At 39.0% G+C, this 121896-nt stretch overlaps 1 protein-coding gene across 2 annotated transcripts; it reads left to right on the plus strand.

The window, feature by feature from the left end:
* The first annotated feature begins 29840 nt into the window (after positions 1-29840).
* Pcmtd1 (protein-L-isoaspartate (D-aspartate) O-methyltransferase domain containing 1) lies at positions 29841-121654 on the plus strand. Of its 2 annotated transcripts, none has more exons than XM_028855155.2 (6): positions 29841-30121; positions 62711-63131; positions 95386-95488; positions 109340-109511; positions 111867-111990; positions 118528-121654. In XM_028855155.2, the coding sequence occupies exons 2-6, from the start codon at positions 62825-62827 to the stop codon at positions 118896-118898; spliced, it is 1077 nt and encodes a 358-aa protein (XP_028710988.1). In that variant the 5' UTR covers positions 29841-30121; positions 62711-62824; the 3' UTR covers positions 118899-121654. The 2 variants fall into 2 exon arrangements, with proteins under 2 accessions (XP_028710988.1, XP_028710989.1); XM_028855156.2 differs by lacking the exon at positions 62711-63131 and adding an exon at positions 103287-103477 and having other exon boundaries at positions 30065-30121.
* Positions 121655-121896: the final 242 nt, after the last annotated feature.

Here is a 121896-nt window from a genome sequence, read left to right on the forward strand (position 1 = left end):
GAACATCACAGCCACTGAAGCACTTTCCTTGGAAATGTCTTCTTTCTTATTCTCTGCTTGCCACTATCCACTGTCCATTCCTCATTTTGGACCACACTAACCTAGAAATAACCACAGAAGCCAGGTATTAGCTAATATCAGTAGTCATACGATGTTAGATCAGACTTAGAGATAAGAAGCAATTGGTCATCAAGGGACAAAGAAAGCCTAGAATAACCTGCAACTTTCCTACTCTCCCAAAACAGAAGGTTGTAACCCTTCAGCTCCGTAGATTCTTTAACACAGGTGTGGCTGCCCCCTCACCCACAACTTTAGTTCACACTCATGAGCCACTTAGAAAAACAAGACTAGTAAATAAATCTTTATGACATGGAACTCAGACTACCCCTGAAAAATGGATAAATATGCAGAGCAGACTACACCCAAGTGAAGACAATTACCCATAATTGGGAAGCCACATCCTATAGCAGAAACAACCATTTCAGAATCAGCTTGCATCTCAACTGTGAGATAACAGCAAACCTTTGTAGCATGACCTTGCAGGACCAGAATGAAGGCAAATGATCAAGCACACTACAATCTTTCCAGGTACTCTTTAATTACAAGTAACTTTCGATTTCCTGATTGTAACTCCTATTTAGGCCAACTTGTCTGGACCCTCCTGCCTCTGCCTCTTGAGTACTCGGGTTACAGGCTTGCACCATCATGGCCAGCTCCTCCTACCCAGTTCGTACTCTGTATAAACCTAAAGCTCATATCAGTATCCCAAAGATGAACTCAGAGTCACAGAATCCCTTTATTGCTTCCTCTTATCAAATGTGATAACACACTGATTAAACCTCTGTTTTTTTAATCAGGCCTAACCTCCTTACTGGGGATATTAGTGACAGGAATTTGAGCTTAGAGGCTGCTGAAGCCCAGACTCTGCCTTAAAAACTGCAATTACATGAGTGTATCCCTAAACAGTAAAATGGGAGTAAATGTGGTAATAATCCACCAACAGCAACCAGACTGTTCTCAAAGTACACTGATTCTACAAATGAATCCAAACAAGACTTTTCCTAAATCTTTCATCACTTTTGTATTATTAATACGAACATTCTTGTAGTTTAAGATAGGTATTGGGAGAACCTCATGGCCAGAGAGAGAAGAGGAAGACAGAGGTTCTGTAGAGGGTAAAGCAGATCTCGAGGAGAGTTTTCTGAGAGCCAGGAGTAAGGAGCCAGGAAGGCAAGATGGAGGACCAAGGGACAAAGGATGAAGATGAGGTCAAAAGCATAGGCGCTTACTAAAACTATGAGGACAAGAAAAGTGGGCACAGAGAGGAGCTGAGTGTGAGGATGGAGTTGAAACTGTATAGACACAGTTTTGTCATAAAGGAATAAAATAAACGGGCAAAAGAAAAAAAAGATAGGTATTGGTAAGCACTGAAAAGTATTTTAAGTAAGGAGAAATTAAATGGGCATCATGATGTTCAGTAATAAATGCTTATTAATTAAAACTGTTCTTAAAAATTACTAGTAATGAAATTTTAATAACTTGTACAATATTAACATTGAATACAATTAATTTGCTAATAAATTTAGTATAGTAAATGACCTTACATCAAGTAATTTAGTTATTCCTATGTATGGCATGAGATTTTTTGTTTGTTTGTTTGTTTGTTTGTTTTTGTTTTTGGAGACAGGGTTTCTCTGTGCAGTTTTGGTGCCTATCCTGGATCTTATTCTGTAGACCAGGCTGGCCTTGAACTCACAGAGATCTGCCTGACTCTGCCTCCCGAGTGCTGGGATTAAAGACGTGCACTACCACCGCATGGCTGAGATAATATTTTAAGACTAAGAATTAGAGTAGGGTTGGAGAGAGGAGAGAAAGTGTCTAATTAATTTCTGGGAATTAAACTCAGTCTGAAAGTAACATGTGAGCTCTGGAAATCATGGTAGTGTCCAGGGCATTGATACTGGATTCTGGAATCAAGAGTCTTCATTCTACAATCTATTATAAAAGAAAGTCAGAATTAAATGAAACTTCATTTACAGGAGGGAAAAAAGAGTCCCAGAGAATATAAATGACTTTTGTAAGGCCATAAAGGGAACCAGAGAAGCTGGGACTGGGAAAAAAAAATCTTCACACAGGTGTCCATTAACCTTCAGTGGTGCCGGGCTGCCTGCAATGAATCAGTCCACTTTTCTCCCATTTGGAGGAGGTCTGCTTTACAGACATCAGGAACTTGTTAAGACAAGTTCCTATGGTTTTAATAACCCTCTCTGCCCCCATTTGCTTATCTATTGTAGGGCCTTTGCCAATTAACAGTTATTTGAATGGCAACTTCAATGATTCATACAATACAGGACCATGATTCTGCCTTGACTCAGGAAAGTTTTTGCTTTGTTTTTATTTCACATTGGAGATGGAGCTCTGTGCATATTTGTCTTCTAAATTATACTCCCAGGCTATTTTTTTAAAAAAATTGTTATTCAACAGAGCATGGTGGCTCACAACTGCAATTCCAATGCTGGGAGGCTGTTGCAAAATAAAATCAAGAGTTCAAAGCCCACCTGGCTACACAGTGATATCAAGACATAAAACATCCAGGCTCGGTGATACATACCTATACTCCAGCACTCAAGAGGCTGAGGTAAGACTGCTATAAGTTCAAGCCTAGCCTGGGCTACATATTGAATACCAAGCCAGGTATGACAATAGGCCAGCTATGAATATATCATGGGATCCTATATCAAAAAACTATAACTAAATAAATAAAAGTAATATTTTTTAAAAGACTAGTGGTATAATTCAGTTGTTAGAATGATTGCCAAGTAAGCACAAACCTTAGGTTTGATGTCCAGTATCACATAAACCTAGCCTGATGCTGCACCCAGAAGTTCAAGGTCATCCTTAGCTACATACCACATTTGAGCCCAGCCTGGGCAACATGAGATTTTGTCTCAAAATAAATAAAAGACTGGGGATTTAGCTTAGTAGATAAACCAATGTCCTGTACAAGTGTGAGGACCAGACTTCAGATCCTCAGTACCCACATCAAAGGAGAGTGACCTGTAATCTTCCTGCTCAGGAGGTATAGACAGGAAATTCTCAGGCAAGACTGGTTATCTTAGTGTTTCTATTGCTATAAAGAGACACTATGACCATAGCAACTCTTTTTAAGGAAAATATTTAGTTGGGGGTTGGCTTACAGTTCATTTTCATGAACTTTAGTTTAGTCCATTTTCATGGCAGGAAACATGGCAGCATGCAGGCAGACGTGGTGCTGGGAAAGTAACTGAGAGTTCTACATCCAGATCTGAAGGCAGCAGAAAGAGAGTGATACTGGCCTGGCTTGAGCATCTGAAACCTCAAAGCAAGTTGCTAGTGACACACTTCCTCCGATAAGGCCACACTTACTCCGACAAGGCCACACCTCCTAATAGTATCCCTCCCTAAGTGTCTATGGGGGCCATTTTTATTCAAACCGCCAACTGGCCTACTTGGTAAGCTCCTGGTTCAACAAGAGATTCTGCCACACTAAATAAAGTGGCTCTTCTGCCTCAGACTCCAGGAGTGCTGGGATTACAGGAGAGCACACCATGCTCAACTTTGATGTTCTGAGTCTAGATCCTATCTTAACGATCTGGGTTTGGATTTTTTCAGGGTTTGGCATTATGTTAAGATGTTTCTTTTCCTATGGCAGGTATCAACTGGCAAACGACAACAATAGCATTCATTTTACTTCAAACTATGTGGATCACCATGAGTATATGAAAGGAAAGACTCCTTAAATTCATACATTGGCACACTTTAAAAGAATGAAAATAGAGCTGTCAAGAAGATTCAGCCAGTAGAAGCACTTACCACAAAGCCTGATGACCAGAGCTCAATCCCTGGGACCCACAGAGTAGAATGAAAGAAATAACACCCACTAGTTAACCTCTGACCTCCATTCACTGTGGCAAGGGTGCAACACCACCTACATACACAATAAATGGATATAATTAAAAAATGTAAAAGAATGAAAGTAGTTTTCCAGCAAACTTCTAGTCTGTTGTCATTGTAAACTGTCTGAGAGGAATGCATGCCTGTAATCCCAGTATTCAGAATGTGGAAGCAGGAGGACCAGGTATTCAAGGTCATCCATGGCTATAGAGTTCAAAACCAGCCTTATATACATGAGGTTCTGACTCAAAAAAAAAGTAAAAAAGTAGATAGGTAGGTAGGTAGGTAGATAGATAGATAGATAGATAGATAGATAGATAGATAGACAGACAGATAGATAGTTTGGATTGAAGGTGTAGCTTAGTTTCAGACACTGGAATCTAACCTCATGATGTGAGATTTTACTGCCCACATGCCTGGCTTTCATTATAGAAAATAACTGTCTTTCTCTTGGGCATCTTACCTTGTGATAATTCTGACAATATTTTGATACTTTTTTAAATTTGGTTTTGCTCTGTGCTATCTCAGTGGGTATAACTTACTAACAATCACACAGACTGCAGCTTACACACAAATACTCTTTAGAGGATCTGGAACCTTTAAAATGGAGGTGAATAACGTAATTGAAGTAATAAGTGAAATGAAGCACATCACACAGAGATCACAGATGTCAATATCAATTAATCATATCTATGTTAGTCATCACACCTACTCTGTAAATGTTAAAGGACTAAACAATTCAACTACAGACTGCTTTGTTGTTGTTGTTGACAGGTACTTGCTTGATATTCCGGGCCAGTCGTGAACTCATGTGTATTCTAGGCTGGCCTCCAATTTGCAGTAGTTCTTCCTGTTTCTTGAGTGCTTGCTGGGACTACAGGTAACACCATTAGACTGGAAGCTAAAGATTATACTAAGTTTTATATTTGGTCTAGAGTCACTCAATACTACATTCTATAAAAGATAATAGTCTTTCTGTTGGATTGAACAAAAGAACTGAAGAAATAGATAGAAGAAGGTTGAGGGTACAGAATCAAACAACGAAGGAGAGCTGGTTTCAAAGTTACTTCCATACCTGGTGAGGGCAGTGAGAGGAACAGTGGGAGATACCTGAGTAAGAGCAGGCCACTTCAGGTCACTGTTCTCATAAGCAGGCCTAGTCATTCAACTGACAATTGAAATTGGCCTGTTTGGGAATTTTGGCTTTCTCCTTCTCTCCTGATTTCTTGGAATGTTAGGTAACATCTTAATTTTAATTTTATTTTTAGTAGAAGTAACATCATTTTGATTTTCAGTTGAGTCTAATGGAGCCTGCATCATAGTGCAGTGGTTTAGTTCTTTAAAAATTGCCTCACCAAGCGTGGTAGCTCACACCTATAGTCCTACTCCTTGGGAACTGAGGCAGGAAGACTGCCACATGTTCAAGGCCAGCCTTGGCTACAGAGTAAGAGCCTGCTTCAAAAATAAATAAATAAATAAATAAATAAATAAATAAATATTAAATTATAAATTATTTATTCAGGGCTCAGAAACCACTACTCTTAGTTAAGAGCTACTGACAGGTTGTGACTTGCGGGGGGCAGGAGCAGTTTTTCTTAGCAGCATGACCTGTGTTAGGTTGTTCATGCTGCAATAGATGGCTACAACCATGCACACAGCAAAGCACTAATTAGATTTAGTGTGTTATAGAAAACAAAAAGAGAGGGCAGGAATTGGGGAAAGAACTCGAGGGAGTGGAGGTAGATACAAGAAGCTTGGGAGGAGGAAGAGGAGGAAAGGACGTGAACAAAATATATGAATATATGAAATTCTCATAGAATTAATAAAATATATAAAATAATTAATAAAACAATGGCTTAATAATTTTAAATTAATAATAAATAAAAGGCTTTGGGGATATAGTTCAGAGATAAAACATTTGTCAAATATGTCCTGGGTCAATTCCCAGTATCCTTTCCCTTTGGTAGTTAATCTTGATTATATTAGTTACTTTTTTTTGTTGTTATGACAAAATACCTGACAAAAACAGCTTACAAAAAAATAGGTAATTCATTCCCACCCCCCAAAATAATGTTAATGAAGATCCAGTGCATTTATATATGCTTGTAATTCTAGCACTTGGGAGGTCTGAGCAAGAGGATTAGAAATTGAATTCCAGCCTAGGTCACAAAACAAAACAAAAGTCAGTAAAGTACATATTGATAGGAATTCCAACCACTCTCCCATGGTCGCGCATGCCCCGGCAGGACACATAGTCATTTCTGCCTAGTCATTTTCCGGTTCTGAGTAACCCATGCCCTATGTGCTGTGTGGTCACGTAATCACAAGGCATGATCACGTGATCCATGTGCATGCGTGGAGTAGCCACATGGGCCCATGTGTGCAGGTGCAAACTGGCCCTTAAAAAGGCAGGCCTCATGTACTCCCACCCCCTTCTCCCACATATGTCCTTCAGCAGGCCTGATCATATCTATCCCTTTCTCCTTGTCTTAATAAAACTCTTGTTAGTGGATTCTGTTGTATTTCATGACTTTTCCTCACAGGGTAAGAATGCCGCTGAAAACCATCATATCTTACTATTTATAAATACATATGATTCTGTGTACGTATATAGGGTGTATATATTGATATATAGTATATACTAGGTAAATTATCTATGTTTTGTTACATGTAGCTCTGAGTCACTTATCAAGGGGGATACATTCTGAGGAATGAATTGCTGATAATAAGATCATTGTGTAGTACACTTACCTGGACCTCATACCATAGTTGCTCATTCAATGTGGTTTTGGGTATTTCTGACTGTGTTACTGGAGACTAAACCCAGGGTCTTGAACTCACTAGACAAGTTCTCTATCACGGAACTTTTTATTTGGAGAAAAGTTTTCAATAAGTTGCCTGGGATAGCATAGAAAATACAATTCCTCTGCTTCCACCTCCCAGTAAGTGAGAATGCAGGCATGAAACATCAAGGTTTCCTGTGGTCTCTTAAAACAATCTGTACTCAATCTTAACCAAAAAGTAATCCACACAGTAAGCATGTTGCTCTGCAGTAAGTTTTTCTATAAGTATATTCTAAATTGATAATAAACTAGGACTAATGGCTTATATTTATAATCCCATGACTGGTGAGGCTGAAGCAGGAGAATAGCTGCAAGTTCCAGGCCAGCCTTTGCAGCAGAGAAAACCCTGCTAAAAAAATTAATGATAAGCAGCATAATATAATGAAAGAGGAATAAACCTATCCCAGACTGAAAATGAAGAAATGGGACTGTATGGTACTTAGTCTAAGCAGAAGAAAGACCTTTGTGAGAGAAAGTGGTCAGATGTAGCAAACTAGTCACCGAATGATTCTAAGAAGTATTTCCTGGGCTTGGGCATGTGCTTGCTTAGCATATAGGAGGCCCTAGGATTTCTGCCCATTTACACATGTGTACATACACTCATACTCACACCTCACTTCACATCTGTGATAATACAGCACACAACTTTGCTTTGAAATGGCTCAGGTGTCTGGGGGTTGTTTTGCTTCTGCAGAGGGGTTATGAGGCCCAGATCCAGTGTATGCCAGGCAAGCACTCTGCCACTTAACTATAACTCCACTCCACTGCTGCCATAGTATAGAGGGTGGAGAATAACTGTTCTTTGAGAAATAAGCAGTCTTCTATTTGCTGCAGAATATTCCTTCATATTGTGTGAAGATGTGTCACTATGATTGGTTCAATAAAAAGCTGAATGGCCAGTACATAGACAGCATAAGGTTAGACAGGACTTCTGAGGACAGAGAGGTCTCAGGGAAAAAAAAAGGCAGAGTCCCCAGCCAGATGCAAAGGGAGCAAGATTACAGGAGGAGAGGTAAAAGCCACGAACCACATGGCTGCACATAGATGAATAGAAATGGGTTAATTTAAATTATAAGAGCTAGTTAAAAACAAGCCTATGTGGGACCAAGTCCTGTGCTCATTGCATGAGTTGGCTGTTTGAAACCTGGAGCTTATGCAGGGACGCTTGGCTCAGTCTGGGAGGAAGGGACTGGACCTGCCTGGACTGAGTCTACCAAGTTGATAGCAGTCCTCAGGGGGGGCTTTGCCCTGGAGGAGGTGGGAATGGGGGGTGGTCTGGGGGGAAGGGGAGGGTTTGGGAGGGGGGAGAACAGGGGAACCTGTGGCTGATATGTAAAACTGAATGGTATTGTAAAATAAAATAAAAGGAAATAAATAAATAAATAAATAAGCCTATGCTATAGGCAGAGCTTTCATAACTAGTAAGTCTCTGTGTCATTTTTGTGAGCTGGTGGCCCAAAGTAAAATCTGGCTACAAATGGCTCTGAGGTCCAGCCACATATATCCACATAAGGCCTGAGAAAGCTTTAGAAAAAAAGTTCAGAACATGGAGTCAAATGTGGCTTTCTGGTGACTGTGGTCTCATGTAGGCTTGGTGGCACACAGAGACACAGATAATGGCCACTGCTGTGGGCAGAGCCAGCCAGCAGTGCTGTGTGCTAAGCTGAGCTCCTTCGCCGCTGACATGGCAGGTTAAGATTTGTCTCGTGACCAGAGAACGCTGCAGATGCTCAATAGAGACAGCTCTAGATTAGAAAAAACAAACAAACAACACCTCTAACAGGTTACAATGTGTAGGCTAAAAAAGAAAAAAAAATGAGTATAGACAGTCATAGAAAAAATAAGTACTTTGTAAATAATAAGATAAAACGTTTAAGTAGAGAATAAAATAATATAAAAAGGATAAGCCATGTACAAATGCAAAATACATAGAGTCTGGATCCTAGATGGTGTCTTGTTAACTTTTTTAATTGCTAGTGAGTGAACAATAACTGCTGAGAGATACTGGATGTGGAAACTGCTAAATTAAACCAATATATTGTATATTTTTAAAATGTTTTAACTTCAAAATGAAAATTAAAAAAAATGTTTCCTTGGAGGAAGAGGTCATGCTTTTGGTTCCACAGAAAACAAACAGCTGTGGATTCATTCCAGGTTGATACAGATCAGATTTGATCAGGGGGAAACCCCTGGAAGTCCTAGCTATAGATATAAAGAAATAAACCTAAAAATAACTACAAGACAGGGGATGTATATTTTACCTGTTCAAACATAAAATAAAAAAATCATCTTTGGCTGGTTTGTGTATAAAGCACAGTTTATACTTGTGTTAATACATACGTTACCTTTGAAAGTTTGTGTGTTTTTAGAGCAAGGGGACCAGATACCAATGAAAACATGTGACCCAGATGATCCAGCCTCTCAAAGAGCCTCTGTTGCTGTTTCCTCAGAGTTCTGCATCCAGAACAGCTTCAAGGCTGTTGGCTGAGATGGTTCAACCTCACAGACTGTTCTAGTCAGGACTGCAGATAAGCTTTGCATTTTCCCATGGCACAAAGACTGTTTAACAAATATTAGAACTAACTTACCCAGGACTTGACTATCATCCTAATTTTCTCAGGGACCCCAAAGATGCCATTGCCCCCAGACAGCAGGAAGCAGTCTAGAGAACATGATGCCCATTCATAAAAGGTCACTCAGTGGATTATGGATATTTGTCATCATTTAGAGGGTTGGTTACAAACTGTTATTGGTCATGGTCAAGGAGAAAGCTAAACAAATGAGATTAGATTCAGCAATCTCTTTCTGAAGGGAAAAGGGGGGTTATACTATAGAAATAATGGGATGAAAAGGTGGATTTGAGTCTACTTTTGAACAACCACTGGTCTCAAATATTTTACATTGGTATGGAGTTTTGTATTTTGATACATATTATTTAAGTTACTTTTGTTTTATTGTATACATGTTTCTACTCTTATTTAAGGTATTGTACCTATGCAGCCCAATTAAAAATGTAATGTAAAGTTTTAGTCCTCAAAAACTCTTTAGGATAATAAAGAAATACAGGTTAATAGTTAGTCATCTATAACAATCAAACTTATAGTCAGGTATATTTTCAAGGTATACAAAGATATATTTTAAATAGATTTGTGATCTTCAAATACTTCAAAGACCTACAGAATATAACATTTAAAATATTATAATAACATAAGGCTTTTCATAACATTGAGACATATCTGCTTCTGACAGCACCAATTTACTTCAAAAAAGGATGATAGTCATCAAAGAACCTCCATATGGAGTTTGCTTTCTTTGTGGCAAAAGCTAACCTTTCAGTCAAGAAAGTGTACTTGCCTTGACTGCTGACAGTATGCTGTCCAAACTGGACAAACAGGACAAAAAGAGACTGCTGAATATGCCAAGACAGGGTAGGACAGTCCTTCAAAAATTCTTGCTTCACAGAAAGGTCTCTCAGATATTGTAGACCTATAGACCAAAGATAGATGCCCCAATGTTACAGAGGGACTTTATGTGATTGTCCGGGCAGCCAGATGTCTTTGTCATTTCTTAGTTTTGGAAGATGTTTGTTCTGGACCTCCTCTTTACTCAGGTAATACTATATCCTTCTCAGGTCTCTGATGGGGTTGAATATTAGATAGTTATAGTTACAGCTTCTCTTAGTCATGATAAAAGGTAAGGTACAAAATTTTGGACTCATCAAGAGAGGATAGATAATGGAGTATTTTCTCTAAATTTGCCAAATACAAATGAACTGGACATTGTGAATGTACTTCTTACCTGATAATTGTTCTTATTGTTTAGAGTTTTATTATGTTAGAGTTAAAACCTTTCCTTTTTATTTAGATAAAAAGGAGGAAATGTTGTGGAATATTCCTTTACACTCTGTGAAGATGTATCATTTTGATGGATTTAATAAAGAGCAGAATGGTCAATAGCTAGGCAGGAAGAGGTTAGGCAGGACTTATGAGGACAGACAGGTCTCAGGGAAGAGAAAAGCACAGGGATCAAGACTTGCAGGAGGAGAGATAAAAGCATGAGCCACATAGCAGCACATAGATGAATAGAAATGGGTTAATTTAAATTATAAGAGCTTTTTACAAACAAACCTAAGATAGAGCCAGAGTTTCATAATTAATAATAAGTCTCTGTGTCATTTTTGTGAGCTGGCAGCCTAAAGGAAAATCCAGCTACATCTATTCAAGTAACTATAGCTGTCAATGATATTCCTTCTTCATCGTTAGAAAACTGATATTATATAAGAGCCCATTTTCATTCTTTACAAGTCTCTGTCTCTGTGTAATTGTAGCACTCAAAGAAAATTTTACTAGGTATTTGAACATATGTATACTTATATTTCTTATTTCAAAATATACTTACCAAATGTACCATCTCAACCACTTATAAATTTCATATTATATGTATATTAAACACAGCCACATTGCTATGCAAGCCACTCTACTATCCATTTCCAGAATAGTTTTGTCACAAATTAAAATTCTGCACCCAGCTAGTCATGGTGCTCTTGCTTTTAATCTCAGGACTCAGGAGGGAAGGGCAGGAGGATTCCTGTGAGTTCAAGGCCAGCCTTGTATACATAGTAAATTTCAGGACAGCCATAACTATATAGTGAGACTTTGTCTCAAAAAAAAAAAAAAAAAAAACAGGGCTGGAGAGATGGCTCAGCGGTTAATAGCACTGGCTGTTCTTCCAGAGCTCCTGAGTTCAGTTCCCAGGAACCATATGGTGCCTCACAACCATCTGTAATGGCCTACAAGCATGCAAGTAGGCAGAACACTGTATACATAATAAATAAATAAATCTTTAAAAAACAAAACCCCAAAATCTGTACCCATTACATAATAAACCCTCAATTCTTTGTTTCCCAGCTCCTGAAAATAGTCACTTTGACATGGGGATGGTCCTAATGGCCAACTGTGAGCCATGGCTGTCTCTTTTGTTATAAGAGTTGTGCCCAGTTAGAAAAAATCCTAGTGAATAATTGTAACAAAAACGTATTTTCAGCAGACCTAACCTCTAATTATGATAGAGGTGCAGATTTTTCCTTCCTAAAGCTTCTACCAAATCTGGTTAGTATACATTACACATCCTTGAGATCTTTTAGCTAAATTCTGCTTTGTGTAGCTTAATATTTCCTAAGCAAGCATATTGATCCATTATAATATCAATTCCGTACTACCAGCTTCACTGTATCAACAATTCCTCAACAATATCGCTGCTTACGTGACACCCTGAACAATGATATCAATCAATAAGCCAACATGGAAGAAGGTGCAGTGGCGGGCATGAAGGTAGAGGGAAGCGTTAAAGGTCAATCTTGGCTTTTCCAAGCTTGTCCCTTGGCAGGTATCCAAATGTCAAGGCTCTCTTTCTTGTTTGAAGAAGTGTCTTCTCTACACTGGAATTTGTTACCTACAATAGGAATTGTTGGAGTGCTAAGACCAAAGATCTGTGCTACCATGTCTGGTTTCACACGGGCTCTGGAGATTCTAACTCAGATACTTGAGAAGCATACATGTCACCCACTGAGCCATGGGTGGTTAAGGCTAGTATGGCTAAGTTAGTTGAAGAAAAACTTTATTAGTTTTAAATGCAATTAATATAAATGATTTAACAACTGTTACATTGGATTCTTGTCTACAAATATATGTATTTTAAATGGAAACAGGTTCCTTTATTCAATATTTCTGACCTAATCTTTAGTATCATATTGGAGTAATTCTTTATTTCACTCTTGAACATAAATTTTTACAACTCAAACTTTATTTTAAAGGTAGCTTATAATTACATAAAAGGGTCAGAATATCTACCAAAAGTATAAATTAATTCTCTTAATCTTTCAAATGATTCTTTTGTTTGTTCCTTTTCATGTAATATTTTATTAATTCTTTGAGAGTTTCATACAATTTATTTTCATCATATTCACCCCCAACTTCTCTCTCAACTCCTCCAACATCTACCCTACTTATCCTTTAAAAAAAAAATCCCATGAACTCCAATTTGTTTGAGACACAGTACCACTGTGAAGCCTGGACTGTCCTGATTAACTTTAACCTTAAGACATCTACCTGCTTCTGCCTCATGAGTGTTGGGATTAAAGATCAGAGCTTCTATTAACAGATGGCATCTGATACATGAAGCAAGAAGCAAGATGGATAATAGAGTGAAGTGTGACTGGTCATAGTGTTAAGTTCCTTTAATCCCAGAGCTCACAAGGCAGAGGCAGGTAAATCTCTATAGATTTCAGGTTAGCCTGGTCTGTAGTAGAAATTATCAAAAGTTGACAGAACTGTCACAGAAGGAAAGCGTACAAGGGATAAACCCAGCTGCATAAGTTTTCACCAGCTCTAAATGAAGGAGTAATAGCTAATTTTAAAAGATCATTTAAATACACTAATATATGTTATGCATAATTTGCTGCAAAATTTATGCATGCTTGTATTTCAAACTACAGGATTCACATTCTACAATAAGACTTCTCATTAAATCTTTATTGTCAATATAAAGTCTCAGATTGAAGAACAATCTAATTTAATTATAATCTTATCATAAATAATAAAGTAACATTGACATTGAGAACTGCAGAGACTGGAAGGTGGGAAGAAAGACCAAGAGGAGGTGGGAAAATGAATTCTGTCAACTTACAGAGTGGGAGGCAAGAGAGGTGATGCTCCATAGAGCAGGAAAGTTTGCGTGTGTAGATAATTATAAAGATAATACTGGTAGGTCAGGCATCATGCTCAAGCCTGTAATCCCAGCACCTGGGAGGTTAAGGCAGGGTTGCCATGAGCTCAAGGTCAGTCTGAGATACTTAGTGAGTCCTAGGCCAGCCATAGCTGCAGAATGAGAACAACTGAATAAATAAAGAAGGATATGAAAGAAGCAGGAAATACAAAAGAATAAAAATTAGAGAGCAGCAATATGAACTAAATGAACAGTCTCTACATCAATTGTGGATAAAAATGCTAAATTTTGAAGATGATAACCAATACATGGCCTTTGTTCATTTTCTGTTGCTATATCAGAACACTTGGGTAACTTATATATGAAAGAGGATTATTTAGCATTGAGAGTAAGCTATGTCAGGAAACAGACACATTTGTGACTTTCTATAATGCCAGAATTTATTCAGTAACAACAAATTCCAAAACTATTTCTATTTTGATTTTGATTTTGATTTTATTTTATTCGAAACAGTGTCTCACTGTGTAGTTTCATCTAGCCCAGAAGTCAGACATCTGCCTGCTTCTGCATCTCAAGTGCTAGGATTAAAGTATGTGCCATCATACCTGGATATTTTGTTTTCTTTTAATTCACCACATGTTCCCAATTTCACTTTACGGCCATAGCTAAAGGCAAGCACAAATGTTTTTATTCCAATTTTAAATACAAATATTAACTCTCCAACATGCTATAATTTCAACACTCAATGATAACTATGTTACAATATGGGTAAGAAAGGATTAAAGAAACTTTGGGATTCAAAGGGGTCTTACCGGAATTAGGAGGCAAGTACATGTTGTGGGATATTTGTGCACTGTGTGAAAAAGTATTCCTGTGATTGGTGTAATAAAAAGCTGAACAGCCAATAGCTAGGCAGGAAGTATAGGTGGGACTTCCAGGTAGAGAGAGGAAATAGCAGGAGATAATATAGATGTAGAGAGACACCAATGAGACCTGGAGGGAGTTGGACATACAAAAGGAAAGAAAGGTAAAAAGCCACAAGGCAAAATGTGGATTAAAATAAATGGGTTAATTTAATTTGTAAGAGCTAGTGGAACAAGCCTAAGTTAAGGACAAGCTTTCATAATAAGAAGTCACTATGTCATTATTTGGGAGCTGGCAGCCCAAAGAAAAATCAGACTACAAGGACTGGTATAAATGTGAAGATATTCTGCTCTATATATTTATTTTTGAGCTAGGGGTTTATGATATAACTCTGGCTGACCTGAAACTCACTATGTAGACCAGCCTGACCTTAAACACATAAAGGCCTGCCTCTGCCTCTGCCTCCTGAGTGTTTGAACACATGTACCACCACAACTGGCCTGTTTTTAAGTCTTGCACCATATATTTGTTAGTATGATTATAAAAGATGGGTACTCACAATTGCTTTGTACAGTCCTGTATCTATTTGTAATTGCTGCAAACAAAATGTGTCCATGTTTGATGGCCATTAAAGGGAGGAGCATTGTAACACACTGTTCAGAGATGGATGTACAGGCAGCTCAATGCAGGTTGGGATTCTAGGTTGCTAACATGTTGCTAGATGCATTATTTAGAGGGGTATATGTGTGCATACGACATGTAGGTAAGGCTCTCAAGATAGTAAGTGCAATGTTAGAAAGGAATATGCGTAGCTGGAGCTATCTCCAGTCCCACCTGGGCCGGCAGCCAGTCAGACTCAAACACACAGATGTTTATATTATTTAAACTGTTTGGCCTATTGGTTCAGGCTTCTTGCTATCTAGTTCTTATATCTTTTTTTTTTTTTTTTTTTTTTTTTTTTTTTGGTTTTCCGAGACAGGGTTTCTCTGTGTAGCTTTGCGCCTTTCCTGGCGCTCACTTGGTAGCCCAGGCTGGCCTCGAACTCACAGAGATCCGCCTGGCTCTACCTCCTGAGTGCTGGGATTAAAGGCGTGCGCCACCACCGCCCGGCTAGTTCTTATATCTTAAATTAACCCATTTCTATTAATCTATACATTGTCACATGGCTCGTGGCTTACCGGCACTTTACATCTCACTTCTCATGGCGGCAGCTAGCAGTGTCTCCTCACTTAGCCTTCTACTTCCCACATTCTCCTCTCTCCTTATCCTGCCTACACTATACTAAGCTGGCTTTGGAGATGGAATTGGCTCACTCTTTCTCTAAACACAAGCATATTGCTTAAAAAAAAAATGTTAAGAGATTTTTCTGTCCCATATCAGAAGAGCCCTCTGGTGTGGGACAGAGCAAAACCAATATTTTTATTTAAAACAAGTTGATTATAAAAGTGATTTCTTTCTAAAGAAGAAAAGGGGATAGTATAGATATAGACAGGATGAAAGGGTAGATTATTGAACCTACTTTTAAAGAGTAACAACTTGTTTGAAAATGTTTTCCATTGCTATGGATACAAGTTTATTGATACAAGTTTAAACTTAATTTTGTTATACTGTATATATATATATATATATATATATATATATATATATACTCTTGTTTGAGGTATTATGTTTATGTAACTCATTTAAAATTGTAATGAAAGCCGGGTGGTGGTGGTGCACGCCTTTAATCCCAGCACTCGGGAGGCAGAGCCAGGCGGATCTCTGTGAGTTCGAGGCCAGCCTGGGCTACCAAGTGAGTTCCAGGAAAAGGCACAAAGCTACACAGAGAAACCCTGTCTCAAAAAAACAAACAAAAAAATTGTAATGAATAATTAAGAAATACAGATTAATAATTAGTCTTCTGTGATAGTCAAACTTGTAGCCATGTTAGTTAAGTTTCCTAGGTATACATAGATATATTTCAGATCAATAGATAATCTTCAAACACTTCAAAGACCTACAGAATATGGCATTTAAAGTATTTTAAAAACTTAGACGTTGTGGACAGGGAGACACATCTGGTCCTGGCAGCACTGATTTACTTCAGAGAGGAGGATGGGCATTGAAAATACTCTATATGGAGTTTATCTTCTTGGCAAAAATAGCCATTTGGGCAAGAAACTGTTCTTGCCTGGACTGCTTGATTGACTGGGCATGCAGGACCCATGGAAAGGTGACCACTGAACTTTTCTTGGCAAAATGGTCCTTCGGGTTCCTACTTTGTAAAAGAAACTGCCAGACATTCTATAGGACATAGAGAAAAGTGACTGAGAGACTCTAGGGCTGTGGACTGAAGACAGATGCCCTAACTTTACAGAGGAATTTGGATGACTGTCCAGGCTACCAGCTGTCTCTGTCTACTCTCTTAAGACTTCCAAAAGTTGCTTGTGTCCTTCTCCCATTTCTCAGGTAATATTACATCCTTGTGAGGTCTTTGATGTAGTTGAAGACTAGATAGGTACAATTTCCTTAGTCATAATAAAAGATAAGTTAAATATGAAACCTTAGACTCACAAATATGGGATAGATAGAATATCCTCTTTAATTTTGCCAAATACAAATAGACTAGATATTATAAATAGACTAGATATTATAACTGTAATTCTTGCCTGATAACTGTTTTGTTATATGTAATTTACTTTGTGAAAGTTAAAACCTTCCCTTTTGAAAAACAAAAGGGAAGGGAAAGTGCTGTGGGATGTTCTCTATGTTATGAATGTGTTGCTCTGATTGGTTAATAAATAAAGTGCTGATTGGCCAGTAGCCAGGCAGGAAGTATAGGCAGGACAAAGAGAGAGGAGAATGTGGGAAGTGGAAGGCTGAGTGAGGAGACACTGCCAGCCACCGCCATGAGAAGCAACATGTAAGATACCGGTAAGCCACAAGCCATGTGGCAAGGTATAGATTTATAGAAATGGGTTAATTTAAAATGTAGGATCTAGCTAGCAAGAAGCCTGAGCCATTAGGCCAAACAGTTTAAGTAATATAAGTCTCTGTGTGTTTACTTGGCTGTGGGACTGGCAGGTCAGAGAGATTTGTCCTGACCATGGGCCAAGCAGGACCAAGAAAACTTCAGCTACAAGTATGTGCATAAGTCCAAACCAAGTGAAGTCCCAGGTTGTAAACTACTCTCCATGCTTCCCTGCCTCAAGTATGCAAGCAAATCTGATGAGGTTTTTAGTCATTCCAAAGGGACTTAATGGCACATGCTGTAATCTCATCCATCAGCAAGTAGAGGTAAGAGGATCAAACAACCAAATGAAAGTATAGAATTTTATAGCTGGGCATGTAGAATATGCCTGTAATCTCAGAATGTGGGGAAATGGAGGCAAGATGATTAGGAGCTCAAGGAAATCTTCAGCTACATAGCAAATTCAAAGTCAGTTTGAGCCATGAGTTCACGTCTCAAAAAACAAACAACAACAAAAAAGAAAAGTAAAATAATTAGAATAGTGGTTGTTAATGGGTTTCTGAGAATTAGGGGATAAGGGTCAGTGATTTTATTCAGGTTTTATTTTTATTAAGTGGCATGTTCATTAAAAATGCAGATCAATGGCCCTATACTTAACATCACTGAACTTGTGTGCTTACTTCCACAGAACATGACTAATTATAAGAGATTCTTTAAAAATACTCTCTAGATAGATGTAAAAATAGAAACTGAAATGACTGATAAGACAGTATCATTTCCCACCTAATCCCTTCGTAATTAACACTAAAAAGTAGAGTTCAGAATTATTTTACAATTGTACAGCACTTATACAGACAGAAGTGCTCTCAATGACTCCACGATACCTTCTTTTATTCTCCTAGATACATTTATATTTTGAATGCCCATAATCACAACCCAACTTGTTAACAAGTCAATTGTTTAGTTTTTATATTTTTGGCTTTATTGAGACAGGATCTCATTATATAGCCATGACTGGCCTGGAACTTGATCTGTAGACTAGAGTAGCCTCAAAGTCACAGAGATACACCTGCCTCTGCCTCTGCCTCCCACTTGCTAGAATAAAAGGAGTGGGCCACCAAGTCTTGTCTTATTTTTTAAACCATCATTCAGTTAGCAAAATTTAGACTTTAAACCTGACACTCATGAGGCACAGGCAATCCACAACCATAGCATGTATACTAATAGACTGTTAATACATGTACATAGTATATTTTTGTGGTGATTAGTTTTGAACCAAATAAATCATGAATACTGCAAGTGCTCTGTCCTTAAGCTGCAAATTTGGTTCTTGGTTTATTTTTTTATTTTTTATTTTTTTTTTTTGAGATAATCTTGACGTATAGTTTAGTCTAGTCTCAGATTCTTGAGTGCTGAGATAATGTACCACTAAACTGAGATTTCATTTTATTATTATTGTGTGTGGCATGCATTCAATAGTATATATGTGTGGAAATCAGAGGAAATCTCCATAGAGTTCTCCCCTTCTATTTTTACTTGGCTCCAGAGAGTGAACTCAGGTGGCTAACCTGTACAGCAAGACCCTTTACCAGCTGAGTCATCTTGCCAGCCCAACCTGTACTTAACAGCCCAAGTAGTACTTAAGTTACTAGTCACATAGCAACATACACAGAGATTTATGATATATGCAGTTGTTTTATCTTTTTTCTTTTTCATTTAGTTATTTATTTAGACAGTTCTGGGAACCAGAACAAAGACCTTGCAATACTAGGCAGGTGCATTTATTATTGAATTACACTTGCAACCTATAACTTCTTTTTATTTACTTGTCAAGTTTTTAGATAGTCTTGAGGTATAGCCCTAGCTGGCCTTTGACAAATAATTCTCCTTCCTCATCCTACATCTATTTTGATCATAAAGGTGTGCCGCCACATCTGGCATGACTTTTATTTTTATTGTTAATGTTTCTAGACTCAAAAAATTTTCAGTCATGTTGTAGGTTTTGTTTCCTGTTTACTATTGATTCTCTTACTGGTTAGGAAAGAATTCTTTAAAGACTGTTGGGTATGGTGCACACACCAATGATCAAGCTGAGACAGGAGGATTGTGAATATACAGTCAAACTGGCTTGGTTGTTTATTTTGAGGCAGGTTCACACTATATACACCTGGCTGGTCTTGAACTAACAGAGATCCTCCTGCCTCTGCCTCCTGAGTGCTGGGATTAAAGGCATGTGCCTCCAAGCCAGGCCCAGTGTGGGTTACATTGTAGATTCTGAATCGAGAGAGAAAGAGAGAGAGAGAGAGAGAGAGAGAGAGAGAGAGAGAGAGACAGAGAGAGAGACAGAGAGACAGAGAGAGAGACAGAGAATCCCAAAACAGCAAACCAACAAACAGACAAACTTAAAACTCTCGACTCTAGTAATAGTTTTAAATTGTGGAACTAAGAGATTTATATTGTGGTAGCGCCCGCCTTACCACCACCCATTTACCATGTCCGAGCAAGGGGCTGTGATTTAAAAAATAGAGACAAGAAACAGCAAGTCATTCGCCACAGCAGAATGCTGAATGCCATTTATTGAAGGAGGGAGGAAACCTTAAATACAGGCTTACAGCACAATGGAGGAACCCCGGAGGGCAGAAGTTCGCTACTCAATGTTCTACATTCTTGTGTCTAAGCTGTTTACACCAAATGCAGGATACACAAACAAAGAACTTCCCTGAGCGTTTAGGAAGAAGGAGACCAGCAGGGAATCAGTATAGGGAGGACATCTGGTCAAGGTCGGCAAGCAGGCAACACTTTACTCAATATGGGGAACCAGGGCCCTACAGATTTATACCCAGATTATAACTTGTGAGACCAAAATGAGCCATCTCAGAAATAAGACCAAAATGCTTTCACCCTAAAATTAAGGCCTAAGATTTCTCCTTTTGGGAATAGGCCATTAGTTACTGAAACCAGTCAGTTCAGATTCCAGAAACCAGGACGTATAAAAGTACAGAGTCACAAGATAGTCAGGAGGTAATGCCTACCGGACTATGGAATGTCCTCTCCCTGGTTTCCAGGGTAACTGACCACAGAAATGCCCCTACCTGAGGGCAGCCAATGAGAAATGGTGGCGGGCAACCACTCCCTTAGAATTTCTAGAAGTCCCTAGAAGCGAGCCAATCAGAATTGTACCCATACTAGCACCCCTAAATGATGCAATCTTGTGATTTTTTTTTCCCTTTAAAAACTGAGCTTGCAGATAGATGGGCACTTCCTCCAGCCTCCACTGCGTTGGATGTATTGGACGAAGTCCCTGCCTAGGCTTGTATTGCTTTTGGATATCCAGAATTAAACCTTGCTTTTGCATTCCGGCATGCTCATCTTTGGTGGTCTCTCTGGGGGTCATGATCTGGGCACAACAAACTAAATATGAAAGTAATGACAAAAAAATGAAAATGTCTGTCCACTGGAAAGTTTGTTCTTTAGCAGAGGGATTATAATTTTAAGGATGAAGTAAGGAAGATTCCTGAGAATGAGAGGAATCCTGAATACTCAAATACTCAAGAGCACTTAAAAATTCTTTTGGTGTATTTGTATGTGTGTGACTGTAGGTGCATGCATGCTATGTACAGTGATCTTGTGGAGGTCAGAGGGCAGCCTCGGGTATCTATCCTTATACCTTGTTTAAAAAATGAGATGGTTCAGGCTGTGGGTGTAGCACAGCTGAGCTTCTTTGCCTACTCTGAAAGAGGCCCTGGGTTCCATCCTTAACAAGAATAATCTGGGTGTAGCAGTGCATGTTTGTAATTCCAGCATTTAAATGGCAGCGGCAGGAGGATCAGAAGTTCAAGGTCATCTTTGGCTTCACAGGTAGCTAGCAGCCAGCCTGGGATACAGAGGCACTGAGTCGAAATCAAACAAACAAACAAATACCAACAACAACAAAAAAGAAAACGTGATCACCCCAGTAATAGATATTCTGTAGCCCAATAATAGTACAGTAAGTAATGTACTAATGGTGCAGTAAGCCAGATCAAGACAAATTGAAAAAGTAGAACAGGTTTATTTGAGGAAAACAGCTCCCAGGTTGGTTCTGCAGGACTAGATAGACATCAAGACTGGAGAAGCCACAAGCTGGAACTAAAGCAGGGGAGATTATATAGCTTGTAGGAGAGGAGTGATGTGTGACACAAGCTGGAGTTGTGCCCAAGTATGGTCAAAAGCTGAATGTTTTAGGCGGGGACTTGGGCTGCTGGCAACTTCAGGGGACATTCAGACTTCAACTTCAGACAGCCAAGAATGTGGAACTGGCTTCCTTGGTATCTTCCCTTTGTTAGGAGATTCTCTCAGTGGGTGGGGTTTGGAGAGAGAGGACTGGGGCTTCTCAGGCCATGCAGGAGCTGCAGGTCCCAACCAAACACCTAGAATGTCTTATTTATTTCTAGTGAATCATGACTCAAGTCTTAACATTCTATGGAGAATTTGTTTTATAGTGTCAGATGACATCTTATCAATGTTCTATTACTGTGAACAGACACCATGACCATGGTAACTCTATAAAGGAAAGCATTTAATTGGGGCTTGTTTACAATTCAGAGGTTGAGTTCATTGTCAGAATGACTACAAGCATGGTGGCATTCAGGCAGACATGGTGCTGGAGGGGCTGAGAGTTCTGCTTCTGGATCTTGCAGGCAGCAGATAAAGAGAGACACTGGGCCTGGCTTGAACATTTGAAACCCCAAAGCCCACTGCCAGTGACTCACTTCCTAACAGTGCCACGCCCTAATGCCAAGCCGCACTCTAATGCCAAGCATTCAAATATATGAGCCTATGGGGGCCATTCTTATTCAAACCACCACAGATGACCCATCTCCAGTATGATTAAAATATTCTGAGCCGGGTGGTGGTGGCACACGCCTGTAATCCCAGCACTAGGGAGGCAGAGGCAGGCGGATCTCTGTGAGTTCGAGGCCAGCCTGGGCTACAGAGTGAGTTCCAGGAAAGGCACAAAGCTACACAGAGAAACCCTGTCTTGAAAAACCAAAAAAAAACCAAAACCAAAAAAAAAAAAAAAACCTAAAATATTCTGGACTTTTATATATGGCCAATATACTAAAGGCTGTGAGATGCCCAGTGTCCTGGGTGAATGGGCCTTCACTTCTAAACCTTCTGTGATTCACTCTAAACTTGGGGCATGAACAAATGTGGTAAGCTGGAAACCCAAATCTAAAACTCCTGTCTCACTGCACTCACCATGCATTCAAACTACCACCTTCCTAGACCAGTCATGCCCTCAAACTCCTGCCTATCCACGCCACCATTTCCCAGAGGCCGTACTGCCTGCTCCGGAGCAGTGCTTAGAGACAGACAGGGTTGGCTGCTTGTGTTGGGATTCTTCCTTATATTCTTGGAATGTGTTAGGGTGGAAGGGTTACTATACAAAGTTTCCTTTCTTCCTTGATGAAAGTTTCATCACTTCACTAAGGCAAGAAAACAGACACCTAAAATACAGCTAAAATAGATTAAGGAAATAGTATGGAATGAAAATATAGGCTAACGTTTCAGAGATATACCTTGTTATTCAGCCTTTAACTAGATATCAAAAGGCAGCCAAGAAAAAACTCCTGCCTAGGTGTCTTAGTTGGGGTTTCTATTGCTGTGACAAAACACCATGACAAAAAGCCAGTTAGAGAGGAAAGGGTTTATTCAGCTTATACTTCCACATCACTGTTCATCACTGAAGGAAGTCAGGACAGGAATTCAAACAGGGCAGGATCCTGGAGGCAGGAGCTGATGCGGACCATGGAGGGGTGCTGCTTACTGGCTTGCTTCCCCTGCCTTGCTTATAGAACCAGGGACCACTAGCCCAGGGATGGCATCACTCACAATGGCCTGGGCCCTCCTCCATCAATCACTAATTAAGAAAAGAGTCTACAGGTTGGCCCACAGCACGATTTTATGGAGGCAATTTCTTATTTGAGGTTCTCTACTCTCAGATAACTCTAGTTTGTATGTCAAGCTGAAAAAGCAGTCTTAACTAGACAGCCCACAAGGACAATCATGATACTTTAAAGCCCAGTCAGTCATATTGCCTCTCAACATCATTATTGAAGAATTTTAGATTTGTAGTTTAGAAGAATTATAGATTGTAAAAAAAAAAAAAATCCAAGTATATGTATGTTTGTGTGTGTGTGTGTGTGTGTGTGTGTGTGTGTGTGTATTCATACTCACATGTGTGTGGGTACATGTATATGAGGGTTATTGTCATTTGTTAAACAGTGTGGTGATACATTTTTTTGAAAATATCTCTTGACTCCAAAGAGTCAAGACTGTTACTAGACCTTGTAGCCAAGTTGATAATAAGCCTTGCGATCATTTCAGGCCATGTGTTAATCCCAACGTCGAGAATAAGACTGAGAGAGCAAGACAGACTCCATTTTAAGAAAGAATTCCATTTTAAACTGGACTTGACCAGGGGCTGAACCTGGTTCCAGTAAAAACCACAAATAGTTCCAAGAAAAAAATCACAAACTGCCAGGGCCCCGTCAAGGTGACCCTACCAGGGTGGGCTGTCAATGAGGAACTTTGGTAAACAACATCTGCGGATTCCAAATGTCCTTGTGGCTTTCTGATAACCATTGTTGAAAATTCCTCCAGACCCTAACCAGTGAATTCAAAGATTACATACCCTCACCCAATCCTGAGATGCCAAGGCTTGTACTTCCCTGCTTGCCATTTTTCCCTTTAAAAACTCCTTACCCTGAGGGCTGGGGGCTGTTCTCCTCCACCCGATGCGTTGGGTGCTGGATTACGGACCCAAGTTTGAGCCTGTAATCAATAAACCCCTGCGTGTTTGCATCAACTATTGACTCTGTGGTGGTCTTGATTGGGAGTCTCAGGACCTGGGCACAACAAGACCACTACCACAGTTTGAGCCAAATTTGAAGCAAGCTTGATTTTTTTTATTGGAATATACTTTGGATTTCCCATGTAATCAACTTGTAAAAACAAAACTAAATTCATAGCTTTAATCTTAAATTATGTACTCTTCTATCCCCTCAACCCAGAATAATATATGTGTGTATGCATGTGTTGTGATAATCATCTGGTGAAAATCATTCAGCCAATGGGTTGAAGAAATCTTAGTAACAAATATCCCATAAGTGGTGCAAACAACATGCAGATGTAGGAAGATAGCATGTTTTCAGTTTTGAATTGTTCTGGGACAGTGAAATAACTTCTTCCCTTATAAAGCTCTGTTGGAGATTTCTGCAAAAAATCCCTTATTTCTTTCTCATATCAGGTTTTCTATGCTTCTCAGTAAATACAGAGCAAAACCCTTGTTAGGGACAGGCACAGATTCAGACATAAATAGTACAATAGTCAGGCAAAAGGAACAGATAAATCAGACACACACACACAACAGATAAATACAGACAGACCAATAACTACAGACTACAGACATTCAGAAGACATGGGGAAAGAAGTGGAGAATTCAAATTTAGGCTTGTTCTTGGTCAAATTAATACAAAAGAAAGTCAGTGTTTTCATTTGTGTGACATCTATTAATGTTGGTGCCTTCTCTAAGGTTTCTTTAATATGTTAAAGAATACATTAAACAGGGCAGGGATTTCTGAATTAGTCATAGAATAGGATCAATTGTATTTTTAAATTTACATGCAAGTCACTTAGATTTCACTCCATATAAAAAGTTAAAATTAAAAAACAACAACAACAACAAAAAAAAAAAAAACAAAAAAAAACAAGGGTATGGTGGTGAATGCCTTTAATCCCAGCCCCTAGGAGGGACAGGCAGACAGATCTCTATAAATGTGAAGCCAGCCTGGTCTGGTCTACACAAGCAAGTTCCAGGGCACAAATACCCGGTCACACACCAAACCAAACTAAACCAAACCAAACCAAAAAAAAAAAAATAAATAAAACCAAACCAAACCATTACAAGTTAAATTTGTTGTGAGTACTTTTGGTAACAGAAAGTAGTAAGTCCCGAAAGACCCTAGCCCTTCAGGCTTACACCCCCAAGCCTCAGGAAAAGAGAAACTTCAAACACCAGGAAATGAGAAACTAAAAATCTAGTTCCAAGGGCAACCTGACATAGCCATTGTTTAATCTCCCCTGCAACCATATAACAATGTAAAGAGATTTCTGTTAAGAGATGTGCTCAACTGTGACTGGGATGGTTGCAGGTGTTCCAGGAAGGACCACTGTGACCTTTGTGTAAACTCCACTCCTGCCCTGATACCCGCCTTGAGGTTTCAGGAAGAATGTACCTGTTGACTGTACCCCCTCTGTGATCACTCTGTACCCAGACCATAATCTTGTGAAACGAAACTGTGTGGGAATTGTAATCTTGTGGGTTTTTCCTTTATAAGCCCTTATGGGGCTGCAGTAAGATGTGACTCTTGCTCTTAGGAGCAGAGGAGCCCTTCTGTACAGAAGCTTAATAAATGCTCCTGCTATTGCATCAACTGGACTGGAGTCTGGGTTCTTGGGTCGCCCACTTGAGACCCCAAATTTTGGGGTCCAACAGTCCCATATATATATATGTGTGTGTGTGTTTATATTATTTATATTTAATTATATTATTTAAATTTATATTGTTAGGTGGTGCCTTTCTTTATGTATCCCTGGAAGACTGGTCTGGAACTCAGAGATCTGCCTGCCTCTGTCTTCTCAGTGCTAGGATTAAAGGCGTCGGCCGCCGCCGCCGCCGCCGCCGCCGCCGCCGCCGCCGCCGCCGCCACCACCACCACCACCACCACCCACCACCACCACCACCTGGCTCCCAGGTCTACTTCTACTGTAGAAAATATTAGTGTTCTGGGTTGAAAGTTGAGCTCCTCAGAACTCACATAAACCTTAATTACCAGTGTTAGGGTATACAAGGTGGATCCATAAGGAGCTCCATCAAGAAAATAAAACAGAGCAAAGGTAGTTTTTCAGAGGGGAAGTGTCTGTTTCTCGTTGGTTTGGAGTCAGGGTTAGGAGGGAAGGACTAAAATATTGCAAGGAAATAAAATTACAAAACAAGCCATTCCATATTTAGTAGGATTCTAGTTTGGGGCTTTCCCCAGACATCAACTGTGAAATGATGTATATGAGAAAACTCTTCATGCCTCAGACTAGATTTGGCTCCATAGACCATTACTTAGGGCTATTGTGTGATAATGGGCAGCACAAGGAAATCTCCAATTCTGAGGCTGAAGAAAATACATGACAATGTCAAAGTCATACCTGTGTCAAATATGAGCCACCAGGAAGGTGAGAATAGTTTCTACTTTAATATAAATTTTGTTGATTGCCTTATCAATTAAATGACAGAGCATTTCCTCTTTTTCTTTTTTTTTGGGAGGGGGAATGGATGGGGTGCTTTAGGCTTGAGTCTCAAGCTCAGGCTGGCTTTGAATTCACTATGTAGCTGGGGACAGCCTTACATTCTTTCTAGAGATACTTTTTGAGATTTTATTGTAATGTGTTTTTGAATGTTTGCCTGAATGTATGTCTACATACCACATACCTTGTATGCCTGTGGAAGTCAGAAGAGGGTGTCAGATCCCCTAGGACTGGAGTTATAGATGGTTGTGATAAGCCATGTGGGAATTGAACCCAGGTCATGTCGAAGAGCAGCCAGTACTCTAAATCACTAAATTAAGTCATCTATCTCTTGGCCTTGCACTATTTTTCTTTTCTTTTTTTTTTTTTTTTTTTTTTTTTTTTTTTTTTTGGTTTTTCAAGACAGGGTTTCTCTGTGTAGCTTTGCGCCTTTCCTGGAACTCACTTGGTAGCCCAGGCTGGCCTCGAACTCACAGGGATCCGCCTGCCTCTGCCTCCCAAGTGCTGGGATTAAAGGCGTGCGCCACCACCGCCCGGCTTTTTCTTTTCTTCTTTTATCTTTTGAGACAGGATTTCTCTCTGTAGCTCCAGCTGTCCTGGAACTCTGTATAGACCAGGCTGTTCTTGAACTCCCAGAGATCCATCTGCCACCGCCTCCACACTGATCCTTTTGCTTTCCCCTCTTTAGTGCTGGAATTAGAGGCCTTCAGTACCACACCAGGCTGGACATTTGTGATAGAACACAGCTTCTACCTACATGGTTTTGTGAACAGAGTGCCAAAAAAACACTGTGGTATTTTTTTTTTACTTAGTAATAAAGTTGAAGCTACCTGGAATGAAAAATGAAGTGTAGATGTAATTCTGAACAGTCTTATTAAATAAGAAATACAGAGCCAAATGCAGAGTTAAAAGCCCAGAGATGGAGCAGTAGCCAAGAGCTAAGACTGCCTTCTTACCCCTCGATGTCCCTGTCGTCCTTCCCCTGAGAAAAGACCTACTTCCTGTGTGTGTATTTTTGACTTTGTTCTGCCTTCTCATTGGTTGTAAACCCAACCACATGACCTCCTCGTCACTGCCTGTCTATACAGACTCCCAGGTCTCTATGTTTGGTATTGAGATTAAAGGCGTGTGTCTCCATGCTGGCTGTGTCTTTGAACACATAGAAATTCTGCCTGTCATGTGATCGGGGATTAAGGGTGTGTGCTACCACTGCCAGACTTCTGCTAAATGGCTTGCTGTTAGCTCTGACCCCCAGGCAACTTTATTTATCAACATACAAATAAAATCACATTTCAGCACAAATAAAATATCATCATAATAAAGTTATTACAGTCAGTGTTACTACTATTCTCAGGACTTACTCCAAAAATAGATCAAGTATGCCCAGGACAAATTGTTTGTAGGCTATGTAAAGTCTAAAATCTTCAAATAAATCTAGATGATGAAATAATTTAAAATTTGAGCAATATAAAAGATACAAAGTATCACTAGTGTAGCACTTTATCAAGATTTGGAGCAGCTTGGGACCCACAGCACCCAGCCTTCCTGGATTACAATTTAGTGGGAAGATACATACAACCATAAGAAGTAAGGAAAAGAGCAAGACATGGGACATGGGACATGGGCAGGTGGTAAGTATCATGAGGTGTAGACACAAAAAGTTATTGCATGATTACTTGCAGTTCAACACAAAAGAGCAGTCCCTGGTCCTGTTTATAAACAAAGTACTTATTATTCCTCTTACTAAACATGACCACTGGTACACACACACCTGTAATCTCAGCACTTGTAAGGCAGTGAGAAAAATGATAGAGCTGTGTACAACTCTAATTCAATAGAAAAAAGACCTACTTAAAAAAAAATCCCACAAGGACAGAGATGAAAGTTAGAAAAATAAGAAAGCCAGAATGTTTTCTAGCTTCATCGCTATTTTAAAAGAGGTAGAAGGGAACACATCTGTAATTTCTCCCAAGGCTGAGGTTTGACAAAGTGGATTTCAAATTTGAGGCCAGCCTGGACTCTGTTAAAAGAACCCCTTCCTAATTTATATTATCATATGAATTTGTTTATGGTAAGATTCTTCTGTTTTTTTCTTTTTCTTCTCTTTTTTTTTTTTGAGACAGTCTCATATTACCTACCCAGGCTGGCCTGAAATGAACTATATATTTGAGGATGACTTTGGACTCCCAACCTGCGGAGCTGCAGGCAATACAGGCATGAGCGATCACACCCACTTGGTAAGGTATTTTTATATGCTAAAATTTCAGTCTGGAGTATTGGAAAGCTAATCCTGAAAGACTATGATCCCAACACGATGAGTGCTTTTATTCCAGGCAAGAGATCCAAAGATGGGACTAAGGAACAGAGGAATACGTTCCATAGTTCGGAGCTAAAAGCCCACTGAACATACCGTAATACTTTAAACCCAAATAAAGAGAAGTTGTGCTGAAAATCAGGCCACTGCAGCTGCAACTTCACTTGTTTTCAAGTGATCATTTCGTCATTGGATGCTGACTTCACTAGCCTGTTCTTTCTAAACACTTTGCACACGATTGTTAGGCGGCAGTAACCGAGGCGTCAGGACTTTAGCTTTTTTGATAGGGATTTGATGTATGTATGCAGTCCAGACAGGCCTTGACCATTCCAAGTGCTGAGATTACAAGCAGGTGCCACGACACCCGGTTCCTTAAGAAATCTGTAAAGGTTTTGATCACCGCAATGGTTTGAAGGGAAATACATTATGGAACAAAATTACAGCATTTGGGAGACAATGTCTTTTATGTGCTGGAAACGAGAAAAACAAAAAAAACCCCACGAAGTCTCAAAGTACGAAGAAACGTGTTTACTGCGGAGGGCTCCCCTGCTTGTTTCTGGCCGTCTCTCAACAATCGCTCCTTCCCGCAGCACCCCGCGCCTGCCGAGGCACTTCCAGACTGTAGGCACCCGACGCGGGCAGAAGGGGAAGCAGACACCCGGGCGCCAGAATCACGGGTCCGGATATACCAAGCAAGCCGACAGCACGCAAAGCCGACCCAGCCGGAGCTCTCGCGGGATTTGCGGGAGCGGGCGGCCGGCTCGGCAAGTCTCGCGTGGTTTGGTCAAGGGGCGGGGCGATCAGCGAGGGGGCGGAGTCCAGACGAGCTGAGGATGGGAGTCGTTCCCGGGTCGTGTTGACTCCTGCGTGCTTCTTCCGGGGGCGCCCCGCGCATGCGTACCTCTCCGGCGGTGGTGGAGGCCGGGACAATCCTGCTGCCCGGGTCTGCGGGTCGCGGGGTCGGGCCCCGCCCTTCCGCGCGGGCGCTGGCGGACGCTGTGCCTGGCCTACCGGCTCCTTCTGCTGCGCTCCGCCCGCCGCCGGCCTGCCGCTGCTTTGGCCTGGAGGGCTCCCGCCTACGCAGGTCGTGACGCTGGGACCGAGCTCCGCAGACGGAGCGGGCGCCGCTGCTGAGCGTCTTCTGCGTGTTCGGTAAGTGCCGTGAGCGTCTGCTGCTTTGGCATTTTAGACACCTGCAAGGAGAATCCATGAGAAGCAGAGCGAGCTGTTTTGCACAGCCGAGGTGTTTTTCAGCTTATGTCGTTTATGCGTGTCTATTTTCTTTTTAAAATCGTGAAACCACAGCTATACTTTTACAATTCTGAAGAATTTGGGCATGGAGGAGGAATACTCTTAGCAATGGAGTTTTTTTCATTACTAAAAGTACTGTGTGCTTTGTAAAAAAAAAAAAAAAAAAGAGTTGCCAAACAATGAAAACCCAAGACTCCTGCCCTCTCTTTGGCTCCTGGTCCCCAAACCCCGTATTTACTCTCCTCCTACTCGGGTTAACCCAATTCCAAGTGTATGCAGTCAGCCAGTCAGGATTTTGTTGGTGTATGAAAGGAGTGTGTTTATTGACAAGAACTATAATCGTATATAGCATATCAATTTCTGGGCCAATAGTACGGATCCCTCCACTTTTTGTCATACCTTATTTTTAAATGTCGCTTTCAATAGCAAGTCACTTAAAAACTGAAGTTGTATTTTGTGACTTGAGACATTGTCCTGTAGCCCAGGCTGACCTAGAACTTCCTGTGTAGGGGAAGCTGACCTTGAACTCCTGGCTTCTCCTGCCTCCACCTAGGTGCTGGGATCAAACATGAACTTGCAGTTCCTGGCCTACAAGTTTACAAGCCAGTATTTCGCAACTTAATATGTTGAGACTTTCACAGTATCTAAGGCCACATGTGATACTTTCATATGACGCAGGACCGAATAGTATTTACATAGAGCTCAGTTAGAGTTTACATGAGAGGGAATGACTGCCTAAAGAAGATTATGCAAAGTTTACCTTTATTGCATGTTTTAAAGTTTTAATACCATATGGTAGCATTTAATTCTTTAAAATTGAGGTTAATTTTGATGAAGAAGTATGGTAGAAAAGCAGTGCCTAGAAGTTTGTACTCGAATAAGAAAAAAACACCACAGATTAAAAAATACTTTGCTAGGTGAACCCTAGGGAGAAGTCTGAAAGAGGAAGGATATTGGTACTGCAGGACTTGCTAGTAAATAGAACTGAGAGGTAGCAGGTTCATATTGCAACTAACTTTATTCATTAAAAATGAATTACTGTGCTAATCTTGATAGCTTCGAAGGAAAACACTACTAATGTAATCACAGGCAACCATCTTGTTCTAAACAGACCTCTCCTTAAATCATAGACTTAATTATGAGCCTTTTTTTTCTTTTTTTAAGGAATTGGTCTTAAAAGACATGAAGAGATCTATGGTGTGTCTTAGTTGTTTCTGGCAACAGTATGCTGGTACTGTTTTCTCATAAAGTCCTGATTCTGTGGTTGGTCAGTGGATGTCCCAGTGCCTGCCTGTGGCTTCTCTGGAACTGCTCTGCTTTTGCGGTGTGCTGAGTACTAGAACTGCATTTTTGGCTCTACCTTATCCTGCTGAAAGGAAACCGCCTTATCAAAACTGTCTAAAGAAATAAGTGTAGGAAACTATCACGGTGTTGTTTTAGATGAGGTTTCTGGTGGTTTCATATTAAAATAGCTGAACTTCTGTTAAGTTCAAAAGAATACAAAGAAATAAAATTTGCTTCTTTCTTGGTTAAAAATCTGTAACGGGTTGTGTCTTATGGTATATTAATCATTTCATTTACGGCAGGTGTGACTACTGTAGTTTAAGGAAATATGACCAATAGTAAGATATAAATAAAGGATGATAGTTAAGTATTTGAGGAAAAACCCATGAATGCTAAAAGATTTGAGCTGTTCTTGCCTGTTAAGGATGACAAGTTTGGAGTGAAGTATTTGCCATCTATCATCTCTTAGATAGTCTGTATTGGGTATGTCTCATATTTGTGGGACACAAAACTATTTCAGCCTAGGAAAATATTTTTAATAGAATATAAGAAGATCCATTCACTTTTAGTTATTGAAGCAGGGAGGGTCAGGGAATGTGCTTAGTGTATTCAGAAATTAAGAGGAATGGCTGGAGTTGGAGCTCAGTTGCCTGTCACACCTGAGGGCTTCCACGTTTCCTAGTATCAAAACACAGCAATCCTGTGGCTGATGGGAAAGCTTGCTTTTTAGTTTAGCATAAAAATTCTTTTGGGGATATATTCCTATAAGTAGTCAGAAATAAATCAACTCTGTTTTGGATCCTGTGTGTGTGTGTGTGTGTGTGTGTGTGTGTGTGTGTGTGTGTGTTAAACAAAAAGCACAAGGGATTATATCCAATTTAGATTATTATTAATCTTTTTTCTTTTTCATTTGGTGTGTGTGTGTGTGTGTGTGTGTGTGTGTGTGTGTGTGTTTAATTTTGTTTTGTTTTGATCAGGGTACAGAATACAAAATTTATTACATACCAAAAAATGTGAGAGTACTAAAATCCTACTTGGGGATTTAAGAACAGCCATTTCAGATTTCATCAGGAGTTGTTCTTCCAGAGTTGGGATTTGAGGAAGAATCCAAACTGCTGGCAGGGGTAATGAGATTGAGAACTGAATGTCAATAACAATAAAAGTGTTTTAAAAAGATTTCTTAAGAATCATATGTGTGGATGCAGATGGAGATGAAGTTACAGTTCTCTTAGTTTTGAGATGCTGGAATAATAATATCTAATTGTAAGTATTCTTTATTAGTTGTGTCTTGCTGGAAATTGAATTAGAATAATTAGTAACTTTCAGCACCTTAAAAGTTTTTTTTAGAATGTACAGCAATCCCAAGTGTGTTCAGTTCATAGCTGAGTTCATAATTGGAAGTTACACTGCATTTGAAGAGCTGTCCCATATGAAGTGCTGTGAAGGACTGCACGCTCTCCCTGCTCTGCGCCAGCACCTGCAAATGCTCCCGCCTGTCTTGGGTGTCCTTGGCTTTGATTCTCACTTTACTAGCTGTGCCTACTGTCACCATGCTTTTTTTTTTTTTTTGAGAGAGGGTTTCTCCATGTAGTTTTGGAGCCTGTCCTGGATCTCGCTCTGTAGACAAGGCTGGCCTCGAACTCACAGAGATCTGCCTGGCTCTGCCTCCCGAGTGCTGGGATTAAAGGAGCGTGCCACCGCCACCTGGCTTGCAGGCATCATTCCTCTGTGTTGTCTCTATTAAATGGCCCCAGTACTTTTTAGAAACTGAATTTGCACAGTAGCAGACTTTAGTATTGGGCCACAAAAGAATGTCAACTTAAGTTTTACCATGCTTTTTTTTTTCTCATGCATTGTTCATTTTTTGATCTTTCTTTTTTTTTATTTTTATATCTAAAAGTAAGTTCTATATAAAGACAAGGTCTGACCATCTTCTTGGTGGGTATGGTGGTGGATTTTTCCTGTTCACACTTTAGGGTAATGTGATGTTTCCTCCCCACCGTCTGGCCACTGTAATTGGATTATGAAGTTCTTGGAGGGAGCAGCTGTGTCCTATGTTATGTCAGAGTGAGTTCAGAATTGACCCAGTGGTTGGAAAACTCTGCTTCGACATGTAAGAAGTAGTTCATTTCAGCTGCCACATCTTTGTTTCTGTCTGTTCTGTTTCTCTTTCTTTCCCTGACATGTACATTACAACATTAGTGGAGTTTTATGTGTCTAACAACTTGGTTTTCTTGTTCTAGGTGCATAGATCATGTGAATTCTTATTCAAATTATTAGGAAATGGTAAATTGCTTATAAAAAATCAGTTTATTTACATATTTGGCTTCTTGGTATTATATATAAGTTTGCAAGACATCAATGTTTTGGTATTTGAATTATGCCCACTTCATAGTTTCTTCTTTGTGTATATAGATAAAGAAGATGGAGCAAAATCACGTGGGTCCTATTTTCATTTTGGTATATCTGGAAGCAGATGTATTCAATCATCTGAATACCACCACAGATTGGATGCTGCATCAGGCTCTGGATTCAATCCCTAGGACCACCCTCCCCACCAAAACAGCAAACAAACAAACCCAGTAGATGAACTTACATAGGAAAAAAACAAGTTTAAAAGCTGAAATAGAGCCGGGCGGTGGTGGCGCACGCCTTTAATCCCAGCACTCGGGAGGCAGAGCCAGGCGGATCTCTGTGAGTTCGAGGCCAGCCTGGGCTACCAAGTGAGTTCCAGGAAAAAGGCGCACAAAGCTACACAGAGAAACCCTGTCTCGAAAAACCAAAAAAAAAAAAAAAAAAAAGCTGAAATAGAGCAGGGCGGTGATGGCACACAACTTTAATCCCAGCACTTGGGAGGCAGAGGCAGGTGATCTCTTGAGTTCAAGGCCAATTTGGTCTACAAATCAAGTTCCAGGAAACAGCCAGCAATAAATATATAAGTGAGACCTTATCTTAACCCCACACCCTCAAAAAAAAAAAATAAAAAGCTGAATTAGACATGTAGGAATGAAACACCTTTGTTTAAATGTAAGGAGACAAGGCCATCAGGAGAAAAGCATGGTGCATGTATGTATTTACTTAGTAGATATGTAACACAGGAGGTGGTGCAGATTCAGAGGCCAAGAAAACTAGTTTAATATTTGGGTTTGAAGAATGGATATCCCTGTAGAAGTGTAATTAGACAAGAGGTGTGATTAGGTGCAGTGATGGAGAAAAAGCCAAGCAAACTTGTCTACAAAGATTCTTCTTGGTGTCTTCGTGCCTTCTGCTTGGTACAGATGTGTATGCTTGAATGAGGGCGATTGGATCTTTCAGAAAAGATTGGTCAGAATTTCTTTATTACCAGCTCTGAATACAAGAGGGTAGGAGAGGGTTATGATAAAATGTCCCAATTTTATGACTCACTTTTGGGGGTAGGAACTAAATTTCTGTAACCTGCTTTAGGGAAGAGGGATACTTAATTTCTTTGACCTGCTTTGGAAGGAAATAGAGCAGGAGAAATAAGGGTAGGCACTCAGAGGGCCTGCTCCTGAGGCCTTTCCAGTATGTTTTCTGCATTCAAAGTAGTCAGCATACTGAAGCCCCATGCTTTGGGGTATTGTGTTTTTTTAACTAGAGTAGATGTTTCTTGTTTCTTTTTCTGACCTGATGGCTCGTGGCTGGTGAGTGAAGAGTATGGGATCATGTGTCTGTACTTGCTAGAATTTGTGAGAATTGGGGAGAATGAGCTGTTAAGAGCTTTCCATGCCAGTTTTTCATTCTGAATGTATTTAGTAGCTCAGTGTTTAGACATACTTAACACCTAGAAGCTAGTCACAACCATGTGTTGTAAGCTTGGTCCCCAGTGTGGCAGTGTGAGAGGTGATAGGAACTGTAAGAAGTGCCTCGTAGTAGGAAAGTAAGGGAAGTTAAAGATATTTCTGTTTCAGTAGTCCTTTCTCTGCTCATGGGTTGCTAGCGTCATTGCTCAGGCTTTGATATATAAACAAGAAAGATGTTTGTGCACCTTAAGGGTATGAGAGGGGCTGCAGAGACAACTCAGTTGGCAAAGTACTTGTTGCACAAGCATGAGGTGCATTTAGATCCTTAGGATCTGTGTGAAAACCTGGGGCAGTAGTAGCATGCCTGTAACTCAGCCCTGGGGAGGAGATGGGAGGATCCCAGGGGCTTGTTGGCCAGCCAGTTTAGACTAATTGGTGAGTACCAGGTTTCAGTGAGACACCCTGCCTCAATAGGGTGGATTGATGAAGACACTCTAAATTTACCTCTGGCCATCTTATACATACATGTGCATGCACACCTCCACATACTTGTTCATACATACATGCATCATGCACACCACATACTCTGAAACACACGTAATGCCAGGATCCTCTTGTATGTCAAGGAAGTGAAGAACAATGAATATCAGTATTTTACAAGCAAATGATAAAAGTGGAGTCTGTAATTCTAGTACTTTGGAGGTAGAGGTAGGAAGATACAGAGTTTGAGTTTGAGACCAGCCTAGGCTCCATAATAATCCTCTTTCAATGGAGTAAACTCCCAGACAAGTGGCTGCAGTGATGCTGTGGCAGAAGGTGAATAGTTTTTGATTCCTTCAGACTTGGGGTGCTGTGAATGTAGAATATAATTAATGTAAATCACAGAGCTTCTTAGATTCTGTGTCTGGCAGGAAATACCAAGAATTTTAAGGTTTCCCAGGCTATATATTTGTACATATTTATCCATACATATTTTTTATACATAATAGTTTGATTTCTTCAATAAAGATTATGGGATGTGGATGGAAGTTTTATTGTGTCTCAGCTGGCAGGCGGTCGGGACAAATCTCTCCTACTCGTGTCCTCCAAGTAAGCACACAGAGGCTTATATTAATTGTAACTGCTTGGCCATTAGCTCAGGCTTATTACTGACTAGCTCTTACACTTAAATTAACTCATAATTTCTATCTATGTTTAGCCACATGGCTTGGTACCTTTTCTCAGTTATGCCTTGACATCTTGCTTCCTCTGTGTCTGGCTGGTGACTCCTGGCTCTGCCCATCCTCTTCCCAGAATCCTCCTTGCCTGCTTGCACTGCCTATACTTCCTGCCTGGTTACTGGCCAGTCAGTGTTTTATTTACCAACCAATCAGAGCTACACATACTCATAGCATACAGAACGGCATTCCACAGCAATGGGATATTTCTCTTTCTTTCTTCCTTTCTTTCCTTCTTTCTTTCTTTCTTTCTTTCTTTCTTTCTTTCTTTCTTTCTTTCTTTCTTTCTTTCTTTCTTTTTTTAATAAATAGGGATTTGAAGGTTTTTCTGGTAGATATAAAAAATTAGCTTTTTTACTTTTTTTCTGAGACAAGGTATCAGGTATCTCAGGCTGGCTTCAAACTCCCCATGTAGTAGCGAATGACCTTGAACTTGTGATTGTCCCCCTCACCTGCTTCCTGATGTGTTGGGTACAGGTGTACCCTTCCACCACTTAGACAGTGTTTGGGATTGAGCTCAGGGCATCATCCGTGCTGCTTGAGTACTTTACCAGCTGAGCTGTCTCCCAGGCCATAAAAATCAGTTTGTAAAAGTTTTTTAATTAGAGTGCTATGTATATGTGTCTTGATTTAGTCCATATGGTTTAGTTTGTTTAAGATATGGGTCATTTGTTCTTATATACTTTGAACCTCTATTCTTCCATTTCTCCTTTTGATATAGGGTCCCACTGAAGTTCTTGCAAGCCTGGAACTCCCTGTGTAGAGCAGGCTGGCTTCAACCTCACAGATCACCTGCCTCGGTCTCTCCTGCTAGGATCAAAGGCAGACGCCACCATGCCTGACTTCTTTGCTTTTCTTATAATCACCTAGTAGACATTGTAAATAACATAGTAAATCAAAGGGCATTTGTTCGGTTTTGCTTCCACATCATATGCTGGTTGGGAGTCTTAGAAGAAATATTGGAAAGTATAAAGAAGTCACAGATGATTGGAACAGTGTTACAGTCCAGGGGTAGCATGCCAGGTAATTGTGAGGAACCTCTACTAACGAAAAGCTCAGCTTGACATTTAGCTCCCATATAAGACAAATGATGATAGAACTATGGAAAGTGAGCATTCAAATTTTCCTTGATGTGGAACTTGGTGCATGAGGAAATGGTGCTTCCAGAGTCCAGGCTGTGCTGAGGCCTTCAGCTGACATTAGGAAAATTTCTGCACATGCATGGTCAGCCACTTGGTGGCTTATTGTCAGGTAGATGGATCACTCAGTGTTCTGTCGTTGTACTCGGTTACCTGTATCTTGCCATAAGTTTAGTAGGAGGAAATATTTAGAAATTCTTTAGCTCCAAAAACTGGTTTATGATATTTGGGAGGACAGTTTATTTCATCCCCATAACTCTTGGTTCTTTTCAGTCTTCATTAGTGTATTTTGTGTGTGTCTGTGAGTGTGTGTGTGTGTGTGTGTGTGTGTATGTATGTGTATGTGTATGTGTGTATATATACAGAGTCTTACTCTATAATCTAGGTTTGTAGTCCTAATACTCAAATTCACTGTTTACCTGCCTTATGGTCTAAATGCTGAGATTACAGGTGTGTCCCACCATACCCAGCTCATCGTTTCTAGATTGTATGTATGGATGTATGTATGCATGTATGCATGCATACATACATGCTTTGGGTATTTGAGATGGTCTCATGAAGCCCAGGCTGGCATTGACAGACTATGAAGCTGAGCATGATTTTCACTTTCCAGTCTTGTTGATTCTATCTCTTGAGTGCTGGGTATAGGCATGGTTTATATGACAATAGAGATTTCCCCCAGGCCTTCAGGCTAGATAAGTGAGTACTCCACCAGCTGACTACATCTGCAACCGCTAGAGTCAGTTTTCATATTCACACATAAGAGCAAATTTTGGAAAACTAAAGTAATCAGTAGGACTTTAGTGTCAAGAAAAGCATGCAGTAGTTTCTGATGGTTTGACATGCATGGTAAATCCTGTCATAAAAGAGTTACTTCTAAGTACTTCTAAGCCATTTTAATGGGATTGATTTTCTTTCCTGAAAATAGAGTTCTTTGAACTCATTCTTTTGTGAACCAGAGAAATTAGAAATGTAAAGACATTTCCACAGCGGTTGGTATAGATATCTGTGTATCATAACTGGTTATGAAATTGTCTTGGCTCTTAAAAAGGACCAGTGAAATCACTGCTTTAGTAGCTGAAATGCCTCATTACTTAAAACGAGGAAGAAGTGTGCTTTTTTTTCTATTAGGAACTTGTGTTACAAGCATTTAGTAATCACTGGTTTTATTATATCGCAAAATCACTTAAAGTATATGTAGTTGGCACTAATTAAATGTGTGTACACATATGCATGCAGACACAGACACACACACTGCACAGAGTGCAGTGGAAATAGCCTTCCCCATTGTGCTTCAGAAAAAAAATGACAGTTTCTATGTGAGTGGCAGTTCCTGGAATTGAGGCCCTGATTCTTTTGGTATTGTTTCCCTGGTGACACTTTGATCTTACTGTAGGGAGACCATTCAGACTTGTGACTTCCACAATTACAAAATAACAGACTTGGGATTTAATCCATTAAGTTCTTTGTAGTTCATTAAGGCAGTGATAGAAAACTATTGTTACTAAGTATGTTGTAAACATTTTATTCCTTAGGGAAGTGAATGGTCCAGGATGCTTTAAATTGGGAGAACTATAAGATTATCTTCAAGATTATCTTTGTTATAACCTAGCAAAAATTGTTATGGGTAGTGATGGAGACTTTTGTCAAAGCCAGTGGGAATAATTATAGAGAATAGATGATGTGAAAGGTGGGGAGCTAGGTAGGACAGTTTGGTTTTCGATACACTAAATATGAAGCACATAGTGGGGATCCACCTTCCCAATGAATTATTCGAGAAATTTACTAATTACATTGGAATATTTGTCCAGTCAGTAAACCAGAAGAAGTAGTTGTTCTGCCCTAAAATCTTCCAGACCAGTGGTTCTCAACCTCCCTAATGCTGTAACCCTTCAATACAGTGGTCCCCAGCTCCCTAATGTTGAGACCCTTTAACAACAGTGGTCCTCAGGCTCCCTAAGGCTGTGGCCCTTTAGCACAGAGGTTCTTGGCCTCCCTAATGCTTCGATCCTTCAATACAGTCAGTGGTTCTCAGCCTCTCTAATGCTGAGACTCTTTAATACAGTTCCTTGTGTTATGGTGAGCCCCAACCATAAAATCATTTGGTTGCTACTTCAAATTGTTATGAATCATAATGTAAATATTCTCGGAGATAGAAGTTTATCCATGGTATCTGGACCCAAGGTTGAAAATGAAAACCATCTCTGTTGGAGACTCTGTTGGAGGTTAAAAAACAACAAAGAAACAACCAACTAACTATCCAAACCAACCAACCAACAAAAAACCCACAGCTGCTTAAATTGCCTTTCTGGCCAGATGGAAGCTATAGTTCTTGTGAATTTCCTATGAGGAGTCATCCCAGTTTGGAGGAAAAAGTTTGTTCTGGAGGAAATTGTGCATATTCACTCTTCTTAGAAAAAACCTATCTCGTGAGCTGTAGGTATGTAACAATACATTTCTACCCTGGACAGCCAGCTTTTAAAAATAGGTAACTAATATGCAGCAATGTTACTACAAGGTATGTTTCTTTTTAAGTTGCTGTCTTTAAGCATGTTTTTTTAATCAGGGATGGTGGTTTCTGCCTGTAACCTCAGCACTGGGGGAGCAAAGAGGAAGATAGTCACAAGTTTGAAAGTTTGAGACCAGCCTGGTTTACGTAATTGCTTTTAGGGAGCTAGGGCTCTAAATCAAGACCCTGTTTGAGAAACAAAAGCAAAAAGAATACCCCAAACTCCTTATTATTTTGGGTCCAGGTACCATGGGCAAACTTCTATCTGAAACACAATGCTTTCTCACCAAGAACAAACAAATAGAACACATCCCAATGTGTGATAATAGACTTTCTGGCACTTAGCACACCTCCATGGAGTTTGTTTTTTGTCTGTTCTTTCTGTCTGTCAACTTAGCATGTCACAAGAAACTTGTCACAGTAGATGTTACTGTTGTTTATGATTGGCATTTGTGTCAAGAATTTAGCATTGCCAAATTCCCTGTTCCTTTACTCCTTTGAGATTTCTATTTTTGGTCTGTCCGTTTCATTGTTTTATTTGTCCTTATGCAGTTGTGTTAATGATTAGGGAGGTCTGTAGAGGAGACATAGGCAGCAGAAAAATCATGTACTTTAGCTAATACTGTTGAAGCTGACTGTCACTTGATGAAAGCCCTAAGCTATCTTTCTGAAATCTGACAGAACGTGCTTTCTAAATTAGAGCTTCGTGATTCAGTGGGTGGTTGCTGCTCTCTTACCCTTAGTAACTCTGGGCACCTCCCTTTCCGAGATCAGAATAGATAGACAGCTTTTTTAAAGATGGAAGCTGGTAACAGGTGTTTAGAACTCTGCCAGGATCTGAGGCAAACCCTTAGTGTTAAGTTTTAGCAAGACAAAGGGAGTGCTTGTTTGTAGTAATTAAATCAAACTGGGGGTTGTGGATGCTTTGTCTGGCCAGGTGTTAAGCCAGGTGTTAGTTGCATCTTCCTTTCTTGAAAAGCCTGATCACTGCCCCCATAGTTATCATTCTGGTTTTAGGATTCTGTTTCTCTGGTCCCAGATGAGGATGAGAAATAGTAATTTGAACAAAGATTATTTGGAGAATTTCTTATTTTAAGGAATTGGCTAATATGAGAGTGCTGAAGGGTTAGGGGCATAGACTTGAGATGGAGACGGGGATCAGGAGCATAAGACAACCCTTGTCGGTGTAGAGTTGGAACTATTTTGGATTACACGGAACTCAGCCAAGGTGGGTGGAGCAGAAAGGAGCAAGAGAGATGTTGGGACAGCCAAAAGTACTTATTTGTTTTTTGAGACATAGTGCTTTGTAGCCCAGGCTGGCCTCGTACTCCTGGCTATCCTCTGGCTGACAAGCAGGTGGAGGCATATGTGGCTCAAATCTGCCACAAGTTGGGGGTTGTGGTTGAGCACCCAAGCAAGAAGCTAACCCAGGGGTTGAGCTCTAGGCCTTGCAGACGTTGTGTCTTGGCTGATTGGATGAGTTCTGAGTAGAATTTGCCAGGAATTTACCTATGGTAGTAGCAGAAACAGTTGTTCATAGAGATAATTTGCTGAAGATTTCCTTCTGCATACTTCACAGGGAAGGGTGTAGGGGAACCTTGTGGGCTTTGGTGTGTTGTGGGAGGCTGGTGTTTGAAAAGCCTGCCAAGTCTGCTTCCCTAACCAGGAAGCAAAGCCCTTTGCCTCCTGCAGTATCTTCAGTGCTACCCGCTAAACATTAACTACTAGTTAACATTAATGTTGGAAATAGTGTATTTTTCCTTTTGTCTAATGCACTGGTTCTCAACCTTCCTAATGCTGTGACCCTTTAATATAGTTCCTCATATTGTGGTGACCCTGAACCATAAAATTATTTTCGTTGCTGCTTTGTAACTGTAATTTTGGTACTGTTACGAATCATAATGTGACTTTTGGAGATAGAGGTTTGCCACAGGGGTTGCGACCCACAAGTTGAGAACCACTTATTGAATTCCCAGTTATTTAGAATGAGGTAATATGTTCCTGCTCTAGGCTCTCCTTGGAAGATAGCTTTTGTACCTTTTGCTTCTGGGTAGAGTTATGTTGGACTCCATTTGATTTAGAGGACAGTTTCTCCTTTGCATTAGGCTGTTCCCATTCACCTTATCTACAGCTTATTTCTTGTTTGCCTCCTGTATACCCACACATAAAAATGTGAAAATAGTCATAGTATTTATTATGTATACATACAATGTTCTGTCTGTCTGTATGCCTGCAGGCCAGAAGAGGGCACCAGATCTCAGATCTCAGATGGTTGTGAGCCACCATACGGTGGCTAGGAATTGAACTCAGGACCTCTGGAAGAGCAACCAGTGCTCTTAACCTCTGAGCCATCTCTCCAGTCAGGGCATTAGTTTTATCTTTTTCCCTTTATTTAATCAATAAGATTAAAGGCTCTCCTTGTATCACTGGAAGGTACTACACCTATCCTTGAGTTATTTTTAACGAAAAGTGTTTTGTTGTTTTATAAACAACACACAAAAAGCATTTCATCTCTCAATACCACTTTTTGTGGCTTTTATTTTACAGTGAATTGAAAAGATACTGTATCCAGTTGGTTCTGTCAGTATGACCCTGAATGAGTAGTTTTACCCAAAGAGAGGGCAAACTATCACAGTTAAAACATTTATTTTATTTTATTTTATGTGTGCATGGATGTTTGCCTGTCTGTGCATGATGTGTGCCTGGTGCCTGCAGAGGTCAGAATAGGGTGTCAAATACCCTAGAACTGGAGTTACAGATGGTTGTGAGCCATCATGTGGGTGCTGGGAATCTAACCTGTGTTCTCTGGAAGAGCAGCGAGTGCTTGTACCTCTGAGCCCTCCCTTCAGTCAATTATATTTTCTCCCTTTGTTATTTTTCTTGATCTGCTTTTCAGAAATGTTAAAGTACTTTCTTTTGGTTTATACACACAGAAAAGTAACTGGGTCATAGCTTTTCCTTTGTGGTGCAGTTGATTTCAAAGTTCAAGAGAGCAGTTTCAAATGTTAATAATGACTATTATTGACATAGTTGTAGATGTAACCAATCGTCTTATTAAAATAAGAAACACAGAGCCAATGTAAAAGAGAAAGCCGAGAGGTCAGAGCTCAGAGATAAAATCTTACCTCCTGCAGTGCTCCTAACTTCCCCGAGAGAGAGCTACTTCCTGTTTGTCTGTGTTTAAATAGTCTTTCTGTTCTGCCTTCTCATTGGTTGTAAACCCAACCACATGACTGCCTCATCACTGCCTGTAAGTACCGCCCTCCAGGTCTTAAAGGCGTATGTCTCCAATACTGGCTGTATCCCTGAACACACAGAAATCTACCTAGCTCTTCTAACCATCACGCTCTTGCTATGGCTCTAATAGCTCTGACCCCATGGCAACTTTATTTATTAACATAAAATTAAAATCACATTTCAGTACAAATAAAATATCACCATACATAGTCTCATGTTATTGCTATTGTCACCATAATTCAACAACAAAGAATCCATGTGCCATAAGAAGCTCTTGTGACCTAAAGAGGTAGGTGAAAGGAAAGACTCAGTAGAAACTGTACTTGTCTTTGTTGTTTTCTGAACACATTTTAAATCTGCACTTTCCTGTAAGTTTTGTATATTCTTTATGCTTAATTTATAGAACTCCAATATTGTTCTTTTGTGAAATCTTTTGAATTTCTTTTCTCTTTGTATTTAAGGGTATGTCTATGTGTACCTTTTGCTGATGATAATGATCAACTTGTGAGCTGGAGGACACAGAACTGCTAATTCTTCTACTTGTTTTGGGAGCCCTTACATCTCCACAGCAGTCTTTCATTGCTCACATATAAACCCTGAAAACTACTTACAACTTTAACTGTGTTAACATAAACATTGCTCTTGCTTCCAAGGAACAGTAGGGAGTTTATTCTGAGCCAAATGTGAGTGACATTGCCCCATAAATGTGAATTTGAACAATGTACTCCATTGTAAAATAGCTGTACAATTTTGTACTAAATTCATTGGTGAGGGGCATTGAACTCTAATAGATTAGGAGAATCTTACAACATTGTTAGTTTTTTGGTGGAAGCTAGTAGGCTGCTAAGTTTAATGGTTTGTTTAATCTTTTACATAGTGTCAGAAGAATGTTAAGTCAGATATAGAGCTTGATAACTGCCTTAGAGTTTCCATGGCTGTGATGAAACACTATGACCAAAAGCAACTTTGAGGGGAAAGGGCTTATTTTACTTTATCTTTCATATAGTAGTTCATCAAAAGCAGGAACTAAAGGTCAGGTACTCAAGTAGAGTAGGAACTGAGAGGCTGAAGCTGAGGGGTTCTGCTTACTGGCTTGTTCTTGAGGCTTGCTCAATCTGCTTTCTAAATGCAGAACTACCAACTCAGGGATGGCACCACCCACAATGGCCTGGGCCCTCCCTGGTCAATCAATCACCAATTAAGAAAATGCCCCATGGCTTTGTTGCAGACAGTCTGAGAGTGGCATTTTCTCAGTTAAGATTTCGTCTTTCCAGGTGACTCCAGTTTGTATCATCTTGACAAAAAAATAGCCAGCATATGCTTGTAGATGAATTTAAACAATCTTATTAAATAAGAAGCACAGAGCCAAATACAGGGGTAATAGCCGAAGAGATCAGAGAAATAGCAAATAGCCATGACTAGCCTTAGCTTACCACCATGCAGTAGCTTCCCCAGAGAGACCTTCTTCCTGTCTAACCTGTGCTTTTATTGCCTTCCTGTTCTGCCTTCTCATTGGCTCTAAGCCCAGCCACATGACTTTCTCATCACTGCGTGTCTATACAGACCTACGAGTCTCTATGGTTGTTACTGGATTTAAGGCATGTATCACCACATTGGCTGTGTCCTTGAACACACAGAGACTCTGCCTGCCATGTCATCGGATTAAGGGCGTGTGCTACCATGGCCTGATTTCTGTTTTGGCTTGTTATAGCCTTTCATCTCCAGGCAAACTTCATTTATTAACATACAAATAAAATGTCACATTTCCCCTTTTTATTCTAATAAAAAGAAAAAAGAAAAGTTATAACTAATATAAGAAAAACTATGTACAATAAGTACAATAACTATATACAATATAAACAAGCAATAAATACCTCAACAATGTCTAGTCCATTTGCATTTGACAAGCTCAGAGAAAATATTCCATTATTTATCCTATTTTATTATAACTATAATCCTTGCTTGATAATTGTTTTGTTATATGTAATTTTACTAGGTTAAAGTTAAAACCTTCCTTTTTGAAAGAAAAAAAAGGATCCCAGCACTCGGGAGGCAGAGGCAGGTGGATCTCTGTGAGTTCGAGGCCAGCCTGGGCTACCAAGTGAGTTCCAGGAAAGGCGTAAACCTACACAGAGAAACCCTGTCTTGAAAAACAAAAACAAAAACAAAAAAAAAAAAAAAAAAAAAAGGAGAAGTGCTGTAGATATCACTCTGTATGCTGTGAATGTTTTGCTCGGACTGATTAATAAATAAAATGCTGATTGGCCAGTAGCCAAGCAGGAAGTAAAGTATAGGTGGGACAAGTTGAGAAGAGAATTTTAGGAACAGGAAGGCTGAGTCAGGAGTTGCCAGCCAGCCACAGAGAAAGCAAGATGTAAAGGCAAAACTGAGAAAAGGTACCAAGCCACGTGGCTAAACATAAATAAGAATTATGGGTTAGTTTAAATGTCAGATGTAGAGCTAGTCAGTGGTAGGCCTGAGCTAATAGCTGAGCAGTTTTAATTAATATAAGCCTCTTGTGTGTTTACTTGGGTCCAAGTGGCTGCAGGACTGGCAGGTGAGAGAGATTTGTCCTGACCATGGACCAGATAGGACACAGGAAAACTTCAGCTACATATGCTAATGTGTGTACACTGCTACAGTTTGCTCAATTGGAGTAACTTGTTATTTATTATTATTGTATTATTAATACAATACTTTTTCTCTGTTTTCACATACCAGCTGAGACCTATGAGATATAAATTTTGTTTCCTAAATTTGGGCATCTAGCAAGTTGCAGAATAAGGGCTCTAAGCTAGATACACATTGCATAATAATTGTTACTTTAAATGTGTTTGTTTTTTATTTATGTAGAAATGAGTGCTTTCTGTTAGAACATAATTAACAGAAAACTTGATAGGAAGTTATAACCTGATACACTTACATTTATTTAATATAGCATTTCTCAACAGGTTGAGAACCCTTTGGGGGTCGAATGACCCTTTCACAGAGGTTGTCTAAAATCATCAGTAAACAGATATGTACATTGTAATTCATAACAGTAGCAAAATTACAGTTATGAAGTAGCAACAAAAATAACTTTATGGCTAAGGGTCACCACAGCGTGAGGAACTGTTATTAAAGGGTGGCAGCTTTAGGATGGTTGAGAACCACTGGTCTAATAGGTCTAGCAAATTAGTAAAGATATATTCCTATTAACATAAATCTTGCCAAATTTTTGCCAACTTTTACATTTGCTGAGTGTTGTGACTCTACTGTAACCTGTATGGATATAGTTGAAGTAGATCTTTTTTTTTGAGCTTGATAATCCAGAAATTTTCTATAAAATTTTAACAGAATTAAACAAAACAAAAAAGGCAGTAAAAGAGTGGCTTCCTGTTACAGCTTCTGTGATCTCACACACACACACACACACACACACACACACACACACACACACACAGTTTTAAGAAATTAAAAGAGTAATTGGGACTTGTCACCTTATATTCCTATGTTCTACTGTTTGACTATGCCTTCTCTTATATTAGGATACCTTCCAATGACGTGCAAAGATTGGATTTTCTATTTTATACCTAATAAACTTCCTAATTATGATCTTGGACAAAGCAACTGCTAGTTAGCTCAATTTGGTTTGAGGACTCTTGGAATTGAGCTTAGCTCTGGGTGTGTGCTCTCTGAATCTTTACCGGGCATTGTTCCTGAAGCATAAATAGGAAGTCAGTTTTGTTTGTTGGATAAGAAAACTGGCAAAATATTTCTATGCAAAACACTTCAAATATCCACATAAAAAGCAAAATCTAATATCTTTACTATTTTTTTATTTAAAAATTTTGCTTTCCTTTTTTCATTTTAAAAATTATATCCTTTCGGAAACTGTTTTAAATAACTTTCATTGAAAACACACTCAGAATTTTAAAGTGCACCATTAAGAGTAGTTTTTGTCAAACAGTTTACTGTTGGTTTGAAGACCAGTCAAATTAATACAAAATAATTCTTTTTACAGGGACAATAATTTTCTAGAACAAAGACAAAATCATCTGAAATTCTTTCCTTAGTGAGCCCGTGTTCTCAAATTACTGGACCAGTCTTGTAGAAGATACTAAAAACACAGTAGACAGCTGCTGAGGTAGAAAGCTCATGTGGTGTCACATGCCCTTAATGATCCCAGCATTTTGGAGGCAGAGGCAGAGAGACAAAGGCATTTCTGTGAATCTTGAGGTCCACCTGATCTATATATTGAGTTCTAGGACAGCTAGGGCTACATAGTGAGACTCTACTTAAAAAAAAAAAAAAAATGAATAAATAAATAGCTTTGACAAATGTTTTGATTGTTAAGTGAGAGTTTTATAAATGAATATCAATTGAGCAGAGTCATTAAACTACTGATGATAAATTCATCTTTTAAGATGACTTTCTTATCAGTTAGCTTTAAAGCCTGAAGCATTATTACAGTCTCATACCACGTTGAGCCCATAACTGTCTGTAATTCCAGCTCCACGAAATTTAGTGTCCTCTTCTGGCCTCTAGGTACCTGTACTCATATGGCAGAACACAGATATATACATATGTACATAAATAAAGATACATCTTTAAAAAACATAGTTTGTGTTTATCATTGAGTATCAAGTTAATTTGATGTTTTTTGTAAGCCAATAGTGAACAGCCTAGTCTTTGATTTCCTTCGTAATTCTTTATAATTTGCCTATCTCAGTAAGGAAAAAAATCTTCTCTGGTGCAGTTGCCGCCAAACTCAAAGCTGCCTTGGTCCATAATGCCAGGGACAGTAGCTCTCTGGGTTTTAGAGTTCTTTGTTTATCTCTGCAGACAGTGTGTTCTCTTGGGTTACATTGTCATTTGCCCTAGAGCCTGCTGAGCTTTGTCTCCTTTTTTGCAGAAAAGTTGCAGCTAGGAGCAGTAATTGGCTCCTCCTTTCAGGGAGTTCAGGGAGAAGGAAAGTGAGTCAGCATCCATTCTGTTCTCCTCCCACCCTGCTACATCTGTCTGCATCTGTCTACTTCCACCTACTTTGACTTTTCAGCACTTAACCCTCCACAAGATATCCCTAAGCAGCCCCAGAGATACCCTAATGATGTATGGATCCTCAGCAGTTCTTCTGTACACCAAATGGATTTAATCCACAGCTCTAAATTTGGGAAGAATAGCAAGATTTCCCGAATCCTTTTAGATGAAAATTTGTGAACAGGAGCTTTGTTTCCCTTCCTCCCAACACTAGAGAGAACATGCTGAAGAGAAAAATCAGCATTTAGTGACTTGTAAATGATGACTTTCTTATCAGACATAACTGCTAACTGCTTGAAATATTGAGTCCTTTGTTCTGTCACTTCTTTCTCTTTGCATTTTCTTTGCTTTTATTGCTTAACAGGATTTAAGCACTTCTTCGTGGAAGAGAAAAATGACAAGAGGGGACAGTGCAAGTTGTGACCAAAGTAATAGAAATACCAAGGTGTGGGCACCTGTGCAGAGGAGACTCAATTGTGTTAGCTGGCAAGACAGTAGGGAAATTAGAGCCAGAAGGGTCCTGGGAAACAGTGCCCCACTCACAGGTGTGAAAATGACACCCCAGAGACTTGCGGAGTTGACACGGCCCACAGACAGGTGTTGTTTTTGAGATGTATTTGACATGTTTTCCTTTGAGATGGTTAGTATAGAATTAACAAATGACACTTATATAGTACTGACTTTTTTTTAATACTGTGCAAGTTAGAGGATTATTATTGAAACATCAAAATAGCCCTTTTAATACAGGCGAAACAAGCTTTGGTGTAATCAGTTCATGATCCCGTTATGTAGCAGTTGTGGTAGAGCATGGTGCCTTTGGATTTTGGAAGACTATTTGATGATATGAAAATATATGTTTTATTAAGTGAAAATCCTAAATGATATTGTTAGTGGGGTGATCTGTGTTCCCTTTTGTTAATAAGATAACTTAAAAATAGACTTGGAAGCTTGAGGACCATCTTATTAGTATTTGAGGAAAAACAGCAGTACAGATGAGCTGTAAATTTTACAGCTGTGGAGAGGAGGGAGGTGGAGAAAAGGAGGAGAGAAAATCATGGCTTTTGAGTCCAAGAAAGCAGGCATGGCATGTTCTGTAAGTACATAGCAAGAGGTGGGGAGAATGAGTAAGGAAGTCCAGAGTGTCAGAAAAAGCATGCTTTGGCTTTTAGAAAAAGGCATAGGAATAAAGAGAAGGGGAAATTATGCTTTCTGGATTTAGAACTCAGAATGTGGGCAAACTTCCCAGCGAAGATGGCATTGAGGAGCCAGAAGGGGAAGCTCAGGTTCATTTTATTGTGAGGGTGGTCACCTCCCATTCCATCTCCTTAGCATGTCTCCAGTTAAATCATCTTTCCTCTTGGGGTGGATGGGGGATTAACTCCTGGCTAGGTGATTGATAGGCTCAGTCAAGATTAAAAAAGTTTTTTTTCAAGACAGCGTTTTCTCTCTTGTAGTCCTGGCTGTCCTGGAACTCGATCTATAGACTGGATTGGCCTGCCTGCCTCTGCCTCCAAGTACTGGGATTAAAGGAATACACCACCACCGCCAGTTCAAGATTAATTCTTTTTCTTGACTTTTTTTGCTTTGTTTTTTGTTTTGTTTTGTGTCCCGCCCCCCACTCTGACAGGGTTTCTCTTTATCCCTTGCTGTCTTGGAACTCACTTTGTAGACCAGGCTGTCCTCATTCTTGCCTCTGCCTCTGGAGTGCTGGGGTTAAAGGCCTTCATCACAATGCCTGGTTTACTGCATTCTTTTGTTTTTTTTGAGACTGGGTTTCTCTGTGTAGTTTTGGTGCCTGTCCTGGATCTCGCTCTGTAGACCAGGCCTGGCCTGGAACTCTCAGGGATCTGCCTGGCTCTACCTCCCAAGTTCTGGCATTAAAGGCTGTACACCAGGTGTTCAGCCCCTGAATTAATTCTTTTTTTTTTTTTAATTTATTTATTCATTATGTATACAGTGGTCTGCCTGCATATATGTCTGCAGGCCAGAAGAAGGCATTAGATCTCATTATAGATGGTTGTGAGCCACCATGTAGGTCCTCTGAAAGAACAACCAGTGCTCTTAACCTCTGAGCCATCTCTCCAGCCCCCCCCCATTAATTCTTAAGGAAGGACACAATACTATATAGGCTCAAAGCCTACCATGTGGGGAGCGTCATCAATGACCTCCAAGACTACTAATCCCTGTCCAATTACCTGGCAGTATAAGCAGTATGCTATTAATGCTGTGTTTAAAAGGTTTATAGAACCAGCAGGATTGTGCAACAGAGAAAGTGTCTTGCCTTGAACACCTCACAGACTGAGTTTGATCCCTGGATTCCATAGGTTGATGGAGAGAACCAACTCCCAAAAGTTGTCCTCTGATCTACCAAGCATATACTGTGGTACCCCCATACCCTCCTACAATAATAACAAGTAATTTTTTAAAGCATGTAGGTGCTTAGAAATGCTTCTAGAACACTGGTGTTCACTTTTCTGCAGAAGTGCTGTTAGAATCAGTCAATATTATGAAGATGTTTACAGTAACTGTTTAAGGGAATGTATGATAATACACATTAATATAACAGTGTAAAAAGAACATTTTTGAAGTCCTAGTAATATTTTCATGTGATCACTTTTTTTCTGCACTAGACTCTTACTAAATATGCATTTATTCCTTAAGAAGTTATTCTCCGCCGGGCGGTGGTGGCGCACGCCTTTAATCCCAGCACTTGGGAGGCAGAGCCAGGCGGATCTCTGTGAGTTCGAGGCCAGCCTGGGCTACCAAGTGAGTTCCAGGAAAGGCGCAAAGCTATACAGAGAAACCCTGTCTCGAAAAACAAAACAAAACAAAAAAAAAAAAAAAAAAAAAAAAACCAAACAAACAAAAAAAAAAGAAGTTATTCTCCACCTGACTTTATTACGTCCCTTGTAGTTTCTCCATGTGACCTCTTCGACTTGCCAGTTTTGTTTCAACACTTCATGTAAACCCTTCAGGAGCTAAAGACAGAAGCCTGGAGCTCTGGCTTCTTCCTGTTTGTACCCTTTGACTCACATACTAGAGGGAGCCCGGATTTATCTATTTTATAGGTATTGAACATCGATAATGAGCATGCTTCTGGTTTTCTTCTAGTTGTTATTTTTGGATAGCATTTTCCATCTGTGGTCACTGACGAGGTTTCAGTTTCCAGTGGCCTTCCTTGCCTCTGCTCTCTCCACCTGCCACTGCTGTGCAGAGGAGACTGTCCACATGAAATCAGCTGCCAAGTTTCCACTGTTTATACTGCATAAGCAGTGCGACTACTGTCCCCCTCCTACAAGGGACACATTGAAATTATTTTCCTTGTCTTTGGTTCTGTTTTTTCTTAACATTTTTTAAATTAAATATTTTTATTTTTAATGGGCAAGTATTAGTTATGCATTCACATGCTTAGACATTTGGTCTACAGCTGGTAATGCTGTTTTGAGGCTTTGGAACCTTTAGGAGGTGGGGCCTACATGAAGGAAGTGGGTTGTTGGGAATGGGGTAAATTTTAGAGATAATATCTTGACCTGTTTGTCTTCCTCTAGCTCCCATTTCCTGTTAGCCCTTGCAGTAGCCTCCTCATGCCCCTGCAACCATGAACTCCAGTTGCTCAGGTGCCATGACTCCCTGGCCAGGGTGGACTACTTTCCTCACACCATGTAGTTATTTGGTCACAGCACTAAGAAAAGAAATTAATATCAGAGTTATAATATATCATTTTGGTATTTGTAATAAGGGATGATAAAACCAGGCTACTTAATAAATCTGTTACTTCATATACTTAATATAGAGTGCATGTTCATTATATTATGACCCCCCCAGCGTGTGTGTGGGTGTGTGTGTGTGGGTGAGGGTGGGTATAGTCAGAGGATAATTTCTAGGAGTCAGTTCTTTTCCTTCCATCCTGTCTTGGGACAGAGTCTTGCTGTTTTTACGTGCTGTGTACTGTGGGCTGGCTGATCAGTGAGTTTCCCGGCAGTTCTTCAGTCTCTGTGTCCTGTCATGTCATAGGAGTGCTGGAGTACAGATATGCGACACCGCATGTGACTTCTTTCCCGTGGGTTCTGGAGATCGAACTCAAGTTGTTAGGCTTGCATAGTAAGTTCTTTTACCTGCTGAGCCATCTTACTGGCCCACATGCCATTTTATGCAAATGGGCATTTTCATTCTTTCTATCAAATCCTTTGGTCAACATTTTCCCTTTTCTCATGGACTTCCTCCTTACCTTCTAGTAATAATCATTTAGCTGATTTCTAGAATTCTACATTTGTAGATTCACTATAATGTAAGACCTTGCAGTATTTCTTTTCCCGTGTCTGGCTATTAATTGCATTGTATAATACTCTCCAGGTAATATGTAATGACATGTTGCTGAACAGTATTTCATTATGTATTTACATGACCTTTTTAATTTAATTTTATTTTTTAGACAAGGTCTCATGTAGCCTAGCCTGCCCTCAGAGGCTAGCTGTGAACTTCTGGCTATCCTGCCTCTATATCCCAAATGGTGACATTACAGGTACATACATCACACTCAGTTACCTGATGACACATACCATGTTGACCCATTTGATTGTGCAGTAAAGATTGTGAGGGTGCAGATACCTATTCAGTGCATTGGTTACAGTTCTTTTGAATCTATATCTGTAAGTGGGATTACAGGATCATTTGATAATTCTATTTTCCATTTTCTAAGGAACCACTACACATTTTCTGTAATGGCTAATTACCATTCCTACCAGCAGTGCTAGGGCTCCTGTTTCTCCATCAGCACTTTTTATCTTTTTGAAAAAATAGTCATTCTAACAGAGGTGAGGTGATATCTTCCTGAATGTGTTTGTATAGGTTTCTATGCAAACACACACACACAGTCACATGCACATGCGCGTGTGCCTGTGTGTGTGCGTGTGTGTGTGTGTGTGTGTGTGTGTGTGTGTGTGTGTGTGTGTGTGTGTGTTTGTGTGTATTTTGAATAGGAACTGGCCATGTAGCCCAGGTCGATCTTGAACTTGTGACTTTTCCACATCAGCCTCCCTAGTGTTGAGTACAGGTGGTTTTGATTTGATTTGAGAGTGCAGTGGTTTTTGATTTGAGTTTTTCTGAGAATAGTCATGGTGAACATTTTTCATATATCTGGTGGACATATTTGGGTGTTCTTCCAAGAAAGCTCAGTTCAGCTCCTGTTTCGTGGCTGGGTTTTTTCTTGCCCCTGAGTTACATACCTGGCCATTAGCCTCATATCAGATGGATGCTTTGAAATGTTCTCTCTTAGTGTGTCAGTTGTCTTTTCATTATCATTCCTTTGCGCTGTAAAACTCTTTAGTCTGACATACTCGCAGTCATTTTTTATGTGTGTTGTCTATGCTTTTGGAGTCACATCCAGTAGATATGTTCCCAGATGAATGTTGAGGTGTTAGACATTTCTCCTGTTGCCTGCCTGTTCCTGCACTTAGCTCCTATCCTTTCTCCCTTCCTTCCATTAACTCTTACTGTGTAGCTCTTGGTGGCTGGGAACATTAGCTATGTAGACCAGGCTGGATCCAACTTGCAGTAATCCTCCTGCCTCTGCCCCCTGAATGCTGGGATTGTGGGTAGGATCTACTATGTTCTGTTCCTCCATTTTCTTCTAGTAGTTTTATAGTTTGTCAGTCTCATGTTTAAATCTTTTATTTTAATTTTTATTTACTTGCATTTCCCTGTGTGAGTGTATGCCATGTGTAAGCTGTGCCTCTTCAGAAGCCACACGAGGGTGTTAGATCCCCTGGAGCTAGAGTAACATGCAGTTGAGAGTCACATGGGTTCCTGAACAGAACTTAGCCCCTCTGTGGGAGCAGCAAGCACTCTTAGTCCTTTCTAGTTAAATTTTAATCAATTTTAAAGTGACCTTTGAAGGTAGTGTGAAATAAGGAACTAGTTTCAGTTTTTGTGTGGATACTCACTTTCCCCGCAGTTTCCTGAAGAAATTGTGCTTTCTTAAGTGTGGTGGTATTGACACATTCATTGTGTTCCTCTGCTTCTTCTATGTCAGTGCCATCCTGTTTTGCTTACTGAAGCTACTGGAGTACATTTTGAAATCAGGTCATGTGGTACCTTCTGGATTGCTCTTTTTGCTTATCATTGCTTTGGCTGTTTGCAGTCTTGTGGTTCCATATGTATTTTAGGATTGCTTTTCTTTTGTGTGTGAAAATGACATTGGAATTTGTACTGAGGTTGGATATTTTACCCATCCTCATCCAGGATCAGGATTCCATTCCCTTTATTTGTATGGTACAGTTTTTTTGGGTTTGTAGACTTCTTGCTACTGGACATCTGGCTGAGGCCCTTTTCCCTACCTGGATAGAAATTGTGTAGGCAGGGAGAAGCTCTTCAAGTGCTAGTTATGCCACCTCTTATAGTCCTTGGCATTTGACAATAATGAGCAGTGGTGGTGGCAGGTGGGTGCTCTCTTGTGCAGTGCTTGAGTTCTAGGACTTTCACATCTACACATGACAGCTCTGGCACCAGGCCTAGGATGTTGGCATTCCTTGGATCCTAACAGCTCCAGCAGTCAAGGCCTCTTCTCTTTAAGGCCTTCTGTCTTTCAACCTCAGCTTTGCATGTTGTTCCTTTTGTTCCTCTTATAGCCGCTTCTGAACTCTTCAGCTACCTCTTTTAGGCTGTCAGATCGCCTGCTGTTTGCTCCACTGCTGCTGCTCTGCTGTCTGAGATGGCACTTTCTTTATACCAGCCCACACTGCTAAGAAAGTAGTAAGAGGCGGCCTCAAAAGAGAAATCTATTATAGAGCCTAATGTTTCAGCAGGAGGAAAGGCAGCACAGGAGGGTGGTTCCTAGCCAACTCCCTTTGATCAGCCTGAGTGGCTTGCTTCTGCAGCCAGAGGAAGGGTGTTGGCACTAATTACAGCAGACCTCACATGCAAATGAGGCTTTGTGTTCTTTTTGATAAGTCATCAGGGAAGTGCTTTCTACCCAGGATAGGAGTGGTTGTAAGATCATTTAGACCTCACCAAGGGCTTGTGTTAGTGGAAAGTCTGGTGTAAACTGTTTGAAACAGTGCTGGCTGAGGCTGTATATTCAAGAACTATAGCACTATGTTGTATGATGTGGTGGTTTGAATGAGAATGGTTCATATGTTAGAATGCTTGGTCCTCAGTGAATGGAATCCTTTGGGAAGGGTTAGGAGGTGTGGCCTTGTTAGAGGAGGTATGTCACTGGGGGTGGGCTTTAAATTTTCAAAAGCCTATGCCAGGCTCAGTCTGTCTTTGTCTATGTCTCTCTCTCAGATGTGCTCTCAGTTAGTGCTTCAGTGCTTTGCCTGTCTGCTCCTCTGCTCTACACCATGCATGATGTTTATGGACTAACTTTCTGAAACTAAGCAAGCCCCCTATTAAATGCTTTATTTTATAAATGGCCTTGGTCATGGCATCTCCTCACAACAATTGAACAGTAACTAAGACACACACAATGTGTTCAGAACATCTGGTGTTGGCATACAGGTAGTAGTCTGGTAGACTGATTAATAGTCCTTTTGCTCATGCATCCAGGATGATTCTAATAGCTACTAATTAAGGAATCAAATTGTCCTATGTCCCAGGGTCTCTAGTCTCTGCTTATTTACAGAAAAGGTGAGTACCAGAAGGAGTACTTTTAGTAAGAATTTAGGGAACTTAATATTGACATGAATAGTGTTTTTACAGTGTTTACCACTTTGTCCAGTATCCTAGGGAGAGGTGGTTGCCCCTCACCTATCATCCTCTTCAGTGGTAAATTTACTCCTATGTGTTATTAGAGTTAAGTTTAGTGCATGTGTCCTCAAAGCCCTAAGAGGCCAGGGTTGGCACCCATCTATAATAAACCAATTAAAAATCAAGTTAATAGTGAAAAGTAGGATAAGAGGATTTGTTTGATATGGCCACATTGGGGAGAGGGACATTGAGATCCAGTGACTTCCCCTAGTCCATCTTCATGTCCTTACATGACGGTTAGGTTTAAATATCATAATTAAGCAGTGCGGTCTATTTGAGATCACCCCACCACCCTGCTCCAGTGCTGGGATCATAGACTTGGACCACGAGGTATTTCTTCCCTTATGGTGATCCACTGAAAACCAAAGGGATTCAAAGCCACTGGGGATTGAACCAAGGGACTTGGGCTTTATCTCAGTCTTTTCCCCTCCTCTGCTTCCAGTTTCAGTTTTGAAGGAAGATGTCACATATCCCTGGCTGGCCTCAAGCTTACTATGTAACCAAGGATGGCTGTAGCCTTTGATCCACTTCTACTTTCCATATGTTGGGATTACAGGCATTTACCACCATTCCTGGCTCCTTTTTGTGACAAGATCTCTCTATTTCCTAGGCTGGCCTTGAATTTTATCAATAGTTCTGGCTAGCACAAGCTAATCCAAATTGTGACCCTTGTGCTTCAGCCTCTTGAGTAACTTGACTCTTGTCCTAACTTGGTGCATCTCATAATCTTTGGGATGTTGATTTTTCAGTTTCAATTTTTTGAAGTTATTAAAATTTTTTTCCTTGAGTTCTTTGACTGTAGGTTGTTAGGGAACATTTAATGTTTCATTTTCAAGTACTTGTGAATTTTCCAGAGTTTTTCCTGCCAACTGAGTTTGCTTTTACTCCATTATGCTCAAAAACATACTTGATATGACTCCTGATCCTCCTGAGTGCTGGCATTACAGGCATGAACCAACAATCCTGGCTCTTTGCTCTCTTTTGGTTACCATCTGCTTGGAGTATTTTTCCAGCCTTTCATTCCTAGTTATGTGTGTCCTTAAGGCTAAAATGAGTGATGGGTTTACATAATGAGATGAAGGAAAATGAATGTTGGCATTAGTATGTAATCATCTACTAATACATTAGGGTTACTCTAATACAGGTGATTTTGGGGCCACAAGAGGGATGCCAGATGCAGGTATAGTATCAGTAGCTGGGTAGAGGCACGGCTTATATCCTGACTGGGATGGACCACAGCAGTGTTGGATTTCATCAGACTGTTTGGGAATTGCTTATATCTGGAGTTTTCCACTTAATATTTCAGACCATGGGAGATGATGAGTTAACACCTCATTATAGGTAAAGAAAATACAATAGATAAAGGAAGAACACTGTATGGTCATTTCCTGGGTTTCCTTGTCACCTTTTGTTCACATCTGATCTCCTACTAGAACATGAAGACTGGATCCTGGCATGGATTCATGCACCATCTTTTGTTTCTGTGTTAATTTTTTCATCCCCTGAAGTGCTTGGGGTCAGACCTATTACCATAGATCTGTAGGCAGGTTGACCCATTGTAGTTGTGTTGTGTTGTTTTGTTTTGTACTCTTTGGAGGACCACAACCCAGCTCCAAAATAAATACATGGAGACTAATTCTTACTTATGAATGCCCTCCATTAGCTTGGCTTATTTCTAGCCAGCTTCTCTTAACTTAAATTATCTCATCTACCTTTTGCCTCTGTGCTTTTACCTTTCTCTATTCTATATACTTCTTTTTACTTCTTACTTCATGGCTGGCTGTGTGGCTGGGTAGCTAGCCCCTAGAATCATCCTTCCCTTCTCCTTTCCTCACTCCTCCCTCCCTCTTCTCATATTTCTTTTCGTATTTATTCTTTCTGCCTGGCAGCCCTGCCTATCCTCTCTCTCCTGCCTAGCTATTGAGCATTTGGCTCTTTACTAGACCAATCAGATGTTTTAGGCAGGCAAAGTAACACAGCTTCACAGAGTTAAACAAATGCAACATAAAAGAATACAATACATCTTTGCATCACTAAACAAATATTCCACAGCATAAATGAATGTAAAACATCTTAAGTTAATATTCCACAACAGCCCACCCAAAAAGCATTTGCTAAATGGAGATAAAATTGTCCACTTCTTGTTAAAAATCTCTTGATTTGCTCAATGTTGCCTATAATAGATTTTTAAAATTAGAAGTAGGTCTCCTGGGTTTTGATTGTTTAAGAGTCTTCTTAAGTTATGTAAAAATTCTAATTTGTTTGGTTTTTCAGTAGGAGAAGGTCCATAAATTTGGTGAGACCATGGAAAAGGGTCCATGCCAAAAAAAGGAAGAGGAATCACTGGTCTACAGGGAAAAATTGTTAAGACTCTAGAAAGTGCCAGCTGTAGGTAATTTCTCAAAAGTCTAATTCTTGTGATTAAGTTCCTCAACCCACAATCTCTTTCACCAAGTGTGCCTTTAAGGAAGCTGTCTTCAGTTCCACTTTGGGTCCAGGTCTCATTTTGTGTTCTTCCAGACTCTTTTGAAGTACAGCACTCCATCTTTTTTTAATGTATACTTTCTCTCTTCAAGGTGAATGTGGTGATAGTCCTCCCTTCATTCTTTTTGGCTTATTGTGATGTTTAGTAATAAAACATTGTGAAAGGTTTCTGCCAGCGAGTAGTGGTAGTTGTTTATTTATTAATATTTGCCTCTGTCTCACCAAGAGATGGGCTGGAGTTGGCTCAGCAGACCCACTGGCTGATCTAGCTGAGGATCCTAGGGATTTGGATTCCATGGAGGCTCACAGCCATCTGTAACTCCAGGTCAGACCCCTGGGTGTACACACACACACTCTGTTGTGGAATATTAGCTTAAGATATGTTACATTCATTTATGCTGTGGAATATTTGTTTAGTGATGCAAAGAAATGTTGCATTCTTTTATGTTGGATTTGTTTAACTCTGTGAAGCTGTTACTTTGCCTGTCTAGTCTGATTAGTCTAATAAAGAGCCGAACAGTCAATAGCCCGGCAGGAGAGAGAGGATAGGCAGGGCTGCCAGGCTGAGAGGATAAATAGGAGAAGAAATAGGAGAAGAAATATGAGAAGAGTGAGGAAAGGAAAAAGAGGATTTAAATTAAGAGAAGCTGGCTAGAAATAAGCCAAGCTAATGGAGGGCATTTATATGTAAGAATACATCTCCATGTATTTATTTGGGAGCTGGGTGGCAAGCCCCCCAAGCAATACACTTCTGTATGCTTAAAGCTTTCTTGATTTCCTCAGTCACTTGTAACACTTTATCATCAAACCATGGATCACTCATATATACTGGCAATATTACAAAAGAAGGTTGTTTTAACACTATTACATGAGTATTATTGGAGAAATTATTTTGGCCACTCCACGTAGTTAAAAGGATATTTATTTAATGGCGTAACTCACAAATTAAGTAATGGGTAGGTCGCAGGGTCTAGGGAAGGTGTAATGCAGTCCAGCGGTGTTCTCCGGAGCTCTACACAGTCAATCTGCACTGGTCAGCGTCCCGGCACCGAGCGCCCAGAGCGAGCGCTGGCCCATCCAGCTCTCGGGTCCCCAGGCGCCTCCCCTCGCCCCGCCTCGTAGGTGTGACAGTTGCCAGAGTCTCAATGGGGGTTGGGACTTCCAGAACCAAGCTGGAATGGCTACCCACTACAGAGTATGATTATCCATTTGGGAAATATAATTGGTTAAAATGCAATTAAGCCATGATACATTAAACACAGAACCATTCATAGGAATATTTTCTCCACCAATTAAAAAAACATAGGGCATTTTGACACAAGCTAAAACAGTTCCTTTCAGAGGACAAACAGGTTTCAAGTGACTGGAATGTCCTGCCACTGTTCCCATGGCAGCAGCAAGTTAACAAACATAAGTTTGTGGATATCCAGTACTGGAATACCAAATTCCAACTGATAGTCCTTGGTCCTAAGATTGTGCTGTAGACACAAGATAATCGTCCTGATTTCTGGACCAATCAAGAATATACTGCTGTGTCCCTGTGATGTTATACTTTAAAGGAACAATGCCAGTACATCATCTCCATAGCAAAGTTTTGTTAGACTCTCACAGTTCTTTTGTGTGTGGAGGAAATTGTTCAGAGGGTGAAATATTACTTATCCAATCACCTTGAGGAAGCAATAACTGTATACAAAGTGTACATTGTTTATCATATGCCTTCTATGTAGTTTTGAACAGGATGGATTTCATGATAAACTAAGAAGGGTCAGTTTCTTCTTAAGCCTTGGAACTAATACTAAGGAAATCATTTTTCTATCTTTCATAGTCAAGCCATTTGTTAAATGTCTATTTGTAATCCAAACTACTCTTGTAAAATTGTTTGGTAAGTGCCATATTAGATACCAACAGAGACTACTTCTCTGCCTAATGTCATTTAAATTCCTGTTTTGAGAACTGATTCATTGAGTACAAGATGAAAAAGTTGACAGATGTACTTAGAGGTTACGTCACGTAAAAAGTAAAATAAGCCTGGCTCAGTGGTTAAGAGCACTTTCTACTCTTCCAGAGGACCCAAGTTTTGTTCCTAGGACCCATGTCATGTGGCTCACAGCTGCGCATTTTTAGCTTCGGGGGAATCTGATGCCTTCTTCTGGCCTCCCCAGACAGTTAGGTATCTTTAGGGTTTCTATTGCCACAAAGAGATACCACGATCACGACAATTTTTATAAAAGAAAACACTTAATTGGGGCTGGCTTATATTTCAGAAGTTTACTTCATTATCAGCATGGTGAGATGCAGGCAGACATGGTGTTGGACAGGTAGCTGAGAGTTTCACACCTGGATTGGCAGGGAGTAGGAAGAGAGAGACCCTGGGCCTGGCTTGAGCTTCTGAAACCACAAAGCACACTCGCAGAGACACACTTTCTCCAACTAGGTCACACCTACTAGAACAAGGCCACACTTCCCAATAGTTCCAGTCCTTATGAGCCTATGGGGGCTCATTTTCATTCAAACTACCACAGCATCTTTGAGCAGAAATTTGAGTGGATCTTGATAGAGTTTTTTTTTTTTTTTTGGTTTTTCGAGACAGGGTTTCTCTGTGTAGCTTTGCACCTTTCCTGAATCTCGCTCTGTAGACCAGGCTGGCCTCGAACTCACAGAGATCCGCCTGCCTCTGTCTCCCTGAGTGCTGGGATTAAAGGCATGTGTCACCACCGCCCAGAGATAGAGAATTTTTAATACGCCATAGTGGATATACTATATAAGTTGCATACAGTCATGAGTATATTGAATTCAGAGAAACTCATGGGTCACTTTCTTAATTGTGTATGCAGGAAAGGAAGAAAATGAAAAATAAAAAACTTGTGTCCCCAAAGAAGTGATGCTAGCCAACAATGTACTGTTAACCCCTGTTCTTGTAAATGTAGATAAGCAGTCTGGGGCCTCTGTTGTCTTCAGAGTCACTAAGGAACTCTCTTACAGAGAGCAGGGTCACCTTACATGGTGACTCCATTGTTCTCTCATGTGATGTTGAAGTATTTCATTCAGCTGTCGTTTATTCAAATTCATTTATGGTCCATGCCCCACCTCCATCTGCCTAGTGAAAAAAGTATTGTGAAGTGATAGCATCGTTTCCCACCGAGATCATGCTTCGTAGTGTTACTGCCACAAAGAGATATCAGTCTGCTGTTAACTTCCAGAAGTCTCATTCTGGAAACCTTTTATTTGAAGTATCTAGACATGCCAGATGTAAATGAGCATTCAAAGAGTTTTTTAAATATTTATATTTAGTTTTAAGTGTATCTGTGCATAATGTTCCAATGCTAAACGATTAGGCTTGTTAATAAAAGCTTGTATAGTCTCATTTATTGTAACAAAAATTTTCAAACAAAGCAGTTATTGTGTTTGTACATGTGCATGAATTAAAACAGTGAATCTGGCTTTTTTTAAATTTGAAAGTTCAGGCTGACCTTGAGCTCATGAACCTCCAGCCTTTGCTTTCTTAGTGCTGGAATTGCAGAAATGCTTTCTCACCCACCATGCCTGGCTCCTTTTTGTTTTTGTATTTTTTATCTAGTTTTTCAGTAATAAATATTATATGAAATATATTTAAAATGTATACCATGTAGCATTATTAGCTTCTAAGGTCAGGAATTTTAAGTCATTAAACCAGGATTACTCTTACTATAAATGTGGCTAAGTGATTTAGAGCCATGCTTTGAATCGGAAAGGTCTGGTACTAATATGCAGTGGTCTCATTTTCTAGACCAGCACTGTCCAGTGTGGCAGCCACCTGGTAGCTGCCTGTAAGCACTTGAAATCTGACTAAGTCAACTAATTGAATTTTAAACTGCATGCAGTTATGATCAGTTCATCTGTGGATATGTGATCATGATCACCATATAGGACCAGTACTAGTTAATTTAAATTCTGAGCCCTGGTTTTCTAACTTCCATGGTTGTTAAAGGAATTAAGTAAAATAGTATATTTAAGTCGTTTAGCACTGTGGCTAGAACAGAATGTATTCATGGAAAATGGTAGTTAAATATTAATGACACATTAATTTAAACTTGTTTGTTTTTACTCTTTTCCAGGTTTAATTTTTTTTGGAAATCAAGTTCAATATTAAAAAGAAAAAGCACACATTATTGGAAGCCATTTCTACTAATTCCGATATATTTAACTTATGATTTGATTTGAATACTGTCATGGGAGGAGCTGTGAGTGCTGGGGAAGATAATGATGACTTAATTGATAACCTTAAAGAAGCTCAGTACATCCGCACTGAAAGAGTAGAGCAAGCCTTCAGAGCCATTGACCGTGGAGATTACTATCTGGAAGGCTACAGAGACAATGCTTACAAAGACTTAGCCTGGAAGCACGGGAACATACACTTGTCAGCACCTTGCATTTATTCTGAAGTTATGGAAGCTTTGAAACTTCAACCAGGATTATCTTTTCTTAACCTGGGAAGTGGAACCGGATATTTAAGTACAATGGTGGGCTTAATTTTAGGTAATTTTATTTTTGTAAATTTCTATTTATAAAATGAGCTCAGTTTGCGTGGCTCTTCATGACCTACAGTGTTTGTAACCGAATCTAGTATGTCTGAATGTGTGTGTTTAAAGCGGTATAGTTTTTACTTAGGTGTGGAAACACATAGTTGAAATCTCCTCTTTCCCAGCCCTGAACCTAATAGTTGGTCAGCTCTTGCACTGTTATGTCTAGTTATGGTAGATACAGATATAGTATGTCAATGCTTGAAATCAGCTAGGGCTGGATACTTAACTAGCATGCACAAAGTCCTGGTTTTGACTCAATATTTCACATACCAACACGGTGGTAGGAGAATCATAAATCAGTTGTCCTTAGTAACATACTACATAGTGAGTTTGAGGCCAGCCTGGGAAACATGAGACTTTCCCACTCCAGCCCCCACTCCAAGAAAGTAACTGGTAGGCAAGAAGCTCAGGAGTATTAGGAATATGTAAAGTGTTCTGTCTGCTGATAAACAATTTTTGACTGTCTTATCAGTATCCCATTTTAAGTGAAAAGATAGTTGTGTCAGTTTGGGAGACAGGCTTGTGGGACTTAGACCATGTGACCTTGTGGATCAAAGCAAGAGACTGCGGAAAAATAACAGAAGGCATATTGCAGCATATTTTGTATCTGTTGTAGCATGCTTTGTTTCTGGTGTAGGCATAGAGTAGGGATCAAAAGGGACCAAGATTTTTTGCCTTTGAAGAGCTTAGTAAACACTCAAAATGAGTGCTAGCATTGTACAAGGCTCTGCAACTCAGTGTTCGCAAGAGTCCTTTGAAGAATATGTTATTATAAATCTTGCTATATAGGTGAATGAGCTGAAGTACAGAGAGGTTAAATCTGAAATCACTAGCTAGGAAACTGGGAATTCGGATTACTGGTGGGAAATTTGTGGATAGAGGAACATTGGCTATATAAGACATGTTGAATAGAAAATGAGCATCCATGAAGTCACTAACCTATTCATTTCACTCCATCACACAGACTGGGCTGTGTGGGAACAGTTAAGGTACAGCATTAAGATGTATGGCATAAGCCTTTCATCCATGGCTGGGGACTGGTTTACAAGAAAGAAAATTAACAGTTCTCGTCTAGGTGACGGGTGCAGTAGTTGACATATATGCCAAAGTTAGAGGCCTAAGAGTCATGTTCCAGTCATCCTACAGTAGTGGGGAGTAGTGAAGGCTGTAGAGAATGACACACATTGTCATAGGGTGGCTCTGTCCACTGTGGCCAGGTAAATACAGTCGCAGTTTGTCACTGTCAGGTATTTTCAGGGCTGAAATCTCTTTTCCTAAGCAGTGGCTTGTACCATGCTTTCCTAGTCATGTGATTTAGTCATGGAGCCTGAATTGTTTCATTAAAACACATGTGGTCTTTTCTGCAATTGAATTAGTCTTTGATTTTTAGCTGGTCAAAAAATGGCATTAAATCACTAAATTTTTCTTTTACCACAAAAGAGAAACTTAGAACCTTACATTGGTTTTATGTTCTTTTCTGTCCTCTTGATAAGAACAGCTTGTGTCTATTACTTCTGTTTAGTAGAGGCTCATTGAGAAGAGGATCTCTAGGTTTTGAGACATTTAATCTGTTTTCCCCCATGGTCTACCTTTCTGACACCTGCTAGGGAATCAGTCCAACCAAAGGCAGTATGAGGTGTGTTTCATAATTAGCAGGCTTATTAGCCCCAGGCACCTGTAATAATTACATTCTATGACCAATTTTACTTTTAAACAGACCTCGAGCTATGTTATCTTGTTTTTTAGTTCATGGCCAGGGGCCAGCGTGGAGGAAACAGACCTTTGTTAGGTATTTCCTCTTGGTGTCCAGCAAGCCATGGATCTGTAGCTTAGTATATGACCACAGCTACTGGATACCGTCTCAAGATGTATTTGCCATCCTGCATAATTAAAACCAAAGTATAGTTATTTTTCTTTTTATTAGGACTGTACAGTTGGTGAAAAAGGTAGTACTTAAAAAGGAAGACATAAAGAGCATGTGTGAAGCAATGGTTATAGCTGAGTGTTAATCCATTAAGCTGCTCTGGAAGCCGAATCCCTATGCTATGCCCCCATACTTTGATTTGTGTTCTATGTATTAAGTCAGAGGGTTGAACCTGGAGCAGTGCTTACACATAGCCTGTAATTCTGAGGCTGTGAATTGTGTTTGGTCCTGCCCTGCACAGCAGCTACATTTACAGAATCTCTTTCCTCAGCTTGTGCTTGCCATAGTTTTGTTACAGGGATCCAGGCAGAAGCTGGAAGAGCAGGGCATCTTTGATTTGGTAATATGCAGTCAAGGGAAATGATGCCCCTAAAGGAATTCTGTTTGTTTGTTTTTTTGTTTTTCGAGACAGGGTTTCTCTGTGTAGTTTTGGTGCCTGTCGTGGATCTCACTCTGTAGCTCAGGCTGGCCTCGAACTCACATAGATCAACCTGCTCTGCCTCCTGAGTGCTGGGATTAAAGGCATGCACTGCCGCCACTGCCACCACCACCTGGCTGGGAATTCTTGTCTCACTTCAGAAACTGGAATATAGAGCATTCTTGTTTAGCGAGGAGAAGTTAGAGTTTTGTTTTTTATTTTTATCCCAGATTTTTTTTTAACAATTAAAGTATACTTGAAGCAATTATCTATAAATTTAATTTTGCCCCAGACTTAGAAAGTAGATCACTTCAAATCCTAATATGTTGCATTGGAACATCATTTTCAGTTTCAGATTAAAAATAAATTCTGTTCTGCTCACTTCTTAACTGTCTTCCCAGAGCTCAGAATTTTTACAAAGGACATCTCAGCACTTTCTTTTTTCCTGTGTAATTAAGCTGAAGATGGAGAGAAGAGAAAAAGAAGCCTCCCAAATCTTTTACCTTTTAAAATTGAATTAAATACCAAACCATCATCATTATTGTTATTCTTATAGCTGCTGATTCAGGTAGGGGTGGTTCCTCCCTATTCTGTTCCTTTTTGGCAAGGGTTGTATTCCTATTTTCCTGATAGACCCTATGCTACAAAAATTATAGTTCATAATAGAACCAGTAATGTATACATACACTTATCCAACTTAAAGATTTTTCTTAGTCTCTTACTAATTCTCTAGTTAGCAGAAGTAACTAAGGAGATTCCTAGAATCATTCCAGTGCTGTGGATACTGACACGGTGATGCTCCAGCATGCACTCCTAAGGTGAAACAGGCTACAAGTAGGGAACTCACTGCCAGCTTGTTCGGAGGGCCTGGTGTGTGCTACCATCCTATTTGGTCTACATGCCTCTTATCACAGGATGCTAAATGATTCTTACTCAGAATGCTTATATTACCTTTGCCCTGTTCACACATGTTCTCTCTCTGTGTTTACATGTGTGTATGCTCTTCCCCCATTTCCTCTTGCTTTAATCAGGTATGGTTTATGTGCCTGAAAGCTTACCATTTTCTCCCCTTCATTTTTATTGTATGTGTATGAGTGTTTGGTCAGCATGTATGTCTGTCTGTGCACCACATGTGTGCCTCGTACCTTTGGAGCCCAGAAGAGGGCTGGGACTGGTGTTACAGAAGGTTATAAGCTGCTGTGTGGGTTCTGCGAATGAATTGGAAGAGCAGCCAGTACTCTTACCCAGGCTGTCTCTCCAGCCTCAAGTTTACACATTTTAAGGTCATCAACTCGGGTTTTTAATAAAACTAGAATTGCATAAACTTTGTCATGATCTAATCTTTAAAAACCTCTGTTGTATTCAGTAGTATCCACTTTTGGTTCCTACTGTAGCCTTGGCAGCCAGTTGCACCTACAGATTGCCTTTCTGGACCTTTAATAGTGGTGGGATCACACAGTAGTTTTTTGCATCTCGTTTCTGTCACCTAGCTGTAGCTTCACAATTCACATGCTGGAGTCTGTGACTGAGTAATCAATGTTATTGTACTCCCCCCCCCTTTTTATCAATTCACAGTAGACTGGTGTTTGAGCTACTATTTTTGGCTTTTGGGGAGCACTGCTATGGGAATCCTGTAGGAACTCTTGTGTGGACAATTTATTTCTCCCGAGTAGATCTTAGAACTGGAATTGTTGGGCTGAAGGTAAAATTATATCTGCCTTTTTAAGAAATTGCCAGACTTAAAATGTGGCCTAAGTGTTTAATTCCCACCAACATGGTATGAGATTTTGTTTTTTCAACATCTTCATTGACACTCAGTGTTATATCTGTGTCACTGGTCTGTGTATTTCCCTCTCTGCTGGGTGTGGACCAAACTTAGAGCCTTGTGTATGCTACACATGCATTTACTCTACCACTGTACTACACCTCCTTTCTAAGAATCTGAGCCTGGGCTGGAGAGATGGCCCAGAAGTTAAGAGCACTGACTGCTCTTCCAGAGGTTCAGAGTTCAATTCCCAGCTCACATCATCTGTAGTGAGCTCTGATGCCTTCTTCTGGCATGGAGGCAAACACACAGAACTCTGTATACATAATAAAATAAATCTTAAAAAATGAAATTAAGTCTTGGCTTTTGCTCTAGGCTAATTGCCATGCTTAGTTAAAAAACAAACAAACAAAAAGCAAAATGGAACTTCAGTTGGGCATGGTAGCACATGCCTACCCTTCCAATACTCAGTATTCGGTAGGCTGAAGCAGAGTGATGTTAGAGACCAATGGTTGAAGTCAACCTGGGTTACACAGTGAAATACCATTTCAAAGTGGGAGTGGAGGCCTATTGGTAGAATAGGTAGAATGTTGCCTAGCATGCAGGAAGCCCTTGGTTCCATCTCGAGCATCCCATAATCTGGACATGGTGTTACAAGCCTAAAATTTAGCACTTGGGAGGTGGAGGCAAGAAGATCAGAAATTTGAGGTCATCACTGGCTACACAAGTTCCAAGCCAGCCTGGGATACAGGAGGCACTGCCTTAAAAAAATAAATAAAATAAAATAAAAATAATAAAGGAGAAGAAGAGGAGGCCTTTAGTAGCTGTCTTAGTGGATGTGAATTGTCTCATTGGAGTTTCAGTTTGGCACTTCCATAATTAATGAAGTGAGCATCTCGTCACTACTAGTTGGTCATTTGCATAACATTGGTGCAATGTCTATGCAAAGGTTTCCCTTATTTGACGCATGTTGTTTAAGATGAAAGCTCTGCTCTAGCCTCACTAATTCCAAAGCCTGCTCCCTCTCAGAAAGCCCACCAAGTGGAAGCTCCTCCCCCAAAGCTCCTCAAGATTGCACCTACAGGGTATTTAAGCTCCAGTCAAATATTACCTGGGAATGCTTTGCTCAGATTAAACCTGGTCTTAGTAATTTGGCTTGATTTCATCAGCAGAGAAACCCACTACCAGGAATACAAAATACTTATTAGTTGTTATTATTGTTTGTATTCCTTTATGCTTTGAATGTAAGCATTTATTAGCATAGAATTTTGTGTTTCTTCAGGTTTTTGTAAGGACCTCTTTAAAGTGGTCTGGCCCCAGTTCCTGGTGAGATAGAACACATTCTGCAAATGTCATGTTTCGTGCTAAGGGAAATTCTATTTTTTACATTAAGCATTGTTTTTAGTCTTGATCTTCTATCCCATGTTTTAAGGAAAGATTTCTGGGAGACTTGAGAGATAGCTCAGTGGATAAGAGCACTGACTGGTCTTCCAGAGTACACAGGTTCAATTCTCAGCACCCGCATGGCAGCTCACAACTGTCTGTAACTTCAAGACAGACATACATACTTCCAGGCAAAACACCAGTGCACATAAAATAAAAACTAAAAAAAAAAAAAAAAAAAAATTTAAAGATTTTTTTTTTTAAATTAATGTGAATATCATTCTTGATAAGTGTCTTGCTTTTGGTTGTGAACAAATCTTTTAAGAATGTTTTCTCTTAGACTTATCACACTTAAGCTGCCAAAGTGCCTTGTTGTATACACTTTACTGTTTAGTCCTACATAGGCATCTGTGCATCTTGTTTTCCAACCTAATACCCTGCATTGCATCATTAGCATGGTTCTTTTTTTTTTTCACTTTAAAAATTAGTTTTTAAAGTAATAGAATTCTTTCTGGCATTTTCATACCTACTTCCTTTTGTTTTCCAGCCCATTCTCCTTCCTGCCTTTTCTTTTCCCATTGTGTGCTTTTTTTTTTTTTCAAGATTTATTTATTTATTATATAGTGTTCTGCCTGCATGTATCCCTGCAGAGCAGAAGAGGGTGCCATATCTGGCCAGAAGAGGGCACCAGATCTCATGAGAGATGGTTGTAAGCCACCATGTGGTTGTTGGCAATTGAACTCAGGACCTCTGGGAGAACAGCTAGTGCTCTTAACCTCTAAGCCATCTATCCAGCCCTCATTGTATGCTTTTGCCATCAGCATCTCTCTTCATCTCATGTGTTCTAGTGTCTTCTCTACTCCCCTCTTAAGACCTCCTTTTTCTTGTCTCATGGACTTTGCTGGTTTTGCAGCTGTTATTCTACCTAGATGCATATATGTAGCAATTAGAAACTAGGAGCACCTATATGAGAGAGCACAGCATTTCTTTCTGGTCCTGGGCTACCTTGTTTTATATTTACTCCAGTTTCATCCATTTTTCTGCTAATTTCATTTTTCTTTACAGCTGAATAATAGTCCATTGTGTGTACCACACTTCTGTTATCTGCTCATCAGTTGATGGATGTCTAAGCTGGTTTTATTTGCCTGCTTTTGTGACTAGAGCATCAAAGAGTGTGGATGCATAAGTGTCTCTGGTAGCATATTGAGTCATCTGTGCCTGTTATTGCTGCTACCTCAAAAGGTTGATATGCTGGTGATTTTCTTTATGGTTATTACTATTATCCTTTATGGTAATAATAGCAGCAAAGAGAATGCAGATAACATAGCATGGGATAGTTCATTTTCGGAATAATTGCTTCTCTAGTTTTATTACATTAAACATTGTTACAAAGTATGAGGAAATCTCAGTGATAGGAAAGTTTTCTAAATGGTTCACCTGACTATCTTTGGGATTAACATCCCCCCCCCCCCCGCCCGCCGCCGCCCAATTTGGATCATCTGTATAGCAAATGGTCCTTTTTTGCTTTTTGCCAATTTTGTGAGGATTTGCTTGTTTGAGTAAATTTAGTTGTAAACCTGATGAGTGCACTGCTTTTGTGGCATCCCTCCCAATGAGTGCAATGTAGCCCCATGAATATTATGTGTTTTTCTTTTTCTTTCTTTCTTCCTTTCTTTCTTTCTTCCTTCCTTTTTCTTCCTTTCTTTCTTCCTCCCTCCCTCCCTCCCTCCCTCCCTCCCTTCTTTGAGATAGGGTTTCTCTTTGTAACAGCTGGCTGAATTGGAACTCATTTTATAGACCAATTTCGCCTCAAGTGCACAGTGGCTAGGATTAAAGGCTCATGCCACCACAGTCTGGCGAGTGCAGTGCTTTTATAGCTCTCATGAGTGCAGCACTTTTGGTGTCATTTGCTGACCTTGTGCATAGGAGCAGAGATTGAATTCCTGTTGTATGTTCCCAGCAGAAGTGTTGCAGGGCTGACCTCTCTTCTGCTTGTATTGGGTAAGAAATTGCATTGCACTGAGGCCAGTGAGGAGAGCTTCAGTCTGAACTCTGGCACCAGTCCCTGGGGCTCTTAGACAAGGCACATTCTGAGCTCATTTTAGATATAAAATTAAGCGAATTCTATCAGGATGAGTTTTTAGTATGTAAAATTATAACTTATTTTACACACACACACACACACACACACACACACACATCCCCTAGTGCTGTGGGATGTCTTTCCGTATGCTGTAAATATGTGTTGCTCCCATTGGCTAATAAATAAAGCTGCATTGACCTATGACAGGGAAGGGTGGAGCCAAGTGGGAAAATCCAAGAGAGATAGAGAAGAAATGAGAGGTGGGGGAGATGCCAAACTGCTGTCCAAGGAGCAACATGTAATGGGATGCAGGTAAAGCCATGGAATATGTTGCCATACATAGATTAATAGAAATGGGTTAAGTTGTAAGAGCTAGTTAACAAGAAGGCTGAACCATAGGCCATGTCATTTGCAATTAATATTAAGCCTCTGAGTGATTATTTTATAAACGGTTGTGGGACTGTGGGGTCGGGCAAGACCGTAGAAATGTGGGACCAGAGAAACAGCTACACGCTAGTGACAGTGGTTCAGTTTATCAATGTCTGCTGGACTTTACAGAACATAACTACCAGAAGAATAGAATAGATATTTTCAGAAAATTATTACCTTTTTGCATTTGTTTCCCTGTGTGTGAAAGAATTCATGAATCTGTCTAGTAGTATCAAAGCTCACAGCTATAAAATTATTTCTTCCTGTTGTGCAGTTGTTCTTAGCATGGTTCAATGTTGATAGTAATCCACAGGCATGCTTGGTCTGCAGGGAGGTTTTTGTCTTCTCTGGAACTGGTCTTAACACTCTGTTTGAATCTGCCTTCTGACAGAGTTAGCCTATTACATTCCTGGAATTTTATATGTGTGTGTGTGTGTGTGTGTGTGTGTGTGTGTGTGTGTGTGTGTGTGTGTGAGAGAGAGAGAGAGAGAGAGAGAGAGAGAGAGATTGAGAGAGAGAGAGAGAGTGAGAGATTGAGATTCATGCAATCTGTTATGATCATATTCCTTCACTACCCTCTTCTGCTCTTGTTGAGTCCCTTCTTTCCATTAGTCTTCCTCTCTTCATCTGTCTTTCTGTCTTTAGTTCTCCCCCCCCCCACACACTGATTTTAATTAGGGTTAAGTGTATGAGCACAGTAGGATCTATTTACTGGTGCATGGGTAAGTTCCCATTGGCTGTACCACTGAAGAAAATGACACCTGTCCCCTGCTAATAACTCACCAGGAAGGATTGGGGCCTCAGGAGCACCCCCTTCCCCTCATCCATAACACAATGGTGACGCAGCAGTCATATGTAGATCTTGTGCAGACATCCACAGCTGCTGTGTGTAGCTGGAAGGTTTCTCTGGTCTGCCCAGCCCCTTGGTCCCACAGCCGCTTATAGATAATCACTCAGAGGCTTAATATTTACAAACTATATAGCCTATGGCAGGCCTCTTGTTCTTACATCTTAAATGAACCCATTTCTATTTATCTATGTTTTGCCAGGTATTTGACTTTACCGGTCTGATGGCATGTTGCTCCTTGGGCAGCAGGCTGGTGTTTCCCTTTCTCTTTCCTTGTCTCTCCTTGGATTTCCTTCCTGCCTCTAAGCTGCCTTACTATAGCAGCTTATTTATTAACCAATGGGAACAACTGTGGGAGCCTGTTCTCGGGTTCCTCGTGGCTTTACCCAGAAGGTCCTCATAGAGAATGATCAGAACCACGGGCCTGAGTGCAGGTGTCTGAGATGGTCTGCACTTGGCTGTACTGGGGGAGGAGGTCTTTTGCTCCACCCCTTGGTGTCTCTATAAAAACCCTAGGGCAGAGACAGTCGGGCCCATTGGAAAAGGTTCCAGGCCCTCTCGAGGCTATCCTTTATTTTCTATCTGTTTATCTCCGCAAGATTCTCCGCAATAAATCCTTCTGTCTAATATTTCCTGCTGCTCACACTCAAGAAAACTCTGGGAAGCTGTGGGGTTGGTGGGTAAATGCCCCATAGAATGGCACCATGAACAGGGACTAAAGAAAAAAGAGAAAAAAGGAACTAAAGAAAAAAAGGGGGGGACTAAAAAAAGGGGAGACTAAAGACAAATGAACAGGGACTAGAGACAAAGTAATAGGGACTAAAGATAAAGGAAAATAATAGTTTTATTACAGAGTTTTTGGCAAAAGTGCTGAGTCAGCCCTGCCAGTGGAAAGGCATGCCGGTGTTATGGAAAATATAATATATATTAATTATATTATTTTCTCAATATTATATTATTGAGAGGCAGGGGTTTTATCCTTGAGAGAAAAGAAAAGCGGACTGGAAGGATGTCCGATGCTGCAGCGAAATTCTCTTCTGTCAAAATTTTCTATCTTCTATCCCTTTCTCAATTTCTATCTGTGAAAAATAAGTATAAGGTATAGGGTAGTAATATAGTGTAGGAAAAACTTAGAAGTGTAAGATCGTGTAGGAAAAAATAAGTAAGGCAACTAGACAGAAAAACTCTTCAATTTTCTAACTTTGGGGGCTATGAAAGCAAACTGGGGGAAAAATCTTTCTTTGGCCTTTACGGGTAGTAAAAAAGCTCTTCTTTGAGCTTATGGGGAAGAAAAAGTTTCCTATGGAAGCTTTTGACCTGGGGACAGCTGAAATGCTAAGTCCAAGTGGCAGGAGAAATTGTTTTCTCCCTGAGGCAAAAATGGGGGTGTTAGAAGTCAAAGTTTAAAGTTGGGAAGTTTGGGGGAAAGTTGGTTTTTCTTTCTCCTGGGGGAAAAAATCTTTCTCTTAAACTCTAAAGCTTTTCTTGGAAAATTTTGGGGGAAAAAAATCTCTCTAAAAAGCTTTAATCTTTCTCAAAAGCTCTCTTAAACTTAAAAACTAAAGCCTTTAACTTTCTCTCTCAAAAGGACAAAAATTAGAATCACCTGAAGATATTAGTATGGGGACCACCTGTGATTAACTCTAAGGGAAAACAACAAACTCAAGACAGCAAAACCTCTCTAAGTTCTTTCAAGCTTTAACAATCCTCCCTGTAAGCCGGGCGGTGGTGGCGCACGCCTTTAATCCCAGCACTCGGGAGGCAGAGGCAGGCGGATCTCTGTGAGTTCGAGGCCAGCCTGGACTACCAAGTGAGTCCCAGGAAAGGCGCAAAGCTACACAGAGAAACCCTGTCTCGAAAAACAAAAACAAAAAAAAAAAAAAAAAAAAAACAAAAACAAAAACAAAAAAAAAACAAAACAATCCTCCCTGTAATGCAGGAGGCAGGGAGAAGTTCCTAAAAACCTCTTCTAAGCTCTGTTTCTTCAAGCTAGTAAAAGACAGTGGGTCAGAGTACCCTGAGGGAAACGCTTGGGAGAGTGTGGGTAAAGAGCTGTAGAGAGCCCAAGAGGGCAGGAAACTTTACCTGAGAAAGGCAAAAAAGCCAAGCTTTTCAGTTACAGCCAAGCTGAGGCATCAAGGATTTTGTTTGAGTGAGCATTTCAGAATGAAAAAGTGCTCCTAATCGTCCTAATGCAAAGATCCCCTGAAGCAATGCAAACTGTTAGCATTGTATCCTCACTTCTGACCAAAAACCCAGAGGCGACTGGCCAGCATCTCTAAGTTGGAGTGCATTTTGGGGATACTAGGGTTCCTGCAGTTGTAAACTTCCTGGAGCACAGAGCTGAGGCAGGAAGGTACAGGACCCAGGGGAAGATTGCTAATGAACAACCAAAGCTAAAGCTGGTGGGAATGGCACAGTTGTCCACTTTCCTATAAGTCCTGGGTTGATAGGTCCACAGCTGCAAAAAGAAATCTGAGAAAAAGCTTTCCTATCAGAGTAAGGACCTTTCTGGGAAAACAGTAAAGCTAAACTGTGTCTGAAGCAGTTGTGCTGCCGAGTCAGAACGCTGTCTGGGGAAAGAGCCAAGCCAGGGCAGAACAGAACTATCCAGGAGTGAAGCTTTCTTTTCTGTCAGAGAAAGCACCTCTTTGAGAAAAGCTTTGTTTCAACTGACTCCGGGTGAGATGGAGTGTAGCCCTGAGGGATAATTTCCTCTGGCATAAGCTCTGTCCTTGAGCACCCAGACAAGCAAATGCAACCCACTGGGGGACTGGGCCAGGTGAAGGCCTGATGAGGCAAAACACCTGTCCTAATGGGAGTTTAGAAATGGCAAAAACCTCCCTTGTTAGATTTTCAGTCTGTACGCAAACCACACAGACCCCGAAAACAGAAACGGACAAAAAGCCCCTACCTTCAGTAGCAGGGAAAGCTGCCACTATAGTGTCAGAAACTGTTTCTGGGGTAGAGGGGATAAACTGAAACCAAACTGGATACTGTCTGGGAGAAAGACTCTGAAGAAACAGAGGGGACAGATTCCTCCCCAGAAAATGCACGACCTGACAAAGCTGCTAGAGTTTGAGGCAGATTCAGGGGGAGAAAAAAAAGTCCTTACCTGCAAAGGCACCTAGCAGAGGTACAGAGCCGCAGACAGATAGCTGAAGCTCTGCATCTGGGGGGGAAGGAACAAGCAAAATGAGAATAAGATCGGTGGGAGAAAATCTCTCTGAAAGGGCTATGGAAAAACTGTTGTACATGAGCTTGTTTTTCACTGACTGGCTAAAACAAACACAAGCCCCGAGGAAAGTTGCTATCAGAAATGCCAGCTTCAATGCGCGCTAACGAGGCCAGTGTCAAATGGAGGAGAGACACCTGTTGAAGCCAGCTGAGCAGAGACCAGAAACCTCCCAATGTCCCATAGCTGAAAATGTAAAATGCTTGTTCAAATCGCCGGTTGCAAAGGCAAGAGACTTTGTTCAAACCTCCCAGGAAAGTCTAGTAAAAGAGAACCAGTTCACTCTCAGACCTGAAAAGAAATATGGAAATCATATAAGGAATTGATATAAGGGACTGATATTATGGACTGACATAAGGGAAATGCATTCTGGAAAAGGTAGTTTTTCCGCTCAAGATGGCAACATTGCCCTGAAACACTTTTGTCAGCTCTAAAATTAAAATACAGCTTTTAAAAGAATAAGGGGGAAAATCGTCTAAGGGTTTAAGTGTCAGTTCCAATGAAAAATTGAAAGGATATGGAACTGGGTGCTTCGTGGTTTCGTGGTTTGGGGCTCTGTTGTTAAAATGCCTTATTTACCCTAATAGCTGTGCAAAGTTTTTACGGTAGTTGGATGACAAAAAGCTACCTTTAAGAGCAAACAAGCCACTTTAAAATTCTTAAAACAAGGGAAAAGCAGTTTATACACTGAACATTGTTTTAGATATGAAGAAACTTACGTTGAAATTTTAAAAGTTCTTTGCCTTTTGAACAAACTGCCTGCAATGAGTAATTCCTTTGTAAATCTAATAAGGAGACAAGGAAACAGGCATTCAAAAAAGAAATGACTGCTTTATAGATGGGAAACAAACTTCAGAAAATCTAGCTGTCTTACAAAATAGTTGCTTTACCTGAAAGTTCCTTATAAGAAGTCAATGTTAAATATTACAGCTGCTAATAACATCAGGAGTTAAAGCTAATGAAGTGAAAATACTAAATCCTGAAAATGCTTTTTCTCAAAGTAAGCTAATGAAGGATATGTTTCATGAAAGAACATCTAGGTTCTTGACTGCTTTGAATAGTAACAGTTTTGGTGAAAATATTGGAACTAACAACAATCAAGTCAAAATGTTTCAACAAATTCAAGACGCTATTCCACAAAAGAAAGCTGCCATGCTTTGTGGGCCATAATAGAGCTCAGTCCAATCTTCCTGGTCCTTTAGCTGAGGGTAATTCAATGGCTGATAAATTAACAAAGATAGTATAGCATTATCCCAAGTGGAAATGGCTCAACAGTCATATGTTCTTCATCAAAATAGCAAAAGCTTAAGAAAGCAATTCAGTCTTACCAAAGAAGCAGTTCGTCAAATAGTTAAATGATGTGGGGTATGTCCAAACATTTTCCTATCCCTCACTTAGGGGTAAACCCTGGAGGTCTTCTTCCCAATTACCTATGGCAAATGGATGTTATGCATATTGCAGAATTTGGCAAATTAAGATATGTACATGTGACCATTGACACTTATTCAGGATTTTTAATGGCTAGTGCACAACCTGGGGAAGCTACAGAACATGTAATTTTGCACTGCTTTGGAAGTGTTTTTCTATATGGATATACCAAAAATTATTAAAACTGATTATGGTTCTGGATATAGTAGTAAGGCATTTCAACAATTTTGTACCCAACGGGAAATTGTGCATAAAACAGGTATTCCTTATCCTCAGGGACAAGGTATTGTGGAAAGGGCTCGTAGCAGTCGTAAAATACAGCTTCAAATAATAAAAGGAAGAAATTTACCCTCAATCGCCACATAATGCATTAAATCATGCTTCTCGTTCTGAACTTTTTGAATATGGATATCTATGAACAGTCTGCCACAGATAGATTTTGGCACAGTGGCACCCAAGCGACTTTTGTTCAAGTGAAATGGAAAGATCCCTGCTCGGGATTATGGAAGGGTCCAGATCCTTTTTAATATGGGGTCGAGGACATGTTTGTGTTTTTTCATGAGAATGAAGCTCGGTGGTTACTGGAGCATTTGGTAGGGAACGTGGAACTGAGGAAGGTCAGCTCCAATGAGGTTCCTATAAAGGAACCAGAATGAAAGTGGCTCAATTAGTATTTGAGGTTTTGTCACTGGTTTAATGCAAAAAGTGAGGAAATAAGAGTTTGGAGCTGTGCCACTTTTGGCTTTATTAGCTCCTTTAGAAAAATACTTTATATCACCTGATAGCTGTGCAGTATTTGGCGAAGAGCTTTACAGCAGCTAAATACAGTAATTTCACCCTCAGTGTGAAGTGAAGTTTTTTGGTAGAGCAAACCAAAAGTACTGCTGTAATAGAAACGTTTGTCTGAATTGAAGTACTTAGGGGAGCTATTATGAATTTGGGTGAAGGGACAGCCTCTAGTTGAAAACCGTCTTACCACTGACAGTGCATCTCTGCCAGTTCCAGAAAGGCTGAGAGAACTCGGCAACTTTGGGGTGTGGCTTCGTCCCGAGAATGTTACAATCCCCTAGCAACAAGTATCACAACTCTATAATGACAACACTCACTAAATCCCAGTGCTTTATAACAAAGCTGACTATAAACTCTAAACTTTAGAAATGATGTACATACTTCCTGTCTAGTTAAGAGAATCTTTCTAATAGAGATGGTGATAATAATTAAGAGTAAGAAATAGAAAGACGAAAATAAGATATGTGAGTTTGTAGAAATTATTCTGTCTTGTTAGATCTGTGTTAAGAAATTTTTAGGTGTTTGCTAAGTTAGATATATGCTAATAGTAGCCCTATATAAGTTTGTAAAGTTGATCTATAGAGTTCCTTTAAGAATATAAGCTTGCAAGAAGTATCTAAGGTAGCATTAAGACATGTAGTAATAAGCTTGTAAGATGCTAGTTGTAAATGTAAGTTTAAATAAAGAATAAGATCGAATGAATATAAGTATATAATAATAAGAAATATATTTGCTAAAGTAGTTCTATAGTTTCCTTAAAATATAAATAAGTAGATGTTAATATGTTATATGTGAGTTTGTAAAAATGTGTAAATGTTGAGTGAGTTTATGCTTAAGCACGTTATGTGAGTTTATAAAAAAGTGTAAATGTTAAGTGTGAGTCTGTTCTTTTTTTTTTTTTTTTTGGTTTTTTGAGACAGGGTTTCTTTGTGTAGTTTGCACCTTTCCTGGAACTCACCTGGTAGCCCAGGCTGGCCTCGAACTCACAGAGTGCTGGGATTAAAGGCGTGCGCCACCACCGCCTGGCTGTGAGTCTATTCTTAATGTATATGGTGAAAGAACTGGAGATACAGGTTAAGTGTCCCAGTAGACTGCAAAGTAGGCAGTCTGAATGGTTTCAAAGCTCCAGAAGCTGCTAAGAAGCTAAGAATGGCAGATGCCAGAACCAGCACAACAAGGCATCTGTAGCTGAGATCTGTGGAAAATCGACGCAACACAGAAAAACCTGAGCTAACATCAAAAACGGTGCGGTTTAGAATACTACTGTACCTAAAAATGTCTCTGGCTTGAGAATAAAAGTTCAGAGACGCTTGTTTGAACAAAAATTGTTAACTGCAAAAAGTTTTGGTTGAAAAACGTCTCTTCATATTTGGAAGTGAAAGCCTGATACCAGAATTTATTTCTTGTTTGAACTTTTTGAACTTAAAATGAGATAAAATTACAAAGGTTTTGGTTACGGATTTCTCATATTTGGAAGGCTAGCACCAGAATTTATCATTTGAATATTAAGACTTAAGAAATGAAATAAACAATAGAGATTTCATTGCAATGGGACAATTTTGAATTTATTCATAGTAATGACCTAGGATCTGTTTGCTGGAATTGGGTTAAAAATGGAACTGTATAAATGAAGAAATTTATTTGTACCTAGAATCGAGATACAGTTTTGTGTATGCATACATGTTTTATTAACTGGTGATGCATGAATTGTTTTGTGGAACTGTTTATGTAAAAATGGAATTACTTATGGAACTGGTTTTGTGTTACAAATGGAACTGTTTAAACAGAAAAGTTTGGGTTTTCTAACTAGGCTTGAGATTTTGCTTAAAATTATAAAGAAAAGGGAGAGTTAAGATTCCTTAGTCTATTTAATTTAAATTGTTGTTTGAGTGGATTAATGTCATGTTTTGTTAGTAAGAAATGCAAATGGGTTATACTAAGAGACTACTTTTTTTTTTTTTTTTTTTTTGGTTTTTCGAGACAGGGTTTCTCTGTGTAGCTTTGCGCCTTTCCTGGAACTCACTTGGTAGCCCAGGCTGGCCTCGAACTCACAGAGATCCGCCTGGCTCTGCCTCCCGAGTGCTGGGATTAAAGGCGTGCACCACCACCGCCCGGCAAGACTACTTTTAAAGTGTGTCAAGAGCTTTATTAAGAAACTGCTTTTGGATGTTTTGCTAAAAGTTTTCAAAGTGTTAATGGTTAGATTGAAAATATTGTTTTTCAATATGGGTTTGTAGGAATTGTATAAGTTTGAGTTCCTCTAACTAGGTTTGAGATTTTTAAAAAATTATAAAGAAAAGGAGTTATGAGATTGAATTATGTTTGCAGAAACCAATTGATATTAATGCACCCTGGTTTTGTGGAGTTAAGGAAACATTTGATGTGAATACATCCAAGTTTTTCCTATGTTCTGTTAACAAGAAAATTCAAATGATTGAGTTAAAGTTGTAAGACGGAGAAAATTGTTAACTATATATACCACCATATATACTAATTCAAATGGTTCTGTTAAGAGTTTGCTTTGAGTTGTAAGATTGAGAGAATTGTGACTATGTATAGCAATATTTATGTTAACCTGTTAATGGTAATGATGAAGCTAAATGATTCTTTAAGTTTGTAGTCGCCTTAAGAGTTTTTGGTTTAGAAAGGGCTTGAGGCAGCTAAGACTGTTGTAGTCACCTTGGACCTAATTCAAAAGAGAAATGCCATCTTCTACTCCCATACTGGGAGGGGTAACAGCTATGGAGATTGCTGAAAGCCATTAATAGTTATTTTTTTATATATTAAGGAAGGGGGACCTGTGGGAGCCTGTTCTCGGGTTCCTTGTGGCTTTACCCAGAAGGTCCTCATAGAGGATGATCAGGACCATGGGCCTGAGTGCAGGTGTCTGAGATGGTCTGCACTTGGCTGTGCTGGGGAGGAGGTCTTTTGCTCCACCCCTTGGTGTCTCTATAAAAACCCTAGGGCAGAGACAGTCGGGCCCATTGGAAAAGGTTCCAGGCCCTCTCGAGGCTATCCTTTATTTTCTGTTTATCTCCGCAAGATTCTCCACAATAAATCCCTCTATTTAATATTTCCTGCTGCTCACACTCAAGAAAACTCTGGGAAGCTGTGGGGTTGGTGGGTAATTGCCCCACAAACAACATATATTCATCATAGCATACAGATAAGCATCCCCCAGCAGCTGTGTTTTTATGATTGTCAGGGCCAGGACATGTCATATCCTGAAGACAGTGTTTCATAACACTCTTCCTCCCTGTCCTTGAATGTCTAATTCCCAGATCTCCTTCTCTTGTTTTTGTAAATGCTTTGTCCATTTTTTTTTTAAATTTCTTTGGCTTTAACCTATAGCGAAGGATGGATTTCTCTTTTGTTTTGAGTATCTTTTATATATATATATATTATTTTACAATACCATTCAGTTCTACATATCAGCCATGGGTTCCCCTATTCTCCCACCTCCCACCCCCTCCACTTACCCCCAGCCTACCCTCCATTCCCACCTCCTCCAGGACAAGTCCTCCCCCGAGGACTGCAATCAACCTGGTAGACTCAGTCCAGGGAGGTCCAGTCCCTTCCTCCCAGACTGAGCCAAGTGTCCCTGCATAAGCTCCAGGTTTCAAACAGCCAACTCATGCAATGAGCACAGGACTTGGTCCCATTGCCTAGTTGCTTTCCAAACTGATCAAGCCAATCAACTGTCTCACCTATTCAGAGGGCCTGATCCAGCTGGGGGCCCCTCAGCCTTTGGTTCATAGTTCATGTGTTTCCATTCATTTGGCTATTTTTTTTTCAATAATTGAGTAAAACTGAAATTTATTATAAGCCACAGTCGTCCTAGGGACCTCCATGCTATATATATAGCCTCTATGGTTCTATGGGTTGTGGTATGATTGTTCTTTATTTTATATCTAGAATCCACTTATGAGTGAGTACATACCATGACTGTCTTTCTGGGTTTGGGTTACCTCACTCAGGATGATTTTTTCTAGATCCATCCATTTGCCTGCAAATTTCATGCTTTCATTGTTTTTCTCTGCTGAGTAGTACTCCATTGTGTATATGTACCACATTTTTTTCATCCATTCTTTCGTTGATGGGCATCTAGGTTGTTTCCAGGTTCTGGCTATTACAAATAGTGCTGCTATGAACATAGCTGAGCATGTATCTTTATGTCATGAATCAGCATTCCTTGGGTATATGCCCAAGAGTGGGATGGCTGGGTCTTGAGGTAGTTCGATTCCTAATTTTCTGAGAAACCGCCATACTGATTTCCACAGGGGTTGTACAAGTTTACATTCCCACCAACAGTGGAGGAGTGTTCCCTTTGCTCCACATCCTCTCCAACATTGGTGTCATTGGTGTTTTTGATCGTAGCCATCCTAACAGGTGTAAGGTGGTATCTCAGAGTCATTTTGATTTGCATTTCTCTGATGATTAAGGATATTGAGCATTTCTTTAAATGTCTTTCAGCCATTTGTAGTTCTTGTTTTGTGAATTCTCTGTTTAGCTCTTTAGCCCATTTTTTTAATTGGACTGTTCAGTATTTTGATGTCTCGTTTCTTGAGTTCTTTATATATTGTGGAGATCAATCCTCTGTCAGATGTGGGGTTGGTGAAGATCTTTTCCCATTCTGTTGGCTGTCTTTTTGTCTTATTGACTGTGTCTTTTGCCCTGCAAAAGCTTCTCAGTTTTGAGAGGTCCCATTTATTAATTGTTGTGCTCAGGGTCTGTGCTGTTGGTGTTTTATTTAGGAAATGGTCCCCGGTGCCAATGCGTTCAAGAGTGCTTCCTACTTTGTTTTCTATTAAGTTTAGTGTAACTGGATTTATATTCAAGTCTTTGATCCACTTGGACTTGAGTTTTGTGCATGGTGACAGATATGGATCTATTTGTAATCTTTTACATATTGAGATCCAGTTATGCCAGCACCATTTGTTGAAGATACTTTCTTTGTTCCATTGTATAGTTTTGGCTCGTTTGTCAAAAACTAGGTGTTCATATGTGCTTGGATTAATGTCAGGGTCTTCAATTCGATTCCATTGGTCCGTATGTCGGTTTTTATACCAGTACCAAGCTGTTTTTATTACTATGGCTCTATAGTAGAGTTTGAGGTCAGGGATGATGATGCCTCCAAGGGTTGCTTTATCATATAGGATTCTTTTAGCTATCCTGGGTCTTTTGTTTTTCCATATAAAGTTGAGTATTTTTCTTTCCAAGTCAGTGAAGAATTGTGTTGGGATTTTGATGGGGATTGCATTGAATCTGTAGATTGCTTTTGATAAGATTGCCATTTTTACTTTGTTAATCCTACCTATCCATGAGCATGGGAGATCCTTCCATTTTCTGATATCTTCTTCAATTCCTTTCTTTAGAGATTTAAAGTTCTTATCAAAAAGGTCCTTCACTTGTTTAGTTAGTGTTACCCCAAGGTATTTTATATTATTTGTGGCTATTGTAAAGGGTGATGTTTCTCTGACTTCTTTCTCAGCCCTTTTATCATTTGTGTATAGGAGGCCTACTGATTTTTTTGAGTTGATCTTGTATCCTGCCACTTTACTGAAGGAGTGTATCAGCTGTAGGAGTTCCCTGGTAGAGTTTTTGGGGTCACTTATGTATACTATCATATCATCTGCAAATAGTGAAAGTTTGACTTCTTCCTTGCCAATTTGTATCCCTTGAGTATCTTTGAATGTAAAGGATCCATGTGTTTCCACAACTTCAGAGTATACCTACCCAGGTCTGGGCATGTACTTGGAGAGTACTCTCAGTCTTCATCTTTACACGTGGTCCACATTCTATTTCTTCAGTGTACACAAGAAATTACCCTGTTCTCAACACAATCCTTCCCTCATTTCTTTTCCACACACTACAAAAGTCTCATTCTTTTTTTCCCGTTTCCCTTGGTGAAAGGTGCAATTTTCTTCTAAACTCCTGAAGGTAGAGGCTTGAGTATCAGCCTCTTTAATCTTAAGTTGTTGAGGAGGCAGCAAAGTCATTTCCAGGGCTCAAAGCTCCAAAGTATTAAAAGACATACTTTTAAATAGCTTCCCCTTTTCTTCCTTTTACTTCAGCGTCTTTCCACTTCCACAGTAACATAAAGCCCCAAAGACACCTGGATTTTTAAATAATATTTATGTGGTGGATGTCTATAGGGATGATAGTTGGCTTGAAGCAACAAGAAAATTTGCCTTACAGGTAAAAAGAAAATATTTAATGAATTTTAAAGATTTTTCTATTAAATAAGTTTTGAGTCTAATATATTCATTTGTAAGATTTACTTACTCTTATATTAGTTTTGTTATAGATTGCAATTTCTTTCATTTATCATATTTTCATGAAATATTTACATTATACATAATATAATATAGGTACCAGCTGCTGAGAATGCCCAGTAGAGAATCATAGCAATGCTTTTATTAGCTCTTCTTCATTCTGCTCAGTAAATCCACATTACAGTGCTTCAGTCATTGCTGACCCTGGTTGCTTTCAGGTGTACTAAATGTGAGGTGGGCATTGTAATGGTTCTCGTAACCCAGCACAAATCAGGGGGATTAAAGTTGAAGGCCAGCCTGAGCTACCTTACAATGTCCCATTTAAAAAAAAAGAAAGAAAAGCCAATGAAAATTCTGGGGAAATAGATTTTGTTAAAAATAATTTGTTTCAAGATATAAAGCTGCATAAATTATGTATGTGAGGTGGAGGCAGGAGAATCATAAATTTAAGAAAATCGTTAATTGCATAGCAAAATCAAGAGTTCAAAGCCAGCCTTAACTACAATGAGACCATGCCTCAAAAAGCCAGTAACAACAACAAAAAACTCATGAGGCACTGTCCCCCCCCCAAAAAAATTATTAAAATGAAGTAAGAAGGAAGTAGTAGTTATATCCATAGACTTAGAAGAGTCTGGTGCCTTTCTGGATGTTGTTAGTAAGTTCTAGGACCTTTTCTTGAGGTTCTTTCCAAACCTAGAGAAGGGAGAATTAAGTTTCTCATCTGTAGAGTCACTAAACTATTACATGACAAGACTTAGGAAAAGATAGGCAGTAGTTGTCTTTAATCAGTGTTAGATAGAATGTGAAGAACTTTGAGAAACACACACACAGACACACACACACACACACACACACACACACACACACACACACACATCTACCCACATGTCTAATTTTATTGTGGTGAATATAGCCCATGTAGTTTAGGTTGGCATTGAGGTTAGCAAGCTCTCAGACTTTCTTTGGACCACCAACCTGAAAACAACACAGAGACTTATTATTAATTATTGAAAGCTAAGCTTTTAGCTTAGGATTGTTCCTAGCTAGCTCACATAACATAAATTAGCCTGTTTCTATTAATCTACATTCTGCCATGTGGCTTTTTAACCTCTCCTCCATCTGTAGGACTGACACTCCCTCAGTGTCTCACTGGTGTCTTCCTCACATGCCTAGGTTCATCCGAGTTCCTCTCTATGCCTGGAAGTCCCGCCTTACCTCTACTGCCTAGCTATTGGTCATTCAGCTCTCTATTACAATAGTCAGGTGCCTGAGGCAAGCTAGGTAAAACAGTAACATCGTTACACAGTTTGCTCAAATATCCTGCAACTTTTCCCCTTTTTGTCTGAATGAAAAGGAAAAGTTTTAACTCTAACACAGTAAAACTGTATATAGTAAGAACAATTATCAAGTAAGGATTACATTCACAATGTCCTGTCCATTTGTATTTGGCAACTTTGGATAAACTATCACATCTTCATGAATTCAGAGTTTTATACCTTTTATACACTTTCTATCATAACTTGTATTACCAGCATAAAAATATCCATTTAGACCTTAAGTTATTTTCTTAAACAACTTCAGCTTTTATGTTTCTCAACCTTATAAACTTTACATCTCCTTTGTAAGTTTCTTTTCTAAATTTACTAATAAAGATGTTCTAATTCTCTAGTCTTCAATCCCATCAGAGACCTGAGAAGGATAAAATAGTACCTTACTGAACAGGAAATGCAGAGCAAGTAACTTCCCAAACTATAGAAATGACGGAGACATTTGGCTGCTGGGACAGTCACCCAAGGTTCTTATGCAATGTTGGGGCATCCATCTTTGGCTTACAGATCTAGAATATCTGACAGACTTTCCTGTGAAGCAGGAATTTTGAAGGACTGTCCTACCTTGTTTTGGCAAAGTTCAGCAGTCACCTACTTTCGTGTCCTGCTTGTCCAGTTTTTATAGCATATTTTCAACAGCCGAGGCAAGGGCAGTTTCTTGTCCAATGGCTAGCTTTACCACATAGAAAGCAAACTCCATATGGAGGTTCTTTGATGCCCATCATCTTCTTTGAAGTAGATTGGTGCTGCCAGAAGCAGATGTATCTCATTGTCATGAAAAGCCATGTTATTAAAAAATCTTAAATGGCATATTCTGTAGATCTCCAAAGTGTTTGAGGACTACTTGTCTATCTAAAATATATGTTTGACCTTAAAAACATACCGAACATGACTATAATTGTGATTGTTATAGATGATTAACTACTAATCTGCATTTCTTAATTATCCAAAACAGTTTGCAATAATAGCTTTCAAGGACTAGAACTTCACATTAAATTTTTAAATATATATATATATATATATATACACACATATATGTATATATAATGTAACAAAAATAACCTTAGATGTATCAATATGCAAAAATCCCTTGAGTACAAAATATAAAATAAAAATAATGTTAAATTTGTGTCAATATATAAAAATCTATACCAGTATAAAATATTTGAGATTAATAGTTGCTTTATAGTTTAAAAGTAGATTAAATAATCTACTTCTTTATCCTATCATTCCTGTATCCCCTTGTTAATGTTTTCAGAAAGAGATCCTTGAATCTAACCACCTTTGCTCAGTTTTTTTTTCCCCCTGACCATGACCAATAACAACTTTCAACCAATCCCCCAAACGATGATAAACATCCATAACTCACTGAATGACGAAAAATCAGCCACCTCACCTCTTGGGAATGTGGGCATTGTGTTCTTAAAATGCTGATGTTGGGGGCAACAACATTGTTAGGGGACCCTGAGAAAATTAAGATAATGGTCAAGTCCTGAGCTAGCGGTTGTCCAGTCTCAGTGTGATTGGAATGTGCAGGACTTATCTGAAGTCCTGACTGGAATAGTCTATGAGGCTCTACCATCTCAGCTAACCACTTTGAAGTTATTCTGGATGTAGAATTTTGAGGAAGCTGAAACAGGCTTTCTGAGAGACTGGATCACCTGGGCTACTTCTCTGTATTACTGTCTGGTCCTTTTTTTCCTGAAAAATGTTAAGGGTAACATACATCTGCATTACCACAGGTACGGAATGTATGTTGTGTACAAGGCAGCTAAAGATGTTTTGTTTCATGTTTGAGCAGGTAAAAGGTATCTGTCAACTCTATAAGTCCCTTTGGACTGCATATCCAGACTGTAATATAATTCTCCATCCATGCTGTATGAAAGATGGCATATTATAATGTCATGAGGACTTGCTGTGGGATGGTCTTTCTGTATGCTGTCAATATGTGTTGCTACGATTGGTTAATAAAGAAGCTGCTCTGGCCTATGGCAAGTTAGGTTATAGCTAGGTGGGAAATCTAAGAGAGAGACAGGAAGAAGAAAGGCAGGGACAGGAGAGATGCCAGCCTGCTGCCCAAGGAGCAACATGCCAGTAGACTGGTAATGCCCAGCCATGTGGCAATAGAAACGGGTTAATTTAAGATGATAGAGCTAGCTAGCAGGAAACTTAAGCCATTGTTCATACAATTTGTAATTAAGCCTCTGAGTGATTATTTTATAAGCAGCTGCGGGACCATGGTGCTGGGTGGGACTGGAGAAACTTCTGGCTATAAGGACTCTAGCTAACAAGATTTATCATGTCTCATCCAATCTCAGAGCTGTTCCCATGCAGAGGAACCAGCCTATTTGTCACTTGTCTTGTAGTTTTTCTTGTTTTTCCTTCATGTCTGTAGCCAAGATTTTCAGGAGGTCTCACCCAGTCAAATCTGATCTTTATAAATTTTGAGATTACTAGTTACCTTTTAGTTTAAAAGTAGATTAAATAATCATTCCTATATCCCTTTGTTAATGTTTTCAGAAAGAGATCCTTGAATCTAACTACCTTTGCTTAGTTTTGTTTCCATAGGAAACAAAAGCTATGACTTTTTCCTCCAACGCAACACATTTCCTGACTTCCCATCTGAAGTTTTAAAATATCCTTAAAATATATAGACTGGTTTAATTATGTTACTTACTCTTTCTTTAAAGACTTTATTATGTTTAAACTATTTATTTTTCTATGACATCTATACCCATTTTCTTTTCTTCATCACCTAAGCACATTTTCAAGCATACTGTACCTGTTAGGTGGTCTTTTGGCCTAGATCTGGCATTTTTTCTCATCTGCAGTGTTTCTCTGACCACATGAGCCAAACCTTAAACTGCTAGGCTACTGCTGTGCCCACTGTCACAGCGCTGGGAAGTTGTCTGCACTGAGGCAGGTGTTTCTATCTAGTCTCCCGCCCAAGTAGTGTGCCAGCTGCTCAAGTGCTCAGCTGTACAGCAGAGCCTCTTAAAGGAACCATGCCTCTATACCCTGTGAGCGCCAAGCCTAAGAGACCGTGGTCACCAAGAGGTCTGACTTTGTGTTCCGAACTTTTTTTCAGCTTTTTCAGGCCCAATGTGGATAGATGTGCCAGACGTTGGGCACCAGATATATCAAACTCTCTCATCAAATTTTCTCTGCATTGCCAGCCGACAAATAATGACATAGAGACGTACTATTAATTATGAAAGCTTGACCTTTAGCTTAGGCTTGTTTCTGTGTAGTTCTTACAACTTAATTTAACTTGTTTCTGTTAATCTACATTCTGCCAAATGACTGTTTACCCTTCTTCCATTCTGTATGTCTGACTCTGTTGCTGTCTTGCTGGTGTCTCCTTCATGTGCCTAGATTCATCCAGAATTTTTATCCCTGCCCAGAAGTCCTGCCTAACTTCTCCTGCCTAGCTATTGGCCATTCAGCTCTTTACTAAACCAATCAGGTGCCTTAGGCTGGCAAGATAAAAACAACACATCTTTACACAATTTGCTCAAATATTTTGCTATGTAGCTAAGAGTGATCTTGAACTCCTGATCCTCCTGCTTTTACTTCCCAGGTACTAGGATTATATGCATGTGCTACTTAACCTGACTGTTTATGTTTTGACACATTGTTGGCATTTATAATTCACTTTTTACCTGTTGTGATCTATGATCTACAATTTTAGTTTTACACTTCCTAAAGTCTTATATAACTAGAGTTACTGCTAATGTAATTTATTAAAAGGTATTTTATATGTGGGTTTTTTTGTTTGTTTGTTTGTTTTTGTTTTTTGTTTTTCAAGACAGGGTTGCTCTGTAGCTTTGGAGCCTGTCCTCGAACTAGCTTTGTAGATCAGGCTGGCCTATGACTCACAGAGATCCATCTGCCTCTGCCTCCCAAGTGCTGGGATTAAAGGCGAGCGCTACCACTGCCTGGCTTTATATGTGTATTTTAATATCATTAACTTTATATTGGTTTCATAGAAACCAAATAACCATTTCATCTACTCCCTGTTATGGTAAATTTTAAGGTTTAGCCAAAAATGCTTTTATATTAGTAGTTGTTAAGTCTTGGTATTACTTTACAAATGAGCATAGAGATTTGAATGGTACAAATTATCTTTAAGAATCAGGCTGAGCTGGGCATGGTGATACATGCCTAAAATCCCATCTAGAAGCAAGAAGATTACTGAGAATTCAAGACTAGCTTGAATTGCCATCAATTCATTTAGAAAGCCAGATTGGACTTTGTATAATAATTAGAAGGGGATAGTTGTATGTTATTACTTGAGCCTGACCAGGCCAAGACCCAGAGGGTTGCCTTTGGCCTGTCTGCGGTAGGACCCAGGCATGATGGCTTTTAACAGGTCAAATTTTGCCTGCTTTTAAGTTATTCCTGTGCCATAATGGTTAGAACTCCATTTAGGTAGTTGCTTGTGTTGCTGACCAGTCTGTATGTAGGGATGGGGCACATCCTAGTTTCTGATGGTTTGTTACCTATGCTACAGTTCACAGCCAATGAGGCTTTTTTAAGTAAGCAGTGGCAGATCCTCAGGATGCCTTCTAGAAATAGTCTTCAGGAAGTAATTTACTAATCCTAGTTTGCTCCATGGGGAAGAAGAACAGCCATGCAGTGCTGTTTGGCCGTAGTGTTTTTAGCTGAAATTGTAGATCTGGTCATTTCCTCCCTTCAATTCTTACAGGTATGTGTTAGGGAGTCCTTTTTGTTTGGGCTTTGTTTTATGGATTAGCATTCTAGAAAATGCTAACAGCCAAGTGAGCCTCATTCTTGTAATGTAAAGTTTTTGGGTTTCCTTGATGGCTGTCAAACAGGTGTCTGTAGTACCACATCTCATTGTCCGACTGTGGAATGTCACATGAAGGTGACACAGCTATAAGTAGAAAATAGTTGCTGCATTTTACCTAGTGTCATTGATCTTTACATATATACTTTAATCATTGACTAACTGATGTATAAATGAGCTGGTTAGGGCTAGGTACAGTTGTTAAAAGATAATTGGTATTTAGAGTTTATTGCATTAGAATTTTGTTATTTATGATAAATGAGCTTCAGTAAGTCTTAAAAATAATTTCTAATATATGGAATAACTAGATCTTTCTTAGTAACTCTTACTTGTTTTAATAAACTGACTCTATTTTCTCTTTAAAAGTTAATTGTTAAAAGTTGCATCAACTGCCGGGCAGTGGTGGCACACACCTTTAATCCCAGCACTCGGGAGGCAGAGGCAGGCGGATCTCTGAGTTCAAGGCCAGCCTGGTCTACAGAGTGAGATCCAGGAGAGGCGCAAAGCTACACAGAGAAACCCTGCCTTGAACCCCCCCCCCAAAAAAAAAAGTTGCATCTCTTTAAAACTGTATATTATAGAAATGAAGCCTTATTTCATAAATTTTTTTCTTCCTTGGCTTATGTGAATAAGTAACATCCAGATGTATTGAATACAAAGTTATATTTGCATTTCATCTAGAGTACTGTTTCTTTTTTTCTCCCTTGGCAACTTTTACTGTTGTGTTTGATGTATATGGTAATACTTTTAAAAAAATATAAACATTGGTAATCTCCCCCCGCCCCCCATTTCTTTTATCCTCTCTTTTCTCTCTTCCTGTGACGGGTTCTCATGTAACCCATGTTGGCCTTGGCATATAACTGAAGATGACCTTGAAGCATGTGTGGCTTTAACATTTTGTGTGTGGGTAGGATGGGGTGTGGTACATGTATACCATGGCGTGATTGTAGTGGTCAGAGGACAGCCTCTGGTGTTTGTTTTCACCATTCCCATTGTTTGAGATAGGATCTTTGTTGTTCATTGCTGCAAAGCCAGGCTAATTGACTGTGAGCTTCTGGGGTTCTTGCTCTGCCTTACATCTGCAGTAGGAACACTGGGATTGCAGACAAGCTAAGGAGCCTGGATTTACATAGGTTCTGGGGATTCAGGTTCCCCACACTTGCACAGCAAAGCCTTTACCTAAACCATCTCCTCAGCCCTAGCCTGTTGCTTTTGTTGATAGGTTTTGTATATATATATATATATGGGGCAAACACACATTTTAATGGTGTATAATGATGAGATGGTTCTTCCTACCCTAGACCTTTCAGTCTCTTTTCAGAACCCACTAGCTGTGCCTTCATAGTTTCCTGTGTCTTATTTTCCTGTGGTTCTCTTTCAGAAGACATGAAGTGTGAGTTGTAACTATCAGCACCATTGAACATTCATGACAACTTGATGTGTTCTGCTTGAGAGAACATTCTGTGAATATAGTAACATTGCTTTTTCAGCTCTGCCTTTTTTTTTATATCATTGTTTTTAAGTGTGTGTGTGTCTCTGTGTGTGTCTGTGTCTTTGTGTCTGCTGGCCTCTGAGTATGTTTATGAGAGTGCAGGTGACTGTGGAGGCCAGAGGTATCAGATCTCCTTGGAGCTTGAGTTACAGGGGTTGAGAGCTGCTCAGCATAGGTGCTGGGAACTGAATCTGGGTCTTCTGCAAGAGCAGCACATGCACTTGGCTGTCCCTGAATTCTGCCTTTTATTATGTATTTTATCTTTTAAATTTACTTCAATGTTAATGATTCCTTGATTATTAATTGATAAAGATATGCATTCGTGTTACTTTAAAATTAAACAATTCCATTTTAAAACAAATGTTTGTATTAGCTATTAGTAATGTGCTCTTTGTGTATATTTATATTGTTTTGTGAAAAAAGTCCTTACTGGAAAACAAACCTTTTGTGTCTGGTGTGTTATGTAGTTGAGGCGTCAAACTCGATCTTGTTGTCCTAGTCTGCTGAATGCTGGGGTTACAGCTGGACCACCCTACACTCTACTCCTGAAACTATTAACTGTCTTTTATTAAGATAATATGAAAAACAAGCTAGGTGAGGAAACATTAAGGAATTCCCTTAAGATGGGACTGGAGAGATTGCGCAGTGGCCACGAACACTGGCTACTCCTCCAGAGGACCCGTGTTATCCACATGGCAGCAGTCTACTGTCTGTAACTCTAGTTCCAGGGGATCTGACATCCTCACACAGAGGTATGTGCAGACAAAACATCAATGCACATAAAATAAAACTAAATAAATAAATAAAAGTCTTCCCTCAAGAATACTGAGAGTATAGCCGGGCATTGGTGGCGCACGCCTTTAATCCCAGCACTCGGGAGGCAGAGCCAGGCAGATCTCTGTGAGTTCGAGGCCAGCCTGGGCTACCAAGTGAGCTCCAGGAAAGGCGCAAAGCTGCACAGAGAAACCCTGTCTCGAAAAACCAAAAAAAAAAAAAGAATACTGAGAGTGGGAGAAATAGTCTTCTCCAGGAAAGATCACACCAATTCGTTCTCCAATACTAAGTAGTCAAGAATGAAAACATACATATAAGTAACATTATATAAACTGAGAAGGTTGTGTTTATGTGTTTAAGAATATATGTACTAGATTTGCTATGTGTATTGTATGTATGTAACAACATATATATGTACTATATTTGCTATGTGTAATGTATGCATGTAACAACAATTAATGGGAAAAGGCCATGGACTTGTAAGAGTGTGAGAGTGTAAGGTTTAGAAGAATAGAAAGGAAAGGGAGAAATAATGTAATCATATTATAACATCAAAAAAAAAAAAGAATTTCCTTACGTTTCAACCTTATTTCTTAAAGTTGATAACTTGTTTTCAGACAGTAATGGAAGCATCTTTAAGTGAGGAGCAGCCTCTCTTTGTCCTTTTGACCTAGTCTCAAGTCTAGATGCTTATGTAAATTAGGCAGCTAGAAATTGGAATGGGAACCCTCATTTCCAGATTTTTAGCTTTTGTACTTGGTCTTACAGGAACTATAGAATGCTGGCAATATTTTTGTTCATGTCTTATGTATGCAGCCTTAATCTTTTGCATAAAATGTATGAAAAGTATACCTAAAATCTTAATGGAAGTACAAGTTTCTTACAGATTTTGCCTTAGTGGATCATAGGTAGAAGCAAAATGAGATTAATGTGGTAGAACAGTGTTTTCCTTACTATGCATTATTAAGTGATTGTAGTTTGATATTAACCTTTAAACTTTAATTTTTAGTAATTATTATTTTAAGTTAAACATGAAGATGATACTTGAAAGAAACAAGTGGCTGATGTAAGTGTTCTATATCTATAGGCAGATCAGAACAGGGTGAAGACTACTCTTAAACAGTTTCAACTACTGATGGCTGCAGTTTTAAAAATGCCATTTTATGGAAGCACCAGCAAAAACTTTTCTACTCACCAGCTTCAATTATAGGTGACTGTCAAGGCAGCTTTAACTTGAATAAGCTTTAAAGCAAATACTCATTATTCTATTGTATAGATTGCACAGGGCAATTTCCATGAATTATAATATACTTTAATCATAGTCCCTCCTTTATCTACTTGACTTCCCTCTGAGCTTTTAAGCTGAACTTTCTCCCACATGTATTCACTCCTTTGGAAACTGAAGTTCTCAAGATGCTCAGATTGATTATGTGTTAAACAGTGACATTACCATGTAGAGGATTCTATGTATAATTTTGGATGGAGTTGTTTTTATTATTTTTTTTTTATTTAATGAATCTTCATTTTACTGTTTATAGTCTTAGGAAGTAGTAAGTGATGTTAAACTGAAGTTCCACTTTTCAGATAAAGGCTTACCAGTTTATACGTAAGGAAACAGAAAAGAAGTATTTATGATTGCTTTAGTTTGTTCACTTTTAAAAACATTTCAGAATAGTTGGCATGGTGATGTAATCCCATTACTTGAGAGGTAGTGACAGGACCAGCTCCTGAGGTCTCTCTCCATTGTGTAACAGTCAGTGCCAGCTTGGGCTTTACATACAACCTTGTCTCGGCACACCCTCCCCCTAACCCCCAAAACAAAACACCTAACTGGAAAAAAAGGAAATTAATCCTGTTATGTTTGCTGAGTCAGATTTTCTTTTGATTTAACTTTTGTGTCTAAATACATTCTCTAAGTAGAAATGAGTTTTCTGTTTTTTTAAACAACTAAAAATAATGTTATAGCAATCTAGCACGAGAAAGCATTATATACATTTGATAGTTGTATTGAAGACTGTATGAGTATTTTGTTTCAGTTCTTTTGTACTCTTGGAACAGCTAAATTTAATTATTTGTAGTTGACTTTTTCTTGTGACTTTAAAGTTTTTAGTGGTTGGTAGAAACAAGTCTGATATGCATTGTGTTGTGACAGACTGTAGAGGATACCCAGTTACAGATTCCTTAAGGAAAATTAATAATCTGGGAAAAGTAGCACACACCTTTAATTCCAGCACTGCAGAGGCAAAAGCAGGAGAATCTTTAAATTCAAGAATAGTTGGGTACTACATAGAGAGACTCTGTATCCAAAACAACAAGAAGAAAACACAACCTTCATAGGGAACTTCTTAGATGAGAGTAAGAGAATGTAGAGCACAAAACCTGTTCGGCTCCATTTCCGACAGTGAAGAGATCTTGCATCATCCACTGCAATCAAGTATTACCTTTGTGAGGATAATGGACACACAGGGTGTGTAGTAGTAACTTTAGAAAATAACAAGTTCTAGATCTCAGTATCAGCTGCCAATTATAGCAAGCACTGAGAAAGCCCTTGCCTCCAGCCCTTTTCTTGGGAGGTCTCTCCAGCCAGCCACCATCATGTGTAAAAAGAGTGTAGTGTGAAAAGCATGAAGTTTGCTGGAACTTTTAACAACACATCTGAGAACCATCAGATTTTGAATCAATAAGTTAAGATTTGGGTAAAGCTTCAAACTTTAATTGCATGTGTATTTCCCCTCCCTTCTCAGGAAGTGGAAGCAGGAGAATCACAAGTTAGAGACTAGCCTGGACTACATAGTGACTTGAGTAAGCTAGTTAGCAAAACAGTGCGCTGGAGGTGCAGAGCACTGACTAGGGCAAGGTCTGGTTCCAGCTTCAGCACTGCAGAGCAGCACCACCACCCTTTAAACCTGGGGATATGTGGGTATGTGATTATTTTGACCATAGTGTCCTGCCAAAAAACTGTCTTTAGAGACCTATAGGTTTCAGCCTGTCAATCTCTCTTCACTTCTGCACTCGATCTCTCTTCCCCATCACAGAAACAGGTGAATTCCACTCCTCCCTATTACTACATGGAAGCAACGTAAACAGGTTTCCATTCAACTTGAAAATCCAGCTGTACATGGTTGCATACTTCTTATATTCATTTAATGCTACTTGATAGATAAGTAAACAAATTAGAACTCTGGGAGCACACCATTAAAATTGTAAAAATGCTGCTACAATTACAGGACCTTTTGGAATAAATCATGGAATTGAACTTCATTCAGATGTGGTGGAATATGCCAAGGAAAAACTGGAGAGCTTCATCAAAAATAGCGATAGCTTTGATAAGTAAGTATTTATACCTGTAGTTTTGATGTGAGAGAAATTAATAAATATGTGTAGTATGCCTGTTTTTCAATGATATCAGCTTATTGATTCTGGTTAAGTGGATACAGCAGAAATCTTTGTGCTATGTAATGAGAAAGAAATAGGAAAGTTACCATGTAATTTTTTATTAAATTATAGCTAGATAATATGTGGTTACTGACCTTTTACTTATTAAATGTCTCATGGGTATCTTCTGGAGAGAAAACACAATGTTTATGCTCACAGTACTTTGCTGTAACTGATTTTAAACCTTTTGCATAGTGTAGTTTACCAGTCTGTCCTCTGTTTGTACCTTAATTTGTATGTCAGCATATAAGGGTCCTTCTTGACAGTATTCAGTTACTTCATAATATATTTAGTAGAAATACATCTGTGTGAGTCACTGTGGCATCATGTTTGAGAAAGCCATTTTATTGAGCTGCTTACTTTGAACCCCGGCTTCCCTTCCCACGACATATTACCTAGGTGTTGATACTTGGCCAGCAGTGAAAGTGAATTTGAATTGTAATCATGTTGAAATTCTGCCTTGACAATTTTATGGAACTAGGGCTCTTTTGCTTGAATTAAAATAAAGCCCATGAATTGAAATACCTATTACTTGTAGGGCTTTTTGGCATGCCATTTTTTCTTTATAACTGTCTCATAGTTTCCAATAGAGAAAGTTTTACAAAGGATGAGAAGCACAAACTTAGAGTATAGTCACTATACAACAAGATTTCAATGTAAAAACTGACCCAGAATTCAAACTTGGCTTATTGGCAGGGGCCTCTCACTCACCACTAGCCCTGGCTGTAACTGCCAGCGTGAAAAACCATGTATGTGTGTGTGATGGGGCAGCACTTCTGGGCCACCACAAGAGGCGTCATCTCAAGAGAGCACACCTAGAGGAGAGTTCTAGAAGCCAAGCACACCCTGAATGTCTCCGAGGGAGTGTCTTTTCCATTTCTGCCCTTCCTTTGCTTCTCTTCCTCCTCTCCTTGCCCTTTCAGTGTTGCCTTCTTTCTCCACTGTCTGTCCCGGTGTGAATGATGCTTGAACTGGTTGAAGAATACAAAACAGACTCCATAGCAAAATCCTCAGCTCCTGGAGTCCATGTGGGCGAGCTTTTGTGCAACACAGATGTGGCTGTAGCCAGGTTATTCAGCACTTGTGCAACAGGTGTGACTATACTCGGATTATTCAGCACTTCAGGTGGGATTGAGGGTGTGCAGATGCTCAGGTTTTATTTTTTACTGTAATAAACACAATAGATTTAAGTCAGCTAGTTAAATTAGCAGTTTGCTGAACAACTTGTCTCTTTTTTAGATTTATTTTACGTGTATGAGTGGTTTGCCTACATATCTGTGTGTGCACTACATGCATGCCTGGTTCACATAGAGTTCAGGAGAGGGTGTCAGATCCCTTGGCACTGGAGTTATAGATAGTTGTGAGGTGTGCCATGTGGGTGCTGGGAATCCAACCCCAAGAGCAGCAAGTGCACTAAATCACTGAGCTATCTCTCCAACTCCTGAACTGCTTTTCTTATGAACAATTAACACTTAATTCATACTGTTCAACCATTTTCAATTGCCTAATGCATTTATTCTAAAAAAGAAACACATTTAACAGAAATTAAAGTTTTTAGCCCATTATTTAATAAGAAATTGCAATTAAACTTTAGAGTCTGTTTGTGTCTTCCTTGTTTTCCTTCTGTCTAATTACTAATGTGGTTGCTGTGTCTTGAGATGTGGGCAAGATTAATTTTTATTTAGTTATTTGGATTTTTTTGTATTGTTTAATTGCCTGTAAAATATGTGTTTTAATATTGAAACTTAATCTTGCCATAACTTTTTGAATACATTTTTGCTTAGAAAATATAAAGGTAATATCAACAAAGGCTCAAAATCTACAGCAAGATTTATCACATATTATTAATACATTTCATCTATTGATTCATGAAGGTTCAGTTTCTGGTCATTAATCAGAACAGACTTAGGGAAAACTTGAGTCATCAAACAAGTGATTCTAGATAACAGTAAAATATACTATGATTTCAATGATTTTTTTATATAGTTTGTTAATTCATAACAAATAAGTTTGAAGCCTATTTAAATGTCTCATTTATTATTTAGTGGTGTGTGTGTATGTGTAGTATATGTACTTGTTCATGTGAGTGTGGGCATGGAGGTATATATGCTTGTGTTGTAGAGGCCAGAGGTTGATATGGGATCTCTTTCCTCTATCACTCCTTATCTGTGTGTTTTAGATAGGACCTCTCACCACTCAAGTTGAAGCTCATTTACTTAACTAAGTGCCTGCTGCCATGCCAGGCTTTTTATTTACATGGTTCTGGGGGTGCAAACTCTGGTCCTCACTTGCATGGCAGGCATCTTATCCACTGGGATACCTCTTCAGCCCTTCTCTCTCAAAAAAATTTTTTTGTTGTTACTGTTATACCTGTTTTTAAATAATTCCTGAAATGATGATCCATAACATTCAGTGAAGAGTTACCTAAATGTTTAGTATAGTTAACTAGGTGTTTAGCATATATTTTGGAAACATTTTTATGTTTATCTATTCAAAAGAAGACAGTTGAGGCAATTTAATTTGACTCCTGAGGTATTGGTATGTAGTCAGGTTTTTGTTGCTGTGGTAAACACCATGACCAAAACCAGCCTGGGGAGGGGTTTATTTCTGCTCTCAGTTCATCATTGAAGGTAGTCAGGCAGGAACTGAAGGAGAGGCCATGGAGGAGGGCCACTTCTTGACTTGTTCCCCGTGGCTTGCTCAGCTTTCTTTCTTTCTTTCTTTCTTTCTTTCTTTCTTTCTTTCTTTCTTTCTTTCTTTCTTTCTTTCTTTCTTTCTTTCTTTCTTTCTTTCTTTCTTTCTTTCTTTCTTTCTTTCTTTCTTTCTTTCTTTCTTTCTTTCTTTCTTTCTTTCTTCCTTCCTTCCTTCCTTCCTTCCTTCCTTCCTTCCTTCCTTCCTTCCTTCCTTCCTTCCTTCCTTCCTTCTTTTCTTTCCTTCTTTCTTTCTTTCTTTCTTTCTTTCTTTCTTTCTTTCTTTCTTTCTTTCTTTCTTTCTTTCTTTCTTTCTTTCTCTCTCTCTCTCTCTCTCATTCATTCATTCATTCATTCATTCATTCATTCATTATGTATATAGTATTCTGCCTGCATGTGTCCTTGTGGTTGTTGGGAATTGAACTCCGAACCTCTGGAGGACCTTTGGAAGAACAGTCTGTGCTCTTAACCACTGAGCCCTCTCTCCAGCCCTCAGCCTGCTTTCTTATACAGCCTAGGACCACCAGCTTAGGAGTGGCATTTCCCACAGTTGTAGGCTGGGCCCTCACACATCAATCATAAATCAAGAAATTGCCCTACAGACTTGCCTACAGGTCAGTCTGCTGGAGACATATTTTTCGGTTGAGGTTCCCTTTTCCCAGATGACTCTAACTTGTGTCAAGTTGACAAACTGATCAGAACAGGTATGAAATATTACTAATTGTTCAGTATCTCACATCACAAATGGGTCTTGTATTGAAAGAATTGCTAGTACTTCATTTTGCATAAAGTAACAATTGGTAGAAAGTTAAGTAATCAAAGTTGATTGGTTATTCATTGGGCTAGTGCTTATTCTTTTTATATTATTGATTTTGCTAACCAGTTAGAAGATAAAATAATTTTCTTCCTGTCATTTGTATTTTGATGATCTTTTAATTTTTTTTTTGTGTGTGTGTGTGTGTGTGTGTGTGTGTCTGGGATATTATTCCTACTTTCTTTGAATTAAAAAAATTAAAACATGCTATAAAATGTATAGTTTCTCTTCTAAGCAGTTTCATATTTGTGTATAGGGTTATGAAGAAATATATATTAATTAGTAACATGTTAGATATCAAGGAAAATGGGTCATTAATTTTGTATTGGTATCTTACCATCTCTAGAATTTAGCATGGAGAAAACAAATATTTAAAATTCAGTTCTGTTTTTCTTCATCCAGGGAGTCCAGAGCCCTCCCATTAGTTCCTTCCTTCAAAAATATCTCCATGTTGTGTTTGTTTCATGCTACACTTTGAAGATTTTCTTACATGTATCTGCTGGAGGTCAGGGTGAACTCTCATATGTGAGAGGGTGAGAGATCTATATAACTAATCAGTGTTAGAATATGTAATGCATGATGTAGAAATACAAATATGTGTGTTTGTATGTGTGGTGTCTACAAACTTGGGTCTTGTGTCTTAAATCATATTTGTTCTTTGAATAAAAGAGTTCTTAATGTATATCTGTTGAACTATGTCAGCACTGCATGAACAGGTTCATGGTTCAAAGCAGCTTCTCAGAACTTATTATAGTTGGACATGGGAAGCTAGAATGAAGGATTTATTCCTTAGTGATGGTGTTCACTGAATTTCCTTATGAACTGCTATGATTTCAAAGGTCTTCCTAAACAAAAATGACCAGATGATTTTTTAGGATTCCTGGGCTAAATGGTCTCTGATGGCAGCCAGTTATTTTGACCCCTTCAGGAAAAGGTGACTCTACTATCAAGAAAACAAATAGACTTGGCATGTTATAGTTTCAGTGCCCTACTGTTGCTAGTTTATTAACCTGTAATAGTCTTCACACACCACAAAATATCATTTTTATTTTATTAAACATTTTTATTACATCTATTTACAGGTGTTAATTCTTACCCACTACGTGGGTCCTGGGAATCAAACTCAAGTTGTCAGATTTTGCAGTGAACAACTTTACTCATGGAGCCAGAAGTTCATTTGACAGTCCCAAAAGATCATTTTTTAGAAGTTCACTCTAATCTCGACTAGTGTTGGGGCCTTCTTTTACTGAGGTTTTTGAGAAGATTGGGTGTTTAGTTGTGGGGTGTCTGTGCAGACACCAGGGCCAGCAGAGTAATGATCTGTGTGAGGCAAGAAAGAAATCAGGTTCAGCACGACTCAGTAGCTGGTAATGGGTCAAACTTTTAGAGGCTGACACCAGGTGGCTTATTTTAGGCACATTTAAACTCATTACAACTTTGGGGAAAAAAAGTTTCCTGATGATAATTAATTCAATCTCATGTGTGCAATAAAGCTTAAGACATGTTTACATTGAAACTCCTTACAAAGTACAAGTGACCTTTTGACCGAGAAACGATGCTCAACATAAGTGTCTAGAGAGAATGACTGAAATAAATAGAAGTCTGGGGGAGCCAAGTAAGGCCTGGCCCTACAGATAGTACAGACCACCAGGCTATTAACTACATCCACTCCCAGTTTTCAGGGCTGAAAACACATATTCACCTCTTCAGTTGAAGAGACAACCTGTGTGTTTCCCTAGTGTTTGTCTGTGAGCAAAAGGACCTCATGCTCTCTACATTTTGTCAACAAGAGAGGGAGGAAGTTAAGGGAGTAAAATTACCTTAATTCGGTATTTATGTAGTAAACAAAATACATCTCTCCAGCTGTGAGTACTTGGATGAGTATCTTAAAGAAGCTTGAATTATAAACTTTGACCTCATGGAAGAGTTTGTCATTAATAAAATGTTTACTTATAGTTGTATGTATGGATTTACTTAGTATATATGTGCATGTACAGTTGATTTGACTCTTCAGAATTATACTTCATAAAGTTCCTGTAAGGTTAGTAGGTTGTATTTCTCTCAGGATGACTAGAGAGAGGATTTTGGAAATGTTCTTTTATCTGTAGCCAAATGAACAGAGTCTGCATATTCTTCCTACAGAGAGTAATGGATCCTTATTTCTATGTAATTGGGCACATAAATGGGTCATAAGAGATGAAAACAGTAGTGGGTGGTCAGATCACTAAGTCTTTTGTCTTAGACCAGTGGTTCTCAATCTGTGGGTGACCCCTGGGCATTGAACAGCCCTTTCATAGGGGTCACATATCAGATATCCTGTATATCATATGTTTACATTACTACTCATAACAGTAGAAAAAACAGTTACGAAGTAGCAATGAAAATAATTTTATGGTCACTACAACATGTGAAACTATGTATTAAAGGGTCGAAACGTTAGGGAGGTTGAGAATCACTGTCTTAGACTCTGGCCAATTAAAATGCATTGCTTTTTTTTTTTCTTCCTAGAAATAAGCTGCTACCAATAAATTATAGCCTAGCATCTTAGCCCTGGTTTCAAACTGTAAAACAGCACTGTAATATGTATCATGTGTATCCTTTAGATAAGAATCAGGCAATACTGCTGATGTGATTACACACACTGTACAGGACAGGACACTTGGCTTTATTGGAGGGGAAGATGAATGAAAGGCAATGCTTTCTTCATCTTTTATAGTTTTCAAAAGTATATCTGATGCATGGCAACAACAATATCCTGGTTTTACTTAAAATTAATTAAAGGTTTATTTTTCACAAGTGATTTATATTTGAAAATTAAGTGCTTCAGTATACAGTTTAGTTTTTATCACTGGAGTAGTCTCATGTCTTTCTTAAGAGAATTGTATTGACGTCATTTTGCTTTTGTAGTTCATTATACTCAGTGTTTCTCAATACTCTTTAGATGTTTGTATATCTTACTAATAGTGTTCAGAAATAGTCTTATACAAATTATTGCAAGTTATAAGCAGTTTTTTTTTTGTTGTTGTTTCGTTTTGTTTTGTTTTTGAGGATTGAAGCCATGCTAGATCATTCTACCACTACTACATCCTCAGCCCCTTTAAAATATGCTTTTGAGCTGATCATGATGAGGCATACCTGTAATCCCAGCACTTGGGAAACTAAGGCAGGAGAGTCACTGAGTGTTCCAAGCTAGTCTACAGAGTCAAACCTTGTCTCAGAAACATTAATTTCTTTTTTAATTTCCTCCCTCCCTCCCTCCTTCCCTCCCTCCCTCTGTCCCTCACTCCCTCCCTCCTTCCCTCCCTCCCTTCCTCCCGACCTCCCTTCTTTCAGATGTGTGCATGTGTGTACGCATGTGCGCGTACATGTCAGGAACTTGTTAAGTTGCTCAGATAGGTTTCAAATTTGTGATCCTCCTGTCTCAGCTTTGAGAGTGCTGGGATTGTAGATATGAACCACCACACCTTGCTAGACAAAAAAATTCTAACATGATAAATAATCAAATGCTAGGAGAGGGTTCTTGAAAATAGTAAAAGGGCCATTAATTATATATGTTAACATCTCTGTGGAGAAATGTAATGGCTTTAAATGACTTAGCTGTCAGGTTTTCTAGAAAACATTTAGCAACCGTTTCAGTACTTTGGTTTCTACAATGCTTTTATTCAATGCAAGCAAATATACCACTGTATTTACTTTCAATGCTTTGCTTCAAATAATGCCTGAATTGTTCTAAGATAAATTTGGTGCAGTTGGAAGGGAAAACATTTGAAAAGGTAAAGTTTTTGTTTTCGAATTTTCATTCACCAATTTAGTTACTGATTATAAGGTATTTGAATGGTTTATTTGGAGGTCAAGAGTTTAATAACTTTTGTTGCTTTTACTCCAGCAGAAATGTTTAAAGTTTTGTCTTATTTTTAATAAAATGGCCATAGCTCTTAAGACTCAAACTGTATTTTAAATGAAATGTTTTAAGAAAAAGATTTTGTGATTCATTTGTCAGGTTGTTTTGGATGAGGTATAAGAATGAGGTAGGACTCTTTCCCAGGTCCTTGAAATTCCTTTCTTCCATTGGAATAATTGTCTACAATTTCAATGACAGTGTCCTCTGGCACCTAATAAACTAGGTGTACAATTGCCAGCCCCCACTTGACAGTGTATTGAAGGGGAATGTTGTTTTTTCTGCTCTCAGTCAGCTCCTAGACCTAGACTATCCGTCTAAGAGGGAAGCTACAGGGCAAGGCTAGGTCACCCTGCTCTCCTAGCTGCTTTTCAAAAGAATTATATGGGCAAGTTGGCAAGGTCCGGGCTGTGATCGAAGTCATCTATCCGTCTGAGATGAAGATAGTCCAGCATGCACCCATAAAGAAAGCCACTGCTGAGGTAAGTGACTGGAATCCTCGCCTCAGCCAAAATGTCTGTATGTTCTACATTCTTCCATAAATGGTTTTCTGTGCACAGCTTAGTAAGAGTTAAGTGAAATGTGATCCAATGTGGGAGTCTCACAAGAGTCATTGTATTTTCAGGTTCATTGGTAATAAGCCTCATGTGAATGAACTTGTGGTATTTTACACGCTTCAAGACTTTTTCCCCCTATATATAGATAACTGGTAGTATAGCTTTTATTTGGTAGTATGCTTCCAGAAAGTGAATTTGAGAGGTTCTATTTTGAATTTTTTAAATTAAAAATGTCTGCTAATTTTAATTTAGATACAACATTTTAAGAAACATCTAATTTTAATGTAAGAACTAGGGAAAGAACACCTGAGCCATTCTTAAATATAATCATATATTTATCATTTTGGTAGATTGGTTAACATTTCTCAGATTTCATTTGATGTGTGATTTGTATGAATAAATGGAATTTGGATTTCCTTTTTCATTATATTTTAACCTGAATTACACATGTAATTTATTGGTACTGATAGTGCCATTTTATACACAGAAGTTCCAGACAGTTTATCACTGCAGTCTTCTAGATTACACAGAAATTATTGTGTAAGGTTTAAAGTGTGCTTTGTCTCTGTGTGTTTAAAGAAACAGTGTGGCACAACTTTTGGAATAGTCAAGAACTAAGAATTGTTTTTCTTGTTTTCTACTCTTCTTGGAAGAATCAATAGGAGTTATAATTTACTGGTCAGTAACAGATAACACTGTTAGCTTTCCCCATCTGTGTCTTGATTCAGTTATTTAGTTATTTCCTTGTGCATATTAGTGAACATATCTATAAATATATGTCACCATTTAACAAGGATATTTTAAATGATTTTGGAAAAAATGTCAGCCATGGAATCTTATTCATTCTCCAGCAGACAGGTATGAATTTATTTCATGGATGCTATTGTAAAGGTATTGTGATATTACTAAGGCATTTCCCATTCTCAACTGCATGCTACTCAGAAGCACCTGTAGTTAGTTGCTTTGTTCGAAAATTAATCTCTATCCATATGTAAGGCTTTACAATTTTAACAGTAAGCAATTTTAAAGTTTTTTTCCTAACCAATTGTGAAAAATTTATGTATTATAAGTAGCAAAGATTAAGTCATAATTAATGGTTGAATAGGGAATACTTTTGGGAGAAATTTTTTTCTGGTTTTCTTTTTTATTTATTGGTGGTGACTTCTTATATATTTGACTTACAAATTCTTTATGTTTATGTTTTTATTGTCAACATCTCATAGTTTTAGATATATCTCTTTTATGATTTTTTTTTTTTTTGGTTTTTGAGATAGAGTTTCATTGTATAGCTTTAGTGCCTGTCATGGATCTCACTCTGTAGACCAGGCTGGCCTTGAACTCACATAGATCTGCCTGGCTCTGCCTCCAAATGTGTGCGCCACCACTGCCCGGCTATAATTTTTATTACTAGAAACAGTACAATACTTTTGGGATTTAAATTTATTTTTCTGAATATGTTTTTATTTATTTTGCTGTGGGTGGGGCACAGACTTGGAGGTTAGAGAACAGCGAGAACAGCTTGTGGGACTCCGTACTGTCTTTCACCAGAACCCACGGCCTCTCGTCGTCAGGCTTGTCAGCACGTGCCTTTACCCTCTGAGCCATTTTACCAGCCCTGGAATATTTTCTAATTCAAGTAGGCTTTCAAATTTAAGTGTTCCTTTTAAGGAAGTTAGTATGTTAAATTATAGTAAGTGAGTGAGTTAGGAGTCTATATTCCATTTGTATTAGTGGACATCAGAGATTGAATCTTTCTTCTAAACAAATGCTTTTATCCACACTTTGAGGTAAATAGACTTCGTCATATCTCCATCAGAAGGGAAAACATTCAGGTTATTGCTAGAATAGTGAGCATGGTTTTAAATACTCAGTTATATGACATTAAAGCCAAACGTTATCTTGATTTTTCATATGTTGGGGCAATATACATGGCAATATACTACTGTTACTAGTTAGTGTCATGATCTGTGAACCATTTCATCACTATGGATTAATTGGGCATTTACCAACCAGTGTCATGATCTGAACCATTACATCAGTATAGAGGGCAGTGGGCATTTACCAACCAGCATCATGATCTGAACCATTATATCACTATGAAGTGCTGTGGGCATATATTTTTCCTGTAACTATTTCTAGGCAAATTTTTCTTCAGATCTTGAGATTTTTTTTTTTTTTTTTTTTTTTTTTTTTTGGTTTTTCGAGACAGGGTTTCTCTGTGTAGCTTTGCGCCTTTCCTGGAACTCACTTGGTAGCCCAGGCTGGCCTCGAACTCACAGAGATCCGCCTGGCTCTGCCTCCCGAGTGCTGGGATTAAAGGCGTGCGCCACCACCGCCCGGCAGATCTTGAGATTTTTGCTATCATCATATTTAGTCTGTAATTTGAGATCTTATTCAAAGTTGGTGGTTAGAAAAGGTATTATAAAGCATTTATATTTTTTACATGTTTCCCTTAGTGGAATAAATGCATTTGGGGGGTTGTAATAGGTGATAGAGATGCAGTTAAATTTAGACATATTCGGGGATGACAAAAGCAAGAAAAAAAAAAAAAAAAAAAAAAAAAAACCAACCAAACAAAAAACAACCAAAAACCAGGAAAATATTGCAAAGGGAAAACATTATGTTAAGGAGAAAGTTCTTGCACCACTTTTCTGCCTGAGACAAGCAAATGGCCAGTTGTGTATTTTGTCCTTTGATGTGACTGTGTGAACAGTGTTTATTGGTATGCAATGTAAAAGAGTTATTTGAATAATTTACTTTTTTGTACAAAGTCTTTGAAAATTTATATGAATTTTATTCATGGAGTGCAACTCATATTGGACTAACCACATTTGAAGGGCTCAGTGTCTGTGTGGTTAATGACTACCATCTTGGATAGTGTGGCTCTAGACAGTCCAGTCTGACCTTTCAGATCACAGCTTTTAGTTTTACAGAAGCTTCTGATCTCCAGGTCTGTCTGTTGCATTTCACCTTCATACTTAAGGAGTCATATTCTTCTCTTCTAAATGCTAACACACTTACCACAATGTAAATTATACTGCAGTGAGTGGAATTATTTAGTGTTTGTCCATTCGCTTGTGTTTGCAGTGAGCATCCAGAGCTGAAGTTAGATTCTACTTAACTAGATGAACAGGAACCACTTTCTTTGGGGGAACTTGTGCAGAGGTACACACTCAATTTTAAAATAAGGCACAAAATTCTTGAATAATTTTCTGTGGTTTTAATTGTAAGTTGCTCACTTCTAGTGGTGTTTTTACTTAGGTATTAGTTCTGTAAGATTGCCCTGTATTTTGGGTAGTAGGAGCCTTTCAAAATTGTTAATGTTTTTAGTTGATTTAATAGATTTGTAAAAGAAGTTTAATAATTCAAAATCTTCTGATTTTTTGAAGATTCTGTGCATCTATAAATTGTAAGATTAATATAAGTTACTATTTAAAATGAGTTTTTATAAGAATTATGTTTTTTCCAGATAGAACTTACTGAGAATAACTTTTTTAAAAGAGGACTTATTGTAAATTTAATAAAAATAATTAAACCCAGGTGTTTCACAAAATAATTACTTAAAATCAAAAACTTACATTTTGGGACTGAAGCTCACTGGTTAAGATCTTGTTGCTCTTGGAGAGGACCCAGGCTTGATTCCCAGCACCCACATGGCTGGTCACAGCTATCTGTAACTCCAGTTCCAGGAAATCCAGATGCCTTCTTTGGCCTTCATAGGCACCAGGCATGCATGTGGTACATAGACATATATTCAGGCAAAACACCTATACACATACAATAATAAAATAAACAAATCTAAAAAGAAAATACATTTTGTTCCTATCTTGAATAATCAGAGGTTGGGCTATAGTCTTATCTCTGAGAGAAACTAAATATCCATGACATAGGTAAGCTAATACTTTTATAGATTAGGATTTCATTGTGTAGCTGATATTTTAAGTGTAACGTGAAAGTGTAGTAGACATTCATTAATAGAAGATGGCCAGTGAGGGGAATGTAGAGCAAAGGAACAGCACACACAGACACAGGAATACTTCATCATGGTTCTCACATGAAATTAGAGGCAAGTAATTCAGCAAAGTGTGTACAGGTTGCGGCTGGACTAGAAACCTGTTTGTGTTGTAACAACACAAGCTGCCTTGGTGGGGCCTCCTGGTTCATCAAGACATGGCAGACAGCATCTCATGTTGAGCATTATTTGGGGATATTGTACAACATGTTTGGAGTGATCTTGCTTTGTAACAACTGATTAGTGCTATGAGTCCTAACCTACCCCTGTGACTCGACAATTAATCCCTTTGAGATGGTTTGTTTCCTCATGATCTAGATACCTCCTACTAGGGATCCCTTCTTAAAGATTTTACTGCCTCTCAACATTGCCATACTTGGGTCAAGCTTATAGCATATAGATTCTTTGAGGGAAACACTCATAGCAACCCCTTGTTCTCTGCAGGAGGACAAAATGATGGAAGGGAGTTCTGGAAATGTAAACACTGAGGTGGTATTTACAGTAAATTAATGGATATGCTTGGCTCAGTGTGAAGGTGTGGAGATGAGAGTACAGTGTGTATTGTTTTTAACTCCTACCTTCCAGCTCTTTCAACCCCTCCCTACTTTCAGGGCACAAGACTGGTGAACTCCTTTAAATGTATGTCCATTGATGTATCTCTGTTGTAATAAATTTTAATGAGAATTTAAGATGAAGGAAGTTCACAATTAATTATATTATAAACTAAAATTAGTTCTGATTGAAATCATTTGGTCATCTTCTAGTGTATGCCATGTTCCTACTGTAAATTATTTCATTTGTAAACAAGGACTTAATCTTATGATTTTATTACTATCAACTTAAAAGGTTAAGAAGTTTGAAAAGATTGGACGTGGTTGGAAATGGGGACTCACACCTATAGTTAAAGCATTTTAGATGCTGAAGCAGGATTTCATGGTATTTGAGATCACCTTGGGCTATACAGTGAGTTCAGGGTCTAAGGAGAAAAATGATTGCATTTGCATTGAGGTTTTAATTTTATGTTGTGTAATAGTGTATTTTTCACTTTGTTGACAGAATTTAAGAAGCAAAGTTAAAGCCTGTGTAATGTAGTTTATTGATATATGAAATTACCATATTGTAACCATGAGTACTTGGTTGGATGAACCTTGAAACTACTCCTCTTGTGTTGCTTAAGAAAACCATAGGGGCCAAAGCTACAGTTAAGAAAGCACTACTCATTTGATTCTGTCCCAGTCTTGTAAGTTGCCCGGCCACAGTTTTTATTAAAGGTACCCTAATCTTAGTGGTTGTAAGGGCAGTGGCCAGTTGATTGGTATCTCTTGGCCAAAGCTGTGCTACTGTTTCTGTCAGCAACAGTGTCAAGCAGAGAGGAGTCCTTGAAGAGCTCTCCTGCTTGCTGCTGGCCCCAAATATCTGGAAAGTGTAGAAAGTGAAGCCTTTTCCTATTGTTGACTTTCATCTTCAAACATCGTTATGGGGGCTTCTCAAGATTATCATTTGATGAGCTTTTTATTATATTCATTTCTATGCCCTAATCAAGGTTTCAGCATCTCCCAGAATAGGTTAATGCTTTTTGTGTTGTATCACAGATAACAAAACAATATACTTGATCAGTGTTAAATTCTACACATATTTTTTATAAAATTTCCTAATTGAATTTTATCTTTAAAATCAATTTTGGTAGCCTTGTTGTTCAAGGACAGTGTTATGGTGATTTGTCATTGAGCTAACTTTTTGTTTAAACTAGTTAAAATGTTTGTTTTCTCACACAGATTTGAATTCTGTGAACCTGCATTTGTGGTGGGTAATTGCCTTCAGATAGCTTCTGACAGTCATCAGTATGATCGAATTTACTGTGGAGCTGGAGTCCAGAAAGATCATGAAAACTACATGAAGATCTTGCTCAAAGTTGGGGGAATTCTGGTCATGCCTATAGAGGATCAGGTACCTTCTCTGTCCCCCATTTGTTACAAGAGAGCCCACATAGTTGTGGGATTGGGATTACTGTTCTGTCATAGGGAAAGACACATTGTAACTTTTGAAGCAGAAATAAGTCTTTATAGATATACATATGTACATAGAAAGAAGCGTGAAAGAGATCCTTCAGTATTTCAAAGTGAAGCAGAGCTAGAGAGGAAGTGTGATTGAGAGACTAGAGCCCATTTGACCAGTCAGCTCACCCAGGTGGTCAGGTAGCTGTCCCTGGGTTCCTCACCTGGAAGGAATTCAGTCTCATGTTCAGAAGTCTGGTTTGTGACTGACTGACTTCAAGTGCTTAGCTTCATAAATAAAACGAGATTTAAAAAAAAAAAAAAATCTTCATTGAGGGGCTGAAAAGATGGCTCAGTAGATAGCTTGCCTCTCAGGTGAGGCTGCAAGTTCCACCTCTAGCAACACACACACACACACACACACACACACACACACACACACACACATACACACATACACACACACACAACAAGCAACACACACACACACACATGCACGTGGCATTTATAGTAAAAGAAAAAAATGTACCTACCTGGCCCAGTGTGAAGTTGTGGCAGTGAGAGTACAGTGTGCACGGTTTTTAATACACATGCACACATACAATTTCCTTGATTTATTTGAATACTTCTGAGGTTTACACTTAAAATTACTCACTTGTTTGATTTTCTTTAATAATGTGTTTGAAGGTCTGTTTTTCCTGTGTCAGAATTTTGTTCTATATCTCAAGATAGCCTGTAATTTAGGACTTTGCTGTCTTAGCACATGCGTGCTGGGATTATAGGCATTCTAAGACTATAGATGTTTGTTGAATTGATACATTTCCTTTTTGTGATTACTTAAAAACATTATTTATTATGTACATGTTTGGAGGTCAAAGGACAACTTGTAGGAGTTAGTTTCTCCTGCCATGTGGGTCTCTGGGATGAAACCCAGGTGTCAGGTTTGGTAGCAATCATATTTATCAGCCAAACCATCTCTTTGGCCCTGACTGTATTTGTTTGTGGTATAAAATTAGGTTAGAATTAAAATCTGTTTTATCACTGTTAGAGAAGAGTGTAAAGTGAGTTCACTGGTATAGTAATGAAAATACATTCTTGTTAACAGTCAGTGTTCTAAACAAATGATTAGACCTATTTCAGTTGTTTATTTAGGGAGGCAGTGTTGTGTACAGATCTCTAGTGGTACCTGTAGAAGCTGTCAGACAGACTCAACTTGGTTGTATTTGGGTATTCCTTTTGCACTCAGGTTTCTACCTTGGGATTAGAGACATGGCTCGCTTGTTAAGAATGATTGTGCAATCACGAGGATCAAAGTTAGGATCCTAGCACTCAAGTGCAAGGTGGTTGTCTTTCAAATGCTTGTAACTCCAGCTTTCTCCTTTGGCTTCCACATGTGTGCATATGCACATATGCTCATGCAGAATCCCCTTCCTTCCCAGGCCACACATATATAAATCCTTTTTAAAAATTCATCTTAGGTGTCATATATACATAAATTTATTCTTTGTGAATTTCAAACATACAAACTATATTTTGATCATATTCACCATCTACTACTCCCTCTATAACTTCTAGATTCTCCTTCTGTGTCTCCCTCCTAACTTCATGTCCTTTAAAAAAAAAAAAAAATTGAAGAGTCCAGTTAGTGTTGCTCATATACAATGGGCCATCCATTCAAGCATGATCAACCTAACAACTCCATCCCTAAAGAAAACTGACGTTTCCCTTTTTTAGCAGCCATCACCTGTCAATAGTTACCTCAGCTATGGGTGGGTCCCCATGAGGGCCTCTCCCCAATGCTAGAATGTTGACCTGCAGCTGACTGCCATGAATCCAAGGGTGCCATGGTCCTGTCATGTCCAGAAAACACTATTTTGTAGCAATATCCCATGACCTCTGAGTCTTACAGTTCCTCTGCCCTCTTATCTGTGATGGTCCCTGAGCCATGGGAGTGTGGGAAAGTGTGATATAAATGTCCCATTTATGTCTGAGTACTCTACAGACACTTATTCTTTGGAGTTTGATAAATTGTGTGTGAGTCTCTGATAAGGACTGTTCCATTATCATAAGTGACTCATGATGGACAGTTCAATACTATGTCCATTTAGTTAAATAATAGTAGTAAGTTCAGACTAAAAGTACCAGGCATGCATTTCCTGTGGAGTGGGTAGCAGATTCCTTGTATTATAATACATATTTAAATGGAACTAACTTCATGGCATATAATGTTATCTTCTCATTGGCAATCATTCTGAATGTTTGACATTAAGGTAATGGCATTGCTTCTTTCTTGTTTTATTCCAAATAGTTGACACAGATTATGCGGACTGGACAAAACACTTGGGAAAGTAAAAATATCCTTGCTGTTTCCTTTGCACCACTTGTACAACCTAGTAAGAATGATAATGGCACACCGGATTCTGTGGGACTCCGTAAGTAGATCCTTGAATGCAAGGAATGAATTGTCTCTGATAGTATCTCACTCATGTTTTGGATTTAGTGGGTCATATAACTATAATGAGTTAAATACAGCAGTAATGCAGTGAGTGGATTGATTCTTCAGATTAAAAAAAAGTTTTTATATTGTATGAGACACTGTGACCTCCTTTCTGGAAATAAGAAATGGATCATACCAACTGTGAACTTACTAGTTTGTGATGTACCATCTAAGGGTGGTAGGAAGGAAGGCGTGTCTGCTGGGGCAAAATGATGATTTGAATGTAATCTAGGAACCTACTTAATCAAAATTTTGTTGCAGCATCTTTTCTTCATTTTGCTTGTTTTTTGAGTCAGGTTCTCCTGTTTACTGTAAAATCAAGGATAGAGTGCTGGAACTGTAGGCAAGTTCACTACACTGAGTGACAGCATTTTTCAGAGATAGTGACTATAAAGGTGTTAGGAATGAAGAGCCTGAGAGGTTCAATATCAGGAGCATATTTGAGGGCTGTGGAGGATGGATTATCACCAGGAAATGGGGAAGTAGACTAGTTAATGTCAAGGTGGTGTGGATAGATTTATTTGAAGAAATAGATTAAATCACCGAAGGAGAGTGGAAATAGATGGGTTTGAGTTGGACCTGTGGCCCACCAATTTAGAGATAAAACATGAAGACTCAGTGGTTAAGAAGGAATCTAAGTGTATGGGATGTTGGATACCAAGAAAATAGTCTCAAGGAGAGTGTGGTGAGCATCTGACCTGGACACAGAAGGCCTTGAAATAGAAAGAGGGAGACTGTTGCTAACAAGCTTGAATGTCATGGCTTTGTTAAACCCTTAAGTAGGATTCTTCATTACAGATGGACCTCTGATTTAATTTGCTTTTATTTCATAGAAGTGTGGCTTTATACAGAAAGTTCATTTTATTGTCAGTATTTATTTGATTAGCCATCTGATATTTGAACTTCTTGAAATGGTTTTAAAAATTATGGAGTATATTTCTAAAGTGCTTGACTTAGGGTGTAGCCTGTAATAATGGTTAGTAAAAAACAGTGTTGGGAATCTTGGGAAATTCATTAAGTCTTATCATTTGAGTGATAGACTTCTGAGGTCAGATAGCTTAATGGTTGCTGTGTCAGACTGATTACCAAGCAGGGTCATTGAGAAAGAGAAGCTTAGATTTGCATAGTTCTGTTAGACATCCACCCAGTTACAGGAGGCATGCACATGGGTGAGCAGAGACTAGCTGTTGTGTAAGCATTTTGTGGCAGCGTCAGAGACATAGGTGGCCAGCAGTTTTTTATTGTTGTTGTTGTTGTTTAACACAGTCAAACCTCAAACTCTTCTCTGCCTGGGAAATTTGAGAGAGAAGATACAGAGACCTTGAAGGTTTCTTTACCTGGACCCTGGAGAGTGCTAGGGAGACATGGTGACTACTTTTAAGGATTTATAAAGTCCATCCATTTTGACTCCTATGTTTTTTTGTTTTTGTTTTTGTTTGGTTTGGTTTTGGTTTTTTGAGACTGGGTTTCTCTGTGTAGCTTTGCGCCTTTCCTGGAACTCACTTGGTAGCCCAGGCTGGCCTTGAACTCACAGAGATCCGCCTGGCTCTGGGATTAAAGGCATGCGCCACCACCGCCCAGCGACTCCTATGTTTTTATTTTCATCTCCTTTAGAAAGAGATTAAGCTCTCAGTTCTGAAAATTTTTGAAATTTTCATAATTTAGAAACTGTTCTTAACCAACTTTCAAACAATCTGTTTATTGACTGTATACTTCTGGTAATAACAAAGTACAAGAGACAAAGCATATTAAAAATATCCACATACAACAGGAAAACTAAAAATAAGAATGGTTAAAGAAAAAAGGAGACTCATTCTGTTAGAAATTCATTCACATCCTTCCAGACTACTTAAAGCAAGAATATGTGCTGGTTTTCCAGCACCACAATCAAATGAGTGTGGATTCCTTGTACCTGTTTTATGGTTGTTTGATGAAGTCTGCATACACATGCCATTGTGTACTAACTGAACTTACTTAAATTACTAGCTAACAGAAGAATAACAACATAAAACTGTTTTATTTTTGACACTTTAGTTTATCATATCCCAATGGAAAGTAATAGAAACCTCTGTGGTACATGGTGCCTGTGGTAGTGTCCTTATGCATGCGCAGCATGTGTGTAAGCACATTTCTTTCTATTAGGCTCTGCAGGTTTGTGCAGTAGCCAGTGGAAGTGCTTTATTCTTGAAAGCTTCGCAGTTGTAGCAATAGCTATTTTCTTTTTTATCTGACACTTCCTTTAAGTTAGCTTTTATGAGTTTTAGCTGTAAATAATGATTACATGCTAATGTAACTGATGATTGGCATGGACAGTGTGCAAGGTATCTGTTTCCATTCCCCTACACAAGAAATAGACACAGCAAATAAGACTGTTGGCTATTGAATATTTGCTTGAGTATATATGAATAGAAACTAGAAATAAACTCAGCAGGAGCCAGCAAAGGCTCAATGGCTACAGGTATTTGCAGAACAAGGCTAAATATGACCTGAATATCATCCCAGGAACCCACAGAGGAGGTGAAAACCAACTCCTGAAAGCTATTCTCTGATCTCCATACATATGCTGTGGCATGTGTGTGTCCAGATGCAAACACACACACACACACACACACACACACACACACACACACACACATTATCATTCTGCATACTAGAAGACAGACAGATAAACACTTAGTGAAATAGGATCAGTTGGAATGTAGAGGCCCAAGTTAAAACAATCTATCTTCCTCCTGAAACACATTTTCAATAGAAATAATTTTCGTGGGAAAAGGGGCAGGGTTTATGGAATTGGATTGGCATGAAAAGATAAATGTTAATCTTAGGCCCAGGGCACTTTTTTTGGTATTAATTATTTCCATATATAAACAGCAGTCTCCAAAGCAGGTTGAGAGTTGCTACCCCTAAACAAAACTTTGTATAATAATCAACGATAAAAAAGTTTTAAAAATTGCTATTTGCAGCCGGGCGTTGGTGGCGCACGCCTTTAATCCCAGCACTCGGGAGGCAGAGCCAGGCAGATCTCTGTGAGTTCGAGGCCAGCCTGGGCTACCAAGTGAGCTCCAGGAGAGGCGCAAGGCTACACAGAGAAACCCTGTCTCGAAAAAACCAAAAAAAAAAAAAAAAAAAATTGCTATTTGCTAAAATTCCTTGAAAGAATGGAGAATAAGTGCAAGTTTCCGTTTCTACTAAAATAAATCACAGTATCTCTTTGTTCATAGAATATTATCCTGATAATTACAGAGAATTAAAATAGACTAGAACACTGGTCCCCAAACCCCCTAAAAGCAATATGTGTGTAAACCCTGTGCCAAATGGCTCTTTTAACAGTAAAACTGCTCATACTCAGTAGCTTATTAAAATGAAGTTATAATTTTTCCTTTGATTTATCACATTTTTATTTGACTTAAAATCATATTTCTTTCCATGGTTTTATGTGTATGTTGTTTATATGCATATAAAACCATAGAAATATGATTTAAAATTTCAAAAAGAAGGGTATAATTAAGTTCAGGCAGGAGCAGAGACTACATAATAAATTATAAAATTTTATCACATTGGTTTCTATGGAATTAATATTTTAAAAATATTTTTATTTAATATTTGAAGTTAGGGTTTTGTTTGTTTGTTTGTTTGTTTAGGGAAACCAAAATGTTTTTGTATGGTTCAACCTAAATAAATCAATTTTCTCAATCTTTCACTTTTTGCTGTTTTAATTGTTTATTTTTATGAGACAGGGTGTCACTCTCTAGGTCTGACTGTAAAGAAATAGATTATTTTTTTAAAAAAAGAAATGTTGCTGTAAGCCACATGAGAATGTAATGGAACTAAACTATTGTCACAAATGCTACTACTTGGAAAAGTCAGGGACTTCTCCAAAGGTCAAGCCATGGCTTAAGAAGTCTTGGTGATAATTTAGCTTTTGTATATATATTAGCTGATTGCTACAGTGATTTTCTTGTAATGCTATGCGTGCTTCCAAGAACTCCTAATAGTGTATTTATCTAAAATACCTATCAATCATCAAAGGCCAAAAGAAGCAACACCTGTCTCCTAGGTCAGGAGGATTTCTTGTTTAATTTAGGGTGAGACCCTCCTTCCTTACAGCCTTACTAATAGACGCCTAATTTCTTACCTAACTACTTCTCGGAAAGTAGACTGAGCACATAGATCCCCTTCTTGATATACTAACTGATCATTAGCTCTTAATTGACCTCCTCCTTTAACCACTCCATTTTCAAGTTGTAAAAGAAAGCCTGACTGTCACTGCCTGAGGAACATTCTTACCTGCCTTTATGACCCTGTAGGAATTCAATCCAGGTGACCTGGCTGGAGGGGGAGGATTGCTATGGCTTGGGTTTGTAACTGAACACCTCAGAGACTTGAGAGGATTTAGAGGTATAAGAAGATGAAGAGGAAAAAAGGAGTGGAGAACTTGAGGACGGAGAATGGAGAGGGATAAGGAGGATTTTGACCAGAGAGAACATGTATATGAGATGGAAGATGAGGAAGAGCCAGGTGGGGAAGTACTAGCAGGGTAAGAACGAGATGAGAAGGACCTAGATGAGGCAGAATTAAGACAAGAGAATTAAGACAGAACTTAGAGGGAACAGTAGATGAATATAGAAGAAATCAGGCAAGAAAGGAGCTAGGCAAGACAACAGAACTGTAGGTGTGTAGGTAGGATTTTATCCCAGAGGAATAAAGTAGACGGACAAAAAGCATGGTGTACTTAGATTCATTTCCTGAAAATAGTTCTCGCTGTTTGTAGTTTTTCTTCTGAGCCACTGGGAAGTATATTATTAAGGCTTTTAATAATATACAAGAAAATGCTTGTTTTTCATGTATGTTATGCAGTACACGTGTGTGGGGATGCATATGCCTATGCAAACATGCAGAGGCCAGAGGAAGTCCCAGCAACCCTCCTGTGTCCTGTCCTTGCTGATACTGCTCCTGAAATGACCTTTGATAGTGATAGCTATCTCAGATTCAGTACAGGCAAACACTTGAGTTTCCGCTTGTCATGTTCTCCTCTGTGTCTACCCTGTTTGTATCTGATACTGGCTCCTGCCCACAAAGCTAGGCTAGACACTGGGTCCTTTGGTCTATACTTTTGCTTTTAATCACCATAGCCAATTTGTTTCTGTGCCCTCTTATATATCAATATTTTGTTTGTCTCTCATCTTCTGTCTTGCCCCTTCCTGTCATTGTGGCCATAGCTCTGATAAAGAGTTCAACTGACCTGCTATTCCACACATCACAACCTACACAGTAAATGATCCTTGAGCCCATGAAGCCCATTCACCTATTAGGACTTTGCTGTTCTCTCTGCCCCAGATTATTTTCATGGCTGCTAAGTGATTCAGCTCCCTTAGACTCTGGCTGACAGTCTCCTCAGGGAGGCCTTTGCCCCTAGCTAGTAGAAAGCTATTGTACATCTAGGCAAGAACTACCTGTTACATGATTGCTGTTTTGTTTTCTTCAAATTCTGTTTCTCTCTCTCTCTCTCTTTTTTTTTTTTTTTTTTTTTTACACTTTTCATCCCTTCTCCATCTTTTTAACCTATCTCTTCCACAAATGTATTCTACTTGTATTCAGGAACTTTTCTAGTTTAAGCCAGTCATGTATCTAAAAGAGTTCTTATGTGACTGGCCTATTGTTTAACAAGTAGTTTGTTAAGTAATTTGTTGAACAATTTTGCATCGAAGGCACACTTGGTATTTTGTACAGTTGAATGTATGGTCCTTCTTCCTCCACTTTGTGATACATTTGTAAACATTAGTGTCTTAAAGCAGTGCCTCTTACAGTGGGGATCTGTGTATTCACAACTCCTACCTGATGGTCCAATGTCCACGCTTGCTTTCTTTCTCTCTGCCTCCCTCTACCTGTTACTCTCTCCCACCATACACACATTATGTGAGCACCCCCTACAGCTTTCAGAGTTTAGGCAACTATTGAAATGTTGTCTTGACTTTTTCCAGTTAAGTATTTGTCTCTATGATTCATTCATCTTCTTAAGTAAAAAAATACATTTATGTTTAATTTATTTGTATGAGTATTTTGCCTGCATGTATACATGTGCAACATGTGCATGCCTGGTCTCTCAGAGGCCAGAAGAGGGTGTCAGATCCTTTGGAATTGGAGTTATGAATGGGGTTGTGATGAACTCCCCTCTATCTAACAAACAATCAAAAAACCAGCATAAAATAATATGCAGGGTAAAATCTCTAATGTACTTACCATTTTGTCCTTACTCTGTTTCTAAATTATCACTATTATTATTCTTGACATTCTGCATGCATATAGATAGCAACATGGATATTCACCTCATTTTTTGCACTGCCTGCCCTGCTCAGTGTGCATTAAGTCATTGTGTATTAAGTGTTCTCACCATATTTTTTTTTATAGTTTGAGGTTTTTTATAAGTTTCACAACAGTGAATAATGTTTTCTTTTTTTCTGTTTGTTTTTAGCCCCATGTGCTGTCAGGAATCTCCAAGACTTGGCTCGTATTTATATTCGACGTACACTTAGAAACTTCATAAATGATGAGATGCAGGCCAAGGGAATTCCGCAAAGGGCTCCACCCAAGAGGAAAAGAAAGAGAGTTAAACAAAGAATTAACACTTATGTATTTGTAGGTAATCAGCTTATTCCTCAGCCCCTAGACAGTGAAGAGGATGAAAAAATGGAAGAAGACAGCAAAGAAGAAGAAGAAGAGAAAGATCATAGTGAAACCATGAAGCATGAGGAGCCACCTCAGAACTTACTGAGGGAAAAGATCATGAAGCTGCCGCTCCCTGAGTCTTTAAAAGCTTACTTGACATATTTTAGAGACAAATAACTTAAAACAAGGAAGAATGCCTACTGATAATTCCCTTACTCTTTTAAATGTAGTGTTTATTAGGAGTTAGAGAATTATTTCATTAGAATGAATTATTGCAGAAAAAACGCTCAAGTTATTTCTCTTAATGACAGAAATGATGTATTCAGTGATTTAAAAGAGTCTGTTTCCTAATCTATTTTTCTTAAATCTTGAGGAAATGCTGTTTTAGCTCAATGATCTCAAAATGAAATGCATCAGTAGTCAGGACTTTGTGACAGTAATGCCCTTGTGGTTTTTCACAGATTTTTAGTGTTGGGCATTGGATTTCACTCTATAAGAGATTGATAGATTGTCACACATATATAAGCTTATTTAAATTGCATTTTGCATTTCTTTTGTAAGTTCGCTTATCTAATAAGGAAAGCAAATGCTTGTAGATCCGCTTACCTTACTTTTGTTGTAGACATATTCCGGGCAACATCTCAGTGCAATAATAATTCAAGATATTCAATAATTTAGCTTTAAAGACTTCAGACTTCATGAAATTTTACAGGCCTGAAACATTTGCTTTTTGAATCTATTGCCAAAAGATACAGGGAAAATTCCTGCTTCTCTCATAGAGATTTTAAGAGCACAGCAAGTGAATATTAAAGTAGGAAATGACTACTTAACACAGCTAGTTTGTGTGGGCTCCTTGTGTTCTCAGTATTTACAGATATTCTAGAATTCTAAAAGGTAGTATATTTAGGATTGCTTTTTTGTAATTATAAAGTATTAGATTTGAAAAGATTTCCATTGTCTCATTTGCCTCTGAATGCAGGCAGTAAGTCACATTAAGTGACTCACTTATTAGGTACCTTCAGTAACAGGGCAATGATGTAGTCTGCTGAAGCACTTTATGGGACTTTTAGTTATGTGAATATTTGTCTTTAACAAGGTAGGCCATGCATCACCTTTTCTGTTTTGAATCTTTCTAGTATAAGTAGTCATGGAAGTTGTATGTAGATGCCTATGTGTTTAAAATTTGGTTCAGAATCTTAGTGGGATCTCTGACCCACACCAAGCTCATTTCCTCCCTTCTATGTTTTGTTTCTTTGGTAAAATGATAATGGTTTTTATTTTTTGCTTACTGTTACATTCTTAACATATGTAGGGTACCAGTGCTAAAACAGGCAGTGCATATTGTTACTAGTTCTTTCCTCATAAGGTTTGCACCCAGTTCTTCCTTGTTAAGAAGACGTGAGATGTGACCTACTTACTACTTAATATTATACAGATTATGTGTTTTTAAAGGGAAGATTTCAAGTGTCTCACTTATTCTCACCATATCACTGTCAGAGCAGCCACTCAGATTTGCCAAAGGAAACACAATCATCATGTTTCAAATAGTTAAATAACTCAGCTCCAATAATTCTGCATACACAAATCAGTTAAAATATTTCAAACTTGAAATTGATCCAAATAATTGATACTGTTTTAGTAATGTGAGAGACGGTGTTATGGAAAAAATTCATTTGGCTCTTGGCGGAATGGGTATGTCCAATTATTACTAAGTAATATTCTCTCTTATTTCTATCAAAAAAAAAAAAAGGAAAAAGACATATCCCCCCCCCCAAGTGGTACTGTGAATTAAACCCAGGACTAGGACCTAAGACATGCTAGGCAAGCACTCTGTGACTGAGATTTATCCCCAAACCAACAAACTTTTATGTTTAAAAATTTGTTCTAGAAGTTTAATCTTGAATTTCTAATACACATGTAGTTTTATGTGGGACAAGTTTTTAATCTTCCCATCCTGTCACCCACATCTCTTTATTTTTTTTCTTGGAGCTGATATACAGATATCTGAAAATCCATGATCTTCAATGATATTATTTAGGAGAGTGATGTTAAGGATATATTTGAAGATGGCTGTTTTTATGCTCTCTTCTGTTGACTTTGTAAATTGTACAATAGATTGTCTTGATCATTGTGTTTTTTTTTGAAATGTATATTTTATTCTTTTAAATTCATTTATTTTTCAGGTGTGACTTTATGGTTGGCTTTTAAAGGTAGGAATACATGAAAATTTAAGGAAAGCAGACTTATCTATTGACTCATCCATTAGATTAAGAATATTTGGGTTTGTGCTTATTTTTAATGAAATCATGTTTATTTGAGTGTGGAAAGTAAAGAAGTAGCAATTACAGATGAAATAAAAGTAAATGAAAGAAAATAAAGAAGAAAAAGGTAAAAAGAAAGAAACAAAAATGTGAGTAAAAGTAAGCCATATGTGAATGGCTCACACCTAGAACTTGAGGCCAAGGCAAGAGGAATACCTCAGACTTGAGGCTGTCAGGGGTTACAGAGGAAGAATAAGTTTTTTCTTCAAAGAGCAAAAACAAAACAGAGTATATGAAAATGATGGGAAATAGTCTCATGGACTTACATACAGACAAAAATACATTTATATTTATCTTTTGAAGACAACAAAGAGGCCTTGAGTGGAGGTGTGTGTTGCTAAATTCTTGCAGCAGGTTGGATACAGGACTTTAAGGAGCAGCCACCATCACCAAAATCCCAAGAATCCAGCAAGGACACCATAGCTACCAAGGGTCTAATTGAACTATGTACTACTCACTGGTCAACATCCTGGACTCTGATATTAATAAATAGCATACATGATTAAAATAAAATATAAAAGTGTTTTTGTTGAGGTGAAAGTAAAAGTGTGATAAATTGTTGGACAAATTGGGATATCATTTTAAATAAACAAATCACATCATTACACAGCATTATGCAGTGGCCTGCCTTTTCTTTTTCTCTTATTTTTGAGTTCAAACAATTACAGTGCATACAGATATTTAGCCACAGTTTTCAGGGCAGAAGTCCTGACTACTGACCTCATTGGCAACATTCAGTTCCTGTCTAAACACCCCAGTTAGAGAAGTGGGCATTGAGGAAAGCAGAAAGGGATTTATTCAGTGTAGCTACATAGGTGACAACACAGTAATCTAGTGACCCCAAACCTGTCCTG

The sequence above is a fragment of the Peromyscus leucopus genome, chromosome 2 (genome assembly GCF_004664715.2).
Source record: "Peromyscus leucopus breed LL Stock chromosome 2, UCI_PerLeu_2.1, whole genome shotgun sequence".
NCBI lineage: Eukaryota > Metazoa > Chordata > Mammalia > Rodentia > Cricetidae > Peromyscus > Peromyscus leucopus.

What these genes read in the sequence shown, in the direction of transcription:
- Pcmtd1 (XM_028855155.2), top strand. Translation starts at nt 62,825, where the DNA reads ATGGGAGGAGCTGTGAGTGCTGGGGAAGATAATGATGACTTAATTGAT. An exon ending in AATGGTGGGCTTAATTTTAG is followed by an intron (nt 63,132 to 95,385) that starts GTAATTTTATTT and finishes CTACAATTACAG; the next exon opens with GACCTTTTGGAATAAATCAT. An exon ending in AATAGCGATAGCTTTGATAA is followed by an intron (nt 95,489 to 109,339) that starts GTAAGTATTTAT and finishes TTTCTCACACAG; the next exon opens with ATTTGAATTCTGTGAACCTG.